Source organism: Heterodontus francisci, chromosome 34 (genome assembly GCF_036365525.1).
Source record: "Heterodontus francisci isolate sHetFra1 chromosome 34, sHetFra1.hap1, whole genome shotgun sequence".
Lineage (NCBI taxonomy): Eukaryota > Metazoa > Chordata > Chondrichthyes > Heterodontiformes > Heterodontidae > Heterodontus > Heterodontus francisci.
In genome coordinates, this window is record NC_090404.1 from 457,650 (window position 1) to 601,828 (window position 144,179).

Genomic DNA, 144,179 nt, shown 5'->3' on the forward strand with positions numbered 1-144,179 from the left:
TGAGCTCAGAGACCCCCTTCCCCACTGAGCTCAGAGACCCCCTTCCCCACTGAGCTCAGAGACCCCCTTCCCCACTGAGCTCAGAGACCCCCTTCCCCACTGAGCTCAGAGACCCCCTTCCCCACTGAGCTCAGAGACCCCCTTCCCCACTGAGCTCAGAGACCCCCTTCCCCACTGCGCTCAGAGACCCCCTTCCCCACTGAGCTCAGAGACCCCCTTCCCCACTGAGCTCAGAGACCCCCTTCCCCACTGAGCTCAGAGACCCCCTTCCCCACTGCGCTCAGAGACCCCCTTCCCCACTGAGCTCAGAGACCCCCTTCCCCACTGAGCTCAGAGACCCCCTTCCCCACTGAGCTCAGAGACCCCCTTCCCCACTGCGCTCAGAGACCCCCTTCCCAACTGTGCTCAGAGACCCCCTTCCCCACTGCGCTCAGAGACCCCCTTCCCCACTGCGCTCAGAGACCCCCTCCCCACTTGGGACGGTAGGGAGCGAGGGGGAATGGGGAGTGAGGAATGACTTGTGACTGAGAGGTGAGGGGACGGGAGGGAGGGAAGGGGAATGGAAGTGAGGAATGACTGGTGACTGAGAGGTGAGGGAGCGAGGGAGGGAGGGAAGGGGAATGGGAGTGAGGAATGACTGGTGACGGGACGGGAGGGAGCGGGAATGGGGAGTGAGGAATGACTTGTGACTGAGAGGTGAGGGGACGGGAGGGAGGGAGCGAGGAATGACTTGAACTGAGAGGTGAGGTGAGGAGACGGGAGGGTAGGGTGGAGTGGGTGAGGGATGCTTTGTGAGATAGATGGGAGGGAGGGAGTGGTTTCGGAATGAAGGAGGGAGCGAATGAAGAAAGGGGATGAGGGTGGGAGATGAACCCTGTCCTTGCCGAGGGGTGAAAGTAGAAATTTCACAAGACTGTGCTGGATTCATTGAGGTGCAGTCCCTGAGCCCCTTCCTTAATCCGCCTCCTGCACCATCCGCTGCTGTTTCCCCACCACCCGCCCCCACCACTGCTTACTGACAAGGCAACCAGCAGTTGACAGGTAAGTCCTAGTATTCATTTCTCATTGCCCTGCCCTTTGAATGATCGAGCTGCTCAAGTGAGTCCTCTACCTAACTCCTGTCACATTTGCATCTCGGGGCAATGATACCACAAACCTGCCTAGCAACCAGGAGCCAATGCACAGGATAGGGGAGGAACGCCCAAGGAATTAACCCTTTCCCGGCCGGATTGTGAGCTCCCTTCCCTTGTGCGCACATTTCTCCATGGCCCTCACCCTCAACACCAGCCTCCCTCCTCGCATCCCGCCCCTCCCCACTCACCCCGCCACCTCCTTGCCCTGCCCAACCCAATCACTGAAACCTCTTCCAGCCCTATCCTCTGGCGCCTCCCCCACTCCCAACACCCCAGCATTGGTGGCTGTGCCTTCAGCTGCCACAGCCCTCATCTCTGGGATTCACTCCCCAAACCACTCCGCCTCTCTTTTCCTCATCAAGGCTCCCCTCACAAAACATCCCTCAATCTCCCCATCCTTCCCTCCCTCTGTCCCCTCACCTCTCAGTCACAAGGCATTCCTCACTCCCCACCTCCCTCCCATATCACAGTGGGAAGGGCACTCACCTCTTGGTGCGAAGGCTGTGGGTTCAAGTGCTTCGTAGCATCAGAAGTGGGGATGTTCACTGATGATTGCACAATGTTCAGTTCCATATACAACTCCTCAGAGACAGGATCCATGTACAGCAAGACCAAGACAATATCCAGGTTTGGGCTGATAAGTGGCCAGTAACATTCGTGCCAGACAAGGACCATCTCCAACAAGAGAGAATCTAACCATCTCCCCTTGACATTCAACGGCATTACCATCGCTGAATCCCCCACTATCAACATCCTAGGGGCTACCATTGACCACAAACTGAACAGGACCAACCTTATAAATACCGTGGCTACAAGAGCAGGTCAGAGGCCAGGAATCCTGTGGTGAGTAACTCACTTCCTGACTCCCCAAAGCCTGTCCACCATCTACAAGGCACAAGTCAGGAGTGTGATGGAATACTCTCCACCTTCCTGGATGGGTGCAGCTCCAACAACACTCAAGAAGTTCGACACCATCCAAAACAAAGCAGCCCGCTTGATTGGCACCCCATCTACAAACATTCACTCCCTCCATCACCGATGCAGTGTGTACCATCTACAAGATCCACTGCAGCAATGCACCAAGGCTCCTCAGACAGCACCTTCCAAACCCACGACCTCTACCAACTGGAAGGACAGGGGCAGCAAATACATGGGAACATCATCACCTGCAAGTTCCCCTGGAAGCCACACACCATCCTGACTTGGAACTATATCGCCGTTACTTCACTGTCACTGAGTCAAAATCCTGGAACTTGGTCCCGAAGAGAAAAGTGGTTCAAGAACATGGCTCACCACATTTCAATGGCAGTGAGGGATGGGCAATAAATGCTGGCAACACCCACACCCCATGAACAAATAAAAGAAAATAAATAGGGATAGAGACTGCAGTGTAAACACCCGTCAGTACTCACTGTAATAGGGATACAGACTGCAGTGTAAACACCCGTCAGTACTCACTGTAATAGGGATACAGACTGCAGTGTAAACACCCGTCAGTACTCACTGTAATAGGGATACAGACTGCAGTGTAAACACCCATCAGTACACACTGTAATAGGGATATAGACTGCAGTGTAAACACCCATCAGTACTCACTGTAATAGGGATATAGACTGCAGTATAAACACCCGTCAGTACTCACTGTAATAGGGATACAGACTGCAGTGTAAACACCCGTCAGTACTCACTGTAATAGGGATACAGACTGCAGTGTAAACACCCGTCAGTACTCACTGTAATAGGGATATAGACTGCAGTGTAAACACCCGTCAGTACACAGTGTAATAGGGATATAGGCTGCAGTGTAAACACCCGTCAGTACGCACTGTAATAGGGATATAGACTGCAGTGCAAACACCCATCAGTACACAGTGTAATAGGGATACAGACTGCAGTGTAAACACCCATCAGTACACACTGTAATAGGGATATAGACTGCAGTGTAAACACCCATCAGTACACAGTGTAATAGGGATATAGACTGCAGTGTAAACACCCATCAGTACTCACTGTAAATGGGATATAGACTGCAGTGTAAACACCCATCAGTACACAGTGTAATAGGGATATAGACTGCAGTGTAAACACCCGTCAGTACACACTGTAAGAGGGATATAGACTGCAGTGTAAACACCCATCAGTACACAGTGTAATAGGGATATAGACTGCAGTGTAAACACCCATCAGTACACACTGTAATCGGGATATAGACTGCAGTGTAAACACCCATCAGTACACAGTGTAATAGGGATATAGACTGCAGTGTAAACACCCATCAGTTCTCACTGTAATAGGGATATAGACTGCAGTGTAAACACCCATCAGTACTCACTGTAATAGGGATATAGACTGCAGTGTAAACACCCGTCAGTACGCACTGTAATAGGGATATAGACTGCAGTGTAAACACCCGTCAGTACGCACTGTAATAGGGATATAGACTGCAGTGTAAACACCCGTCAGTACGCACTGTAATAGGGATATAGACTGCAGTGTAAACACCCGTCAGTACGCACTGTAATAGGGATATAGACTGCAGTGTAAACACCCGTCAGTACACAGTGTAATAGGGATATAGACTGCAGTGTAAACACCCGTCAGTACACACTGTAATAGGGATATAGACTGCAGTGTAAACACCCGTCAGTACACACTGTAATAGGGATATAGACTGCAGTGTAAACACCCATCAGTACGCACTGTAATAGGGATATAGACTGCAGTGTAAACACCCGTCAGTACACAGTGTAATTGGGATATAGACTGCAGTGGAAACACCCATCAGTACACACTGTAATAGGGATACAGACTGCAGTGTAAACACCCATCAGTACACAGTGTAATAGGGATATAGACTGCAGTGTAAACACCCATCAGTACACACTGTAATAGGGATATAGACTGCAGTGTAAACACCCATCAGTACACACTGTAATAGGGATACAGACTGCAGTGTAAACACCCATCAGTACACACTGTCATAGGGATATAGACTGCAGTGTAAACACCCATCAGTACACAGTGTAATAGGGATATAGACTGCAGTGTAAACACCCATCAGTACACAGTGTAATAGGGATACAGACTGCAGTGTAAACACCCATCAGTACACAGTGTAATAGGGATATAGACTGCAGTGTAAACACCCATCAGTACGCACTGTAATAGGGATATAGACTGCAGTGTAAACACCCGTCAGTACACAGTGTAATAGGGATATAGACTGCAGTGTAAACACCCATCAGTACACACTGTAATAGGGATCTCGACTGCAGTGTAAACACCCATCAGTACACAGTGTAATAGGGATATAGACTGCAGTGTAAACACCCATCATTACTCACTGTAATAGGGATATAGACTGCAGTGTAAACACCCATCAGTACACAGTATAATAGGGATATAGACTGCAGTGTAAACACCCATCAGTGCACACTGTAATAGGGATATAGACTGCAGTGTAAACACCCATCAGTACACACTGTAATAGGGATATAGACTGCAGTGTAAACACCCATCAGTACTCACTGTAATAGGGATACAGACTGCAGTGTAAACACCCATCAGTACACAGTATAATAGGGATGTAGACTGCAGTGTAAACACCCATCAGTACACACTGTAATAGGGATATAGACTGCAGTGTAAACACCCATCAGTACACAGTGTAATAGGAATATAGACTGCAGTGTAAACACCCATCAGTACACAGTGTAATAGGGATATAGACTGCAGTGTAAACACCCATCAGTACACAGTGTAATAGGGATATAGACTGCAGTGTAAACACCCATCAGTACACAGTGTAATAGGGATATAGACTGCAGTGTAAACACCCGTCAGTACACACTGTAATAGGGATATAGACTGCAGTGTAAACACCCGTCAGTACACACTGTAATAAGGATATAGACTGCAGTGTAAACACCCGTCAGTACACACTGTAATAGGGATATAGACTGCAGTGTAAACACCCATCAGTACACAGTGTAATAGGGATATAGACTGCAGTGTAAACACCCATCAGTACACACTGTAATAGGGATATAGACTGCAGTGTAAACACCCATCAGTACACACTGTAATAGGGATACAGACTGCAGTGTAAACACCCATCAGTACACAGTGTAATAGGGATATAGACTGCAGTGTAAACACCCATCAGTACACAGTGTAATAGGGATATAGACTGCAGTGTAAACACCCATCAGTACACAGTGTAATAGGGATATAGACTGCAGTGTAAACACCCATCAGTACGCACTGTAATAGGGATATAGACTGCAGTGTAAACACCCGTCAGTACACAGTGTAATAGGGATATAGACTGCAGTGTAAACACCCATCAGTACACACTGTAATAGGGATATAGACTGCAGTGTAAACACCCATCAGTACACAGTGTAATAGGGATATAGACTGCAGTGTAAACACCCATCATTACTCACAGTAATAGGGATATAGACTGCAGTGTAAACACCCATCAGTACATAGTGTAATAGGGATATAGACTGCAGTGTAAACACCCATCAGTGCACACTGTAATAGGGATATAGACTGCAGTGTAAACACCCATCAGTACACACTGTAATAGGGATATAGACTGCAGTGTAAACACCCGTCAGTACTCACTGTAATAGGGATATCGACTGCAGTGTAAACACCCGTCAGTACGCACTGTAATAGGGATATAGACTGCAGTGTAAACACCCGTCAGTACGCACTGTAATAGGGATATAGACTGCAGTGTAAACACCCGTCAGTACGCACTGTAATAGGGATATAGACTGCAGTGTAAACACCCATCAGTACACAGTGTAATAGGGATATAGACTGCAGTGTTAACACCCATCAGTACACACTGTAATAGGGATATAGACTGCAGTGTAAACACCCATCAGTACACAGTGTAATAGGGATATAGACTGCAGTGTAAACACCCATCAGTACACACTGTAATAGAGATATTGACTGCAGTGTAAACACCCATCAGTACACAGTGTAATAGGGATATAGACTGCAGTGTAAACACCCGTCAGTACGCACTGTAATAGGGATATAGACTGCAGTGTAAACACCCGTCAGTACACACTGTAATAGGGATATAGACTGCAGTGTAAACACCCGTCAGTACGCACTGTAATAGGGATATAGACTGCAGTGTAAACACCCGTCAGTACACACTGTAATAGGGATATAGACTGCAGTGTAAACACCCGTCAGTACACACTGTAATAGGGATATAGACTGCAGTGTAAACACCCGTCAGTACACACTGTAATAGGGATATAGACTGCAGTGTAAACACCCATCAGTACGCACTGTAATAGGGATATAGACTGCAGTGTAAACACCCGTCAGTACACAGTGTAATAGGGATATAGACTGCAGTGTAAACACCCATCAGTACACACTGTAATAGGGATACAGACTGCAGTGTAAACACCCATCAGTACACAGTGTAATAGGGATATAGACTGCAGTGTAAACACCCATCAGTACACACTGTAATAGGGATATAGACTGCAGTGTAAACACCCATCAGTACACACTGTAATAGGGATACAGACTGCAGTGTAAACACCCATCAGTACACACTGTCATAGGGATATAGACTGCAGTGTAAACACCCATCAGTACACAGTGTAATAGGGATATAGACTGCAGTGTAAACACCCATCAGTACACAGTGTAATAGGGATATAGACTGCAGTGTAAACACCCATCAGTACACAGTGTAATAGGGATATAGACTGCAGTGTAAACACCCATCAGTACGCACTGTAATAGGGATATAGACTGCAGTGTAAACACCCGTCAGTACACAGTGTAATAGGGATATAGACTGCAGTGTAAACACCCATCAGTACACACTGTAATAGGGATCTCGACTGCAGTGTAAACACCCATCAGTACACAGTGTAATAGGGATATAGACTGCAGTGTAAACACCCATCATTACTCACTGTAATAGGGATATAGACTGCAGTGTAAACACCCATCAGTACACAGTATAATAGGGATATAGACTGCAGTGTAAACACCCATCAGTGCACACTGTAATAGGGATATAGACTGCAGTGCAAACACCCATCAGTACACACTGTAATAGGGATATAGACTGCAGTGTAAACACCCATCAGTACTCACTGTAATAGGGATATAGACTGCAGTGTAAACACCCATCAGTACACAGTATAATAGGGATGTAGACTGCAGTGTAAACACCCATCAGTACACACTGTAATAGGGATATAGACTGCAGTGTAAACACCCATCAGTACACAGTGTAATAGGAATATAGACTGCAGTGTAAACACCCATCAGTACACAGTGTAATAGGGATATAGACTGCAGTGTAAACACCCATCAGTACACAGTGTAATAGGGATATAGACTGCAGTGTAAACACCCATCAGTACACAGTGTAATAGGGATATAGACTGCAGTGTAAACACCCGTCAGTACACACTGTAATAGGGATATAGACTGCAGTGTAAACACCCGTCAGTACACACTGTAATAGGGATATAGACTGCAGTGTAAACACCCGTCAGTACACACTGTAATAGGGATATAGACTGCAGTGTAAACACCCATCAGTACGCACTGTAATAGGGATATAGACTGCAGTGTAAACACCCGTCAGTACACAGTGTAATAGGGATATAGACTGCAGTGTAAACACCCATCAGTACACACTGTAATAGGGATACAGACTGCAGTGTAAACACCCATCAGTACACAGTGTAATAGGGATATAGACTGCAGTGTAAACACCCATCAGTACACACTGTAATAGGGATATAGACTGCAGTGTAAACACCCATCAGTACACACTGTAATAGGGATACAGACTGCAGTGTAAACACCCATCAGTACACACTGTCATAGGGATATAGACTGCAGTGTAAACACCCATCAGTACACAGTGTAATAGGGATATAGACTGCAGTGTAAACACCCATCAGTACACAGTGTAATAGGGATATAGACTGCAGTGTAAACACCCATCAGTACACAGTGTAATAGGGATATAGACTGCAGTGTAAACACCCATCAGTACGCACTGTAATAGGGATATAGACTGCAGTGTAAACACCCGTCAGTACACAGTGTAATAGGGATATAGACTGCAGTGTAAACACCCATCAGTACACACTGTAATAGGGATCTCGACTGCAGTGTAAACACCCATCAGTACACAGTGTAATAGGGATATAGACTGCAGTGTAAACACCCATCATTACTCACTGTAATAGGGATATAGACTGCAGTGTAAACACCCATCAGTACACAGTATAATAGGGATATAGACTGCAGTGTAAACACCCATCAGTGCACACTGTAATAGGGATATAGACTGCAGTGTAAACACCCATCAGTACACACTGTAATAGGGATATAGACTGCAGTGTAAACACCCATCAGTACTCACTGTAATAGGGATATAGACTGCAGTGTAAACACCCGTCAGTACGCACTGTAATAGGGATATAGACTGCAGTGTAAACACCCGTCAGTACGCACTGTAATAGGGATATAGACTGCAGTGTAAACACCCGTCAGTACGCACTGTAATAGGGATACAGACTGCAGTGTAAACACCCGTCAGTACGCACTGTAATAGGGATATAGACTGCAGTGTAAACACCCATCAGTACACACTGTAATAGGGATATAGACTGCAGTGTAAACACCCATCAGTACACAGTGTAATAGGGATATAGACTGCAGTGTTAACACCCATCAGTACACACTGTAATAGGGATATAGTCTGCAGTGTAAACACCCATCAGTACACAGTATAATAGGGATGTAGACTGCAGTGTAAACACCCATCAGTACACACTGTAATAGGGATATAGACTGCAGTGTAAACACCCATCAGTACACACTGTAATAGGGATATAGACTGCAGTGTAAATACCCATCAGTACTCACTGTAATAGGGATATAGACTGCAGTGTAAACACCCATCAGTACTCACTGTAATAGGGATATAGACTGCAGTGTAAACACCCGTCAGTACGCACTGTAATAGGGATATAGACTGCAGTGTAAACACCCGTCAGTACGCACTGTAATAGGGATATAGACTGCAGTGTAAACACCCGTCAGTACGCACTGTAATAGGGATATAGACTGCAGTGTAAACACCCGTCAGTACGCACTGTAATAGGGATATAGACTGCAGTGTAAACACCCGTCAGTACGCACTGTAATAGGGATATAGACTGCAGTGTAAACACCCGTCAGTACGCACTGTAATAGGGATATAGACTGCAGTGTAAACACCCATCAGTACGCACTGTAATAGGGATATAGACTGCAGTGTAAACACCCGTCAGTACGCACTGTAATAGGGATATAGACTGCAGTGTAAACACCCATCAGTACGCAGTGTAATAGGGATATAGACTGCAGTGTTAACACCCATCAGTACACACTGTAATAGGGATATAGACTGCAGTGTAAACACCCATCAGTACACAGTATAATAGGGATGTAGACTGCAGTGTAAACACCCATCAGTACACACTGTAATAGGGATATAGACTGCAGTGTAAACACCCATCAGTACACAGTGTAATAGGAATATAGACTGCAGTGTAAACACCCATCAGTACACAGTGTAATAGGGATATAGACTGCAGTGTAAACACCCATCAGTACACAGTGTAATAGGGATATAGACTGCAGTGTAAACACCCATCAGTACACAGTGTAATAGGGATATAGACTGCAGTGTAAACACCCGTCAGTACGCACTGTAATAGGGATATAGACTGCAGTGTAAACACCCATCAGTACACACTGTAATAGGGATATAGACTGCAGTGTAAACACCCATCAGTACACAGTATAATAGGGATGTAGACTGCAGTGCAAACACCCATCAGTACACACTGTAATAGGGATATAGACTAGTGTAAACACCCATCAGTACACAGTGTAATAGGAATATAGACTGCAGTGTAAACACCCATCAGTACTCACTGTAATAGGGATATAGACTGCAGTGTAAACACCCATCAGTACACAGTGTAATAGAGATATAGACTGCAGTGTAAAAACCCATCAGTACACAGTGTAATAGGGATATAGACTGCAGTGTAAACACCCATCAGTACTCACTGTAATAGGGATATAGACTGCAGTGTAAACACCCATCAGTACACACTGTAATAGGGATATAGACTGCAGTGTAAGCACCCATCAGTACACAGTGTAATAGGGATATAGACTGCAGTGTAAACACCCATCAGTACTCACTGTAATAGGGATATAGACTGCAGTGTAAACACCCATCAGTACTCACTGTAATAGGGATATAGACTGCAGTGTAAACACCCATCAGTACACAGTGTAATAGGGATATAGACTGCAGTGTAAACACCCATCAGTACACACTGTAATAGGGATATAGACTGCAGTGTAAGCACCCATCAGTACACACTAATAGGGATATAGACTGCAGTGTAAACACCCATCAGTACACAGTGTAATAGGGATATAGACTGCAGTGTAAACATCCATCAGTACACACTGTAATAGGGATATAGACTGCAGTGTAAACACCCATCAGTACACAGTGTAATAGGGATATAGACTGCAGTGTAAACACCCATCAGTACACAGTGTAATAGGGATATAGACTGCAGTGTAAACACCCATCAGTACACAGTGTAATAGGGATATAGACTGCAGTGTAAACACCCATCAGTACACACTGTAATAGGGATATAGACTGCAGTGTAAACACCCATCAGTACACAGTGTAATAGGGATATAGACTGCAGTGTAAACACCCATCAGTACACAGTGTAATAGGGATATAGACTGCAGTGTAAACACCCATCAGTACACAGTGTAATAGGGATATAGACTGCAGTGTAAACACCCATCAGTACACACTGTAATAGGGATATCGACTGCAGTGTGAACACCCATCAGTACTCACTGTAATAGGGATATAGACTGCAGTGTAAGCACCCATCAGGACACACTGTAATAGGGATATAGACTGCAGTGTAAACACCCATCAGTACACACTGTAATAGGGATGTAGACTGCAGTGTAAACACCCATCAGTACACACTGTAATAGGGATATAGACTGCAGTGTAAACACCCATCAGTACACACTGTAATAGGGATATAGACTGCAGTGTAAACACCCATCAGTACTCACTGTAATAGGGATATAGACTGCAGTGTAAACACCCATCAGTACTCACTGTAATAGGGATATAGACTGCAGTGTAAACACCCGTCAGTACGCACTGTAAGAGGGATATAGACTGCAGTGTAAACACCCGTCAGTACGCACTGTAATAGGGATATAGACTGCAGTGTAAACACCCGTCAGTACGCACTGTAATAGGGATATAGACTGCAGTGTAAACACCCGTCAGTACGCACTGTAATAGGGATATAGACTGCAGTGTAAACACCCGTCAGTACGCACTGTAATAGGGATATAGACTGCAGTGTAAACACCCGTCAGTACGCACTGTAATAGGGATATAGACTGCAGTGTAAACACCCATCAGTACGCACTGTAATAGGGATATAGACTGCAGTGTAAACACCCGTCAGTACGCACTGTAATAGGGATATAGACTGCAGTGTAAACACCCGTCAGTACGCAGTGTAATAGGGATATAGACTGCAGTGTTAACACCCATCAGTACACACTGTAATAGGGATATAGACTGCAGTGTAAACACCCATCAGTACACAGTATCATAGGGATGTAGACTGCAGTATAAACACCCATCAGTACACACTGTAATAGGGATATAGACTGCAGTGTAAACACCCATCAGTACACACTGTAATAGGAATATAGACTGCAGTGTAAACACCCATCAGTACACAGTGTAATAGGGATATAGACTGCAGTGTAAACACCCATCAGTACACAGTGTAATAGGGATATAGACTGCAGTGTAAACACCCGTCAGTACGCACTGTAATAGGGATATAGACTGCAGTGTAAACACCCATCAGTACACAGTATCATAGGGATGTAGACTGCAGTATAAACACCCATCAGTACACACTGTAATAGGGATATAGACTGCAGTGTAAACACCCATCAGTACACAGTATCATAGGGATGTAGACTGCAGTATAAACACCCATCAGTACACACTGTAATAGGGATATAGACTGCAGTGTAAACACCCATCAGTACACACTGTAATAGGAATATAGACTTCAGTGTAAACACCCATCAGTACACAGTGTAATAGGGATATAGACTGCAGTGTAAACACCCATCAGTACACAGTGTAATAGGAATATAGACTGCAGTGTAAACACCCATCAGTACACAGTGTAATAGGGATAGAGACTGCAGTGTAAACACCCATCAGTACACAGTGTAATAGGGATATAGACTGCAGTGTAAACACCCATCAGTACACAGTGTAATAGGGATATAGACTGCAGTGTAAACACCCATCAGTACTCACTGTAATAGGGATATAGACTGCAGTGTAAACACCTATCAGTACACACTGTAATAGGGATATAGACTGCAGTGTAAGCACCCATCATTACACAGTGTAATAGGGATATAGACTGCAGTGTAAACACCCATCAGTACTCACTGTAATAGGGATATAGACTGCAGTGTAAACACCCATCAGTACTCACTGTAATAGGGATATAGACTGCAGTGTAAACACCCATCAGTACACAGTGTAATAGGGATATAGACTGCAGTGTAAACACCCATCAGTACACACTGTAATAGGGATATAGACTGCAGTGTAAGCACCCATCAGTACACACTAATAGGGATATAGACTGCAGTGTAAACACCCATCAGTACACAGTGTAATAGGGATATAGACTGCAGTGTAAACACCCATCAGTACACAGTGTAATAGGGATATAGACTGCAGTGTAAACCCCCATCAGTACACAGTGTAATAGGGATATAGACTGCAGTGTAAACACCCGTCAGTACGCACTGTAATAGGGATATAGACTGCATTGTAAACACCCATCAGTACTCACTGTAATAGGGATATAGACTGCAGTGTAAGCACCCATCAGTACACACTGTAAGAGGGATATAGACTGCAGTGTAAACACCCATCAGTACACACTGTAATAGGGATATAGACTGCAGTGTAAACACCCATCAGTACTCACTGTAATAGGGATATAGACTGCAGTGTAAGCACCCATCAGTACACACTGTAATAGGGATATAGACTGCAGTGTAAACACCCATCAGTACACACTGTAATAGGGATATAGACTGCAGTGTAAACACCCATCAGTACTCACTGTAATAGGGATATAGACTGCAGTGTAAACACCCGTCAGTACGCACTGTAATAGGGATATAGACTGCAGTGTAAACACCCGTCAGTACGCACTGTAATAGGGATATAGACTGCAGTGTAAACACCCGTCAGTACGCACTGTAATAGGGATATAGACTGCAGTGTAAACACCCGTCAATACGCACTGTAATAGGGATATAGACTGCAGTGTAAACACCCGTCAGTACGCACTGTAATAGGGATATAGACTGCAGTGTAAACACCCATCAGTACGCACTGTAATAGGGATATAGACTGCAGTGTAAACACCCATCAGTACACAGTATAATAGGGATGTAGACTGCAGTGCAAACACCCATCAGTACACACTGTAATAGGGATATAGACTAGTGTAAACACCCATCAGTACACAGTGTAATAAGAATATAGACTGCAGTGTAAACACCCATCAGTACTCACTGTAATAGGGATATAGACTGCAGTGTAAACACCCATCAGTACACAGTGTAATAGGGATATAGACTGCAGTGTAAACACCCATCAGTACACAGTGTAATAGGGATATAGACTGCAGTGTAAACACCCATCAGTACTCACTGTAATAGGGATATAGACTGCAGTGTAAACACCCATCAGTACACACTGTAATAGGGATATAGACTGCAGTGTAAGCACCCATCAGTACACAGTGTAATAGGGATATAGACTGCAGTGTAAACACCCATCAGTACTCACTGTAATAGGGATATAGACTGCAGTGTAAACACCCATCAGTACTCACTGTAATAGGGATATAGACTGCAGTGTAAACACCCATCAGTACACAGTGTAATAGGGATATAGACTGCAGTGTAAACACCCATCAGTACACACTGTAATAGGGATATAGACTGCAGTGTAAACACCCATCAGTACTCACTGTAATAGGGATATAGACTGCAGTGTAAACACCCGTCAGTACGCACTGTAATAGGGATATAGACTGCAGTGTAAACACCCGTCAGTACGCACTGTAATAGGGATATAGACTGCAGTGTAAACACCCGTCAGTACGCACTGTAATAGGGATATAGACTGCAGTGTAAACACCCGTCAGTACGCACTGTAATAGGGATATAGACTGCAGTGTAAACACCCGTCAGTACGCACTGTAATAGGGATATAGACTGCAGTGTAAACACCCATCAGTACGCACTGTAATAGGGATATAGACTGCAGTGTAAACACCCGTCAGTACGCACTGTAATAGGGATATAGACTGCAGTGTAAACACCCATCAGTACGCAGTGTAATAGGGATATAGACTGCAGTGTTAACACCCATCAGTACACACTGTAATAGGGATATAGACTGCAGTGTAAACACCCGTCAGTACACAGTATCATAGGGATATAGACTGCAGTGTAAACACCCATCAGTACACAGTGTAATAGGAATATAGACTGCAGTGTAAACACCCATCAGTACACAGTGTAATAGGGATATAGACTGCAGTGTAAACACCCATCAGTACACAGTGTAATAGAGATATAGACTGCAGTGTAAACACCCATCAGTACACAGTGTAATAGGGATATAGACTGCAGTGTAAACACCCGTCAGTACGCACTGTAATAGGGATATAGACTGCAGTGTAAACACCCATCAGTACGCAGTGTAATAGGGATATAGACTGCAGTGTTAACACCCATCAGTACACACTGTAATAGGGATATAGACTGCAGTGTAAACACCCATCAGTACACAGTATAATAGGGATGTAGACTGCAGTGTAAACACCCATCAGTACACACTGTAATAGGGATATAGACTGCAGTGTAAACACCCATCAGTACACACTGTAATAGGGATATAGACTGCAGTGTAAACACCAATCAGTACACAGTGTAATAGGGATATAGACTGCAGTGTAAACACCCATCAGTACACACTGTAATAGGGATATAGACTAGTGTAAACACCCATCAGTACACAGTGTAATAGGAATATGGACTGCAGTGTAAACACCCATCAGTACACAGTGTAATAGGGATATAGACTGCAGTGTAAACACCCATCAGTACACAGTGTAATAGGGATATAGACTGCAGTGTAAACACCCATCAGTACACAGTGTAATAGGGATATAGACTGCAGTGTAAACACCCATCAGTACTCACTGTAATAGGGATATAGACTGCAGTGTAAACACCTATCAGTACACACTGTAATAGGGATATAGACTGCAGTGTAAGCACCCATCAGTACACAGTGTAATAGGGATATAGACTGCAGTGTAAACACCCATCAGTACTCACTGTAATAGGGATATAGACTGCAGTGTAAACACCCATCAGTACTCACTGTAATAGGGATATAGACTGCAGTGTAAACACCCATCAGTACACAGTGTAATAGGGATATAGACTGCAGTGTAAACACCCATCAGTACACACTGTAATAGGGATATAGACTGCAGTGTAAGCACCCATCAGTACACACTAATAGGGATATAGACTGCAGTGTAAACACCCATCAGTACACAGTGTAATAGGGATATAGACTGCAGTGTAAACATCCATCAGTACACACTGTAATAGGGATATAGACTGCAGTGTAAACACCCATCAGTACACACTAATAGGGATATAGACTGCAGTGTAAACACCCATCAGTACACAGTGTAATAGGGATATAGACTGCAGTGTAAACACCCATCAGTACACACTGTAATAGGGATATAGACTGCAGTGTAAACACCCATCAGTACACAGTGTAATAGGGATATAGACTGCAGTGTAAACACCCATCAGTACACAGTGTAATAGGGATATAGACTGCAGTGTAAACACCCATCAGTACACAGTGTAATAGGGATATAGACTGCAGTGTAAACACCCATCAGTACACACTGTAATAGGGATATAGACTGCATTGTAAACACCCATCAGTACACACTGTAATAGGGATATAGACTGCAGTGTAAGCACCCATCAGTACACACTGTAATAGGGATATAGACTGCAGTGTAAACACCCATCAGTACTCACTGTAATAGGGATATAGACTGCAGTGTAAGCACCCATCAGTACACACTGTAATAGGGATATAGACTGCAGTGTAAACACCCATCAGTACACACTGTAATAGGGATATAGACTGCAGTGTAAACACCCATCAGTACTCACTGTAATAGGGATATAGACTGCAGTGTAAACACCCGTCAGTACGCACTGTAATAGGGATATAGACTGCAGTGTAAACACCCGTCAGTACGCACTGTAATAGGGATATAGACTGCAGTGTAAACACCCGTCAGTACGCACTGTAATAGGGATATAGACTGCAGTGTAAACACCCGTCAGTACGCACTGTAATAGGGATATAGACTGCAGTGTAAACACCCGTCAGTACGCACTGTAATAGGGATATAGACTGCAGTGTAAACACCCATCAGTACGCACTGTAATAGGGATATAGACTGCAGTGTAAACACCCATCAGTACGCAGTGTAATAGGGATATAGACTGCAGTGTTAACACCCATCAGTACACACTGTAATAGGGATATAGACTGCAGTGTAAACACCCATCAGTACACACTGTAATAGGGATATAGACTGCAGTGTAAACACCCATCAGTACACAGTATAATAGGGATGTAGACTGCAGTGTAAACACCCATCAGTACACACTGTAATAGGGATATAGCCTGCAGTGTAAACACCCATCAGTACACAGTGTAATAGGAATATAGACTGCAGTGTAAACACCCATCAGTACACAGTGTAATAGGGATATAGACTGCAGTGTAAACACCCATCAGTACACAGTGTAATAGGGATATAGACTGCAGTGTAAACACCCATCAGTACACAGTGTAATAGGGATATAGACTGCAGTGTAAACACCCGTCAGTACGCACTGTAATAGGGATATAGACTGCAGTGTAAACACCCATCAGTACGCAGTGTAATAGGGATATAGACTGCAGTGTTAACACCCATCAGTACACACTGTAATAGGGATATAGACTGCAGTGTAAACACCCATCAGTACACAGTATAATAGGGATGTAGACTGCAGTGTAAACACCCATCAGTACACACTGTAATAGGGATATAGACTGCAGTGTAAACACCCATCAGTACACACTGTAATAGGGATATAGACTGCAGTGTAAACACCAATCAGTACACAGTGTAATAGGGATATAGACTGCAGTGTAAACACCCATCAGTACACACTGTAATAGGGATATAGACTAGTGTAAACACCCATCAGTACACAGTGTAATAGGAATATGGACTGCAGTGTAAACACCCATCAGTACACAGTGTAATAGGGATATAGACTGCAGTGTAAACACCCATCAGTACACAGTGTAATAGGGATATAGACTGCAGTGTAAACACCCATCAGTACACAGTGTAATAGGGATATAGACTGCAGTGTAAACACCCATCAGTACTCACTGTAATAGGGATATAGACTGCAGTGTAAACACCTATCAGTACACACTGTAATAGGGATATAGACTGCAGTGTAAGCACCCATCAGTACACAGTGTAATAGGGATATAGACTGCAGTGTAAACACCCATCAGTACTCACTGTAATAGGGATATAGACTGCAGTGTAAACACCCATCAGTACTCACTGTAATAGGGATATAGACTGCAGTGTAAACACCCATCAGTACACAGTGTAATAGGGATATAGACTGCAGTGTAAACACCCATCAGTACACACTGTAATAGGGATATAGACTGCAGTGTAAGCACCCATCAGTACACACTAATAGGGATATAGACTGCAGTGTAAACACCCATCAGTACACAGTGTAATAGGGATATAGACTGCAGTGTAAACATCCATCAGTACACACTGTAATAGGGATATAGACTGCAGTGTAAACACCCATCAGTACACACTAATAGGGATATAGACTGCAGTGTAAACACCCATCAGTACACAGTGTAATAGGGATATAGACTGCAGTGTAAACACCCATCAGTACACACTGTAATAGGGATATAGACTGCAGTGTAAACACCCATCAGTACACAGTGTAATAGGGATATAGACTGCAGTGTAAACACCCATCAGTACACAGTGTAATAGGGATATAGACTGCAGTGTAAACACCCATCAGTACACAGTGTAATAGGGATATAGACTGCAGTGTAAACACCCATCAGTACACAGTGTAATAGGGATATAGACTGCAGTGTAAACACCCATCAGTACACACTGTAATAGGGATATAGACTGCAGTGTAAACACCCATCAGTACACAGTGTAATAGGGATATAGACTGCAGTGTAAACACCCATCAGTACACAGTGTAATAGGGATATAGACTGCAGTGTAAACACCCATCAGTACACAGTGTAATAGGGATATAGACTGCAGTGTAAACACCCATCAGTACACACTGTAATAGGGATATCGACTGCAGTGTGAACACCCATCAGTACTCACTGTAATAGGGATATAGACTGCAGTGTAAGCACCCATCAGGACACACTGTAATAGGGATATAGACTGCAGTGTAAACACCCATCAGTACACACTGTAATAGGGATGTAGACTGCAGTGTAAACACCCATCAGTACACACTGTAATAGGGATATAGACTGCAGTGTAAACACCCATCAGTACACACTGTAATAGGGATATAGACTGCAGTGTAAACACCCATCAGTACTCACTGTAATAGGGATATAGACTGCAGTGTAAACACCCATCAGTACTCACTGTAATAGGGATATAGACTGCAGTGTAAACACCCGTCAGTACGCACTGTAAGAGGGATATAGACTGCAGTGTAAACACCCGTCAGTACGCACTGTAATAGGGATATAGACTGCAGTGTAAACACCCGTCAGTACGCACTGTAATAGGGATATAGACTGCAGTGTAAACACCCGTCAGTACGCACTGTAATAGGGATATAGACTGCAGTGTAAACACCCGTCAGTACGCACTGTAATAGGGATATAGACTGCAGTGTAAACACCCGTCAGTACGCACTGTAATAGGGATATAGACTGCAGTGTAAACACCCATCAGTACGCACTGTAATAGGGATATAGACTGCAGTGTAAACACCCGTCAGTACGCACTGTAATAGGGATATAGACTGCAGTGTAAACACCCGTCAGTACGCAGTGTAATAGGGATATAGACTGCAGTGTTAACACCCATCAGTACACACTGTAATAGGGATATAGACTGCAGTGTAAACACCCATCAGTACACAGTATCATAGGGATGTAGACTGCAGTATAAACACCCATCAGTACACACTGTAATAGGGATATAGACTGCAGTGTAAACACCCATCAGTACACACTGTAATAGGAATATAGACTGCAGTGTAAACACCCATCAGTACACAGTGTAATAGGGATATAGACTGCAGTGTAAACACCCATCAGTACACAGTGTAATAGGGATATAGACTGCAGTGTAAACACCCGTCAGTACGCACTGTAATAGGGATATAGACTGCAGTGTAAACACCCATCAGTACACAGTATCATAGGGATGTAGACTGCAGTATAAACACCCATCAGTACACACTGTAATAGGGATATAGACTGCAGTGTAAACACCCATCAGTACACAGTATCATAGGGATGTAGACTGCAGTATAAACACCCATCAGTACACACTGTAATAGGGATATAGACTGCAGTGTAAACACCCATCAGTACACACTGTAATAGGAATATAGACTTCAGTGTAAACACCCATCAGTACACAGTGTAATAGGGATATAGACTGCAGTGTAAACACCCATCAGTACACAGTGTAATAGGAATATAGACTGCAGTGTAAACACCCATCAGTACACAGTGTAATAGGGATAGAGACTGCAGTGTAAACACCCATCAGTACACAGTGTAATAGGGATATAGACTGCAGTGTAAACACCCATCAGTACACAGTGTAATAGGGATATAGACTGCAGTGTAAACACCCATCAGTACTCACTGTAATAGGGATATAGACTGCAGTGTAAACACCTATCAGTACACACTGTAATAGGGATATAGACTGCAGTGTAAGCACCCATCATTACACAGTGTAATAGGGATATAGACTGCAGTGTAAACACCCATCAGTACTCACTGTAATAGGGATATAGACTGCAGTGTAAACACCCATCAGTACTCACTGTAATAGGGATATAGACTGCAGTGTAAACACCCATCAGTACACAGTGTAATAGGGATATAGACTGCAGTGTAAACACCCATCAGTACACACTGTAATAGGGATATAGACTGCAGTGTAAGCACCCATCAGTACACACTAATAGGGATATAGACTGCAGTGTAAACACCCATCAGTACACAGTGTAATAGGGATATAGACTGCAGTGTAAACACCCATCAGTACACAGTGTAATAGGGATATAGACTGCAGTGTAAACCCCCATCAGTACACAGTGTAATAGGGATATAGACTGCAGTGTAAACACCCGTCAGTACGCACTGTAATAGGGATATAGACTGCATTGTAAACACCCATCAGTACTCACTGTAATAGGGATATAGACTGCAGTGTAAGCACCCATCAGTACACACTGTAAGAGGGATATAGACTGCAGTGTAAACACCCATCAGTACACACTGTAATAGGGATATAGACTGCAGTGTAAACACCCATCAGTACTCACTGTAATAGGGATATAGACTGCAGTGTAAGCACCCATCAGTACACACTGTAATAGGGATATAGACTGCAGTGTAAACACCCATCAGTACACACTGTAATAGGGATATAGACTGCAGTGTAAACACCCATCAGTACTCACTGTAATAGGGATATAGACTGCAGTGTAAACACCCGTCAGTACGCACTGTAATAGGGATATAGACTGCAGTGTAAACACCCGTCAGTACGCACTGTAATAGGGATATAGACTGCAGTGTAAACACCCGTCAATACGCACTGTAATAGGGATATAGACTGCAGTGTAAACACCCGTCAGTACGCACTGTAATAGGGATATAGACTGCAGTGTAAACACCCATCAGTACGCACTGTAATAGGGATATAGACTGCAGTGTAAACACCCATCAGTACACAGTATAATAGGGATGTAGACTGCAGTGCAAACACCCATCAGTACACACTGTAATAGGGATATAGACTAGTGTAAACACCCATCAGTACACAGTGTAATAAGAATATAGACTGCAGTGTAAACACCCATCAGTACTCACTGTAATAGGGATATAGACTGCAGTGTAAACACCCATCAGTACACAGTGTAATAGGGATATAGACTGCAGTGTAAACACCCATCAGTACACAGTGTAATAGGGATATAGACTGCAGTGTAAACACCCATCAGTACTCACTGTAATAGGGATATAGACTGCAGTGTAAACACCCATCAGTACACACTGTAATAGGGATATAGACTGCAGTGTAAGCACCCATCAGTACACAGTGTAATAGGGATATAGACTGCAGTGTAAACACCCATCAGTACTCACTGTAATAGGGATATAGACTGCAGTGTAAACACCCATCAGTACTCACTGTAATAGGGATATAGACTGCAGTGTAAACACCCATCAGTACACAGTGTAATAGGGATATAGACTGCAGTGTAAACACCCATCAGTACACACTGTAATAGGGATATAGACTGCAGTGTAAACACCCATCAGTACTCACTGTAATAGGGATATAGACTGCAGTGTAAACACCCGTCAGTACGCACTGTAATAGGGATATAGACTGCAGTGTAAACACCCGTCAGTACGCACTGTAATAGGGATATAGACTGCAGTGTAAACACCCGTCAGTACGCACTGTAATAGGGATATAGACTGCAGTGTAAACACCCGTCAGTACGCACTGTAATAGGGATATAGACTGCAGTGTAAACACCCGTCAGTACGCACTGTAATAGGGATATAGACTGCAGTGTAAACACCCATCAGTACGCACTGTAATAGGGATATAGACTGCAGTGTAAACACCCGTCAGTACGCACTGTAATAGGGATATAGACTGCAGTGTAAACACCCATCAGTACGCAGTGTAATAGGGATATAGACTGCAGTGTTAACACCCATCAGTACACACTGTAATAGGGATATAGACTGCAGTGTAAACACCCGTCAGTACACAGTATCATAGGGATATAGACTGCAGTGTAAACACCCATCAGTACACAGTGTAATAGGAATATAGACTGCAGTGTAAACACCCATCAGTACACAGTGTAATAGGGATATAGACTGCAGTGTAAACACCCATCAGTACACAGTGTAATAGAGATATAGACTGCAGTGTAAACACCCATCAGTACACAGTGTAATAGGGATATAGACTGCAGTGTAAACACCCGTCAGTACGCACTGTAATAGGGATATAGACTGCAGTGTAAACACCCATCAGTACGCAGTGTAATAGGGATATAGACTGCAGTGTTAACACCCATCAGTACACACTGTAATAGGGATATAGACTGCAGTGTAAACACCCATCAGTACACAGTATAATAGGGATGTAGACTGCAGTGTAAACACCCATCAGTACACACTGTAATAGGGATATAGACTGCAGTGTAAACACCCATCAGTACACACTGTAATAGGGATATAGACTGCAGTGTAAACACCAATCAGTACACAGTGTAATAGGGATATAGACTGCAGTGTAAACACCCATCAGTACACACTGTAATAGGGATATAGACTAGTGTAAACACCCATCAGTACACAGTGTAATAGGAATATGGACTGCAGTGTAAACACCCATCAGTACACAGTGTAATAGGGATATAGACTGCAGTGTAAACACCCATCAGTACACAGTGTAATAGGGATATAGACTGCAGTGTAAACACCCATCAGTACACAGTGTAATAGGGATATAGACTGCAGTGTAAACACCCATCAGTACTCACTGTAATAGGGATATAGACTGCAGTGTAAACACCTATCAGTACACACTGTAATAGGGATATAGACTGCAGTGTAAGCACCCATCAGTACACAGTGTAATAGGGATATAGACTGCAGTGTAAACACCCATCAGTACTCACTGTAATAGGGATATAGACTGCAGTGTAAACACCCATCAGTACTCACTGTAATAGGGATATAGACTGCAGTGTAAACACCCATCAGTACACAGTGTAATAGGGATATAGACTGCAGTGTAAACACCCATCAGTACACACTGTAATAGGGATATAGACTGCAGTGTAAGCACCCATCAGTACACACTAATAGGGATATAGACTGCAGTGTAAACACCCATCAGTACACAGTGTAATAGGGATATAGACTGCAGTGTAAACATCCATCAGTACACACTGTAATAGGGATATAGACTGCAGTGTAAACACCCATCAGTACACACTAATAGGGATATAGACTGCAGTGTAAACACCCATCAGTACACAGTGTAATAGGGATATAGACTGCAGTGTAAACACCCATCAGTACACACTGTAATAGGGATATAGACTGCAGTGTAAACACCCATCAGTACACAGTGTAATAGGGATATAGACTGCAGTGTAAACACCCATCAGTACACAGTGTAATAGGGATATAGACTGCAGTGTAAACACCCATCAGTACACAGTGTAATAGGGATATAGACTGCAGTGTAAACACCCATCAGTACACACTGTAATAGGGATATAGACTGCATTGTAAACACCCATCAGTACACACTGTAATAGGGATATAGACTGCAGTGTAAGCACCCATCAGTACACACTGTAATAGGGATATAGACTGCAGTGTAAACACCCATCAGTACTCACTGTAATAGGGATATAGACTGCAGTGTAAGCACCCATCAGTACACACTGTAATAGGGATATAGACTGCAGTGTAAACACCCATCAGTACACACTGTAATAGGGATATAGACTGCAGTGTAAACACCCATCAGTACTCACTGTAATAGGGATATAGACTGCAGTGTAAACACCCGTCAGTACGCACTGTAATAGGGATATAGACTGCAGTGTAAACACCCGTCAGTACGCACTGTAATAGGGATATAGACTGCAGTGTAAACACCCGTCAGTACGCACTGTAATAGGGATATAGACTGCAGTGTAAACACCCGTCAGTACGCACTGTAATAGGGATATAGACTGCAGTGTAAACACCCGTCAGTACGCACTGTAATAGGGATATAGACTGCAGTGTAAACACCCATCAGTACGCACTGTAATAGGGATATAGACTGCAGTGTAAACACCCATCAGTACGCAGTGTAATAGGGATATAGACTGCAGTGTTAACACCCATCAGTACACACTGTAATAGGGATATAGACTGCAGTGTAAACACCCATCAGTACACACTGTAATAGGGATATAGACTGCAGTGTAAACACCCATCAGTACACAGTATAATAGGGATGTAGACTGCAGTGTAAACACCCATCAGTACACACTGTAATAGGGATATAGCCTGCAGTGTAAACACCCATCAGTACACAGTGTAATAGGAATATAGACTGCAGTGTAAACACCCATCAGTACACAGTGTAATAGGGATATAGACTGCAGTGTAAACACCCATCAGTACACAGTGTAATAGGGATATAGACTGCAGTGTAAACACCCATCAGTACACAGTGTAATAGGGATATAGACTGCAGTGTAAACACCCGTCAGTACGCACTGTAATAGGGATATAGACTGCAGTGTAAACACCCATCAGTACGCAGTGTAATAGGGATATAGACTGCAGTGTTAACACCCATCAGTACACACTGTAATAGGGATATAGACTGCAGTGTAAACACCCATCAGTACACAGTATAATAGGGATGTAGACTGCAGTGTAAACACCCATCAGTACACACTGTAATAGGGATATAGACTGCAGTGTAAACACCCATCAGTACACACTGTAATAGGGATATAGACTGCAGTGTAAACACCAATCAGTACACAGTGTAATAGGGATATAGACTGCAGTGTAAACACCCATCAGTACACACTGTAATAGGGATATAGACTAGTGTAAACACCCATCAGTACACAGTGTAATAGGAATATGGACTGCAGTGTAAACACCCATCAGTACACAGTGTAATAGGGATATAGACTGCAGTGTAAACACCCATCAGTACACAGTGTAATAGGGATATAGACTGCAGTGTAAACACCCATCAGTACACAGTGTAATAGGGATATAGACTGCAGTGTAAACACCCATCAGTACTCACTGTAATAGGGATATAGACTGCAGTGTAAACACCTATCAGTACACACTGTAATAGGGATATAGACTGCAGTGTAAGCACCCATCAGTACACAGTGTAATAGGGATATAGACTGCAGTGTAAACACCCATCAGTACTCACTGTAATAGGGATATAGACTGCAGTGTAAACACCCATCAGTACTCACTGTAATAGGGATATAGACTGCAGTGTAAACACCCATCAGTACACAGTGTAATAGGGATATAGACTGCAGTGTAAACACCCATCAGTACACACTGTAATAGGGATATAGACTGCAGTGTAAGCACCCATCAGTACACACTAATAGGGATATAGACTGCAGTGTAAACACCCATCAGTACACAGTGTAATAGGGATATAGACTGCAGTGTAAACATCCATCAGTACACACTGTAATAGGGATATAGACTGCAGTGTAAACACCCATCAGTACACACTAATAGGGATATAGACTGCAGTGTAAACACCCATCAGTACACAGTGTAATAGGGATATAGACTGCAGTGTAAACACCCATCAGTACACACTGTAATAGGGATATAGACTGCAGTGTAAACACCCATCAGTACACAGTGTAATAGGGATATAGACTGCAGTGTAAACACCCATCAGTACACAGTGTAATAGGGATATAGACTGCAGTGTAAACACCCATCAGTACACAGTGTAATAGGGATATAGACTGCAGTGTAAACACCCATCAGTACACACTGTAATAGGGATATAGACTGCATTGTAAACACCCATCAGTACACACTGTAATATGGATATAGACTGCAGTGTAAGCACCCATCAGTACACACTGTAATAGGGATATAGACTGCAGTGTAAACACCCATCAGTACTCACTGTAATAGGGATATAGACTGCAGTGTAAGCACCCATCAGTACACACTGTAATAGGGATATAGACTGCAGTGTAAACACCCATCAGTACACACTGTAATAGGGATATAGACTGCAGTGTAAACACCCATCAGTACTCACTGTAATAGGGATATAGACTGCAGTGTAAACACCCGTCAGTACGCACTGTAATAGGGATATAGACTGCAGTGTAAACACCCGTCAGTACGCACTGTAATAGGGATATAGACTGCAGTGTAAACACCCGTCAGTACGCACTGTAATAGGGATATAGACTGCAGTGTAAACACCCGTCAGTACGCACTGTAATAGGGATATAGACTGCAGTGTAAACACCCGTCAGTACGCACTGTAATAGGGATATAGACTGCAGTGTAAACACCCATCAGTACGCACTGTAATAGGGATATAGACTGCAGTGTAAACACCCATCAGTACGCAGTGTAATAGGGATATAGACTGCAGTGTTAACACCCATCAGTACACACTGTAATAGGGATATAGACTGCAGTGTAAACACCCATCAGTACACACTGTAATAGGGATATAGACTGCAGTGTAAACACCCATCAGTACACAGTATAATAGGGATGTAGACTGCAGTGTAAACACCCATCAGTACACACTGTAATAGGGATATAGCCTGCAGTGTAAACACCCATCAGTACACAGTGTAATAGGAATATAGACTGCAGTGTAAACACCCATCAGTACACAGTGTAATAGGGATATAGACTGCAGTGTAAACACCCATCAGTACACAGTGTAATAGGGATATAGACTGCAGTGTAAACACCCATCAGTACACAGTGTAATAGGGATATAGACTGCAGTGTAAACACCCGTCAGTACGCACTGTAATAGGGATATAGACTGCAGTGTAAACACCCATCAGTACGCAGTGTAATAGGGATATAGACTGCAGTGTTAACACCCATCAGTACACACTGTAATAGGGATATAGACTGCAGTGTAAACACCCATCAGTACACAGTATAATAGGGATGTAGACTGCAGTGCAAACACCCATCAGTACACACTGTAATAGGGATATAGACTAGTGTAAACACCCATCAGTACACAGTGTAATAGGAATATAGACTGCAGTGTAAACACCCATCAGTACTCACTGTAATAGGGATATAGACTGCAGTGTAAACACCCATCCGTACACAGTGTAATAGGGATATAGACTGCAGTGTAAACACCCATCAGTACACAGTGTAATAGGGATATAGACTGCAGTGTAAACACCCATCAGTACACACTGTAATAGAGATATAGACTGCAGTGTAAGCACCCATCAGTACACACTAATAGGGATATAGACTGCAGTGTAAACACCCATCAGTACACAGTGTAATAGGGATATAGACTGCAGTGTAAACATCCATCAGTACACACTGTAATAGGGATATAGACTGCAGTGTAAACACCCATCAGTACACACTGTAATAGGGATATAGACTGCAGTGTAAACACCCGTCAGTACACAGTGTAATAGGGATATAGACTGCAGTGTAAACACCCATCAGTACACAGTGTAATAGGGATATAGACTGCAGTGTAAACACCCATCAGTACACACTGTAATAGGGATATAGACTGCAGTGTAAACACCCATCAGTACACAGTGTAATAGGGATATAGACTGCAGTGTAAACACCCATCAGTACACAGTGTAATAGGGATATAGAATGCAGTGTAAACACCCATCAGTACACAGTGTAATAGGGATATAGACTGCAGTGTAAACACCCATCAGTACACACTGTAATAGGGATATAGACTGCAGTGTAAACACCCATCAGTACTCACTGTAATAGGGATATAGACTGCAGTGTAAGCACCCATCAGGACACACTGTAATAGGGATATAGACTGCAGTGTAAACACCCATCAGTACACACTGTAATAGGGATGTAGACTGCAGTGTAAACACCCATCAGTACACACTGTAATAGGGATATAGACTGCAGTGTAAACACCCATCAGTACACACTGTAATAGGGATATAGATTGCAGTGTAAACACCCATCAGTACTCACTGTAATAGGGATATAGACTGCAGTGTAAACACCCATCAGTATTCACTGTAATAGGGATATAGACTGCAGTGTAAACACCCGTCAGTACGCACTGTAATAGGGATATAGACTGCAGTGTAAACACCCGTCAGTACGCACTGTAATAGGGATATAGACTGCAGTGTAAACACCCGTCAGTACGCACTGTAATAGGGATATAGACTGCAGTGTAAACACCCGTCAGTACGCACTGTAATAGGGATATAGACTGCAGTGTAAACACCCGTCAGTACGCACTGTAATAGGGATATAGACTGCAGTGTAAACACCCGTCAGTACGCACTGTAATAGGGATATAGACTGCAGTGTAAACACCCATCAGTACGCACTGTAATAGGGATATAGACTGCAGTGTAAACACCCGTCAGTACGCACTGTAATAGGGATATAGACTGCAGTGTAAACACCCGTCAGTACGCAGTGTAATAGGGATATAGACTGCAGTGTTAACACCCATCAGTACACACTGTAATAGGGATATAGACTGCAGTGTAAACACCCATCAGTACACAGTATCATAGGGATGTAGACTGCAGTGTAAACACCCATCAGTACACACTGTAATAGGGATATAGACTGCAGTGTAAACACCCATCAGTACACAGTGTAATAGGAATATAGACTGCAGTGTAAACACCCATCAGTACACAGTGTAATAGGGATATAGACTGCAGTGTAAACACCCATCAGTACACAGTGTAATAGGGATATAGACTGCAGTGTAAACACCCATCAGTACACAGTGTAATAGGGATATAGACTGCAGTGTAAACACCCGTCAGTACGCACTGTAATAGGGATATAGACTGCAGTGTAAACACCCATCAGTACGCAGTGTAATAGGGATATAGACTGCAGTGTAAACACCCATCAGTACACACTGTAATAGGGATATAGACTGCAGTGTAAACACCCATCAGTACACACTGTAATAGGGATATAGACTGCAGTGTAAACACCCATCAGTACACAGTATAATAGGGATGTAGACTGCAGTGTAAACACCCATCAGTACACACTGTAATAGGGATATAGACTGCAGTGTAAACACCCATCAGTACACAGTATAATAGGGATGTAGACTGCAGTGTAAACACCCATCAGTACACACTGTAATAGGGATATAGACTAGTGTAAACACCCATCAGTACACAGTATAATAGGGATGTAGACTGCAGTGTAAACACCCATCAGTACACACTGTAATAGGGATATAGACTGCAGTGTAAACACCCATCAGTACACAGTATAATAGGGATGTAGACTGCAGTGTAAACACCCATCAGTACACACTGTAATAGGGATATAGACTGCAGTGTAAACACCCATCAGTACACAGTATAATAGGGATGTAGACTGCAGTGTAAACACCCATCAGTACACACTGTAATAGGGATATAGACTAGTGTAAACACCCATCAGTACACAGTGTAATAGGAATATAGACTGCAGTGTAAACACCCATCAGTACACAGTGTAATAGGGATATAGACTGCAGTGTAAACACCCATCAGTACACAGTGTAATAGGGATATAGACTGCAGTGTAAACACCCATCAGTACACAGTGTAATAGGGATATAGACTGCAGTGTAAACACCCATCAGTACTCACTGTAATAGGGATATAGACTGCAGTGTAAACACCTATCAGTACACACTGTAATAGGGATATAGACTGCAGTGTAAGCACCCATCAGTACACAGTGTAATAGGGATATAGACTGCAGTGTAAACACCCATCAGTACTCACTGTAATAGGGATATAGACTGCAGTGTAAACACCCATCAGTACTCACTGTAATAGGGATATAGACTGCAGTGTAAACACCCATCAGTACACAGTGTAATAGGGATATAGACTGCAGTGTAAACACCCATCAGTACACACTGTAATAGGGATATAGACTGCAGTGTAAGCACCCATCAGTACACACTAATAGGGATATAGACTGCAGTGTAAACACCCATCAGTACACAGTGTAATAGGGATATAGACTGCAGTGTAAACATCCATCAGTACACACTGTAATAGGGATATAGACTGCAGTGTAAACACCCATCAGTACACACTGTAATAGGGATATAGACTGCAGTGTAAACACCCGTCAGTACACAGTGTAATAGGGATATAGACTGCAGTGTAAACACCCATCAGTACACAGTGTAATAGGGATATAGACTGCAGTGTAAACACCCATCAGTACACAGTGTAATAGGGATATAGACTGCAGTGTAAACACCCATCAGTACACAGTGTAATAGGGATATAGACTGCAGTGTAAACACCCATCAGTACACAGTGTAATAGGGATATAGACTGCAGTGTAAACACCCATCAGTACACACTGTAATAGGGATATAGACTGCATTGTAAACACCCATCAGTACTCACTGTAATAGGGATATAGACTGCAGTGTAAGCACCCATCAGTACACACTGTAATAGGGATATAGACTGCAGTGTAAACACCCATCAGTACACACTGTAATAGGGATATAGACTGCAGTGTAAACACCCATCAGTACTCACTGTAATAGGGATATAGACTGCAGTGTAAGCACCCATCAGTACGCAGTGTAATAGGGATATAGACTGCAGTGTAAGCACCCATCAGTACACACTGTAATAGGGATATAGACTGCAGTGTAAGCACCCATCAGTACACACTGTAATAGGGATATAGACTGCAGTGTAAGCACCCATCAGTACACACTGTAATAGGGATATAGACTGCAGTGTAAACACCCGTCAGCACACACTGTAATAGGGATATAGACTGCAGTGTAAACACCCGTCAGTACGCACTGTAATAGGGATATAGACTGCAGTGTAAACACCCGTCAGTACGCACTGTAATAGGGATATAGACTGCAGTGTAAACACCCGTCAGTACGCACTGTAATAGGGATATAGACTGCAGTGTAAACACCCATCAGTACACAGTATAATAGGGATGTAGACTGCAGTGTAAACACCCATCAGTACACACTGTAATAGGGATATAGCCTGCAGTGTAAACACCCATCAGTACACAGTGTAATAGGAATATAGACTGCAGTGTAAACACCCATCAGTACACAGTGTAATAGGGATATAGACTGCAGTGTAAACACCCATCAGTACACAGTGTAATAGGGATATAGACTGCAGTGTAAACACCCGTCAGTACGCACTGTAATAGGGATATAGACTGCAGTGTAAACACCCATCAGTACGCAGTGTAATAGGGATATAGACTGCAGTGTTAACACCCATCAGTACACACTGTAATAGGGATATAGACTGCAGTGTAAACACCCATCAGTACACAGTATAATAGGGATGTAGACTGCAGTGCAAACACCCATCAGTACACACTGTAATAGGGATATAGACTAGTGTAAACACCCATCAGTACACAGTGTAATAGGAATATAGACTGCAGTGTAAACACCCATCAGTACTCACTGTAATAGGGATATAGACTGCAGTGTAAACACCCATCAGTACACAGTGTAATAGGGATATAGACTGCAGTGTAAACACCCATCAGTACACAGTGTAATAGGGATATAGACTTCAGTGTAAACACCCATCAGTACACACTGTAATAGAGATATAGACTGCAGTGTAAGCACCCATCAGTACACACTGTAATAGGGATATAGACTGCAGTGTAAACACCCATCAGTACACAGTGTAATAGGGATATAGACTGCAGTGTAAACATCCATCAGTACACACTGTAATAGGGATATAGACTGCAGTGTAAACACCCATCAGTACACACTGTAATAGGGATATAGACTGCAGTGTAAACACCCGTCAGTACACAGTGTAATAGGGATATAGACTGCAGTGTAAACACCCATCAGTACACAGTGTAATAGGGATATAGACTGCAGTGTAAACACCCATCAGTACACACTGTAATAGGGATATAGACTGCAGTGTAAACACCCATCAGTACACAGTGTAATAGGGATATAGACTGCAGTGTAAACACCCATCAGTACACAGTGTAATAGGGATATAGACTGCAGTGTAAACACCCATCAGTACACAGTGTAATAGGGATATAGACTGCAGTGTAAACACCCATCAGTACACACTGTAATAGGGATATAGACTGCAGTGTAAACACCCATCAGTACTCACTGTAATAGGGATATAGACTGCAGTGTAAGCACCCATCAGGACACACTGTAATAGGGATATAGACTGCAGTGTAAACACCCATCAGTACACACTGTAATAGGGATATAGACTGCAGTGTAAACACCCATCAGTACTCACTGTAATAGGGATATAGACTGCAGTGTAAACACCCATCAGTACTCACTGTAATAGGGATATAGACTGCAGTGTAAACACCCGTCAGTACGCACTGTAATAGGGATATAGACTGCAGTGTAAACACCCGTCAGTACGCACTGTAATAGGGATATAGACTGCAGTGTAAACACCCGTCAGTACGCACTGTAATAGTGATATAGACTGCAGTGTAAACACCCGTCAGTACGCACTGTAATAGGGATATAGACTGCAGTGTAAACACCCGTCAGTACGCACTGTAATAGGGATATAGACTGCAGTGTAAACACCCGTCAGTACGCACTGTAATAGGGATATAGACTGCAGCGTAAACACCCATCAGTACGCACTGTAATAGGGATATAGACTGCAGTGTAAACACCCGTCAGTACGCACTGTAATAGGGATATAGACTGCAGTGTAAACACCCGTCAGTACGCAGTGTAATAGGGATATAGACTGCAGTGTTAACACCCATCAGTACACACTGTAATAGGGATATAGACTACAGTGTAAACACCCATCAGTACACAGTATCATAGGGATGTAGACTGCAGTGTAAACACCCATCAGTACACACTGTAATAGGGATATAGACTGCAGTGTAAACACCCATCAGTACACAGTGTAATAGGAATATAGACTGCAGTGTAAACACCCATCAGTACACAGTGTAATAGGGATATAGACTGCAGTGTAAACACCCATCAGTACACAGTGTAATAGGGATATAGACTGCAGTGTAAACACCCATCAGTACACAGTGTAATAGGGATATAGACTGCAGTGTAAACACCCGTCAGTACGCACTGTAATAGGGATATAGACTGCAGTGTAAACACCCATCAGTACGCAGTGTAATAGGGATATAGACTGCAGTGTTAACACCCATCAGTACACACTGTAATAGGGATATAGACTGCAGTGTAAACACCCATCAGTACACAGTATAATAGGGATGTAGACTGCAGTGTAAACACCCATCAGTACACACTGTAATAGGGATATAGACTAGTGTAAACACCCATCAGTACACAGTGTAATAGGAATATAGACTGCAGTGTAAACACCCATCAGTACACAGTGTAATAGGGATATAGACTGCAGTGTAAACACCCATCAGTACACAGTGTAATAGGGATATAGACTGCAGTGTAAACACCCATCAGTACACAGTGTAATAGGGATATAGACTGCAGTGTAAACACCCATCAGTACTCACTGTAATAGGGATATAGACTGCAGTGTAAACACCTATCAGTACACACTGTAATAGGGATATAGACTGCAGTGTAAGCACCCATCAGTACACAGTGTAATAGGGATATAGACTGCAGTGTAAACACCCATCAGTACTCACTGTAATAGGGATATAGACTGCAGTGTAAACACCCATCAGTACTCACTGTAATAGGGATATAGACTGCAGTGTAAACACCCATCAGTACACAGTGTAATAGGGATATAGACTGCAGTGTAAACACCCATCAGTACACACTGTAATAGGGATATAGACTGCAGTGTAAGCACCCATCAGTACACACTAATAGGGATATAGACTGCAGTGTAAACACCCATCAGTACACAGTGTAATAGGGATATAGACTGCAGTGTAAACATCCATCAGTACACACTGTAATAGGGATATAGACTGCAGTGTAAACACCCATCAGTACACACTGTAATAGGGATATAGACTGCAGTGTAAACACCCGTCAGTACACAGTGTAATAGGGATATAGACTGCAGTGTAAACACCCATCAGTACACAGTGTAATAGGGATATAGACTGCAGTGTAAACACCCATCAGTACACACTGTAATAGGGATATAGACTGCAGTGTAAACACCCATCAGTACACAGTGTAATAGGGATATAGACTGCAGTGCAAACACCCATCAGTACACAGTGTAATAGGGATATAGACTGCAGTGTAAACACCCATCAGTACACAGTGTAATAGGGATATAGACTGCAGTGTAAACACCCATCAGTACACACTGTAATAGGGATATAGACTGCATTGTAAACACCCATCAGTACTCACTGTAATAGGGATATAGACTGCAGTGTAAGCACCCATCAGTACACACTGTAATAGGGATATAGACTGCAGTGTAAACACCCATCAGTACACACTGTAATAGGGATATAGACTGCAGTGTAAACACCCATCAGTACACACTGTAATAGGGATATAGACTGCAGTGTAAACACCCATCAGTACTCACTGTAATAGGGATATAGACTGCAGTGTAAACACCCATCAGCACTCACTGTAATAGGGATATAGACTGCAGTGTAAACACCCGTCAGTACGCACTGTAATAGGGATATAGACTGCAGTGTAAACACCCGTCAGTACGCACTGTAATAGGGATATAGACTGCAGTGTAAACACCCGTCAGTACGCACTGTAATAGTGATATAGACTGCAGTGTAAACACCCGTCAGTACGCACTGTAATAGGGATATAGACTGCAGTGTAAACACCCGTCAGTACGCACTGTAATAGGGATATAGACTGCAGTGTAAACACCCGTCAGTACGCACTGTAATAGGGATATAGACTGCAGCGTAAACACCCATCAGTACGCACTGTAATAGGGATATAGACTGCAGTGTAAACACCCGTCAGTACGCACTGTAATAGGGATATAGACTGCAGTGTAAACACCCGTCAGTACGCAGTGTAATAGGGATATAGACTGCAGTGTTAACACCCATCAGTACACACTGTAATAGGGATATAGACTGCAGTGTAAACACCCATCAGTACACAGTATCATAGGGATGTAGACTGCAGTGTAAACACCCATCAGTACACACTGTAATAGGGATATAGACTGCAGTGTAAACACCCATCAGTACACAGTGTAATAGGAATATAGACTGCAGTGTAAACACCCATCAGTACACAGTGTAATAGGGATATAGACTGCAGTGTAAACACCCATCAGTACACAGTGTAATAGGGATATAGACTGCAGTGTAAACACCCATCAGTACACAGTGTAATAGGGATATAGACTGCAGTGTAAACACCCGTCAGTACGCACTGTAATAGGGATATAGACTGCAGTGTAAACACCCATCAGTACGCAGTGTAATAGGGATATAGACTGCAGTGTTAACACCCATCAGTACACACTGTAATAGGGATATAGACTGCAGTGTAAACACCCATCAGTACACAGTATAATAGGGATGTAGACTGCAGTGTAAACACCCATCAGTACACACTGTAATAGGGATATAGACTAGTGTAAACACCCATCAGTACACAGTGTAATAGGAATATAGACTGCAGTGTAAACACCCATCAGTACACAGTGTAATAGGGATATAGACTGCAGTGTAAACACCCATCAGTACACAGTGTAATAGGGATATAGACTGCAGTGTAAACACCCATCAGTACACAGTGTAATAGGGATATAGACTGCAGTGTAAACACCCATCAGTACTCACTGTAATAGGGATATAGACTGCAGTGTAAACACCTATCAGTACACACTGTAATAGGGATATAGACTGCAGTGTAAGCACCCATCAGTACACAGTGTAATAGGGATATAGACTGCAGTGTAAACACCCATCAGTACTCACTGTAATAGGGATATAGACTGCAGTGTAAACACCCATCAGTACTCACTGTAATAGGGATATAGACTGCAGTGTAAACACCCATCAGTACACAGTGTAATAGGGATATAGACTGCAGTGTAAACACCCATCAGTACACACTGTAATAGGGATATAGACTGCAGTGTAAGCACCCATCAGTACACACTAATAGGGATATAGACTGCAGTGTAAACACCCATCAGTACACAGTGTAATAGGGATATAGACTGCAGTGTAAACATCCATCAGTACACACTGTAATAGGGATATAGACTGCAGTGTAAACACCCATCAGTACACACTGTAATAGGGATATAGACTGCAGTGTAAACACCCGTCAGTACACAGTGTAATAGGGATATAGACTGCAGTGTAAACACCCATCAGTACACAGTGTAATAGGGATATAGACTGCAGTGTAAACACCCATCAGTACACACTGTAATAGGGATATAGACTGCAGTGTAAACACCCATCAGTACACAGTGTAATAGGGATATAGACTGCAGTGCAAACACCCATCAGTACACAGTGTAATAGGGATATAGACTGCAGTGTAAACACCCATCAGTACACAGTGTAATAGGGATATAGACTGCAGTGTAAACACCCATCAGTACACACTGTAATAGGGATATAGACTGCATTGTAAACACCCATCAGTACTCACTGTAATAGGGATATAGACTGCAGTGTAAGCACCCATCAGTACACACTGTAATAGGGATATAGACTGCAGTGTAAACACCCATCAGTACACACTGTAATAGGGATATAGACTGCAGTGTAAACACCCATCAGTACTCACTGTAATAGGGATATAGACTGCAGTGTAAGCACCCATCAGTACGCAGTGTAATAGGGATATAGACTGCAGTGTAAGCACCCATCAGTACACACTGTAATAGGGATATAGACTGCAGTGTAAGCACCCATCAGTACACACTGTAATAGGGATATAGACTGCAGTGTAAGCACCCATCAGTACACACTGTAATAGGGATATAGACTGCAGTGTAAACACCCGTCAGTACACACTGTAATAGGGATATAGACTGCAGTGTAAACATCCATCAGTACTCACTGTAATAGGGATATAGACTGCAGTGTAAACACCCATCAGTACTCACTGTAATAGGGATATAGACTGCAGTGTAAACACCCATCAGTACACACTGTAATAGGGATATAGACTGCAGTGTAAACACCCATCAGTACACACTTTAAAGGTTCCATGGATGTCGATGTGAGACGGTGGAGGTTTTAGGTCTGGAAAGATTCAATTCCAGCCCCTCTTCTGTCAATGACAGCAGACTGAATAAAGCTGTCAATTGCTGTCTGTAATGAATTTGTATGTTTGTTAAACAGGGCCAATGATGACCCTGATATCTCCGTCCAGTCAATCACTCCTCTGTGTCTCAATTGATTTGCATCCCAGTGTTTGCAGACTGATGTGGTCTAAGCTCTCTCTCTCTCTCTCTGTCTCCCTGCCTCTTAATGGACCCGGGATCAGACTGTTGGCTGTGTAATTGATTTGAGATAGTCTGCACTGCTTAGTGTCTGGAGTCTATCAGTAGCAGTGCAGAGAGAAAGCCCCTCAAGTTTTATCGTTGCTGTGTGAAAGAGCAGGCGTGCACTAATTGAAATGCCAATAATCTGTGCAGAGAGAAATGTGAAGAGACGGGAGGGGATCGATATGTAAAGATCGGGGCCTCATCAGCACCGCGTTCTCTTAATAACCTTAATAGGTCAATTAGGCAGCTATTCAGCGGTTGATGTTCACAGGCTGGCACCTCACACAACGTGCACTTCACTCAGTGGTCCTGTGTTGGCATCTTCTAAAAGAAACAGTGCCTTGGCAGAAAGTGTCTGTCGCCATCACGGCAGCTTCGATAGTGGCTCCTAATCCCGGGTCAAGTACAGCCCACCCACCCCACCCCCCTCGCCCCCAGAACACCCCTTCTCCATCTTCGTCCTCCAGGTGTGTGTCAATCCAGGTGAACTTTCCCATCATGGTGTTTGTTTCAATGGGACAGTCACCAATTTTAATGGTTGCTAACTTTCTAGATAGGGTCTCAGCTTTCACTGTCCTTCCAGGGGTGGAAATCCCTCGCCTCACTAATGCCATCTGGGACCTCAATCTCCCTTTGAGGTCACTCAGTGTGTCCTGCAACATCTCATGTTTCACTGTTCTGTGGTTAAAAAGTTCATTTTACTCTTCCTTCTCCTCCTCGAACTTTTCCGCTCTCAAATCTCCGCCCTCTGTGCACCAGCGGGTTGCACACACCAATAGACGCCTCCTTTTGTTTTGATTTAAACTTTGCCCGCGTCAGTCAATCAACTACTTTCTTGTGCAAGTCCTCCTCAGGACTGGCAAGAAACAAGACCAAGTCACTGGCAGAAAGATGTTCGACACCTCCCTGTCCCCTGGTGTATAAACCGCCATGACCCACACTCGGTCGCCAGCCATGTCACTACTGTCCCGAAGATGATGGGCCATGTGTCCTGGCATCAAGTCCCACTTCTACTGTGTAAAATTTTAAAAAAACACAACTGTCTTATCACGCCCGACCACTTGTTGGAATTCGAGATACAGGGAGTCACTTCACCCTTTTCCCAAATTCTGAAATGGTTCGAAATGATAACACTCGGTGGTGACACAGCTGTTATTTTACTCCAAATGAGTGCATCTTGACACATGCTGACGTCTGGGCAGCAGTATCAAAGTAGAGGCCTTACTATAACACTCTGATCTCCAGGTAATCACTCCCTGGTCGCACCAGTCGATAGGGGTTCGCATAAGCCTTCTCTCGCCCACCTCCACCCACCCCCCCCCCCCCACCCCCTCCCCGCAAACCCCATTCTCCTGCCAGGGTCCGTCTGCGGGATGGTCCCAAATCTCCTCTGGCCGAATATCTCCCTCTCCCACCCAGGGAATCCTTTTCTTTTTAAATACATACTTTTTTTACTGCAAAGCCATGACCTTACTATTATTTAGACAGTCCAGTGGCAAAAGGTGTCACTCATTAGCCTGTGCCCTCCCTCATTAGCCTGTGCCCTCCCAAGGCCAGGTCAAAAACTCTCAAGATCTTGGGCTTCCCATGCTCCAGTACCTATGTGCTGGTAAACATTGCAACACTGTTGAATGGTCACAGACCTGAAACGTTAACTTTGCTTCTCTCCCCACAGATGCTGCCAGACCTGCTGAGTATTTCCAGCACTTTGTTTTTATTCCAACACTAGTGCCAGGGTCCAAAAGGTGGCCTTGTATTGTCTTGGCCTCAGCTTACAGCCTGCTGTGCCGGGCCGTCCTTTGCTGTGCTGCACCCTCTGCACAGTGCTTGCTGAACCGTGTTGAACTGTGCCATGCCGTGCGGGACAACTCCAAAATGTGTGGGAACCTGAGCAAAAAACAACCCAGTCTTTAGGACAAGTTTGTCCTTTTTTGAGCACTGCACAAGAACAAAGCATCTGCTGCTCTCGGATCCCTCGATGGGATTGTGCTATGAACATTGGTAAACATCCCCAATCAGAGCTGGCACATCACAAGCTCGAGATAGGTTTCACTGTGTTTGAGGGAAGGATGGCTGATGTAGAGGGATCTCCACACTGCATCTCCTGTACCTATCCCAGGAGCGCTTGATGCTGCCACTGGGACTGGGTTTATGCAGGATGAATGACACTGGGCCAGTCACTCAGCTAGTTTAAGGACTAACAACATCCTGCTTCTGTCTCACAGTACGAGCTAAAGATGAGAGCATGGGAACCACACAATCGGGATGCGCTGCGAGGCTGACAGTAAAGGAAGGAGTCCAGGACAATCGAGAAGCAGGTAAGGCAGTCCAGGTAACACCTCCTTAAAGAATCCACTCCCTGATCAGGCATTGCGGAGGCTCCTTATTGAAGGTGCCCGCTGACCTCCGGGAGCACCGAGCGAACCCCTGACCCTCTCGGAACTTGTACACATGAACCTTGGTCTTCCCAACCTGAAATAATTCAACAACAGGGGTGATCAGGTAAATGGCAGCGACATAATGAAAAGGGCAGGAGACTGAGAGGTAGTGGTAATGTCACTGGACGAGTAACCAAGAGACCTACAGCTAGTGGAATTTAAATTCAATTCATTCATTTTTTTAAAATCTGGAATTGAAAGCTATTCTCAATAATGGTGCCATGAAACTATCACGAATGTCGTACAAACACAACTCATTCATTAAAGTCTTTCAGGGAATGAAATCTGCCATACTTACCTGGTCTGGCCTACATGTGTCTCCAGACCCACAGCAATGTGGTTGACTCTTGACTGCCCTCTGAAATGGTCTAGCAAGCCTCGGACAGTGCAGCGCTCCCTCAGTATTGACCCTCCGACAGTGCGGCGCTCCCTCAGTACTGACCCTCCGACAGTGCGGCGCTCCCTCAGTACTGACCCTCCGACAGCGCCCCGCTCCCTCAGTACTGACCCTCCGACAGTGCGGAGCTCCCTCAGTACTGACCCTCCGACAGTGCGGCGCTCCCTCAGTACTGACCCTCCGACAGTGCGGCGCTCCCTCAGTATTGACCCTCCGACAGTGCGGCGCTCCCTCAGTACTGACCCTCCGACAGTGCGGCGCTCCCTCAGTACTGACCCTCCGACAGTGCGGCACTCCCTCAGTACTGACCCTCCGACAGCGCCCCGCTCCCTCAGTACTGACCCTCCGACAGTGCGGAGCTCCCTCAGTACTGACCCTCCGACAGTGCGGCACTGCCTCAGTACTGACCCTCCGACAGTGCGGCACTCCCTCAGTACTGACCCTCCGACAGCGCCCCGCTCCCTCAGTACTGACCCTCCGACAGTACGGCACTCCCTCAGTACTGACCCTCCGACAGCGCAATGCTCCCTCAGTACTGACCCTCCGACAGTGCAGCAGTCCCTCAGTACTGACCCTTCGACAGTGTAGCACTCCCTCAGTACTGACCCTCCGACAGCGCCCCGCTCCCTCAGTACTGACCCTCCGACAGCGCCCCGCTCCCTCAGTACTGACCCTCCGACAGCGCCCCGCTCCCTCAGTACTGACCCTCCGACAGTACGGCACTCCCTCAGTACTGACCCTCCGACAGCGCCCTGCTCCCTCAGTACTGACCCTCTGACAGTGCAGCAGTCCCTCAGTACTGACCCTTCGACAGTGCAGCACTCCCTCAGTACTGACCCTCCGACAGCGCCCCGCTCCCTCAGTACTGACCCTCCGACAGCGCGGCTCTCCCTCAGTACTGACCCTCCGACAGCGCAGCTCTCCCTCAGTACTGACCCTCCGACAGTGCGGAGCTCCCTCAGTACTGACCCTCCGACAGTGCGGCACTCCCTCAGTACTGACCCTCCGACAGTGCGGCACTCCCTCAGTACTGACCCTCCGACAGCGCCCCGCTCCCTCAGTACTGACCCTCCGACAGTGCAGCACTCCCTCAGTACTGACCCTTCGACAGTGCAGCACTCCCTCAGTACCGACCCTTCGACAGTGCAGCACTCCCTCAGTACTGACCCTCCGACAGCGCAATGCTCCCTCAGTACTGACCCTCCGACAGTGCAGCAGTCCCTCAGTACTGACCCTTCGACAGTGTAGCACTCCCTCAGTACTGACCCTCCGACAGCGCCCCGCTCCCTCAGTACTGACCCTCCGACAGCGCCCCGCTCCCTCAGTACTGACCCTCCGACAGCGCCCCGCTCCCTCAGTACTGACCCTCCGACAGCGCGGCTCTCCCTCAGTACTGACCCTCCGACAGTACGGCACTCCCTCAGTACTGACCCTCCGACAGCGCCCCGCTCCCTCAGTACTGACCCTCCGACAGTGCAGCACTCCCTCAGTACTGACCCTTCGACAGTGCAGCACTCCCTCAGTACTGACCCTTCGACAGTGCAGCACTCCCTCAGTACCGACCCTTCGACAGTGCAGCACTCCCTCAGTACCGACCCTCCGACAGGGCGGTGCTCCCTCAGTACTGACCCTCCGACAGTACGGCACTCCCTCAGTACTGACCCTTCGACAGTGCAGCAGTCCCTCAGTATTGACCCTTCGACAGTGCAGCACTCCCTCAGTACTGACCCTTCGACAGTGCAGCAGTCCCTCAAACTGGCACCGGGAGAGTTGGTCCTGGATTATGGGGTTCGAGTCTCTGGTGTGTTGAGAGCTCACACCCATGAGCCTATGGCAGGAGGAGACATGGAAACATAGGGCATGCAGCAAGGATGGAGAATAAGTAACATCTGTCAACTTGTATTTCTTTTCTACAGGGATGAAAGACAGTGATAACAGCAAAGCAGCACCCAGTGACAGCAAGGATGAGCAACTGGCAGGGGTAAGAGCAGTTGTTTCCTGTGGACTGCTTAAAGGAGCAGGCAGGAGATGCATTCCGAGTCGCTGCAGTGTATCTTATAGATGGTACACACTGCTGCTACTGTGTGCGGTGGTAGAGGGAGTGAATGTTTGTAGATGGGGTGCCAATCAAGCGGGCTGCTTTGTTCTGGATGGTGTCGAACTTCTTGAGTGTTGTTGGAGCTGCATCCATCCAGGCAAGTGGAGAGTATTCCATCACATTCCTGACTTGTGCCTTGTAGATGGTGGACAGGCTTTGGGGAGTCAGGAGGTGAGTTACTCGCCACAGGATTCCTAGCCTCTGACCTGCTCTTGTAACCACGGTATTTATATGGCTATATTTATATTTATATTTATATAGCCCTTTCCTATCCTGAGTGGTGTGAAACAGGGCTGTGTTCTCGCACCCACACTTTTTGGGATTTTCTTCTCCCTGCTGCTTTCACATGCGTTCAAATCCTCTGAAGAAGGAATTTTCCTCCACACAAGATCAGGGGGCAGGTTGTTCAACCTTGCCCGTCTAAGAGCGAAGTCCAAAGTACGGAAAGTCCTCATCAGAGAACTCCTCTTTGCTGACGATGCTGCTTTAACATCTCACACTGAAGAATGCCTGCAGAGTCTCATCGACAGGTTTGCGTCTGCCTGCAATGAATTTGGCCTAACCATCAGCCTCAAGAAAACGAACATCATGGGGCAGGATGTCAGAAATGCTCCATCCATCAATATTGGCGACCACGCTCTGGAAGTGGTTCAAGAGTTCACCTACCTAGGCTCAACTATCACCAGTAACCTGTCTCTAGATGCAGAAATCAACAAGCGCATGGGAAAGGCTTCCACTGCTATGTCCAGACTGGCCAAGAGAGTGTGGGAAAATAGCGCACTGACACGGAACACAAAAGTCCGAGTGTATCAGGCCTGTGTCCTCAGTACCTTGCTCTACGGCAGCGAGGCCTGGACAACGTATGCCAGCCAAGAGCGACGTCTCAATTCATTCCATCTTCGCTGCCTTCGGAGAATACTTGGCATCAGGTGGCAGGACTATATCTCCAACACAGAAGTCCTTGAAGCGGCCAACACCCCCAGCTTATACACACTACTGAGTCAGCGGCGCTTGAGATGGCTTGGCTATGTGAGCCGCATGGAAGATGGCAGGATCCCCAAAGACACATTGTACAGCGAGCTCGCCACTGGTATCAGACCCACCGGCCGTCCATGTCTCCGTTATAAAGACGTCTGCAAACGCGACATGAAATCGTGTGACATTGATCACAAGTCGTGGGAGTCAGTTGCCAGCATTCGCCAGAGCTGGCGGGCAGCCATAAAGACAGGGCTAAATTGTGGCGAGTCGAAGAGACTTAGTAGTTGGCAGGAAAAAAGACAGAGGCGCAAGGGGAGAGCCAACTGTGCAACAGCCCCAACAAACAAATTTCTCTGCAGCACCTGTGGAAGAGCCTGTCACTCCAGAATTGGCCTTTATAGCCACTCCAGGCGCTGCTTCACAAACCACTGACCACCTCCAGGCGCGTATCCATTGTCTCTCGAGATAAGGAGGCCCAAAAAAAGAAAAAAAAGAAAAAAGACTCCAGTTCAGTTTCTGGTCAATGGTAACTCACAGGATGTTGATAGTCAGATCTAAAGGAACAAGGTATGAGACTAGGTATGCAAACTCACATCAGTTATGAATAAAATACAATTATTAGAGTGGGTTTGTCCAACCACTCAAATTGTGCACAGTGCCTTGTTTGCACCACTGGATCCAGACTAGTATTAGGCTTACACAAGGTAGAAATGTCTTGATTTTATACTAAGGTACATAAACAGCGTCTTCACTCAATTATCTCCACCTCAAAGCTAATCAGCTCTTTAAAAAAATAACAAGAATGCTGCTAATTGGGCATAAAAACTGCAGAAACAGACAGCAGATCAATCAGCATGCACGTCAGAAAATTAAGTTAGTAGTTTGGGTGTGATGTTTGGTGAGAATATTTTTTTCTCTAGTGCATCTAGACTTGCAGCATCCCAGAAATATTGTTTTACCTTCTGAAACAGGGAGAGTGCAAAGTTGCAGAATAAAAGCTATTAAAAAAGGTGACTACTTCAAGCTGCAGAAACTAAAGAGGTCTGAAATGAAGAAAAATTGAAACGGAGGGCATTTGGAACCTATAAGGAAATCAAAGAGAGTATGAGAATGTTTAAAAAAATAAATCGAACAGAATATGGAAAAAAAGGATGAACAGTAACTCTCAAAAAGTATCAGTCCAGAACGAATTATTAAATGTGAACTGGGATTGCGGAGAAGAGGGATTGAAGAGTTAGAGAGGCAGAAATTGACAGGGATACTTCAGCAGTCACAAAAGGATGACATAGATATGCAAAACGTCCCAAAGCCCGTCGTAGGAGCATTATCAGATGAAATTCACCACCAACCCACATAAGGAGATACTCCTGCTCCTAAGTCCTATGTTCCTATATTAGAATAAGGGGTTAAAGAGGTAGGTATTGAAGACCGTCTGAAAAAGAGAGGTGTGGAGAAGCTTAGGACGTCAATTCCAGAGTTTGAGGACTAGACAGCTGAAGGTAGAGCCAACAATGGTAGAAATCAGGAGATGCAAAAGAGAGGCCAGAAATGAAAGAGAAACTAATTCCTGAGTTGTTTAAGAGTGAGATATTACGGAAGTATTAGAAGTTAGTTAACCTAAAGGAGGACAAAGTGGGGCATGATGGGATACATCCAAGGATCCTTAGGGTTATGCTGAACCTATGCTGAAAAGAGAAATGTAGTTGTAATAGGGGATAGCATAGTTAGGGGAATAGATACTGTTCTCTGCAGCAAAGATAGAGTCCCGAAGGCTGTGTTGCCTACCTGGTGCCAAGGTTAAGGACATCTCTTCTGGGCTGGAGAGGAACTCGGAGTGGGAGGGGAAAAGATCCAGTTGTGGTCCACGTAGGTACCAACGACATAGGCAGGACTAGGAAAGATGGTCTGCTGAGGGACTATGAGCAGCTCAGGGCCATATAAAAAGCAGAACCACAAAGGTAATAATCTCCGATTACTACCTGAGCCATGTGCAAATTGGCATAGGGTAAATAAGATTAGAGAGGTAAATGTGTGGCTCAAAGTTTGGTGTGGGAGAAATGGGTTCCGATTCATGGGACACTGACACCAGTACTGGGGAAGGAGAGAGCTGTTCCGTTGGGATGGGCTTCACTTGAACCGTGCTGGGACCAGTGTCCTGGCGAATCGTATAACTAGGGATGTAGATAAGACTTTAAACTAAATACTGGGGGGAGGGTTCAATTGAAAGGAAGTTTAAAAAGTCAAAAAGTGATGAGAGAGCAGAGGTGCAGGGAGTGAAGGAACATACATTAATCAAAGAGTGACAGAAAGGGACAGAGAATACAAGCACAAGAGTACAGCAGAAATTAGAACCAGAGTAGGCAAAAATGGTAAAAAGTCAAAACTTAAGGCTCTTTATCTGAATGCACGTAGCATTTGTAACAAGATAGATGAGCTGATGTCACAGATAGAAATAAATGAATATGATTTGATAGCTATCACTGAGACCTGGTTGCAGGATGACCAGGACTGGAAACTCAATGTTCAAGGATATTCGACATTCCAGAAGAATGGGCAGAAAGGAAAAGGAGGTGGGGTAGCTTTGTTATTAAAGGAAGGGATCAGTACAGTTGTGAGTAATGATATAGGTGTAATAGATCGTGATGTAGAATTAGTTGGAAATGGGTGGAAATAAGGAATAGCAAGGGAAAGAAATCACGGGTGGGAGTGGTCTATAGGCCCCCGAGGAGTTGCCTCTCTGTAGGACAAGATATTAATCAGGAAATAATGGAGGCGTGTAAGAAGGGCACTGCAATTATCATGGGTGATTTTAATCTGCATATAGACTGGACAAATCAAATTGGCAAGGGTAGCATGGAAGACGAATTTGTAGAGTGCCTCAGGAATTGTTACTTAGAGCAATATGTTGCAGAACCTACCCGGGAACAGGCTATTTTAGATTTGGTATTGCGTAATGAGGTAGGATTAATAAGAGATCTCATGGTTAAGGATCCTTTAGGGGGAAGCGATCATAACATGGTAGAATTTCACTTCTGTTTGAGGGTGAACAACTCAGGTCTCAAACCAGTGTCTTCAACTTAAACAAGGGCAATTACATGGGTATGAAGAAAGGGTTGTCTAAAGCGGGCTGGGAAAATAGACTACAGGGGAAGTCAGTAGATGAGCAGTGGCAGACTTTTAAGCAGATATTTCATAACACTGAGCAAACATTTATTCCAGTCAGAAGGAAGGACTTGAAGAGAATGATGAACCACCCGTGGATAACAAAGGAAGTTAAGGAGAGTATCAAATCAAAAACAAAGGCATACAATGCGGTGAAAATGAGCGGTAGGCCAGAGGATTGGGAATTTTTTAGAAACCAGCAGCAGATGACTAAAAAACTAATAAAGAGGGAGAAAATGGATTATGAGAGTAAATTGGCAAGAAATATAAAAACAAACAGTAAGAGCTCCTGCTGATATATTAAAAGGAAGAGAGTAGCTAAAGTAAGTGTGGGACCCTTACAGGACGAGACTGGGGAATTAATAACAGGGAACAGGGAAATGGCAGATAATTTAAACCAATATTTTGCATCGGTCTTCATGGTGGAGGACACTAGAAACATCCCAACAATAATAGATGAACAAGGTGTAAATGGGAGGGAGGAACTTATAACAATCTCTATCATGAGGGAAAATGTGCTTGACAAACTGATGGGACTAAAGGCAGACAAGTCGCCAGGACCTGATGGCCTGCATCCAAAGGTTTTAAAAGAAGTGGCTGCAGAGATAGTGGAGGCATTGGTCATAATATACCAAAACTCACTGGATACCGGTAGCGGATTGGAAAACCGCTAATGTGACACCCCTAATCAAGAAAGGAGGGGGACAGAAAGCAGGAAACTACAGACCAGTTAGCTTAACATCAGTCACTGGGAAAATGCTAGAGTCCATTATTAAGGAAGAAAGAGCATGACATTTAGAAAAACATAATGCAATCAAACAGAGTCAACATGGTTTTATGAAAGGGAAATCATGTTTGACAAATTTGTTAGAGTTCTTTGAGGATATAACAAGCAGAGTGGATGAAGGGGAACCAGTAGATGTAGTGTATTTGGATTTTCAGAAGGCGTTTGATAAGGTGCCACATAAAAGTTTATTGCACAAAATAAGAGTTCAGGGTATTGGGGATAATGTGTTGGCATGGATTGAGGACTGGTTAACACACAGAAGGCAGAGAGTCGGGATCAATGGGTCTTTTTCAGGTTGGAAAGCCGTAACTAGTGGGGTGCCGCAAGGATCGGTCCGAGGGCCTCAACTATTTACTATCTACATTAATGACTTAGAGGAAGAGACAGAGTGTAGTGTATCCAAATTTGCTGACGATAAAAACATAGGTGGGAAGGGATATGGTGATGAGGACACAAAGAATCTGCTAAGGGATATAGATAGGTTAAGTGAGTGGGCAAAAACTTGGCAGATGGTGTTCAATGTGGGAAAGTGTGAGGTAATCCACTTTGGTAGGAAGAATCAAAAGGCAGATTATTATTTAGATGGTGAAAGACTACAAAATACTGCAGTACAGAGGAATCTGGGTGTTCTTGTGCATGAAACACAAAAGGTTAGCATGCAGGTGCAGCAAGTAATGAGGAAGGCAAATGGAATTTTGACCTTTATTACTCGGGGATTGGAGTTCAAAAATAGGGAAGTCTTGTTACAACTGTACAGGGTGTAGGTGAGGCCACACCTGGAGTACTGCGTACAGTTTTGGTCCCTGTATTTAAGGAAGGATATACTGACATTGGAGGCTGTGCAGAAAAGGTTCACTAGGCTGATTCCTGGGATGAAGGGGTTGTCTTATCAAGAACGGCTGAACAGGTTATGCCTTTATTCATTGGAGTTTAGAAGAATGAGAGGTGATCTTATAGAAACATATAAGATTTTAAGGGGGCATGACAGGGTAGATGTTGAGAAGATGTTTCCACTAGTGGGGGGATCTCGAACCAGGGGACATAGTTACAGAATAAGGGGACACACATTTAAAACTGAGATGTGAAGGAATTTCTTCTCTCAGAGGGTGGTGAATCTCTGGAATTCTCTGCCTCAGAGAGTCGTGGAGGCTAGATCACTAAATGTATTTAAGGAGGAGGTAGATAGATTTTGAAATCTCGGGGAGTTGAGGGTTAGGCGGAGCAGGCCCGAAAGAGGAGTTGAGGCCTGGGACAGATCAGCCATGATCTTATTGAATGGTGGGGCAGGCTTGAGGGGCTGAATGGCCTACTGCTCCTATTTCTTATGTACTCAATGCCTCCATTTATGAAGCTGAAGATCCCATATGCTTAACTAACCACTCTCTCAGTGTGTCCTGCCAGCTTCAAAGATCGATGCACATGAACCCCCAGGTCCCTCTGTCCCTGCACACCCTTCAGAACTGTATCATTTAAAGATTAAATAGACTGGGCCTTTATTCTCTGGAGTTTAGAAGAATGAGAGGTGATCTCATTCAAACAAACAACATTCTTACAGGGCTGGACAGGATTGATGCAGGAAGGATGTTTCCAATGGCTGGGGAGTCTAGAACCAGGGGACACGGTCTCAGAATAAGGGGAAGCCTATTTAGGACTGAGATAAGGAGGAATTTCTTTACTCAGAGAGTGCTGACTCTTTCAAATTCTCTGCCCCAGAGGGCTGTAGAGGCTCAGTCGTTGAGTTTGCTCAAGACTGGGATCGATAGATTTCTACATATTTAAAAACATCAAGACATACGGGGATAGTGCAGGAAAATGGTGTTGAAGATCAACCACGATCTCATTGAAAGGTGGAACAGACTCGAGGGGCCGAATGGCCAACACCTGCTCCTATTTCTTCTTTAGTCGATTTCGCCTCTCCCTATCCCTTCTGCCAAAATGCATCACCTCAAACTTGTCTGTATTAATTTCTGTCTGCCCATTCTGCTAGTCTATTGGTCTATGTCCTGTTACAGTCGATTTGTATCATCCTCACTGTTTGCCACATCTCCAAGTTTAGTACCATTGGTAAAGTGTGAAATTTTACTCTGTATCCCCAGGTCCAAGTCATTTATATATTTTATGTATTTTTTTGATGAAGTAACAGTGAGGAATGTGAGGGTCCTTGAGAGGGTGTAGAGGAGATTTACCAGAATGGTTCCAGGGATGGGGGATTTTAGTTACAAGGTTAGGTTGGAGAAGCTGGGGTTATTCTCCCTGGAGTAAAGGAGATTGAGGGGAGATTTGATCGAGGTGTACAAGATCATGACAGGTTTAGATAATTTAGACAAGGAAAAGCTGTTCCCATTAACTGATGGTACAAGGACTAGGAGACACAGATTGAAGGTTTGTGATGAAGAGATGCAGGGGAGAATGTGAGGAAGAAGTTTTTTACACAGTGAGTGGTGATGATCTGGAACTCTCTGCCCCCGAGGGCGGTGGAAACAGAGACGATGAATGATTTCACAAGGAAATTGGATGGGCACATGAGGGAAATAAACTTGCAGGGCTACGGAGATAGAGCAAGGAAGTGGGACTGACTGGAATGCTCTGCGGAGAGCTAGCATGGAGTCGATGGGCCAAATGGCCTTCTATGCCACAAATGACTATGTTGGGGAACATTACTGTCTACCATCCTCCTGTCTGAAAAACAACCATTTACTGTTTTCTGTCCTCAGTATAATTTTTTATCCAAGCAGAAACTGACCTTCCCTATTCTGTGAGTCTCAAGGTGACCTGAAGAATCTTCTCAGTTTATACACGAGTTGTTGTGATCGGGATGCACGGCCTGAAAGGGTGCTGGAGGTAGATTCAATAGTAACTTTCAAAAGGGGAATTGGAGAATGAGATGCACAACTAAGGGAGAGAAGAGTATGGCAGAGGAGTGGGACGAGTACAGGTCGAGTGGCCTCCTTCTGTTCCATAATAGTGTCTCAGTTATTTCTTTTTGTCTCCCTCTCCACACAGAGCCACCGAAGCCACGCGGTGGGACAGGAGAGCGAGTCACCCAGGCTACGGTGCCCACTGTGCCAGGATGCGCTGAGCGGACGGACCTTGCTGCGCTTCCACCTGACGCATGTGCACAGTGTGGTATCTGACTGTATGGAGCGCCTGCTGTCTGTGGTGAGTTCCCAGCTGCGGTACCCCCACCACCCCCGATAACCTGACAGAGCGCCAGTCACCAACTCCAGAATTCCCAAAGTGTTCCACAGACAAGGAAATGTTATTTTATCACAAGTGTCGTCACTGTTGTAAGGCAGGCCAACACGACAGTGCGGCGCTCCCTCAGTACTGACCCTCTGACAGTGCGGCACTCCCTCAGTACTGACCCTCCGACACTGCGGTACTCCCTCAGTACTGACCCTCTGACAGTGCGGCGCTCCCTCAGTACTGACCCTCCGACACTGCGGCACTCCCTCAGTACTGACCCTCCGACACTGCGGCACTCCCTCAGTACTGACCCTCCGACAGTGCGGCACTCCCTCAGTACTGACCCTCCGACAGTGCGGCACTCCCTCAGTACTGACCCTCCGACACTGCGGCACTCCCTCAGTACTGACCCTCCGACACTCTCTCAGCACTGACCCTCCGACACTGCGGCACTCCCTCAGTACTGACCCTCCGACACTGCGGCACTCCCTCAGTACTGACCCTCTGACAGTGGTTGGGGTGAGGGGAAAGTGGCTGTTGCTGCATGGTCAGTGTCTTCACACTCATGGAGTACTCGCTCCCTCTGAGAAAGGGATTCCCCACTGAATTAGAATTAGAACATTACAGCGCAGTACACGCCCTTCAGCCCTCGATGTTGCGCCGACCTGTGAAACCATCTGACCTTCACTATTCCATTTTCATCCATATGTCTATCCAATGACCACTTAAATGCCCTTAAAGCTGGCGAGTCTACTACTGTTGCAGGCAGGGCGTTCCACGCCCTTACTACTCTCTGAGTAAAGAAACTACCTCTGACATCTGTCCTATATCTATCACCCCTCAACTTAAAGCTATGTCCCCTCGTGTTTGCCATCATCATCCCAGGAAAAAGACTCTCACTGTCCACCCTATCTAACCCACTGATTATCTTGTATGTCTCTATTAAGTCACCTCTCCTCCTCCTTCTCTCCAACGAAAACAGCCTCAAGTCCCTCAGCCTTTCCTCGTAAGACCTTCCCTCCATACCAGGCAACATCCTAGTAAATCTCCTCTGCACCCTTTCCAAAGCTTCCACATCCTTCCTATAATGCGGTGACCAGAACTGCACGCAATACTCAAGGTGCGGCCTCACCAGAGTTTTGTACAGCTGCAGCATGACCTCGTGGCTCCGAAACTCGATCCCCCTACTAATAAAAGCTAACACACCATATGCCTTCTCAACAGCCCTATTAACCTGGGTAGCAACTTTCAGGGATTTATGTACCTGGACACCAAGATCTCTCTGCTCATCTACACTACCAAGAATCTTCCCATTAGCCCAGTACTCTGCATTGCTGTTACTCCTTCCAAAGTGAATCACCTCACACTTCTCCGCATTAAACTCCATTTGCCATCTCTCAGCCCAGCTCTGCAGCCTATCTATGTCCCTCTGTACCCTACAACACCCTTCGACACTATCCACAACTCCACCGACCTTCGTGTCATCCGCAAATTTACTAACCCACCCTTCTACACCCTCATCCAGGTCATTTATAAAAATGACAAACAGCAGTGGCCCCAAAACAGAACCTTGCGGTACACCACTAGTAACTAAACTCCAGGATGAACATTTGCCATCAACCACCACCCTCTGTCTTCTTTCAGCTAGCCAATTTCTGATCCAAAGCTCTAAATCACCTTCAACCCCATACTTCCGTATTTTCTGCAATAGCCTACTGTGGGGAACCTTATCAAACGCCTTACTGAAATCCATATACACCACATCCACTGCTTTACCCTCATCCACCTGTTTGGTCACCTTCTCGAAAAACTCAATAAGGTTTGTGAGGCACGACCTACCCTTCACAAAACCGTGCTGACTATCGCTAATGAACTTATTCTTTTCAAGATGATTATAAATCCTATCTCTTATAACTTTTTCCAACATTTTACCCACAACCGAAGTAAGGCTCACAGGTCTATAATTACCAGGGCTGTCTCTACTCCCCTTCTTGAACAAGGGGACAACATTTGCTATCCTCCAGTCTTCCGGCACTACTCCTGTCGACAATGACGACATAAAGATCAACAACAACGGCTCTGCAATCTCCTCCCTGGCTTCCCAGAGAATCCTAGGATAAATCCCATCTGGCCCAGGGGACTTATCTATTTTCACACTTTCCAAAATTGCTAACACCTCCTCCTTGTGAACCTCAATCCCATCTAGCCTAGTAGGCTGTATCTCAGTAATCTCCTCGGCAACATTTTCTTTCTCTACTGTAAATACTGACGAAAAATATTCATTTCACGCTTCCCCTATCTCCTCTGATTCCGCACACAACTTCCCACTACTATCCTTGATTGGCCCTGTTCTAACTCTTATCATTCTTTTATTCCTGATATACCTATAGAAAGCCTTAGGGTTTTCTTTGATCCTATCCGCCAATGACTTCTCGTGTCCTCTCCTTGCTCTTCTTAGCCCTCCCTTTAGATCCTTCCTGGCTAGCTTGTAACTCTCAAGCGCCCAAACTGAACCTTCACGTCTCATCCTAACATAAGCCGCCCTCTTCCTCTTGACAAGCGCTTCAACTTCTTTAGTAAACCACGGCTCCCTCGCTCAACAACTTCCTCCCTGCCTGACAGGTACATACTTATCAAGGACACGCATTAGCTGCTCCTTGAATAAGCTCCACATTTCGTTTGTGCCCATCACCTGCAGTTTCCTTCCCCATCCTACACATCCTAAATCTTGCCTAATCGCGTCATAATTTCCTTTCCCCCAGCTATAATTCTTGCCCTGCGGTATATACCTGTCCCTGCCCATCGCTAAGGTAAACCTAACCGAATTGTGATCACTATCACCAAAGCGCTCACCTACATCTAAATCAAACACCTGGCCGGGTTCATTACCCAGTACCAAATCCAATGTGGCATCGCCCCTGGTTGGCCTGTCTACATACTGTGTCAGAAAACCATCCTGCACACACTGGACAAAAACTGACCCATCTAAAGTACTCGAACTATAGTATTTCCAGTCAATATTTGGAAAGTTAAAGTCCCCCATAACAACTACCCTGTTACTCTCGCTCCTGTCGAGAATCATCTTCGCTATCCTTTCCTCTACATCTCTGGAACTGGAACTGGGTGACTTGCCTCTCGCCATTGTTGGGGTCTCAGACTTTCTGAGTGATGGTGTCCCCTTTGATGGGGGATTTGATTTGAGTTTCCGAGTGTCTCTTCTCCGGGAAGGTATCAAAAGGCAATGCAGCTGAACACGAGGGTGCAGACGAGGGAGGGGCTGGGCACAATCTTGGAGACTCAACGCTGACTTCTTTCACACCCAGGCCACCGTGATTGATGTCACGATCCGTGATGGTCCTGGCTCACTCATCGTTTCCACAGAGATGCCTTCCAACCCCCCGAATCCAGCTCCCACGTCGAGCGTCCTATCTGAAAACAAACAAACCACAGGTAAGGTGACGGGGGAAATTCTGGGAAAGGCCTCAGGAAACACTCCCAGGACAGGTACAGCATTGGGGCTAGATACAGAGTAAAGCTCCCTCTACACTGTCCACATCAAACACTCCCAGGACAGATACAGTACGGGGTTAGATACAGAGTAAAGCTCCCTCTACACTGTCCCCATCAAACGCTCCCAGGACAGGTACAGTACAGGGTTAGATACAGAGTAAAGCTCCCTCTACACTGTCCCCATCAAACGCTCCCAGGACAGGTACAGCACGGGGGTTAGATACAGAGTAAAGCTCCCTCTACACTGTCCACATCAAACACTCCCAGGACAGGTACTGTACGGGGGTTAGATACAGAGTAAAGCTCCCTCTACACTGTACCCCATCAAACACTCCCAGGGACAGGTTCAGCACAAAAAAAAATGACGGGGTTAGATACTCGCTGGTGTGCGTCCGCACCCAGGCTGCGACTCTCCGCCTTCGGACCCTGCAGAGATACCTGTACGTCGAGCGTCCTCCCAGATGGTGTGCGTTAGTGACGTATTTTTTCCGCCAGTGTCACTGCCTTCATGACGACACGCAGCTCCCGGTGGAGTACGTTAGCCGCGCCTCTCTGAGGGAGTTGCCTGTCTTTTACCGGGATCGATTCCGAGTCTGGAACATGGTCGCCTCCAGTCAGGGCGCTCCCCCGCCGGCGGAGGAGAGCGCCTCGGCTGTCCGGGCGGCCAACTCCGGGTGCGGTCCGGCGGGCGGAGGAGTAGCCAAATCCCCCGGGATGCCCCTCACTGCAGGTGGCGAGGGGGCTCGGGATTGCGGAGCGATCCCGGCTGAGCGGACCCCCGATCGGCTGGAACTGCTCATCGGACCCAGGCCCCGAAACCCTCCTCGGGAACCGGTCCCGCACAACCCGAGCCGCCTCTCAGAAATGCCCTCCGTGCCATTCCAATCGATGCGGAGGGGTTTCCTGTACAGGCTGCTCCTGCACACTCTCCACGTCCTCGCCCTCGTCAGCCGGCCGGGCACGCCCTGGCGGTCCGCGTTGCCATCTGGTGGCGAGGGGAAACCCCGGTGGAGGTCTCTCTATGCGGGAGTCTTCCCCCTTTACATCGGGGACCTGGGGTGGAGGGTGCTGCACAGAGAAGTCCCGTGCAATAGACTTTTAAGTCGGTTCACGGACTCCCAGGCCACCTGTACATTCTGCGGCCTGGACGAGTCCGTGTTCCACGTTTATATGGAGTGTGCGAGGTGCAGCCCCTATTTGAGTATCTGAAGGGGCTGCTCCTCAAATTCTGGCTTCACTTCAGTCCCACGCTCCTGATCTTTGGGCACCCGATGCGGAGGGGCTTGGGCGGGAGGAAGATCTCCTCGTCGGTTTGCTCCTGGGCCTGGCCAAGGTGGCAATTCACAAGTCCAGGTTGCGGGCCGTCGGGGGGTCCGTCCTCCCCGATTGCCTGCTCCTCTTCCGCGGTTACGTTCGCGCCCGGGTGTCCCTGGAGAAGGAGCATGCAGTGTCCGCTGGTATGCTTGAGGCCTTCCGTGACCGGTGGGCACCGCAGGGACTGGAGTGCATTGTTGACGCCGAGAATGGCATTTTAATTTGAGTTTTTTGTTTTTTTTCTGTGTTTTTAATAAAGTTATTTTAAAAATATAAGTATGTATATAAAGGGGGCCTGAGCAATAAAGGCCCCCTCGACATGAAAAATATAAAAGGGGCCTGGGGTTTTAAGGCCACCATAAAAAAAAAATAAAACGGGGTTAGATACAAAGTAAAGCTCCCTCTGCACAGTCTGAAGAGACAAAGTGAATCTATGCACCATCTATCAGCTCCCCCTCATTCCCTACTCAGTCTCTGCTTCCTGCTAAAAAAAAAAACAGGGTTAGATACAGAGTAAAGCTCCCTCTACACTGTCCCCATCAAACACTCCCAGGACAGGTACAGTACGGGGTTAGATACAGAGTAAAGCTCCCTCTACACTGTCCCCATCAAACACTCCCAGGACAGGCACAGCAGGGGGTTAGATACAGAGTAAAGCTCCCTCTACACTGTCCCCATCAAACACTCCCAGGACAGGGACAGTACGGGGGTTAGATACAGAGTAAAGCTCCCTCTACACTGTCCCCATCAAACACTCCCAGGACAGGTACAGCACTGGGATTGGCTGGGCAATTTGGAGCACTTCCTGCCAGCAATCAGGGGGAGCAGCTGCACCTGTGTTGCTGCAAAAAAAGAAAAAAAAAAGAAAAAAAAAATGGGGATTGGCTGCTCTCTGATTGGGAATACTGAGTGCCTCAATGAGGTGCAGATGACAGTGCTGCAGTCAGTTGCTGGAGAGGGAGTGCTCAGGACAGAACTGCAAAACTTTGACTAGATTTTGCTGCAGAGGAGGAAAGACTTTGGGAATAAGGCTGTATTTTGAGGTGGGTGTCAAGCACCAGACTTTTATTTTATAAGGACTGTTGTGGGGGGGAGAAAAGGCTGGAACAACAAGGGGTGGGGGCTGTACAATTCTGCAGAGAGCTGTGCAATTGCACTGAATACACAAGGAAGCCCCCTCCCCACCCGAATTGCCCAGCCTGGGTCAGCTGAAGCTTCCCGGCTAGAGAGACAGAAGGATCTAACTCGTGCCTGGGCAGCTTTCGGCTGACCCAGGTGAAGACTCCTCCCACAACTGGAAGACCAAGAGTGTTTAGAGTGCTCAGAGTACCACCCTTGAAGGAGAAAAAAAGCAAATTCATCGCTTGCAGCCTGTCTTTCCCCTTTCCTGTATACCCTCAGCCTCTCCCCAAACCTCCTAGTTGGTTTGTTTGTTTGCCTGCAATTTGGGGGTGGGTTTGGCTCTTGAACCATGGCAAGCCCATCATCACCGGTGGCGGGGCCCTCTCATACCTATGCAGCTGTAGTCTCTGTGGCCGCCCGCATGACCCCGTCACCTTTTAAATTAATTACTTCGAGCCAAGGGGTAAAGAGCTATCCCCACCCCAATATGTCTGTAGAGGCCTGTGTAAAGGCAATGGCTGAGGTTGTCGGCCCCTCGGCCATTGTGGCAGCCTCAAAAATGTACAGGAAGGCTGTGTTTTTCCTGAAGACCGAGCGGGCGGTGTCCCTGGCCCTGAGTAAAGGGATCACTGTGGGGGGGACCTTCCTGCCGGTGGACCCTCTGGGGGCCACTGCGTAGCAGATAATATTATCAAATGTCCTGCCCTTCATTCCCAGTGAGCACCTCCTCCCCCACCTGCACCATCTGGGGGAGGTAAGGTCGGGGATCACCCCAATCCCGCTCGGTCTCCAACATGTCTACTCCTTCCACCGCCAGCTATTTATGCAGCTGGCGTGGGAGGAGGTCTTGGAAGGCCATTTTGATGTAGAGTTCCAGGGGACGGCCTACTGCGTCTTCTGGACCTCAGACGGGGCGCGGTGCCAGGTCTGCAAGGGGGTGGGGCATGTTTGTAAGAACTGCCCCAACCTCCCAGCTGCCAGCTCCACCTCGGCGGCCCAGGGTGGCGCCACTGCACCTCCTCCCGCTCCCCCCACACATCCAACAGACACCGCTCAGTCGGTTCCGGAGGCTGTGGTTTTCACAGCCTTCGGTGTGGAGGGGAGTGTCTGTACGAGTGAAAGGAAGGAGCGGAGGAAAAGTAAACACCGAGAGGCTCGTCCCCTGGACACCTTGACACAACCCGAGCCTGGGCTCAGCCCAAGGCCCGCTCCCAGGGAATCCACCTGTCCCAGGGCTGGGCTCAGGCCCAGAGTAACTAAAAAATAGGAGGGTGCGGGGGCCTCTGATGACATGGAGGTCTCTGAGCCTCTGCACCCCAGCGGGAAAAAGAGGAGAAGGCACCCCTCCACAGAGGTAACACAGGGCCCTAAGGTGCAGGGTCCATCTGTTGGAGGGGAGCTGGCTCCTGATTCGGGTCCCCAGGTTCCCCCTGCCACGACCACCATCAAGGCTGCAAAGCCTGAGCAGGAGCTCCCTACCCCTCAGGATGGAGGGGAGGGGGAGACAGCTGTACATGTGGCCCCTCCGGGGGAAACCAGTGGAGCCCTGCTTGTGGTGGGGGAGCCTGGGGATGCCTCCCATTCTGCCACTGCCACTGGGTCGGGTGCCCTGAGTGGAGGGGAGGGGGAAGTCCTGAGGGGTCGGCCCTCCCAGCCAGAATCCACTCACCACCAGGAAACACCCGACCCGGTTATAACCAAAAACACTGCCCCATCTGCTGGGTCTGTGGGTGCTGGCGGAGCGGGAGATGGCCTCCTCTCTCCGCCTCCAGTCTCAGCTCCGGCTGGATTTCCGGAGTCGGGAACTTCTGTCTCCCCTGGACCGCTCATTGGCCTGGGGACGGAGGTGGAGGGGGGTCCTGGACTGCTGGCGCCCACAGGCTCCAGTTTCATAACAGAACCCAGAGAGGACACCTCCGCCATCGATCCTGGGGGTGGGATCGTGACGGAGGCGGGACCAGCTGGCGCGGCCGGGACGTCCGCCCCACAGTGTGTGGTGGATGTGTCGGCCGCTGGCGGTGACGACCCGGAGGAGGATGGGGATTCGGTGTAGGGCACGGAGGATGACCTTGATTCCATCGCCAGTCCCTCGCGCCTCCCACCGAGTCTCCTCTCATCCCCATGGCGGAACTCCGGGATTTCCTCGCGGCTTGCAGGGGTTGCCGCGATAAAGTTCAGCTGGCCCTCGACGGTTGGTCGAGTCTGGGGCTAATCATCCAGTCCGTCCGTGCCGCCCTTAAGATAGCGGGCAAGCGCGCGGACGTGAAACTGGTTGAGAGGCGCCGTTTTAATGCGTTCCTCAATGGGTTGCTGGGGGAGTGGAGGGCCAGGTGCACTTCCACTCCCTCCTCACAGTGAGGTGTTGGTGACAGGTTTTAAGTACCTTTGACATCAAGATAACCATAGCCAGCCTCAACATCAATGGCAGCAGAGGGGCTCACCGCAGATTTCACAATCTCTCAGTCCTTAGGGAAGGGAGATACGCGGTGAGCTTTCTGCAGGAAACCCACACCGTTCCGGGAGACGAAGCCACCTGGCTCCTGGAGTGGCAGGGTGGGGTCTACATGAGTCACCTCACCCCTATTTCTAGTGGGGTGGCTGTCTTGTTGGCCCCGACTTTTCAGCCGGAGATCTTGGGGGTCAAGGAGCTAGTGCCGGGCCGCTTGCTCCACCTCGCCGTTCGCCTGGGTAGCGTGCCGCTCCACTTTGTGAACGTGTACGCGCCCAGGCCCTACACGCGCGTTGCAAGCGCGCTTCTTGGAAGAAGTGTCTGCTCTCTTGAGCTCCATCGATAGCGGCGAATGCATCATCCTCGGGGGGGATTTTAACTGCACCCTCGAGGTGGGGGATCGCTCCAGTCCCCAGCACGGCTAAGCGTCGGTGGAGAAGTTGAGGGGACTGATCAGCTCCCTTAACTTGGTGGATGTCTGGCGGAATCTCCATCCCGACTCCAGCGCCTTCACGTGGAGGTCTGGAGGAGGAGGGTCCCGAATCGACCGCCTCTACTTTTCGCAGGCGTACGTCTCCCGCGTCTCAGCGGCCTCCATGCGGCTGGTGCCGTGCTCGGACCACCGCCTGGTGTGGGCGAAGTTCATTCCGCTCCGCACGCGGGCGGGGTCCGCGTACTGGCACTTTAACAACCGGCTGCTGGAGGACGTGCGATTTCGGGACTCGTTCTGTCGATTCTGGGCCGACTGGAGAAGGAAGCAGGGGGGCTTCCCCTCCTTGAGGCTATGGTGGGATGTGGGCAAGACTCACATCCGCGTCTTCTGTCAGGAGTACGCGAAGGGGTCGACCAAGAGGCGGGAAGCCGAAATCGGGCGCCTTGAGAGGGAGGAGCTCAACTTGGAATCCCGCCTCAGTCATGCCGTCGCGGACCCGGCCCTGTGGCAGGCGTACAAAGAGAAGAAGGGCGCGCTGAGGAACCTGCAGCTCATAGGGTCCCGAGGCGCGTACGTGAGGTCGCGGATCCAGATCCTGGAAGATTTGGACCGCGCCTCACCCTTCTTCTACTCGCTGGAAAAATGGCGGGGGGTCCGTAAGCAGCTCGTTGAGCTGCTGGCCGACGACGGATCCTCCATCACGGATCCGGAGGGAATGGGCCTCCTGGTCCGGACGTATTACAGTGCGTTGTTCTCTCCGGATCCGTCCAGCGAGGATGCGCGCAGAGTTTTGTGGGAGGACCTGCCGCAGGTCAGCCCGGAGGGCGCCGAAGGATTGGAGGCTCCGCTCACGTTGGCGGAGCTGACTGGCGCCCTCCACCAGCTCTCGAGGGGCAAATCCCCAGGGCTGGATGGGTTGACCGTGGAGTTCCTCAGGGCGTTCTGGGACGTCCTGGGGACGATTACGCGCGGGTCCTGGGGGAAAGCCTGGCGACCGGGGAGATGCCCCTCTCGTGGCGCAGGGCGGTCATCGTCCTGCTGCCGAAGAGGGGCGATCTCCGCCTGCTTAAAAACTGGCGTCCGGTCTCCCTCCTCAGCACGGATTATAAGATCTTTGCCCGGGCTATGTCTACCCGCCTGGGCTCCGTGCTGGCCCACATGATCCACCCCGACCAGTCCTACACGGTCCTGGGCCGGTCCATCCAGGACAACATCCACCTGGTCCGGGACCTGATCCATCTTTCCCAGAGGACTGGTCAGTCGGTCGCCTTTCTCTCCCTCGATCAGGAGAAGGCGTTCGACAGGGTGGATCACGATTACCTTTTCGGGACTCTGCGCGCTTTCGGACTCGGGCCGCATTTTGTGGCCCGGGTCCGACTTTTATACGCCGCCGCAGAGTGTCTAGTCAAAGTTAACGGGTCCTTGACGGCGCCCCTTCGCTTTGGGAGAGGAGTGCGTCAGGGGTGCCCCATGTCCGGCCAATTGTATACCATCTGCGTGGAGCCCTTCCTGTGCCTGCTTCGCAGGAGGTTGACGGGATTGACTCTGCGCGAGCCGGCCATGCGGGTCGTCCTCTCGGCTTACGCCGACGACGTGCTCCTCGCAATCACAGATCCCGTTGACTTGCGGAGGATGCGCGACTGCCAGCAGACCTTTTCTGCCGCGTCCTCCGCGAGGATCAATTGGGAGAAATGTTCCGGACTCCTGGTTGGTCAGTGGCGGGTGGACTCCCTGCCGGAGGAGATGACACCTTTTGCGTGGAGCACCACGCACCTCCTCTATCTGGGAGTCTACCTTCGCCCCGCTGAGGAAGCCTGGCCGGCAAACTGGCAGGAGTTGGAGGCGAAAGTCACCGCTCGGCTGGGGCGCTGGACAGGACTGCTCCGAGTGCTTTCCTACAGGGGCCGAGCGTTGGTCATAAACCAACTGGTGGCCTCCATGCTGTGGTACCGGTTGGTCACTTTGGCCCCGACCCCTGTATTTGCCACTAAGATCCAGAAGAAACTCGTCGATTTCTTCTGGGGCAAGAGGAAACACTGGGTCTCTGCCGCGGTCCTGAGTCTCCCGATCGAGGAGGGCGGTCAGTCGCTGGTGTGCGTCCGCACCCAGGCTGCGACTCTCCGCCTGCGGACCCTGCAGAGATACCTGTACGTCGAGCGTCCTCCCAGATGGTGTGCGCTGGCGACGTATTTTTTCCGCCAGTGTCACTGCCTTCAAGACGACACGCAGCTCCCGGTGGAGTCCGTTAGCCGCGCCTCTCTGAGGGAGTTGCCTGTCTTTTACCGGGATCTTTTCCGAGTCTGGAACATGGTCGCCTCCAGTCAGGGCGCTCCCCCGCCGGCGGAGGAGAGCGCCTCGGCTGTCCGGGCGGCCGACTCCGGGGATGGTCCGGCGGGCGGAGGAGTAGCCGAAACCCCCGGGACGCCCCTCACTGCGGGTGGCGAGGGGGCACGGGAGTGCGGAGCGATCCCGGCCGAGCTGACTCCCGCTCGGCCGGAACTGCTCATCGGACCCAGGCCCCGAAACCCTCCTCGGGAGCTGGTCCCGCACAACCCGAGCCGCCTCTCGGAAATGCCCTCCGTGCCATTCCGGCGCGGAGGGGTTTCCTGTACGGGCTGCTCCTGCACACTCTCCACTTCCTCGCCCTCGTCAGCCGGCCGGACACGCCCTGGCGGTCCGCGTTGCCATCTGACGGCGAGGGGAAACCCCGATGGAGGTCTCTCTACGCGGGAGTCTTCCCCCTTTACATCGGGGACCTGGGGTGGAGGGTGCTGCACAGAGCAGTCCCGTGCAATAGGCTTTTAAGTAGGTTCACGGACTCCCAGGCCAGCTGTACTTTCTGCGGCCTGGACGAGTCCGTGTTCCACATTTATATGGAGTGTGCGAGGTTGCAGCCCCTATTTGAGTATCTGAAGTGGCTGCTCCTCAAATTCTGGCTGCACTTCAGTCCCACGCTCCTGATCTTTGGGCACCCGGTGCGGAGGGGCTTGGGCCGGGAGGAGGATCTCCTCGTCGGTCTGCTCCTGGCCAAGGTGGCAATTCACAGGTCCAGGTTGCGGGCCGTCGGGGGGTCCGTCCTCCCCGATTGCCTGCCCCTCTTCCGCGGTTACGTTCGCGCCCGGGTGTCCCTGGAAAAGGAGCATGCGGTGTCCGCCGGTACGCTTGAGGCCTTCCGCGACCGGTGGGCACCGCAGGGACTGGAGTGCATCGTCGACGCCGAGAATGGCATTTTAATTTGAGTTTTTTTGTTTATTTATCTGGTTTTAATAAAGTTATTTTAAAAATATAAGTGTGTATATATAGGGGGCCTGAGGAATAAAGGCCCCCTCGACATAAAATATATAAAAGGGGCCTGGGGTATAAAGGCCACCTTATATAAAAAACAAAGGAAAAAAAAAAAAACGGGCATAGATAAAAAAAAAAACGGGGTTAGATACAGAGTAAAGCTCCCTCTACACTGTCCCCATCAAACACTCCCAGGACAGGTAGAGCACGGGGTTAGATACAGAGTAAAGCTCCCTCTACACTGTCCACATCAAACACTCCCAGGACAGGTACAGTACGGGGGTTAGATACAGAGTAAAGCTCCCTCTACACTGTCCCCATCAAACACTCCCAGGACAGGTACAGTACAGGGGTTAGATCCAGAGTCAAGCTCCCTCTACACTGTCCCCATCAAACACTCCCAGGACAGGTACAGTACGGGGTTCGATACAGAGTAAAAGAAAAAAAAAAGGGGATAGATGCAGAGTAAAGCTCTTGTGAAGCCTTGTTTAAATGTCGTTATTTCTTTGCTCTATCAGGTTTGAGCGGTGGTGCTGGGATGAAGACGCACAAACAGTCCGGAGCTTCACAGCAAGAACGCGCCAGCTCCTCTGTCTGGGGAAGGGGCGGCAGAGAAGACCTCCGCCTGTCTGGAGAGCTCAGGGGCCACCTCAGCCGATCGCAGGGCCCGAGCGGAGACCGGCGGAGGGACGTCTCCTGCCCCCGTTGCTGCGATCGCTGTGGGCAGGAGCCGGATGTCGGTGTCGAGTGGGCGGGGGATCGAGCTGGTGGCTCCCTCTGCCCTTCCTGCCATCTTCCTCCTGGCCTGCCCGCAGCCGGTCCTGACAGGTCCGCGCCGAGGGGCGGGGAGGAGGAAGAGGAGGGCGAGGAGGAGCAAGACGGGGAGGAGAAGAGCTGTAGCGTCCTGGAGTCGAGGCATCAGCCGGTGGCAGCCAAGAAAGGCCCCAACTTCCTAATGGACAAGTTCCTGGATCCTTCCCGCCCTTACAAGTGTGTCGTCTGCAAGGAGTCTTTCACCCAGAAGAACATCCTATTGGTCCACTACAACTCGGTCTCGCACCTGCACAAGGTCAGGAAGGCATCGCAGGACTCCTCGCTGCCTCCGGGCCCAGGGGAGGCTCCGGGCCTGCCAGCGAGCGGAGCAGGAATTGACAAGCCCTTCAAGTGCGCCACCTGCAAGGTCTCCTACAACCAGAGCTCGACGCTGGAGATCCACATGCGTTCGGTGCTGCACCAGACCCGTTCCCGGGCGGCCAGGCTTGACACGGCCGGAGGCACGAGCGGGCGGCCGGCAGCCGGCGAGGTTTGGCCCCGCGCAGCAGCCGAGGAAGGCACCCGGCCTACCCTCGACACCTCTGAGACCTCCTTCCTGACCATCCCTCCCCCTCCCCCACTGCCCTCCCTCCACCCGACCCCAGCCCGCTTCCTGCAGCCCCCACTCTTCAACACAGCCGTGCTGCCATCCTTGCCCCTGGTGCCCGAGGCCCTGGTTCAGCTCCAGCGCCGGCAGCAACAGCAGCTTCTCCTGCCCTTCTGCCTCCCTGAGCTCCAGCTACCCCCCGACATGGGGGGGCTGGTCCCCGTCTCGGGGCTGATGCTGGGCGGCGTGCACCTGCCTTCCCCCTCGGCCCCCTGGCTGCCCCAGCGCCAGGCCGAGGGCGAGCCACTGCCAGCCCAGCCTCCGCCTCCCGTTGCCCCCCGCCTGCCCACCGAGGCTCCCCGCAGTGCCGCCCGCACCCTGCTCGAGAACATTGGCTTCGAGCTGGTGGTCCAGTATAACGAGGATGGGCAGGGTGCCCAGGGAAGGGCCAGACGGCAAGATGGGGGAGACCGGCTGCGATGCTCCGGCTGCTCCAAACTCTTCTCCGACACGCTCATCCTCAAGAGTCACGAGGAGCAGGTTCACGGCCGCCTCTTCCCCTCTGAGGCGCTGGACCGCTATGCTAGGCGCTTCCGGGAGAGCTACGACAGCCTATACCCAGCGGACACGGTGCCAGGCGGAGGGGGGCCTCCAAGCCCAGGCCGGACAACGTCCGCGGCCCCCCTTACTCCTCCTCCTCTGCCGTCACCCCAAACCCACTCGCCGCTCTCAGTCTCCCCGCCCAAGACGCAGTGTTCCCACCAGGAGGAGGAGGAGACAGAGTGCCCGTTGAGCAATGGCCGCCTGGGATCCTTGGCTTCTGGTGAAGAGGAGGTGTCCGAGGAGCCTGACGCCCTCCGCCCCAGTCTCTCACCCGAGGGTTCCGAGGAGGAGCCCCAGATGCTCGAGCCGCTCTGCCCACGGTCACCGGGAGGTGACAAGCAGAGGCTGCAGGCCCGCCGAGGTGACGGCAGGGTGGTGGAGCACGACACGCAGGCCGAACGGCCTCAGGAAAACCCGTTGTCACAGGAGATGCTGCCGGAGGGTGTGGGCCTGGAGGAGGAGGAGGCGACGGGGGAGGCAAGAGCGGTCTCTCGTCCGCATCCAGATCCGCCTCTCCGCTCACCCTCTGGAAGCTCCCCACCTCCGGCTACACCACCTCCGGCCATGAAGCCAGATCTTCTGGTCCCGGGCCGGAATGACTACACGTGTGAGCAGTGCCCAGTCCCCTGCCCGAGCTCGGAGCACCAGAGGCTCCACTACCTGGCCCTGCGGAGCCAGCTGCTCAGCCCCCAGCTGCTGCATAAACCCTCAGCCCCAGTCCAGGCTGGCAGCAGCCTGCCGCCAACGCCGGCGGGGGCCCTCAAGAGGAGGCTGGAGGCAGAGAGGCCTGGAGGGAGTAGCGGGGAGGAGCAGGCTCTAGGTGGCGGTGAGGAGCAGCCCCGTGACAAACGTCTGCGCACCACCATCCTCCCGGATCAGCTGGAGATCCTGTACTGCTGTTACCAGCGGGACTCCAACCCCACCCGCAGGACGTTAGAGCAAATCTCCAACGAGGTGGGCCTGAAGAAACGTGTGGTCCAGGTCTGGTTCCAGAACACCCGGGCCCGCGAGCGCAAGGGGCAGTTCCGCTTCGTTGGGGGGCTGCAGGCGGCAGGGCCCCAGCTACCCCTTGGCAGGTGCCCCTGCCCCCCCCACCAGGCTGAAGCCGAGCTCCAGTTGAGCCCCCTCTACCCGCCCGAGGGCGCCCATGGCCCCTCGCCCAAAGCGTTGGCGCTGGAGGAGTGGCGGAGGGACACCGGGTGCCAAGCCGGCGCCTTCCCTGGCCCGCCCCCCTCCTTGTCGCCGCCGCCGCTGGCCGAAGACGCCCCTGGCAACCGCCAGGACTGGTCGGAGGGCGAGGGCTCGGATACGGCGGGCTCCGACGCCCATTCCGATGGAGGCGTGGGGCTCCCCGTGGGGCCGGAGGCGCGGCACGTGGGAGGAGACCTGAGTGAGAACTCCAGCGTGGCTGACCCCGCCTCGCCGACGGCCTGCAGCCTCACGTCCCCCAGCACCAGGCCTGCCGAGCCAGCCGAACAGCAGGTCCCGAGGCGCTACCGCACCCAGATGTCCAGCCTGCAGCTGAAGGTGATGAAGACCTGTTTCCAGGACTACCGAACGCCCACGATGCTGGAGTGCCAGCTCCTGGGTGACGAGATTGGCCTGCCCAAGCGGGTGGTCCAGGTGTGGTTCCAGAACGCCAGGGCCAAGGAGAAGAAGTTCAAGCTGCACGGCACCAAACCGCTGGCCGCCATGACCAAGAGCGGCTGCGACCTCTGCGGGGTCAAGTACGGGGCCTACCTGGCCGTGCGGAACCATGTCTTCTCCCTGTCACACATCGCCAAGATGAAGGAGCTGGTTCGCGGCCAGCTGCATCACCACAAGTACTGTGACCCGCCACCAGCTCAGAAGATGGCAGTGGTGGCAGAGCAGGAGGAGGCAGCTACCCTGTACCCACCCAAGAGCTCCCGTCCGCTGACTGGCCAACAATGCTCGCTCAATGAACCACCTCCCTTTGGCAGCCTGGCCTTCCCCGGCCTCCCTCCAGTCCTGCTACCCAGCTCGGGAGCTCCTTCCGGCTTCACAGCTCTGACCACAGGTGAGTAGCCCTTAATCCGCACAACGGTATAAAAACACACCACACATGGGCCCAAGATCTAGGCTTTGGGCCTGGAAACACGCATTTGGGCTTTGGGATTTTGACTGATGTTTTGGGATTTTACTTGCAGCTTTGGGATTTTGGCCTAGGTTTTTAGATTGTGGCCTAGGTTTGGGGTTTTTGGCCTAGGTGTTGGAATTTTAGTTGCTGCTTTTGGGTTCCAGCTAAATTTTAGGGATTTTGGTTACAGTTTTGGGATTTTGGCCGTAGGTTTGGGATTTTAGTTGCTGCTTTTGGGTTCTGGCTAAATTTTAGGGATTTTGGTTGCAGTTTTGGGATTTTGGTTGCAGTTTTGTAGTTTTTGGTCTAGGTTTTGGAGATTTCGATCTAGGTTTGTAAAGCTGGAAAACTGTGTTCCAGTCTTGGCACTGCACTTTAGGAAGGATGTCAAGGCCTTGGAGAGGGCACAGAGCAGATTTACTGGAATGATTCCAGGGATGGGAGAAGCTGGGATTGTTTTCCTTAGAGCAGAGAAAGTTAAGGGATATTTAATAGAGGTGTTCAAAAATTATGAGGGGTTTTGATAGAAGAAATAAGGAGAAACTGTTTCCAGTGGCAGGAGGGTCAGGAACGAGAGGGACACAGATTTAAAGTAAACTGGTAAAATAACCACATTTGCTAGGTAGGAAGATGGGCAGCACAGCGGCGCAGTGGTTAGCATCACAGCCTCCCAGCTCCAGCGACCCGGGTTCGATTCTAAGTACTGCCTGTGTGGAGTTTGCAAGTTCTCCCTGTAAACCGAGTGGGTTTCCACCGGGTGTTCCTCCCACAGCCAAAGACTTGCAGGTGATAGGTAAATTGGCCGTTGTAAATTGCCCCTAGTGTAGGTAGGTGATAGGGAATATGGGATTACTGTAGGGTTAGTATAAATGTGTGGTTGTTGGTCAGCACAGACTCGGTGGGCCGAAGGGCCTGTTTCAGTGCTGTATCTATAAATTAATAAATAAATGAGAATTTCTTTCTTTATACAGTGAGTTGTGATCTGGAATGCATTGTCTAAAAGAATGCAGTAACTTTCAAAAAAAGGTAGATGGATAAATAGTTGAAAAGGAAACATATGCAGAACGATGGAGGAGAATGGGACTAACTGGAAAACCCCTCGTAATCAATTCTGGGTACTGCCTGTGTGGAGTTTGCAAGTTCTCCGTGTCTGCGTGGGTTTTCTCCGGGTACTCCGGTTTCCTCCCACATGCCGAAAGACTTGCAGGTTGATAAGTAAATTGACCATTATATAAATTGCCCCTAGTATAGGTAAATTGCCCCTAGTATAGGTAGGTGGTAGGGGATGTGATAGGAATATGGGATTAGTGTAGGATTAATATAAAAATGGGTGGTTGATGGTCGGCACGGACTCGGTGGGCCGAAGGGCCTGTTTCAGTGCTGTATCTCTAAATAAATAAATAAATAAATTTTGATCGCCTCTATTAAATTTCCACTTAACCTTCCCTGCTTCAAGGAAAACAATCCCAGCTTCTCCAGTCTCTCCATATTAACTATAATCCCTCATCCCTGGTACCATACTGGGAAATGTCCTCCATACCTGATCCAAGATCTTGACATTCTTCCTGAAATCTGGTGACCAGAATTGGACTCTGTCCTCCAGTTGAGACCGAACCAGTGTTTTGTAAAGGTTGAACAAGCTTGAGGCATAAGCTTTTGGAATTTTTGCCCCCACTCCGCCCTGTGCTGCTACTTGCCAGAAATTGCCCCATTTTACACACACACAATATTAGAGGGAAGAATGAACAACGGCTACAGATTGTAAATGGTATAATAAAAGCAAAATACTGCAGATGCTGGAAATCTGAAACGAAAACAGAAAGTGCTGGAAATACTCAGCAGCTCAGGCAGCATCTGTGGAGAGAGAAACAGAGTTAACGTTTCAGGTCAGTGACCTTTCTTCAGAACTGGCAAAAGTTAGAAAAGAATTAGGTTTTAAGCAAGAGAAGGGGAGGAGGGTGGGGGGAGAGAGAACAAAAGGGAAGGTGTTTGATAGGGCAGAGGGCAGGAGAGAATAAATAACAAAGCTGTCCTGAGACAAAGGCAAAGTGTGTGTTAATGCTGGTGGTGAAAGATAAAGCATTAGTCCAGAGAGAGTGTTAATAGCAGAATAATGAGCAGCTCTGTCTACATGAAAAACAGGCACATGGTTAAAAAATGAAATATTAATAAAAGGCCAGTCATGCTCTGAAGTTATTGAACTCAATAACTTCTGTAAGGCAGTAGAGTGCCTAATGGAAAGATCAGGTGCTGTTCCTTAGCTTGCTTTGATGTTCACTGGAACACTGGAGCAGGCCAAGGACAGAGATGTGGGCATGAGAGCAGGGGGGGAGGGAGTGTTGAAATGGCAAGAAACTGGAAGCTCGGGGTCATGGTTTCAGACTGAGCGGAGGTATTCTGCAAAGCGGTCACCCAGTCTGCGTTTGGTCTCCCCAGTGTAGAGGAGATTGTGAACAGTGAATACAGTAGACTACATTGAAAAGTACAAGTAAATCACTGCTTCACCTGAAAGGAGTGTTTAGGGCCTTGGATAGTGAGGAGAGAGGAAGTAAAAGGGCAGGTATTACACCTCCTGCGATTACAGGGAATTAAATGGTACAATTGTAAAGGCGGGATCCAGAACCAGGGCGCTTGCTTACTCAAAACTTTAAAGGTCGCAGGTCACGTTGGAAAGGCTATGAATGAAGCCTACGGGTTCCTGAGCTTCATAGAGCCACAGAGGACAGAAGCAAGGAGGATATGGGAGAGAATTGGAAAGAGAGAGAACAGCATTTCTATCACAACTTTCAAACCTTTGAACATGCCAAAACTCTTTACAGACACTGAAGTACAGCCACTGCGGTAAAGTCGGAAATACAGCAGCCAAACTTGCACACAGCAAGCTCCCACAAATAGCATTGAGATATAATGACCAGATCATCTGTTCTAGTTAAATATTGGCCCAAGGGCGGTAGGGAGAATGACCCTTGCTATTTGACCAGGAGTGGCCGTGGCAACGTTCACCTCTCACCTGAGAGGTCAGAGGGTTTAGTGTCTCAACCCGAAAGACAGCACCTCTGACAGTGCAGCACTCCCTCAGTACTGATCTTCCGACAGTGCGGCACTCCCTCAGTACTGACCTTCCGACAGTGCGGCACTCCCTCAGTACTGACCTTCCGACAGTGCGGCACTCCTTCAGTACTGACCCTCCGACAGCGCGGCCCTCCTTCAGTACTGACCCTCCGACAGTGAGGTGCCCACTCAGTACTGACCCTCTGACAGTGCAGCACTCCCACAGTACTGACCTTCCGACAGTGCGGCACTCCCTCAGTACTGACCTTCCGACAGTGCGGCACTCCCTCAGTACTGATCCTCTGACAGTGAGGTGCCCACTCACTACTGACCCTCCGACAGTGCGGCGCTCCCTCAGTACTGATCCTCTGAAAGTGCGGCGCTCCCTCAGTACTGATCCTCTGACAGTGCAGCACTCCCTCAGTACTGACCCTCCGACAGTGCGGCGCTCCCTCAGTACTGATCCTCTGACAGTGCGGCGCTCCCTCAGTACTGACCCTCTGACAGTGCAGCACTCCCTCAGAACAGACCGTCCGACAGTGCAGCACTCCCTCAGTACTGACCCTCCGACAGTGCGGTTCTCCCTCAGATTTGCTGAATTACAACACTGGCCACAGTTACCCAGCACTTTTGGGCTTCAGTGTAAACCATATTGTCGGGATGTTGATTATTTCTGTCACTCTTGAACTGCATTCAAAGCCTTGGTTCGGCTTCAGCTGGGGTCTTGCCAGCACATTTTCCGGCCAAGCTATTCAGCTCCTCAGTCACGGTACAAGTGTCTTCTTCCTCTCTCCTTCTCTGCCAGGCTTGACCTCCCCGAACCTGCTTGGAATTGGAGCTCCAGCTGTCACTCCTGCTCTCTTCACGGTGCAGGGAGCGGCACCCGTCCCCCAGGAGTCGGACCGGAGGGGGAACCCGGAGAACGAGGACCCGGAGCCAATGGATAAGGCGAACCGTCCACCCGGGGCCGAGGGAGTGCTGGACCCAGTGAAGCTGAAGGCTTTCCAGGCTGCCTTGGTCAGGGAGCCAGCCTCTGTGCTGGGCAGCCAGTTCCTGCCCTGCCTGCTGCCCGGGGCCTCTCCGCTGTTGGCACCTCAGCTTGCCGCCAGCTACCTGCAGAACCTATACGGTGTGAAGAAGAACCTCCTGCCATTCAACCCACTGCTCTCGCCCGCCCTGATGGGGCTCCTCCCCAACGTTCTCCTACAACAGAGTCTCCAGGAAGCCCTCCAGTGCCAGCTGAAGACCAACCTCTCGGGCCCCCTTTGCCAAGGCCAGACCCCTGAGAATACCACCACCAAGCAGGAGGGGGTGGCAGCAGCAGCTCCCCCAGCACCCGCTGCCGGATCGGAGGCCTCGCCCGTCGTGACGGTGGACGTGCGCAGCCAGTGGCTCTGCGGCAGATGCCAGCTGCCCTTCGAGGAGGAGGGGGCGCTGGCTGGACACCACGCGTCTGAGGAATGTCAGGCCGGGGGGAGGCCCGGAGAGACGGGCTTGAGGATCACCGTCTGCACCTACCACTGCCAGGCCTGCGACGTGCTGATGACCGGCGACGGGGCCCTGGCAGACCACATGCGTTCCCCGCCCCACCTCCAACAGGCCCTTCAGTCCGGCGCCAGCCCTGCCAAAGAGCGCGACAGCTTACCTCAGCCCAGGCCCGCCTCTCCAGCGACATCTACCTCGCAGGGTTTCACTCTAAAACACAGGCCCGCCTATTAGTGAGCCCGTTCACCTGCCGACAGCCCCACCAGCCGCTGAATAAACCACCCACCCCATACCCTGCCTAGTCAGAGCCAGGCTCTGCTTTCCAGGCGGGCGGAATGTTTCACCTGTGTCCTTGGGGGACGCGGTGCGGAGTGGCCTCAAAGGGGGTGGAGGGACCAGTCCCACACCACTACACTCCAGTACATAGCCAAAACAAACACTCAGCCCCACCCCATACCATCACATCATATCACCACCGAGGGCCACAGCCAACTCCGTAGACATCTCAGGAATGGAGAGAGGGGGAACCAGTTACAGAACACAGCAACAGCCCAGCAAGGTGTAATCCAGTGAGAGATTCAACCCATCCAGTTCCACACCCATCCTCACTGGCAACCTCAGTTAGTACTCACTGTCTATTACACACCCCACCCTCAGTATAGACTCTGTAATAACACTCTCTCTGTTACACACCCCACCCTCAGTATAGACTCTGTTATAACACTCTCTCTGTTACACACCCCACCCTCAGTATAGACTCTGTTATAACACTCTCTCTGTTACACACCCCACCCTCAGTATAGACTCTGTTATAACACTCTCTCTGTTACACACCCCACCCTCAGTATAGACTCTGTTATACACCCCACCCACAGTATAGACTCTGTTATAACACTCTCTCTGTTACACACCCCACCCTCAGTATAGATTCTCAGTTATAACACTCTCTGTTACACACCTCACCCTCAATATAGATTCTCAGTTATAACACTCTCTCTGTTACACACCCCACCCTCAGTATAGACTCTCAGTTATAACACTCTCTCTCTCTGTTACACACACCACCCTCAGTATAGATTCTCAGTTATAACACTCTCTCTGTTACACACCTCACCCTCAATATAGATTCTCAGTTATAACACTCTCTCTCTCTGTTACACACCCCCACCCTCAGTATAGACTCTGTTATAACACTCTCTCTGTTACACACCCCACCCTCAGTATAGATTCTCAGTTATAACACTCTTTCTGTTGCACAGCCCACCCTCAGTATAGACTCTCAGTTATAACACTCTCTCCGTTACACACCCCACCCTCAGTATAGACTCTCAGTTATAACACTCTCTCTGTTACACACCCCACCATCAGTATAGATTCTCAGTTATAACACTCTCTCTGTTACACACCCCACCATCAGTATAGATTCTCAGTTATAACACTCTCGCTGTTGCACACCCCACCCTCAGTATAGACTCTCAGTTATAACACTCTCTCTGTTACACACCCCACCCTCAGTATAGATTCTCAGTTATAACACTCTCTCTCTGTTACACACCCCACCCTCTGCATAGACTCTCCGTTGTAACACTCTCTCTGTTACACACCCCACCCTCAGTATAGATTCTCAGTTATAACACTCTCTCTGTTACACACCCCACCCTCAGTATAGATTCTCAGTTATAAAACTCTCTCTCTCTGTTACACACCCCACCCTCAGTATAGATTCTCAGTTATAACACTCTCTCTGTTACACACCCCACCCTCAGTATAGATTCTCAGTTATAACACTCTCTCTGTTACACACCCCACCCTCAGTATAGACTCTCGGTTATAACACTCTCTCTGTTACACACCCCACCCTCAGTATAGATTCTCAGTTATAACACTCTCTCTCTCTGTTACACACCCCACCCTCAGTATAGATTCTCAGTTATAACACTCTCTCTGTTACACACCCCACCCTCAGTATATACTCTCAGTTATAACACTCTCTCTGTTACACACCTCACCCTCAGTATAGATTCTCAGTTATAACACTCTCTCTGTTACACACCCCACCCTCTGCATAGACTCTCCGTTGTAACACTCTCTCTGTTGCACACCCCCACCCTCAGTATAGACTCTGTTATAACACTCTCTCTGTTACACACCCCACCCTCAGTATAGACTCTCAGTTATAACACTCTCTCTGTTACACACCTCACCCTCAGTATAGATTCTCAGTTATAACACTCTCTCTGTTACACACCCCACCCTCAGTATAGATTCTCAGTTATAACACTCTCTCTGTTACACACCCCACCCTCAGTATAGACTCTCGGTTATAACACTCTCTCTGTTACACACCCCACCCTTAGTATAGATTCTCAGTTATAACACTCTGTTACACACCTCACCCTCAGTATAGATTCTCAGTTATAACACTCTCTCTCTCTGTTACACACCCCACCCTCAGTATAGATTCTCAGTTATAACACTCTCTCTGTTACACACCCCACCCTCAGTATAGATTCTCGGTTATAACACTCTCTCTCTCTGTTACACACCCCACCCTCAGTATAGATTAGCAGTTATAACACTCTCTCTGTTACACACCCCACCCTCAGTATAGATTCTCAGTTATAACACTCTCTCTGTTACACACCCCACCCTCAGTATAGATTCTCAGTTATAACACTCTCTCTGTTACACACCCCACCCTCAGTATAGACTCTCAGTTATAACACTCTCTCTGTTACACACCCCACCCTCAGTATAGATTCTCAGTTATAACACTCTCTCTGTTACACACCCCACCCTCAGTATAGATTCTCAGTTATAACACTCTCTCTGTTACACACCCCACCCTCAGTATAGATTCTCAGTTATAACACTCTCTCTCTCTGTTACACACCCCACCCTCAGTATAGATTCTCAGTTATAACACTCTCTCTATTACACACCCCACCCTCAGTATAGACTCTCAGTTATAACACTCTCTCTGTTACACACCCCACCCTCAGTATAGATTCTCGGTTATAACACTCTCTCTGTTACACACCCCACCCTCAGTATAGATTCAGTTATAACACTCTCTCTGTTACACACACCACCCTCAGTATAGATTCAGTTATAACACTCTCTCTGTTACACACCCCACTCTCAGTATAGACTCAGTTATAACACTCTCTCTGTTACACACCCCACCCTCAGTATAGACTCTCAGTTGTAACACTCTCTCTGTTATACACCCCACCCTCAGTATAGATTCTCAGTTATAACACTCTCTCTGTTACACACCCCACCCTCAGTATAGATTCTCAGTTATAACACTCTGTTACACACCTCACCCTCAGTATAGATTCTCAGTTATAACACTCTCTCTCTCTGTTACACACCCCACCCTCAGTATAGATTCTCAGTTATAACACTCTCTGTTACACACCTCACCCTCAGTATAGATTCTCAGTTATAACACTCTCTCTCTCTGTTTCACACCCCACCCTCAGTATAGATTCTCAGTTATAACACTCTCTGTTACACACCCCACCCTCAGTATAGATTCTCAGTTATAACACTCTCTCTCTCTGTTACACACCCCACCCTCAGTATAGATTCTCAGTTATAACACTCTCTCTCTCTGTTACACACCTCACCCTCAGTATAGATTCTCAGTTATAACACTCTCTCTCTCTGTTACACACCCCACCCTCAGTATAGATTCTCAGTTATAACACTCTCTGTTACACACCCCACCCTCAGTATAGATTCTCAGTTATAACACTCTCTGTTACACACCTCACCCTCAGTATAGATTCTCAGTTATAACACTCTCTGTTACACACCCCACCCTCAGTATAGACTCTCAGTTATAACACTCTCTCTCTCTGTTACACACCTCACCCTCAGTATAGATTCTCAGTTATAACACTCTCTCTGTTACACACCTCACCCTCAGTATAGATTCTCAGTTATAACACTCTCTCTCTCTGTTACACACCCCACCCTCTGCATAGACTCTCAGTTATAATATTCTCTCTTTGCGCCCCTAACTCTTAGTATTAATGTCTCAGGTATAACATTCTCTTTGTTACACACCCCACCTTCAATATAAGACTCTCAGTTACAACTGTTAACTTCCAGAAAGCTTGTTGTGGAAGGATAATGCTGGAGCCTATCATTACTGATTTTCACATTTTTAAAATTTGTTTATCGGATGTGGGCATCGCTGGCTCGGCCAGCATTTATTGCCCATCCCTCATTGTTCTTGAACTGAATGGTTTGCGAGGCCATTTCAGAGAGCATTTTAGTGTCAACGCCATTGCTGTGATTCTGGAGTCACATGTCGGCCAGACTGGGTCAGAATGGCAGATTTCCTTCCTTTAAGGACATTCATGAACCAGATGGGTTTTTACAACAGTCGCCAATGGTTTCATGGTCACCATTAGATTAGCTTTTAATTGCAGATTTTTTTAAAAATTGAATTCAGATTTCCCCATATGCCGTGGTGGGATACGAACCCATGTCCCCAGGGGATCAGCTTGGGTTCTGGATTACTAGTTCAGTGACATTACCACTACGCCACTGCCTCCCCCTTTATTGTAATGAGTAAACAAACATGTAATTTCTCACTCAAAACCCTCCATCAGTCTCTATAAGTGTCTGCTTATAAATGTTCGATTAAGACCCCAAATAACACCTTCCACCTGCATATAATTAGGCAATTGATCAACAGATTTCCTTCTCTCTTTCATAGTAAAACTTACATTAACATGCTCAAACAAGATTTCAAAATAAATTCCATTTTAGGTACCAAGTATTACATTTTGAGACACCCCTCCTCTAGCACCCCAGCAATTTCTTTGCACTAGCATTTCTTTTTGTGGAACATTCGGACAGCTGATGATTTGCATCTACCCAGTTAAGTTTGGAGATTTCCTTTCCAGCATTTGTTTCAATCCAGCAAGGTCAATACATAGCCTTTTCTCACAAAGAATGATTCTCCACATGACATTCAATGGGTATCCTATCTTCAGTATGTCCCTTGTTCAGAATTTCTCCCAAAATATTTGACAAATAGAACCCCATAGCCACTGCCTCCACAAGACCCAGTGTTTCTGCAGCTAAAGTTCTTTCAACGACTCAATTTATTTTCTTAGTTTCCTGAACTTAAGGACAACATTTCCTATTTTCACCCATCAGACATATGAAACCAGCTTCACTCAAATGCCCTTGACTAAAAATGACTAGTTTCATGTTCTTTGGGTCACCTAAGCATTGGAACTTCAATATTCATTTCTCCGGATTTAATTTTTTTTAACATTTTATTTGCCCTTAAAACATTCTCAACTTTCGGGTGTTTCATCATCGTACTTAACTCCAGAACTTCAAAACTAGCATCAGGTCTAGACTAAGTGCACAACCAGTTTAATTGACCCATGAAGTTTTGCAATTGCTCAGTCTCTGCTTTAGATGGATCATCTTTCTGTGATGTCCTAGTGCGATTAACCAGACTTAGTCTGTTTAATATCTGAGGCAATATATTTCAAATCCCCACAAGCCTGACTCCCAATCTTAAATTCTGTCCTAGTCTCACTAACAATATATTTCTCAAAATCAGTACCACCCCATAAGAAATTATCAACGTGCATCATGAAGGTGTCTGAAAGTTTCCCTTTCTGTTACCAAACATTGCAGGATCTGCTTTTAGTTAAACACAACCAATTTTCAACAGAACAGATCTCACTGAGAAATACCACACCCTGGAAGCATCATTAAGGCCATAGACACATTTGTTCAGTTTCCAGAATTTTCCTTCTGTATCTGCTGCCTCTTTAAGTGGTTTCAGAAATACTTCTCTCTGAAAAGTATCACCTTGCAGAAATGCGGCTTTTATGTCCATGGATCTACACTCCCATGAATATGTGGCTGAAAGAGCTAAAGAGATTTTCGACATTACTTTTCCAGCTGTGGGAGAGTCCATTCTAACATTGGTATCCCCCAATCACTCTTCATCCCCTCGCAGCTAGCCTCACTTTAGCCTTATAAGTCCCATCGGGAAGGACTTTTTCAGTACAAATCCATCTATGTGACAAGGCTGGCTGTCCCCTATCTGTCCCCTACCTCAGAATCAACTCTGAACTTTCTCCAACTCTCTAATTCCTTATGTTTTGCTTCTCCAATTAGTTCATCCTCAAATGTTATTGGCCGCCATTAAAGCTTCACGACCCTGAGGACTTCTGCTTCTTGTTCTATTCTGGGACTCCTCTCGAGCCTTAGTTTCATTGTGGAATCAGTTTAAATTATGGCCTCTATTAACACTTTGATGTCTTTCGGGACTATGGCTAGAAAATCTCCCTGGCGCACAATCAGAGGCTCTTTCTCGTTTCCATTATGCAAGAGTCACTTCCAGACCCCCTATTGGAACTTGCACTGTGCTTTCTTACTCTCCACTCTTTCACCCCATGGACCTTGCTTCTTGGCCATCATCTTGGTTGAATGTTCAATATTTAAACTTGCCTCTAGATTTTCCTGTACGTCCCAGAAATCTCTCTCCATTTATTAGACATCTCTGGAATATACAGCACCCGACTACCTACTTGGGGCAGTTGGCCTTTGGATGCGATAGCTCTTTCCTGAGCTCTCATTACTATCCAACCCTTGATCTACTGTATTCTGTTCCTCAGGAGCTTCATCACAAAACACAATCATTTGATCAAAGTGCATCATTTCCCTCGATCAGCTGCCCAGATTCTGAGATTTTATAATCAACCCCGATTAATCATGAGTTTGATTAACAGTTTGATTTCCATGCTTGGTAACTACTGTCTTACCATCATGACCGATTACCTTACCAGGGCCCTTCCCTTCCCTACGACCCTCTCTTTTTATAATACACCAAATCTCCTGAATTAAATTCCGCCTCAGAGCTCTCCGAATTTTCTTCGAGACCTCAGCCCTGATGAAAGCCCATCTCCCTGAATGTAAAGCATTCAAATGTGCAGAAACAATAGCCCTAATTGCAGTACCTTCTAGAGCAGGAGGATTGTCACACAGTACAGAAAGCAATTTGGGATTCTGTCCCTAGATCAATTGATAGAGACTATATCCTCCAACCATCTGAAGCGAATTCTTCGCATGAACCGCCCATGCCAGGGCAGTTGTTAACTTGCAGTTTGGCTGGTCAGCTAAGATTTTATGGAACATTTCATCAACCACTGCACGATTCCTTTCACAAAGCCCATTGCAGAAAGGACTTTCAGCTACAGTATTCATAACCATAATGTTCATGTTTTCACACGTCTCTGAACTCGTCATTGGCAAATTCCCCTCCATTATCAGTCAGAAACTTAGCTGGTGCCCCAAGTCCAGTCCCTATCTATTTCTCCATGATTTTATCTATTATCACCCCTTTGTCCTTACTATTTATTATTGTAGAAAGACTAAACTCGTTGCTAGGTCTATAAACTGTAGCGTGAAAATATTCCAGTCTTTGTCCCATACCTCGTTCAAGTCCCGTGCCAATGGAAGGCTGACAATAGGATGTGATGGTGTCCTACGATACTTATTACAAATCTCACACTTTTTACTAATCTCTTATATTATCCTTGTATTCTTCTTCTTTGGCCTCCTTGTCTCAAGAGACAATGAGTAAGCGCCTGGAGGTGGTCAGTGGTTTGTGAAGCAGCGCCTGGAGTGGCTATAAAGGCCAATTCTAGAGTGACAGACTCTTCTACAGGCGCTGCACGATTCCTTTCAAAATTGGTTGTCGGGGCTATTACAAAGTTGGCTCTCTCCTTACACTTCTGTCTTTTTTCCTGACAACTGCTAAGTCTCTCCAACTCGCCACTCTTTAGCCCCACCATTATGGCTGCCTGCCAGCTCTGGCGATCCTTGGCAACTGACTCCCACAACTTGTGGTCAATGTCACAGGACTTCATGTCGCGTTTGCAGGCGTCTTTAAAGCGGAGACATGGACGGCCGGTGGGTCTGATACCAGTGACGAGCTCGCTGTACAATGTGTCCTTGGGGATCCTGCCACCTTCCATGTGGCTCACATGGCCAAGCCATCTCAAGCACCGCTGGCTCAGTAGGGTGTATATGCGAGGGATGTTGACCGCCTCGACGACTTCTGTGTTGGTGCTGTCACCTGATGCCAAGGATTCTCCGGAGGCAGCAAAGATGGAATGAATTGAGTCGTTGCTCTTGGCTGACGTACGTTGTCCAGGCCTTGATCAATCACACCTGCATCTTTTAGCAGGGTTTTTAATCTCTGACAAGAAGGGTGAGCAAATTGTGTAACTTTGACAATTTTTTTTCTTTCTGATTCTTAACACCTGATGCCATCAATACTTCTCTAACACTCTGAATAGAAATATCTGGTTTTCTAAAGGAGATACAATAATGCCCTGACTGGGTAAATTGCAAATTCACTGGCTTCCCAAAAACAATTGCCTTATCATGTTCCATCTCAAGATTCATCTGTACCTTTTTCACTGAAGGTTTACTCAATAGTAAAGGTATCTCACTGGAGAATACATCAGTACTGATAAAGGAGCTTACCCCAGCTATTTTACATGGAATTATTACTCTCTTCAGTGACTTCAATGTGTTGTCATCACCAAACTTAAATCTGGTAGTACTTTTATACTCCTTAACCTTGCGTCAATCCTCACTATTGAGTGAATCCAAATAACACTCCAACCAAATACACATACTGTTGATGTGCAAACACTATCTAACACAGCACAGTTGAACAAATCCGCAATTAACACATTCATCACAGGACTGAAACTCCTTGTGACTGGTACAATTCGTTCAGATTCATCAGTATCTTCCTCTTCTGCCTCAGAATTCTCTTTGTCATGTGTTATTTCAAGGACTCTGCTCCTCCGCTTTGGGCAGTTCATTACATAATAATACTTTGATTCACAGCTGTGAATTATTACCTGTTCCTTGGGCATTCGCCTGTGATTGCTGTTCCAATTCTGTCTTCTGCTGTAATAGTCAGAACTGCTAAAGCTTCTTTCCTCCTCGTTCCTCCTGTCTTTAACTCTTCCATTGGACTATTGCCTGCGTCCAGTACCTGGATTATTTTGAAATCCAGTAAACATGGAGTCCTCCATTCTTTGTGTCACCGCAGAGTGCCCTGTTGTTCTACCAGGGCTGCAGGAAATGACCGTTTCCCCAGGAATTCCTTTAAGGTAGCAGACATCTGATCCAACAGGAAGTCTTTGTCCAAGATCTGAACCCCAGTTAGAACCAGGAGCCTGTCTGTATGTGATACCATAGAACAATCTTCTATACAATCTGTTAAAGTCCATGATATATTCCTCCATTGAATAAGCATCTGTTTTCTGAAATCTATCAAAATCTGACCATACCTCAGAGGTATTCAAAAGGTCATCTTGTAAATTTCACCAAGAATTCGAACAGAAGATCCAACCTTTCATCAATATCCAACTGACAAACGTCCAGTTCACAAAACACTTTACTTCTGATTTTACTTCTGAAAGGAAGTGACAACACTAAAGCCATCCTTGTTTCCTCTTTGGTCGAGATGTCACCTGTGTCCACATAATTTTTCCACTGGTCATATGGTTTAGACTCAGAGAACACCGGAGGGTGATCATACCCTGACAATCTACACTTGCTTTCTGTGATATTTTCCACAATAGCCCATGAGGCTTTAGTTTTCTATGTAACACAAAATTCCAAGGTCCAACCTTCAGTTTCAGGCAACCATCTTCTGCTACCATGGTAACTTCCAGAAAGTTTGTTGGAGAAGGATAATGCTGGAGCCTATCTTTACTCAGTTTCACATTTACTGGGCAGAATAAAAGGCTTACAGACATGCAGCTCCTCACGAAACCCTCCACCAGGCTCAGTAAGTGTCTACTTATAAATGCTCATGTAAGACCCCAATTAACACCATCCGCGTGCATATAATTAAACAATGGATACACAATGAACAGATTAACAATAACACTCTCTCTGTTACACATCCCACCCTCAGTATAGACACTGTTATAACACTCTCTATTACACACCCCACCCTCAGGATAGACTCTCAGTTATAACACTCTCTCTGTTACACATCCCACCCTGAGTAAAGACTCTCAGTTATAACACTCTCTCTGTTACACATCCCACCCTCAGTAAAGACTCTCAGTTATAACACTCTCTCTGTTACACACCCCACCCTCAGTAAAGACTCTCAGTTATAACACTCTCTCTGTTACACATCCCACCCTCAGTATAGACTCTCAGTTATAACACTCTCTCTGTTACACACCCCACCCTCAGTAAAGACTCACAGTTATAACACTCTCTCTATTACACACCCCACCCTCAGTAAAGACTCACAGTTATAACACTCTCTCTATTACACACCCCACCCTCAGTAAAGACTCACAGTTATAACACTCTCTCTATTACACACCCCACCCTCAGTAAAGACTCACAGTTATAACACTCTCTCTATTACACACCCCACCCTCAGTAAAGACTCACAGTTATAACACTTTCTCTATTACACACCCCACCCTCAGTAAAGACTCACAGTTATAACACTCTCTCTATTACACACCCCACCCTCAGTAAAGACTCACAGTTATAACACTCTCTCTATTACACACCCCACCCTCAGTATAGACACTGTTATAACACTCTCTCTGTTACACACCCCACCCTTAGTATAGACTCTCCGTTATAACACTCTCTCTATTACACACCCCACCCTCAGTATAGACACTGTTATAACACTCTCTATTACACACCCCACCCTTAGTATAGACTCTCAGTTATAACACTCTCTCTGTTACACACCCCACCCTCAGTATAGACTCTCAGTTATAACACTCTCTCTGTTACACACCCCACCCTCAGGATAGACTCTCCGTTATAACACTCTCTCTATTACACACCCCACCCTCAGTATAGACTCTCAGTTAGAACACTCTCTCAATTACACACCCCACCCTCAGTATAGACTCTCAGTTATAACACTCTCTCTATTACACACCCCACCCTCAGTATAGACTCTCAGTTATAACACTCTCTCTATTACACACCCCACCCTCAGGATAGACTCTCCGTTATAACACTCTCTCTATTACACACCCCACCCTCAGTATAGACTCTCAGTTAGAACACTCTCTCAATTACACACCCCACCCTCAGTATAGACTCTCAGTTATAACACTCTCTCTATTACACACCCCACCCTCAGTATAGATTCTCAGTTATAACACTCTCTCTGTTACACACCCCACCCTCAGTATAGACTCTCAGTTATAACACTCTCTCTGTTACACACCCCACCATTAGTATAGACTCAGTTATAACAGTCTCTCTGTTACACAGCCTACCCTTAGTATAGACTCTCCGTTATAACACTCTCTCTGTTACACACCCCACCCTCAGTATAGACTCTCCGTTATAACACTCTCTCTATTACACACCCCACCCTCAGTATAGATTCTCAGTTATAACACTCTCTCTGTTACACACCCCACCATCAGTATAGACTCAGTTATAACAGTCTCTCTGTTACACAGCCTACCCTTAGTATAGACTCTCCGTTATAACACTCTCTCTGTTACACACACCACCCTCAGTATAAGACTCTCAGTTATAACACTCTCTCTGTTACACACACCACCCTCAGTATCGACTCTCAGTTATAACACTCTCTCTGTTACACACCCCACCCTCAGTACAGACTCTCCGTTATAACACTCTCTCTGTTACACACCCCACCCTCAGTATAGACTCTCCGTTATAACACTCTCTCTGTTACACACACCACCCTCAGTATAAGACTCTCAGTTATAACACTCTCTCTGTTACACACACCACCCTCAGTATCGACTCTCAGTTATAACACTCTCTCTGTTACACACCCCACCCTCAGTACAGACTCTCCGTTATAACACTCTCTCTGTTACACACCCCACCCTCAGTATAGACTCTCCGTTATAACACTCTCTCTGTTACACACCCCACCATCAGTATAGACTCAGTTATAACAGTCTCTCTGTTACACAGCCTACCCTTAGTATAGACTCTCAGTTATAACACTCTCTCTGTTACACACCCCACTCTCAGTATAGACTCTCAGTTATAACACTCTCTCTGTTTCACACCCCAACCTCAGTATAGACTCTCAGTTATAACACTCTCTCTGTTTCACACCCCACCCTCAGTATAGACTCTCTGTTCTAACACTCTCTCTGTTACACACCCCACCCTTAGTATAGACTCTCAGTTATAACACACTCTCTGTTTCACACCCCACCCTCAGTATAGACTCTCAGTTATAACACTCTCTCTGTTACACACCCCACCCTTAGTATAGACTCTCAGTTATAACACACTCTCTGTTACACACCCCACCCTCAGTATAGACTCTCCGTTATAACACTCTCTCTGTTACACACCCCACCCTTAGTATAGACTCTCAGTTATAACACACTCTCTGTTACACACCCCACCCTCAGTATAGACTCTCCATTATAACACTCTGTTAACATTTCTCCTGCTTCGACAAGGATCTCTTCCTACCTTGTAAAGACAGTGAGAGAGAATCCCTGACACCCTCTGTCTCGGCTGAATTGGAGCCTAGTCTTTGAACACGAACTGGTGGAACTGTCGCCCAGGTGCTGGGACACTTTGCCAAGATTTAGTTGTACTTCCCAGCCTTGTTGGCTTTCAGAGCCAAGTTCAAGGAGCAGTGAGATTGGGAGCAGTGGGGAGAAACCTGCCCCTTGCCCCTGCCCCATACCGTCTGTCAACAGCCAACCGACCAAATTGCTCCATCCTCCCGGAGCTAAGCACTTTTCCAGTTTCTCTTTTTAACCTATTTCTTTATTTATTTCACACTAAGTCTGGATGAAGGGATTCCCAACCCCCAGACTAGAATTCCCATGGTATCGGCCTCAACTGCAGAGAGATTTTCTAGCTCCAGCTCTTCCTAAGACATCCTATTCCCGAACGGAATCTAGTCGACCACCCCTTCCACCCCCCCACCCTATTTCAGGACTGGCATCGTGATCCAGGTCATTGCAAACTTGTTAAGATAAAGCAACCATGGGTTGGCATAGTCGGAAGGGGGAAATACTTTTGAACTGTTGGACTGTGGGAACAATTGCTGCTGGTTATGTTTTCTCAGTCTGTAGCTCTCTACTTGGAAGAATCTCCGTGCATTTCTCTTTCCTTCTCGTCTCCATTCTCTGGGCCGTGGACCGTTTTACCTCACTCAACAGCCCCCGCCACCCCGGGGACCCTCTGCTTTGTGCCACTTGGGTGGAATTGGAGATCGGGGATCCAAAGATGGACAACGATTGTCTAACCTCATTCTGCAACCTTAACCAAACCACCCTCCCCTCAGTCCCAGACATTCGGGTGGACTTCTATAAACCCAGCACTCCAGTCAGACCTCCAGACCTGTTGAGAATTAGACACACCACCCCCTCCTCCCCCCAAAGGTACTAAAACACACTGGGACGTGTACATAAAATGTTCAAATATAGCTTTTCTGACGACACACCTCATTGAAATTCAAGGACCATTTGTTTTGATCTCATTAAGAGGGGTTTTGTGTTCCTGCTGGGAATAACAAAGATGATTCTATGTAAACCTGCCGTAGAAACTGGAAACGACTTGTGGTGGGGTTCTTTTTTTTTAAATATATATATATTTTAAGAAAAACTCTTGACTTGTCTGCTTGGGAAGAAAAGTACAAAGGGCAACAAGTAATTCATCTTGAGTGGGGAGGGAAAAGAAAAACAAAGCTCTGTGCCAAGTCTTGATGATTCAGGATTTACTCTCACATCGTAAAACCTCAAAACCAGTCCTGGGATTCAAAGCCCCAACACAATTTCGCCAAAGATGTCTACAATAAACCCAAGAGTCCAGCCAGAGAACCTCTCATCCCTGCTCCCACAGGGAGCTCATCGACAAGAGCAAGTTCATGCCCGACGTCCCTGAGACTGCCTCCCAATTCTCCAACGAACTGAAATTCAATCTCAGATCGGATTCAAGTCTCTTTTTTAATTTGTACCTCATCAAACAGTACCTCAACTTAAAGAGAAAAGATAAAACCAAACACACACACACACACACACCCACAGAGAGGGGTCCTCCTCGGATAAGACAGAACCAGGTTATCGGGGCATTGTAACTGCAGCGTTAAGATCCCTAAGAGATTCAGGAGCAAAACAATGCTCCAGAAGTCTTGATACATCAACACTGCCAAGGCCTGAACTGAAGCACTGTCAATAGGTTAAGCGTCGGGGGCAGCATCTAAACGAGGAACACATTTTGAACAAGTGCACACACACACACAAAACACACACACACAACAAACTGCTATTCCAAAGCATTTTTTGTTTCCCCTTTTGGAGGAAACACGCCAAAAAAAGGATGAAAAGAAATTGTTCTTTTTCCACCGCTACAAAGCGTACAACAAAAGTTTCCTTTCGTGAATGTTGTGACTGTGGTTTTAAAGACTTGACACTTTTTTTAAAAAAAAGAAATAAACTTGAGAGTTGAAACACGGATAGTCGTTTGAATGAAGAAAGAAAAACATAAGGCGCTGAAAGTATTAAAGGATTTTGTTCTCAATTCCTCGCCTCAAAACTCTCAGTATTTTTTTTTCTTTTTAACTTTTTTTCTTTCTCCTCTGCTGAGAGAAAGGTATTAGAGGCAAGAAGTTAAATAAACCTCCCACCTCCTCTGGTCAAATTGCAGATTTTGAGAGTTCTGCCTAACTTGTTTGAAAAAACAATGTAAGGAAGTCACCCTTTATGATCGGCACTGTAATAATTGCATATTGCAATGGATTCTCCTATTTACTCTGCAGCGTAAAGAATACTCACTGTGTAACTGTACAGAGTTACTGTTTATTCAGCAGGATAAGGATTACTCACTGTGTAACTGTACAGAGTTACTGTTTATTCAGCAGGGTAAGGATTACTCACTGTGTAACTGTACAGTTACTGTTTATTCAGCAGCGTAAAGAATACTCACTGTGTAACTGTAGTTACTGTTTATTCAGCAAGGTAAGGATTACTCACTGTGTAACTGTACAGTTACTGTTTATTCAGCAGGGTAAGGATTACTCACTGTGTAACTGTACAGTTACTGTTTATTCAGCAGGGTAAGGATTACTCACTGTGTAACTATACAGTTACTGTTTATTCAGCAGGATAAGGATTACTCACTGTGTAACTGTACAGAGTTACTGTTTATTCAGCAGAGTAAGGATTACTCACTGTGTAACTGTACAGAGTTACTGTTTATTCAGCAGGGTAAGGATTACTCACTGTGTAACTGTACAGTTACTGTTTATTCAGCAGGGTAAGGATTACTCACTGTGTAACTATACAGTTACTGTTTATTCAGCAGGATAAGGATTACTCACTGTGTAACTGTACAGAGTTACTGTTTATTCAGCAGAGTAAGGATTACTCACTGTGTAACTGTACAGAGTTACTGTTTATTCAGCAGGGTAAGGATTACTCACTGTGTAACTGTACAGTTACTGTTTATTCAGCAGGGTAAGGATTACTCACTGTGTAACTATACAGTTACTGTTTATTCAGCAGGATAAGGATTACTCACTGTGTAACTGTACAGAGTTACTGTTTATTCAGCAGAGTAAGGATTACTCACTGTGTAACTATACAGTTACTGTTTATTCAGCAGGATAAGGATTACTCACTGTGTAACTGTACAGTTACTGTTTATTCAGCAGGGTAAGGATTACTCACTGTGTAACTATACAGTTACTGTTTATTCAGCAGGGTAAGGATTACTCACTGTGTAACTGTACAGTTACTGTTTATTCAGCAGGATAAGAATTACTCACTGTGTAACTGTACAGAGTTACTGTTTATTCAGCAGGGTAAGGATTACTCACTGTGTAACTGTACAGTTACTGTTTATTCAGCAGGGTAAGGATTACTCACTGTGTAACTGTACAGTTACTGTTTATTCAGCAGGGTAAGGATTACTCACTGTGTAACTATACAGTTACTGTTTATTCAGCAGGATAAGGATTACTCACTGTGTAACTGTACAGAGTTACTGTTTATTCAGCAGAGTAAGGATTACTCACTGTGTAACTGTACAGAGTTACTGTTTATTCAGCAGGGTAAGGATTACTCACTGTGTAACTGTACAGAGTTACTGTTTATTCAGCAGGTTAAGGATTACTCACTGTGTAACTGTACAGTTACTGTTTATTCAGCAGGGTAAGGATTACTCACTGTGTAACTGTACAGTGTTACTGTTTACTCAGCAGGGTAAGGATTACTCACTGTGTAACTGTACAGTGTTACTGTTTATTCAGCAGGGTAAGGATTACTCACTGTGTAACTGTACAGTTACTGTTTATTCAGCGGGGTAAGGATTACTCACTGTATAACTGTACAGTGTTACTGTTTATTCAGCAGGGTAAGGATTACTCACTGTGTAATTGTACAGTTACTGTTTATTCAGCAGGGTAAGGATTACTCACTGTGTAACTGTACAGAGTTACTGTTTATTCAGCAGGGTAAGGATTACTCACTGTGTAACTGTACAGAGTTACTGTTTATTCAGCAGGGTAAGGATTACTCACTGTGTAATTGTACAGTTACTGTTTATTCAGCAGGGTAAGGATTACTCACTGTGTAACTGTACAGAGTTACTGTTTATTCAGCAGGGTAAGGATTACTCACTGTGTAACTGTACAGAGTTACTGTTTATTCAGCAGGATAAGAATTACTCACTGTGTAACTGTACAGTTACTGTTTATTCAGCAGAGTAAGGATTACTCACTGTGTAACTGTACAGTTACTGTTTATTCAGCAGGATAAGAATTACTCACTGTGTAACTGTACAGTTACTGTTTATTCAGCAGAGTAAGGATTACTCACTGTGTAACTGTACAGTTACTGTTTATTCAGCAGGGTAAAGATTACTCACTGCGTAACTGTACAGAGTTACTGTTTATTCAGCAGGGTAAAGATTACTCACTGTGTAACTGTACAGTTACTGTTTATTCAGCAGGATAAGAATTACTCACTGTGTAACTGTACAGAGTTACTGTTTATTCAGCAGGATAAGAATTACTCACTGTGTAACTGTACAGAGTTACTGTTTATTCAGCAGGATAAGGATTACTCACTGTGTAACTGTACAGTTACTGTTCATTCAGCAGGATAAGGATTACTCACTGTGTAACTGTACAGTTACTGTTTATTCAGCAGGATAAGGATTACTCACTGTGTAACTGTACAGTTACTGTTTATTCAGCAGGGTAAGGATTACTCACTGTGTAACTGTACAGTTACTGTTTATTCAGCAGGGTAAAGATTACTCACTGTGTAATTGTACAGTTACTGTTTATTCAGCAGGGTAAGGATTACTCACTGTGTAACTGTACAGTTACTGTTTATTCAGCAGGGTAAAGATTACTCACTGTGTAATTGTACAGTTACTGTTTATTCAGCAGGGTAAGGATTACTCACTGCGTAACTGTACAGTTACTGTTTATTCAGCAGGGTAAGGATTACTCACTGTGTAACTGTACAGTTACTGTTTATTCAGCAGGGTAAAGATTACTCACTGTGTAACTGTACAGTTACTGTTTATTCAGCAGGGTAAGGATTACTCACTGCGTAACTGTACAGTTACTGTTTATTCAGCAGGGTAAGGATTACTCACTGTGTAACTGTACAGTTTACTGTTTATTCGGCGGGGTAAGGATTACTCACTGTGTAACTGTACAGTTACTGTTTATTCAGCAGGGTAAGGATTACTCACTGTGTAACTGTACAGTTACTGTTTATTCAGCAGGATAAGGATTACTCACTGTGTAACTGTACAGTTACTGTTTATTCAGCAGGATAAGGATTACTCACTGTGTAACTGTACAGTTACTGTTTATTCAGCAGGGTAAGGATTACTCACTGTGTAACTGTACAGTTACTGTTTATTCAGCAGGGTAAAGATTACTCACTGTGTAATTGTACAGTTACTGTTTATTCAGCAGGGTAAGGATTACTCACTGTGTAACTGTACAGTTACTGTTTATTCAGCAGGGTAAGGATTACTCACTGTGTAATTGTACAGTTACTGTTTATTCAGCAGGGTAAGGATTACTCACTGTGTAACTGTACAGAGTTACTGTTTATTCAGCAGAGTAAGGATTACTCACTGTGTAACTGTACAGTTACTGTTTATTCAGCAGGATAAGGATTACTCACTGTGTAACTGTACAGAGTTACTGTTTATTCAGCAGGGTAAGGATTACTCACTGTGTAACTGTACAGAGTTACTGTTTATTCAGCAGGGTAAGGATTACTTACTGTGTAACTGTTACTGTTTTTTTTAGCAGAGTAAGTGTTACGCACTGTTACTGTTTACTCAGCAGGGTAAGGATTTCTTACTGTGTTACCGTGTAACTGTGTGGAGTCACTGTTTATTCTGCAGGTTAAAAGTTAAAAGGAAAAGAGCTGGCAGAATCAGGACTAGCCTTTAACTCAGCAAATCTGAGTTCTGTATTTTGTTCAGTCCTGGGTTGTCACATTTCATCCATGGATATCCCCATGTGTCTGTACCAGCTCATGCATATGTGTACATGTGTGTATACGCCAATACACATCCAAGTCTGCGCACACATGTATGTCTGGAGTATGTGTGCACGTGTGTGTTCCCATGTGTGTTGGTTGGCGTGCGTGCGTGTATACACTTCTGTATCTCCGTGAATGCACACTGGTCTGTGTGGGGGATATTGATGTCCGTCATCAAGAGTGGCTTGGCATTGCTGTTCAGACAGAATCCTGAAGAATGTAACTGTCATGGGTACAGCAATGCAAGGGATTACCAAGCTTACCTGTCACAGATGCATCTGTCCATGACATTATTAGTATCAGTAACCACCTTGTGTCTTGTGGAGACAAAGTTTCATCTTCACACTGAGGATACCCTCCATGCACGGCTGACGGGACCCGTCTTACGCACAATGCATACATTTAAATAAACTTACCAGTGATCCTGCGGTCGGGCCGTGATCTTCAGAGTGGCCGGCACTCTCACACCTTCACTTGCCCCTTTGGGAAAAGCAGGCGTTGCAGTGGTGGCGAAGGGGGGAACCTGAGATTTTTAGTGCGGGGGGAGTGGGGAACATGGTCAAACTCTCATCATTCGTGTAGGGGATGGTGGGAAGGAATGAACTGTGAACTTTGTACAGTTTTGGGGGCGGGGGGGGCGGGCGGAGGTCATATTTGTAAGGTAAGTGATTTGGGGGGGGGGGGGGTAAAGGGCAGATACTTAATGTTATTGCTATTGAGGGCTGGGAAAGGGAGCGACAGAATTTTGATTTGAACAGTGGGGGATGGTTCCCGTTAAAAATTTTAAAATGGCGCCAGCGCCAGCACAAAGGAAGCTAACACCATTGCCAGTGTCAGAGAGAATCCGTCCCCTCCACATGATTGGGGGGGGGGGGGGAGAGCAGGCTGGCCAGGGTATTTAAATGAGCTGCCGCGCGGGGGGATCGCAGCCCGCACGTGAAAGCTGCCAACATTTCGCCCGCTGCCGCTCATGGCACGAGCCATAGATCCAGAACAGATCTACAGAACAACTCCAAACTGGGAATTCCGTGAGGTGCTGTGGGCCATCAGCAGCAGCAGCAGAATTGTATTCAAACACAATCTGTAACCTCATGCCTTGGCATATCACCCCCCCCCCTCCCCCCAACTCTATCATTACCATCATAGAACCAACCACAGAAACATTTACAGCACAGAAGGAGGCCATTCAGCCTGTCGTATCTGTGCCTGCCAGCTGAAAAAACTCTGGTTCAATGAAGAGTGCAGGAGGGCATGCCAGAAGCTTCATCCCACCCAATCAGCAGAAGTGATTCCATTTTCCCATGTGCATCTATTTAGTTTTCCCTTAAATCAACAACACTATTCACCTCACCCACTCCCTGTGGTTGCAAGTTCCACATTCTCACCACTCCCTGGGGAAAGAAGTTTCCCATTGGATTTATCCAGTGACTATCTTATATTGCTGGTTCCCTAGTTTTGGACAAGCTACGTCTACCCTATTGCATTCCTTTCATAACGTTAAAGACCTCTATCAGACCACCCCTCCAGTCTTCTCTGTGCTGGAGGAAAGAGTCTCAGCCTGTTCAGTCTTTCCTGATATTTATAACCTCTCAGTTCTGGTATCAGATCAAAACTCTGCACTCCTGCCACATGCAGTTGGAAATGGACAATTAAGGAACTGACGGGAGGAGCAGGCCCCATTAATAATCGGGCGGCACAGTGGCGCAGTGGTTAGCACCGCAGCCTCACAGCTCCAGCGACCCGGGTTCAGTTCTGGGTACTGCCTGTGCGGAGTTTGCAAGTTCCCCCTGTGTCTGCGTGGGTTTCCACCGGGTGCTCCGGTTTCCTCCCACCTCCGAAAGACTTGCAGGTTGATAGGTAAATTGGCCATTGTAAATTGCCCCTGGTGTAGGTAGGTGGTAGGGAATATGGGATTACTGTAGGGTTAGTATAAATGGGTGGTTGTTTGTCAGCACAGACACGGTGGGCCGAAGGGCCTGTTTCAGTGCTGTATCTCTAAATAAAAATAAATAAATAAATATCCCCATCCTGAACGATGGGGGAGTCCAGCACATCAGTGCAAAAGACAAGGCTGAAGTGTTCACAACTAGCCTAAGCCAGAAGTGCCGAGTGAATGATCCATCTCAGCCCCTTCCTGAGGTCCGCAGCATCACAGTGTCCAGCCAATTCCATTCACTCCGCATGGCATCAAGAACCAGCAGATGCAACAATGGTTACGGGTTCCAACAACATTCCAGCTATCGTGCTGAAGTTCCAGAACTTTCCATGTCCCTAGCCAAGCTGCTCCAATACAGCTACAACACTGGCATCAACCCGATAATGTGGAAAATTGGCCAGGTATGTCCTGTACATAAAAAAAGCAGAACAAATCCAATGCGGGCAATTACCGCCCCATCAGCCTACTCTCAATCATCAGCAAAGTGATGGAAGTGGTCGTTGTCAGTGCTATCAAGTTGCACTTGCTTAGCAATAACCTGCTCAGTGACGCTCAGTTTGGGTTCCAGCAGGGCCACTCCGCTCCTGACCTCATTACAGCCTTGGTTGAAACATGGACAAAAGAGCTGAACTCCAGAGGTGAGGTGAGAGTGACTGCCCTTGACATCAAGGCAGCATTTGACCGAGTATGGCATCAAAGAGCCCTAGCAAAACTGGAGTCAATGGGAATCAGGGGGAAAAGGCTCTGCTGGTTTGAGTCATACCGAGCGCAAAGGAAGATCATTGAGGTTGTTGGAGGTCCATCATCTAAGATTATGACAGGCTTAGATGAGACTAATACCTGGAATGGGTGGGTTGTCTTATGAGGAAAGATTGGGCAGGCTAGGCTTGTATCTGCTGGAGTTTAGAAAAGTAAGAGGCGACTTGATTGAAACGTAAGATCCTGAGGGGTCTTGACAGAGTGGATGTGGAAAGGATGTTTCCCCTTGTGGGAGAATCTAGAACTAGGGGTCACTGTTTAAAAATAAGGGGTTGCCCATTCAAGACAGAGATGAGAAATTTTTTCTCTCAGAGGGTCGTGAGTCTTTGGAATTCACTTCCTCAAAAGGCAGTGGAAGCAGAATATTTTTAAGGCAGAGGTAGATAGATTCTTGATAAACAAGGGGGTGAAAGGTTATCGGGGGTAGGTGGGAATGTGGAGTCCAGGTTACAATCAGATCAGCCATGATCTTATTGAATAGTGGAGCAGGCTCGAGGGGCCGAGTGGCCTACTCCTGCTCCTAATTCGTTTGTTAAACAAGAAAAAACTGTTCCCATTAATTGATGGTACAAGGACTCGGGGACACAGATTGAAGGTTTTGGGTAAAATATGCTGGGGCGGGGGGAATGTGAGGAAGAGGTATTTTACACAGCGAGTGGTGTTGACCTAGAACTCACTGCCCCCGAGGATGGTGAAAGCAGAGACGATGAATGATTTCAAAAGGAAATTGGATAGGCACTTGAGGGCTACGTGGATCGAGCAGGGAAGTGGGACTGACTGTATTGCTCTACAGAGCTGGCATGGAGTCGATGGGCCGAATGGCCTCCTTCTGTGCCATAAATGGCTCTATGACTCTATCACCGACGCACAGTGACAGCAGTGTGTACCATCTACAAGATGCACTGCAGCAACTCACCAAGGCTCCTTCGACAGCACCTTCCAAACCTGCAACCTCTATCACCTAGAAAGACAAGAGCAGCAGATGCATGGGAACACCACCACCTACAAGTTCCCCTCCAAGTCACACACCATCCTGACTTGGAACTATATCGCCGTTCCTTCACTGTCGCTGGGTCAAAATCCTGGAACTCCCTTCCTAACAGCACTGTGGGTGTACCTACCCAACATGGACAGCAGCGGTACAAAGGGGTATGAGGGGTTAGGCAGTAAATGCTGACCTTGTTAGCAATGCCCACATCCCTAGAATGACGTTTCAATAATTTGCATTCTACGAATCTATGAGCCTATCTGTAGGAATCTATATGCGTGTGTGTATATATGTGTGCGTATACACCTCTGTGCATATGTGTACATGTGCAAGTGTGTGCAGACGGTGTGTGTAAACGTGTGCAATTACATGTCCTTGTGTATGTGCTGTTTGTGATTTCATGTACTATGTGTGTGTGTGTGTCGTCTTTATAGCAGCTTTGTCCACATGTACACACGACGTGTGTGCTCCCTGTCTCTTTCTGTATGGGTGGGTGTGTGTGTGTGCCCTCCCTCTGTGTATGTGTGCTCTCCCTCCCACTCTCCCAGTCTGTGAGTGCTCTCTCCCTGTCTGTGAGTGCTCTCCTTGTCTGTGTGTGTGTGCTCTCCCTGTCTCTCTATGTGTTTGTGTGATCTCCCTCTCTCTCGCTCTGCGTGCTCTCCCTCTCTCTGCCTGTGTGTGCGCTCTCCCTGTCTCTCTCCCTGTCTGTGTGTGCTCTCCCTTGCTCTCTCTCCCTGTCTGTGAGTGCTCTCCCTTGCTCTCTCTCCCTGTCTGTGAGTGCTCTCCCTTGCTCTCTCACCCTGTCTGTGAGTGCTCTCCCTTGCTCTCTCTCCCTGTCTGTGAGTGCTCTCCCTTGCTCTCTCTCCCTGTCTGTGAGTGCTCTCCCTTGCTCTCTCTCTCTCTCTGTGCTCTCTCTCCCTGTCTGTGAGTGCTCTCCCTTGCTCTCTCTCCCTGTCTGTGAGTGCTCTCCCTTGCTCTCTCTCTCTGTCTGTGAGTGCTCTCCTTGTCTGTGTGTGTATGTGTGCTCTCCCTGTCTCTCTCTGTGTGTGTGTGATCTCCCTCTCTCTCGTTCTGCGTGCTCTCCCTCTCTCTGTCTGTGTGCATGCTCTCCCTTGCTCTCTCTCTCTGTCTGTGTGTGCTCTCCCTTGCTCTCTCTCTCTGTCTGTGAGTGCTCTCCTTGTCTGTGTGTGTATGTGTGCTCTCCCTGTCTCTCTCTGTGTGTGTGTGATCTCCCTCTCTCTCGCTCTGCGTGCTCTCCCTCTCTCTCTGTCTGTGTGTGCGCTCTCCCTTGCTCTCTCTCTCTGTCTGTGAGTGCTCTCCCTTGCTCTCTCTCTCTCTCTGTGCTCTCTCTCCCTGTCTGTGAGTGCTCTCCCTTGCTCTCTCTCCCTGTCTGTGAGTGCTCTCCCTTGCTCTCTCTCCCTGTCTGTGAGTGCTCTCCCTTGCTCTCTCTCCCTGTCTGTGAGTGCTCTCCCTTGCGCTCTCTCTCTCTCTGTGCTCTCTCTCCCTGTCTGTGAGTGCTCTCCCTTGCTCTCTCTCCCTGTCTGTGAGTGCTCTCCCTTGCTCTCTCTCCCTGTCTGTGAGTGCTCTCCTTGTCTGTGTGTGTATGTGTGCTCTCCCTGTCTCTCTCTGTGTGTGTGTGATCTCCCTCTCTCTCGCTCTGCGTGCTCTCCCTCTCTCTCTGTCTGTGTGTGCGCTCTCCCTTGCTCTCTCTCTCTCTGTCTGTGAGTGCTCTCCCTTGCTCTCTCTCTGAGTGCTCTCCCTGTCTCTCTCTGTGTGTGTGTGATCTCCCTCTCTCTCGCTCTGTGTGCTCTCCCTCTGTCTGTGTGCGCGCTTTCCCTGTCTCTCTCTCTGTCTGTGTATAACTACAATCTGATAGCCATTACAGGATGGCATAGATTGGGACCTGAATATTGAAGGATACATAACATTTAGGAAAAGGTGGAGGGTGGCTCTGTTAATTAATGATGGTATTAGTGCAATAGAGAGAGATGACCTAAGTTCAGGAAACCAGGATGTAGAAGCAGTTTGGGTCGAGATGAGAAATGAAAAAGACAAGAACTCATTTATGGGAGTGGTGTACAGGCCCCCTAACAGTATCCACACAGTAGGACGGGTATAAAGGAAGAAATAATGGGTGCTTGTCACAAAGGTACGGTGATAGTCATGGGGGATTTTAATCTACATATAGACTGGAAAAATCAGATGGGCAAAGGTAGCCTAGATGAAGAGTTTGTAAAATGTTTTCAGGATAGTTTCTTAGACCTGGTTTTGTGCAATGAGATAGGATTAATTAATGACCTCATAGTGAAGGCACCTCCAGGCAGCAGCGATCATAATGTTATTGAACTTTACATTCAGTTTGATGTAGAGAAGAGTGGGTCTATGACTAGTATTTTAAACTTAAATAAGGGCAATTTGAGGGCATGAAAGCAGAGCTAGCTAAAGTGAACTGGCAAAATAGGTTAAGTGATACGTCAATAGAGATGCAGTGGCAGACATTTAAGAGGATATTTCAGAACACACAGAATAGATACATTCCAAAGAGAAAGAAAAATTCCAAGGGGAGGGCCCACCATCTGTGCTTAACTGAAAAGGTTAAAGATAGTATCAAACTAAAAGATTAATAAGGAGGGAAAAATTAGACTACGAGAGAAAGATGGTGAGAAATATAAAGACAGATAGTAAGAGATGCTACAGATATGTAAAAAAGTAAAGTTAACAAAGTGAGTGTTGGTCCTGTAGAAAGTGAGTCTGGGGAATTAATAAGGGAAAATAAGTAGACGGCAGATGAATTGAACAGGTATTTTGCATCGGTCTTCACCTACAGGATACAAATAACATCCCAGAAATAGCTGTAAAGCAGGAAATGGAAGGGAAGGAGGAACTCAAGAAAATTACAATCACTAGGGAAGTGGTACTGAACAAATTGTTGGAGCTGCGGGCTGACAAGACCCCGGGTCCTGATGGACTTCATCCTAGGGTCTTAAAAGGAGTGGCTAGTGAGATAGTTGATGTGTTGGTTTTGATTTTTCAAAATTCTCCAGATTTGGGGAAGGTTCCATTAGATTGGAAAATAGCAAATGTAACTCCTTTATTCAAAAAGTGAGGGAGACAGAAAGCAGGAAACTACAGGCCAGTTAGCTCATAGGGAAAATGTTAGCAGCTATTATTAAAGATGTTATAGCAGGGCATTTAGAAAACTTCAAGGTAATCAGGCAGAGTCAACATGGTTTTGTGAAAGGGAAATCATGTTTAACCAATTTATTGGAATTCTTTGAGGGAGTTACATGTGCTTGGTGGATAAAGGGGAACCGATGGATGTACTGTACTTTGATTTCCAGAAGGCATTTGATAAGGTGCCATATCAAAGGTTATTGCAGAAAATAAAAGCTCATGGTGTCGGGGGTAACATATTGACATGGATCGAAGATTGGCTGGCTAACAGGAAACAGAGAGTAGGCATAAATGGGTCATTTTCTGGTTGGCAAGATGTAACAAGTGGTGTGCCACAGGGATCAGTGCTGGGGACTCAACTTTTTACAATTTATATAAATGACTTGGATGAAGGAATCAAAGGTATGTTTGCTAAATTTGTATATGACACAAAGATAGGTAGGAAAATAAGTTGTGAAGAGGAAGTAAGGAGGCTACAAAGGGATATAGATAGGTTAAGTTAGTGAGCAAAGACCTGGCAAATGGAGTATAATGTGGGAAAGTGGGAAATTGTCCATTTTGGCAGTAAAAATAAAAAAGCATATTATCTAAATGGTGAGAGATTGCAGAGTTCTGAGATGCAGAGGGATCTGGGTGTCCTAGTGCATGAATTGCAAAAGGTTAGTATTCAGGTACAGCAAGTAATTAGGAAAGCTGATAGAATGTTATTGTTGATCGCAAGGGGAATTGAATACAAAAATAGGGAGGTTATGCTTCAGCTATATAGGGTATTGGTGAGATCACATCTGGAGTACTGTGTACAGTACTGGTCTCCTTATTTAAGGAAGGATGGAAATGCGTTGGAGGCAGTTCAGAGAAGGTTTACTAGACTAATACCTGGAATGGATGGGTTGTCTTATGAGGAAAGTTTGGGCAAAAAAAAAAAATGAGGAAAGGTTGGACAGGCTAGGCTTGTATCCACTGGAATTTAGAAGAGAAAGAGGTGACTTGATTGAAACATATAAGACCCTGAGGGGTCTTGACAGGGTGGATGTGGAAAGGATGTTTCCCCTTGTGGGAGAATCTAGAACTAGGGGTCACTGTTTAAAAATAAGGGGAGACCCATTTAAGACAGAGATGAGGAGAAATTTTTTCTCAGAAGGTCGTGAGTCTTTGGAATTCTCTTCCTCAAAAGACAGTGGAAGCAGAGTCTTTGAATATTTTTTTCAGGCAGAGGTAGATAGATTCTTGATAAGCAAGGGGGTGAAAGGTTATTGGGGTAGGTGGAAATGTGGAGTTGAGGTTGCAATCAGATCAGCCATGATCTTATTGAATGGTGGAGCAGGCTTGAGGGGCCGAGTGGACTACTCCTGCTCCGAATTCGTATGCTCTCCTTGTCTCTCTCTCTCTCAGTTTCTGTCTGTGTGTGTGTTCTCTCTCTGTCTGTGTGTGCTCTCTCTCTCTCTCTCTCTGTGCAGTCTCCCTGTGTGTGTGCGCTCCCTGTCTTTGTCTGTCTGTGTGTGTGTGTGTATGTGCGCGCGCTTTCCCTGGTCTCTCTCTCTGTGAGTTGTCTCTCTCTGTCTGTCTGTGTGCTCTCCCTTTCTCTCTCTGTCTGTCTGTGTGCTCTCCCTTTCTCTCTCTGTGCTCTCCTTTTCTCTCTGTCTGTGTGTGCTCACTCTCTCTCTCTATGTGTGTCTGTGTCTGTGCTCTCCCTGTCTCTCTCTATGTGTGAGCCCTAGCTGACTCATTCTTCATCTCAATCATCCTCTCCCCATCTTTCCCTCTCTGTCTCCCTGTCCACTTCTGTCTTTCGCTCAATCTCAGTTCTTAGTGACAAAACACTCTAAACGTAGCTCGGTAACCAGTTACACAGCAGCTTTTCCAGACCGGAGGATGTGTTCCCCACCTCCTCCCAACGTAAGGCTGAGCAGAGGCAACACAACCCGCAGTGTGAAGATTAATGACTTCCACCAGCCAGTTGGGGTGCTGGAGTCCACTGGGGTTCCACCATCCCAGGGGCATTTCATTAGTGCCATTTAAGCAAAAAGGTTCATTATCTGAAAATTAACAAGTAATTTTACAAAGAATGAGCAGGGGGAAGTCTTGCAATGAAGCTGAATTTTTTTTGATGTACAAAACATTTTGCCGGAAAATCACAGTAGCTTCACCCGATGAGGAAATTTGAGGAGAACCAGAGGGAAGCGGATACTTAGTGTGTTTGAGCAAGGAAAGCCCAACATTACAGCGCATTGCATTTGTACAGGACAAGATCTTCCTTCCAAACAAATCATTAACTGTCTGCTCCCAATTTTAAAATGAAAAACATTTAAAAAAAACTGAAAATAAAACTCTTCAACCAAAATGTATCCATCGTTACTTATGCAATTTTGGACAGAGAGTAAATCTCCCTCTACACTGTCCACATCAAACACTCCCAGGACAGGTACAGTACGGGGGTTAGATACAGAGTAAATCTCCCTCTGCACTGTCCACATCAAACACTCCCAGGACAGGTACAGAACGGGGTTAGATACAGAGTAAAGCTCCCTCTACACTGTCCCCATCAAACACTCCCAGGACAGGTACAGAACGGGGGTTAGATACAGAGTAAAGCTCCCTAAACACTGTCCACATCAAACACCCCCAGGACAGGTACAGTACGGGGTTAGATACAGAGTAAAGCTCCCTCTACACTGTCCCCATCAAACACTCCCAGGACAGGTACAGTACGGGGTTAGATACAGAGTAAATCTCCCTAAACACTGTCCCCATCAAACACTCCCAGGACAGGTACAGAACAGGGTTAGATACAGAGTAAATCTCCCTAAACACTGTCCACATCAAACACTCCCAGGACAGGTACAGTACGGGGTTAGATACAGAGTAAATCTCCCTCTACACTGTCCACATCAAACACTCCCAGGACAGGTACAGTACGGGGTTAGATACAGAGTAAATCTCCCTAAACACAGTCCACATCAAACACTCCCAGGACAGGTACAGTACGGGGTTAGATACAGAGTAAATCTCCCTAAACACTGTCCACATCAAACACTCCCAGGACAGGTACAGAACGGGGTTAGATACAGAGTAAATCTCCCTAAACACTGTCCACATCAAACACCCCCAGGACAGGTACAGAACGGGGTTAGATACAGAGTAAAGCTCCCTCTACACTGTCCACATCAAACACTCCCAGGACAGGTACAGAACGGGGTTAGATACAGAGTAAAGCTCCCTCTACACTGTCCCCATCAAACACTCCCAGGACAGGTACAGAACGGGGTTAGATACAGAGTAAATCTCCCTAAACACTGTCCACATCAAACACTCCCAGGACAGGTACAGTACGGGGGTTAGATACAGAGTAAATCTCCCTAAACACTGTCCACATCAAACACTCCCAGGACAGGTACAGAACGGGGTTAGATACAGAGTAAATCTCCCTAAACACTGTCCACATCAAACACTCCCAGGACAGGTACAGAACGGGGTTAGATACAGAGTAAATCTCCCTAAACACTGTCCACATCAAACACTCCCAGGACAGGTACAGTACGGGGGTTAGATACAGAGTAAATCTCCCTAAACACTGTCCACATCAAACACTCCCAGGACAGGTACAGTACGGGGGTTAGATACAGAGTAAATCTCCCTAAACACTGTCCACATCAAACACTCCCAGGACAGGTACAGTACGGGGGTTAGATACAGAGTAAATCTCCCTAAACACTGTCCACATCAAACACTCCCAGGACAGGTACAGTACGGGGGTTAGATACAGAGTAAAGCTCCCTCTACACTGTCCACATCAAACACTCCCAGGACAGGTACAACACTGGGATTGGCTGGTCAATTTGGAGCACTTCCTGCCAGCAATCAGGGGGAGCAGCTGCACCTGTGTTGCAGCAATTGGGGAGAGGAGAGTGGAGACTGGAAACTGCAGCAACTGGAGAGAGAGACTGGAGAAAGGTGAATACTGAGTGGAGACTGCACCAACTGGAGAGAGAGAGAGAGACTGGAGAAAGGTGAATACAGAGTGGAGACTGCAGCAACTGGAGAAAGGTGAATACAGAGTGGAGGGAAACCATCAAGGAAGGCTGCAATTTTTCTGGAGAGGTGGGTGTCTGGGCACCTGAAAGACTATTAAGTTTAAACTGTTTGGGGGAGGGAGAAGAGGCCTGAAGACTCAGGGGTGGGGCAGCCAAATCCAGTAGGGGCCCCTGTGTTTGTATTGGTGTTTGCACACAGGGAGCTCCCTCCCCACCCCAACTGCCTGCTCGGGACAGCTGTAGTTGCCCGGGTGGAGACTGTCTTGTTAAAATCAGAAGAGGAGAGTACCGGGCGGCTCCAGCCGTCCCGGGCGAAGAAGCCTCCCCCAACTGGAAGACAACAAACAAGTTTGGACTAATTGTGAAAAAGGTGCTCCAACTGGCAGTTGGAACAAACATCCTTTTCAGCCTTTCTCTCCCTTCCTCCACTCAGTCGCCTCAATCACCTATCCTCCCCTTTTCCTTTACCATCCTACGCCATCCTCCTCTACTCCCACTCCACCTTGTTTAAAGTTTGCTTTTTTTAAAAATTGTGTAAATTTGTTTTGTTTCTTGGGGGTGGACGTAGCTCTTGGAGCCCATGGCAAGCCCCTCTTCGCCGGTGGCGGGGCGTTCCCGTTCATATGCTGCTGCGGCTGCTGCAGCTGCACCTGTTGCCCCGTCACCGTTTGCTTCATTAACATCGAAGCATGGGGTCAAGAGCTACGTCCACCCGAACATGACTATAGAGGCATGCGTGAAAGCAATGGCCGAGGTTGTCGGCCCTTCGGCCATTGTTGCAGCCTCTAAAATGTACGGGAAGGCAGTGTTTTTCCTGAAGACCGAGCGGGCGGTGTCCCTGGCTCTGAGCAAGGGGCTCACCGTGGGCGGGACCTTTCTGCCAGTGGACCCCCTGGAGGCCACTGCGCAAAGGCTCATTTTATCCAATGTCCCACCCTTCATCCCTGGTGAGCTCCTCCTTCCCCACCTGCACCATCTGGGGGAGGTAAAGACGGGGCTCACCCCAGTCCCGCTCGGTCTTCGGGAGAACAGCCTCCGACACGTGTACTCCTTCCGCCGCCAGTTATTCATGCAGCTGGCGCGGGAGGAGGTGACAGAGGGCCGCTTCAATGTAGAATTCCAGGGGACGGCCTACCGCGTCTTCTGGACCTTGGACGGGGTGCGGTGCCATGTCTGTAAGGGGGTGGGGCATGTTCGTAAGAACTGCCCCAACCTCCCGGCTGCCAACTCCAACTCAGCGGCCCAGGGTGGCGACGCTGCACCTCCTCCCACCCCCACTACACCACCACCAGATACCATTCAGTCGGTACCGGAGGCTGTGGTTTTCACGGCCTCCGGCAGGGAGGGGGGTGACCGTCCAAGTGGAAGGAAGGCGCGGAGGAGAAATAAACATCGAGAGGCGCGTCCCCTGGATATCGTGACACTACCCAAGGCCCGATCTCGGGAAGTCAACTTGCCCCAGGGCTGGGCTCAGGCCCAGGGTGAATAAAAAAAAGGAGAGTGTGGAGGTGGAGGCCTCTGATGATATGGAGGTCTCTGAGCCTCCGTACACAACTGGGAAAAAGAGGAGAAGGCACCCCTCCACAGAGGTAACAAGGGGCCCTGAGGCGCAAGGCCCATCTGTTGGAGGGGAACTGTCTCCTGTTTCGGGTCCCCAGGTTTCCCCTACCGCCACCACCAAGGCTGCAAAGTCCGGGCAGGTGCTCCCTATTCCTCAGGATGGAGGGGAGGGGATGGCCCCGGTACATGAGGCCCCTCCTGAAGGAGTAAGTGGGGCCCTGCTTGTGGTGGGGGAGCCTGGGGAAGCCGCCCATTCTGCCACTGCTACTGGGTCGGGTGTCCTGAATGAAGGGGAGGGCGAGGCCCCAGAGGGTCGGGCTTCCCAGCCGGAGTCCACCACCAACCAGGAGACACCCGACCCAGTTATAACTGAGAATGCTGCCCCATCTGCTGGGCCTGTGGGTGCTGGCGGAGCGGGAGATAGCCTCCTCCCTCCGCCTCCAGTCTCGGCTCCGGCTGGTTTCCCGGAGTCGGGAACTTCTGTCTCCCCTGGACCACTCATTGCCCTGGGGACGGAGGTGGAGGGGGGTCCTGAACCGCTGGTGCCTACAGGCTCCAGTTTCACAATAGAACCCAGAGAGGACTCCTCCGCCATCGATCCTGGGGGTGGGATCGTGACGGAGGCGGGACCAGCTGGCGCGGCCGAGACGTCCGCCCCACAGTGTGTGGTAGATGTGTCGGCCGCTGGCGGTGACGACCCGGAGGAGGATGGGGATTCGGTGCGGGGCACGGAGGATGATCTTGATTCCATCGCCAGTGAGGTGGTGGAGTCCCTCGTGCCTCCCACCGAATCTCCTCTCATCCCCACGGCGGAACTCCGGGATTTCCTCGCGGCTTGCAGAGGTTGCCGCAATAAAGTTCAGCTGGCCCTCGACCGTTGGTCGAATCTGGCGCTGATCATACAGTCCGTCCGTGCCGCCCTTAAGATAGCGGGCAAGCGCGCGGACGTGAAACTGGTTGAGAGGCGCCGTTTTAATGTGTTCCTCAATGGGTTGCTGGGGGAGTGGAGGGCCAGGTGCACTTCTACTCCCTCCTCACAGTGAGCTGTTGGTGACGGGTTTTAAGTACCTTTGACATGAAGATAACCATAGCCAGCCTCAACATCAACGGCAGCAGAGGGGCTCACCGCAGATTTCACAATCTCTCAGTCCTTAGGGAAGGGAGATACGCGGTGAGCTTTCTGCAGGAAACCCACACCGTTCCGGGAGACGAAGCCACCTGGCTCCTGGAGTGGCAGGGTGGGGTCTACATGAGTCACCTCACCCCTATTTCTAGTGGGGTGGCTATCTTGTTGGCCCCGACTTTTCAGCCGGAGATCTTGGGGGTCAAGGAGCTAGTGCCGGGCCGCTTGCTCCACCTCGCCGTTCGCCTGGGTAGCGTGCCGCTCCACTTTGTGAACGTGTACGCGCCCAGGCCCGGCGCGTTGCAAGCGCGCTTCTTTGAAGAAGTGTCCGCTCTCTTGAGCTCCATCGATAGCGGCGAGTGCATCATCCTCGGGGGGGATTTTAACTGCACCCTCGAGGTGGGGGATCGCTCCGGTCCCCAGCGCGGCCAAGCGTCGGTGGAGAAGTTGAGGGGACTGACCAGCTCCCTTAACTTGGTGGACGTCTGGCGGAATCTCCATCCCGACTCCAGCGCCTTCACGTGGAGGTCTGGAGGAGGGGGGTCGCGAATCGACCGCTTCTACATTTCGCAGGCGTACGTCTCCCGCGTTTCGGCGGCCTCCATGCGGCTGGTGCCGTGCTCGGACCACCACCTGGTGTGGGCGGAGTTCACACCGCTCCGCACGCGGGCGGGGTCCGCGTACTGGCACTTTCACAACCGGCTGCTGGAGGACGTGCGATTTCGGGACTCGTTCTGTCGATTCTGGGCCGACTGGAGAAGGAAGCAGGGGGGCTTCCCCTCCTTGAGGCTATGGTGGGATGTGGGCAAGACTCACATCCGCGTCTTCTGTCAGGAGTACGCGAAGGGGTCGACCAAGAGGCGGGAAGCCGAGATCGGGCGCCTTGAGAGGGAGGTGCTCGACTTGGAGTCCCGCCTCGGTCATGCCGTCGCGGACCCGGCCCTGTTGCAGATGTACAAAGAGAAGAAGGGCGCGCTGAGGGACCTGCAGCTCATAGGGTCCCGAGGCACGTACGTGAGGTCGCGGATCCAGATCCTGGAAGATTTGGACCGCGCCTCTCCCTTCTTCTACTCGCTGGAAAAATGGCGGGGGGTCCGTAAGCAGCTCGTCGAGCTGCTGGCCGACGACGGATCCTCCATCACGGATCCGGAGGGAATGGGCCTCCTGGTCCAGACTTATTACAGTGCGTTGTTCTCTCCGGATCCGTCCAGCGAGGATGCGCGCAGAGTTTTGTGGGAGGACCTGCCGCAGGTCAGCCCGGAGGGCGCCGAAGGATTGGAGGCTCCGCTCACGTTGGCGGAGCTGACTGGCGCCCTCCACCATCTCTCGAGGGGCAAATCCCCAGGGCTGGATGGGTTGACCGTGGAGTTCCTCAGGGCGTTCTGGGACGTCCTGGGGGACGATTACGCGCGGGTCCTGGGGGAAAGCCTGGCGACCGGGGAGATGCCCCTCTCGTGGCGCAGGGCGGTCCTGCTGCCGAAGAGGGGCGATCTCCGCCTGCTTAAAAACTGGCTTCCGGTCTCCCTCCTCAGCACGGATTATAAGATCTTTGCCCGGGCTATGTCTACCCGCCTGGGCTCCGTGCTGGCCCACATGATCCATCCCGACCAGTCCTACACGGTCCCGGGCCGGTCCATCCAGGACAACATCCACCTGGTCCGGGACCTGATCCATCTTTCCCAGAGGACTGGTCAGTCGGTCGCCTTTCTCTCCCTCGATCAGGAGAAGGCGTTCGACAGGGTGGATCACTATTACCTTTTCGAGACTCTGCGCGCTTTCGGACTCGGGCCGCATTTCGTGGCCCGGGTCCGACTTTTATACGCCGCCGCAGAGTGTCTAGTCAAAGTTAACGGGTCCTTGACGGCGCCCCTTCGCTTTGGGAGAGGAGTGCGTCAGGGGTGCCCCATGTCCGGCCAATTGTATACCATCTGCGTGGAGCCCTTCCTGTGCCTGCTTCGCAGGAGGTTGACGGGATTGGCTCTGCGCGAGCCGGCCATGCGGGTCGTCCTCTCGGCTTACGCCGACGACGTGCTCCTCGCAATCACAGATCCCGTTGACTTGCGGAGGATGCGCGACTGCCAGCAGACCTTTTCTGCCGCGTCCTCCGCGAGGATCAATTGGGAGAAATGTTCCGGACTCCTGGTTGGTCAGTGGCGGGTGGACTCCCTGCCGGAGGAGATGACACCTTTTGCGTGGAGCACCACGCACCTCCTCTATCTGGGAGTCCACCTTAGCCCCGCTGAGGAAGCCTGGCCGGCAAACTGGCAGGAGTTGGAGGCGAAAGTCACCGCTCGGCTGGGGCGCTGGACAGGACTGCTCCGAGTGCTTTCCTACAGGGGCCGAGCGTTGGTCATAAACCAACTGGTGGCCTCGATGCTGTGGTACCGGTTGGTCACTTTGGCCCCGCCCCCTGTATTTGCCACCAAGATCCAGAAGAAACTCGTCGATTTCTTCTGGGGCAAGAGGAAACACTGGGTCTCTGCCGCGGTCCTGAGTCTCCCGATCGAGGAGGGCGGTCAGTCGCTGGTGTGCGTCCGCACCCAGGCTGCGACTCTCCGCCTTCGGACCCTGCAGAGATACCTGTACGTCGAGCGTCCTCCCAGATGGTGTGCGCTGGCGACGTATTTTTTCCGCCAGTGTCACTGCCTTCAAGACGACACGCAGCTCCCGGTGGAGTCCGTTAGCCGCGCCTCTCTGAGGGAGTTGCCTGTCTTTTACCGGGATCTTTTCCGAGTCTGGAACACGGTCGCCTCCAGTCAGGGCGCTCCCCCGCCGGCGGAGGAGAGCGCCTCGGCTGTCCGGGCGGCCGACTCCGGGGACGGTCCGGCGGGCGGAGGAGTAGCCGAAACCCCCGGGACGTCCCTCACTGCGGGTGGCGAGGGGGCTCGGGAGTGCGGAGCGATCCCGGCCGAGCCGACCCCCGCTCGGCCGGAACTGCTCATCGGACCCAGGCCCCGAAACCCTCCTCGGGAGCCGGTCCCGCACAACCCGAGCCGCCTCTCGGAAATGCCCTCCGTGCCATTCCAATCGGCGCGGAGGGGTTTCCTGTACGGGCTGCTCCTGCACACTCTCCACTTCCTCGCCCTCGTCAGCCGGCCGGACACGCCCTGGCGGTCCGCGTTGCCATCTGGCGGCGAGGGGAAACCCCGACGGAGGTCTCTCTACGCGGGAGTCTTCCCCCTTTACATCGGGGACCTGGGGTGGAGGGTGCTGCACAGAGCAGTCCCGTGCAATAGGCTTTTAAGTAGGTTCACGGACTCCCAGGCCACCTGTACTTTCTGCGGCCTGGACGAGTCCGTGTTCCACGTTAACACAGAGTGTGCGAGGTTGCAGCCCCTCTTTGAGTATCTGAAGGGGCTGCTCCTCAAATTCTGGCTGCACTTCAGTCCCACGCTCCTGATCTTTGGGCACCCGGTGCGGAGGGGCTTGGGCGGGAGGAAGATCTCCTCGTCGGTTTGCTCCTGGGCCTGGCCAAGGTGGCAATTCACAGGTCCAGGTTGCGGGCCGTCGGGGGTTCCGTCCTCCCCGACTGCCTGCCCCTCTTCCGCGGTTACGTTCGCGCCCGGGTGGCCCTGGAGAAGGAGCATGCGGTGTCCGCCGGTACGGTTGAGGCCTTCCGCGACCGGTGGGCACCGCAGGGACTGGAGTGCATCGTCGACGCCGAGAATGGCATTTTAATTTGAGTTTTTTTGTTTATTTATCTGTTTTAATAAAGTTATTTTAAAACTGTAAATATGTACATAAAGGGGGCCTGAGGGATAAAGGCCCCCTCGATGTGAAAATATAAAAGGGGCCTGGGGTATAAAGGCCACCTTAAAAAAAAACAGGGCTTAGATACAGAGTAAAGCTCCCTCTAAAAAAAGAAAAAAAAAAGAAAAAAAAAACGGGGTTAGATACAGAGTAAAGCTCCCTCTACACTGTCCCCATCAAACACTCCCAGGACAGGTACAGAACGGGGTTAGATACAGAGTAAAGCTCTCTCTACACTGTCCCCATCAAACACTCCCAGGACAGGTACAGTACGGGGGTTAGATACAGAGTAAAGCTCTCTCTACACTGTCCCCATCAAACACTCCCAGGACAGGTACAGTACGGGGTTAGATACAGAGTAAAGCTCCCTCTACACTGTCCCCCATCAAACAAAAAAAAAGAAAAAAAAAAAACGGGGTTAGATACAGAGTAAAGCTCCCTCTACACTGTCCCCCATCAAACAAAAAAAAAGAAAAAAAAAAAACGGGGTTAGATACAGAGTAAAGCTCTCTCTACACTGTCCCCCATCAAACACTCCCAGGACAGGTACAGTACGGGGGTTAGATACAGAGTAAAGCTCCCTCGACACTGTCTCCATCAATGTGTCTCAGGCCCAATCGCAGGGGAGTCCTTTGCACCAAAGTGACTTTTTAATGTGGTCCCTTCGAGCCTCCATGGTTTGGTGTTACACTGGGAAGCACATTGTTGTTGTGGGGTTTTGTAGCAGATGACTTCATAACATTGGTAAAAGCCCTCACTCTCTCCCTAGCTCTGTAACCTCCTCCAGTTTAAAAAAGATTTTTACAAAACAGGGTTCTGTACAGAGCAACAACAACAATGATAACTGTCTTTGCACAGCACCTTAAATGTTGCAAACCATCCCTGGGTGCTTCACAGGAGCGTTATCATAGAAAATGTGGCCCTGAGCAGCGTCAGGTAGCGCATGGCGACCCTAACAAGAAGGGACCTGAGGACATGTGTCAGGTTTGGGTTGGGTTCGGGTGCTCTTGTGGGTCTGGCGTTCGGACTCGGGTCGGGTCTCATTTGCAGACACGAACTAGCCTTTAGCGCAATGAGTTATTAGGGACAGATCGATTTTAAGGAGCGTCTTAAAGGAGGAGAGAAAGAGGTTTAGGGAGGGAATTCCAGAGCTTAGGCCACAGGCAGCTGAAGGCACGACTGCCAATGGCGGAGAGATGGGAATCGGGGGATGGACATGGGGCCAGAATTGGAGGAGCTCAGAGATAGGGAGGGGTGTAGGGGCTGGAGGAGGTTACAGAGATAGGGTTGTAGGGGCTGGAGGAGGTTACAGAGATAGGGAGGGTTGTAGGGGCTGGAGGAGGTTACAGAGATAGGGAGGATTGTAGAGGCTGGAGGAGGTCACAGAGATAAGGAGGATTGTAGAGGCTGGAGGAGGTCACAGAGATAAGGAGGATTGTAGGGTCTGGAGGAGGTTACAGAGATAGGGAGGACTGTAGGGTCTGGAGGAGGTTACAGAGATAGGGAGGATTGTAGGGTCTGGAGGAGGTTACAGGGATAGGGAGGATTGTAGGGTCTGGAGGAGGTTACAGGGATAGGGAGGATTGTAGGGTCTGGAGGAGGTTACAGAGATAGGGAGGATTGTAGGGTCTGGAGGAGGTTACAGGGATAGGGAGGATTGTAGGGTCTGGAGGAGGTTACAGAGATAGGGAGGGTTGTAGGGGCTGGAGGAGGTCACACAGATAGGGAGGGTTAGAATCATAGAAAGTTTAAGGCACAGAAAGAGGCCACTTCACCCATCATGTCTGTGCCGGCCAAAAAACAATCAACCTATTCTAATCCCACCTTCCAGCATTTGGTCCGTATAGATTACAGCACTTGAGGCGCATATCCAGACTCCTTTTAAATGAGTTGAGGGTTTCTGCCTCAACTACCCTTTCAAGCAGTGAGTTCCAGACCCCCACCACTCTCTGGGTGAAAAGGTTTTTCCTCATCTCCCCTCTAATTTTTTTCCCAATCACTTTAAATCTACGCCCCCTCATCACTGACCTCTCTGCTAAGGTGAATAGACCCTTCACCTCCACTCTATCCAGGTCCCTCAAAAGTTTGTACATTTCAATCAGATCTCCCCTCAGCCTTCTCTGTTCCAAGGAGAACAACCCCAGCCTATCCAATCTTTCTTCATAGCTGCATTTATCCTGTCCTGGCAGCATCCTCGTAAATCTCTCCTGTACCCTCTCTCGTGCAATTACATCCTTTCTGTAATGAGGTGACCAGAACTGCACACAGTATTCAAGTTGTGGCTTAACCAATAATTTATACAGTTCCAGCATAACCTCCCTGCTCTTATATTCTATACCTCGGCTAATAAAGGAAAGGATTCCATATGCCTTCTTAACCACCTTATCGAGCTGTCCTGCTACCTTCAGGGACCTGTGGACATTCACTCCAAGATCCCTCACTTCCTCTAAACTTCTCAGTATTTTCCCGTTAATCGTGTATTCCTTTGTCTTGTTTGACCTCCCCAAATGCATCACCTCACACTTCTCCAAGTTGAATTCCATTTGCCACTTTTCTGCCCATCTGACCAGACCATCAATATCTTCCTGCAGCCGACAGCTATCCTCCTCACTATCTACCACACGGCCAATCCTTGTGTCGTCAGCAAACTTCTTGATCATGCCCCCTACCTTTATGTCCAAATCGTAAACATATACCACAAAAAGCAGGGGACCCAGTACTCAGCCTTGCGGTACTCCACTGGAAACAGCCCTCCAGTCGCTAAAACAGCCGTCAACAATTACCCTTTATTTCCTGCCACTGAGCCAATTTTGTATCCACCTTGCTGAATTTCTCTGGATCCCATGGGATTTTATTCTTTTAACCAGCCTTGCTAAAATCCATGTGGACCACATCAACTGCACTACCCTCATCTATCTTTGTTACTTCTTCAAAAAATTCGATCAAGTTGGTCAAACAAGATCTTCCCTTAACAAATCCATGCTGACTATCCTTGATTAAACTGTGCCTTTCTAAGTGACTGTTTATCCTGTCTCTCAGAATAGATTCCAATAATTTGTCCATTACTGAGGTTGAGACTGACTGGCCTGTAATTATTCAGACTTTCCCTCACTCCCTTTTTAAACAGAGGTACAACGTTAGCAGTTCTCCAATCCTCTGGCACCACACCTGTATCCAGTGAGGACTGAAAAAGGATGGTCAGAGCCCCTGCTATTTCCTCTCTTGCTTCTTTTAACAGCCTGGGATACATTTCATCTGGCCCTGGTGATTTATCCACTTTCAAGGATGCTAATCCCATTAATACTTCCTCTCTCCCTATGTTTATCACATCCAATACATTACACTCCTCCTCCTTAACTACAATATCTGCATCGTCCCCCTCTTTTATGAAGACAGACACAAAGTATTCATTAAGAACCATACCAATATCTTCCGCCCCTACACAGGTTACCTTTCAGGCCTTTTATGGGCCCTACTCTCTCCTTAGTTATCCGCTTACTCTTAATGTATTGATACAACATGTTTGGGTTTACCTTGATTTTGCTTGCCAATATTCTTTCAGGCCCTCTCTTTGCTTTCCTAATTTCCTTTTTGATTTCACCCCTCCACTTTCTATACTCCTCTTGGCTTTCTGTAGTCGAGTTCTCGGTGTCGGACATAAGCTTTCCTTTTCTGCCTTATCTTACCCTGTAGGTTCATTGACATCCATGGGGCTCTAGATTTTGCCGCCTCACCCTTTTTCTTTGTGAGAACAGGTTTACCCTGAACCCCCTGAATCTCTCCTTTGAATGCCTCCCACTGTTCTGACACTGATTTACCTTCAAGTAGCTGTTTTCAGTCCACTTTTGCTAAATCACTCCTCAGTTTAGTAAAATTGGCCTTTCCCCATTTGAGAACTCTAACTCCTGATGTAGGGGCTGGAGGAGGTTACAGAGATAGGTAGAGGGGTGTAGGGGAAGGAGGAGGTTACAGAGATAGGTAGAGGGGTGTAGGGGAAGGAGGAGGTGACAGAGATAGGGAGAGGGGTGTAGGGGAAGGAGGAAGTTACAGAGATAGGGAGAGGGGTGTAGGGGAAGGAGGAAGTTACAGAGATAGGGAGAGGGGTGTAGGGGAAGGAGGAGGTTACAGAGATAGGTAGAGGGGTGTAGGGGAAGGAGGAGGTTACAGAGATAGGGAGAGGGGTGTAGGGGAAGGAGGAAGTTACAGAGATAGGGAGAGGGGTGTAGGGGCTGGAGGAAGTTACAGAGATAGGGAGAGGGGTGTAGGGGCTGGAGGAAGTTACAGAGATAGGGAGAGGGGTGTAAGGGCTGGAGGAGGTTACAGAGATAGGGAGAGGGGTGTAGGGGCTGGAGGAAGTTACAGAGATAGGGAGAGGGGTGTAGGGGCTGGAGGAAGTTACAGAGATAGGGAGAGGGGTGTAAGGGCTGGAGGAGGTTACAGAGATAGGGAGAGGGGTGTAGGGGAAGGAGGAATTTACAGAGATAGGGAGAGGGGTGTAGGGGCTGGAGGAAGTTACAGAGATTGGGAGAGGGGTGTAGGGGCTGGAGGAAGTTACAGAGATTGGGAGAGGGGTGTAGGGGCTGGAGGAAGTTACAGAGATAGGGAGAGGGGTGTAAGGGCTGGAGGAGGTTACAGAGATAGGGAGAGGGGTGTAGGGGAAGGAGGAAGTTACAGAGATAGGGAGAGGGGTGTAGGGGAAGGAGGAAGTTACAGAGATAGGGAGAGGGGTGTAGGGGCTGGAGGAAGTTACAGAGATAGGGAGAGGGGTGTAGGGGCTGGAGGAAGTTACAGAGATTGGGAGAGGGGTGCAGGGGAAGGAGGAAGTTACAGAGATAGGGAGAGGGGTGTAGGGGCTGGAGGAAGTTACAGAGATAGGGAGAGGAGTGTAGGGGAAGGAGGAAGTTACAGAGATAGGGAGAGGGGTGTAAGGGCTGGAGGAGGTTACAGAGATAGGGAGAGGGGTGTAGGGGCTGGAGGAAGTTACAGAGATTGGGAGAGGGGCAAGGCCATGGAGGGATTTGAAAATGAATATGAGAATTTTAAAATTGAGACATTGTTTAACTGGGAGCCAGTCTAGGTCAGTGAGCACAGGGGCTGATGTGTAAACAAGGGTCGACACGAAGTAGGTGTGAGAATAGTCCAGTCTGGGTGGAACAAATACACGGATGAGGTTTTCAGCAGAACTGAGTGCGGGGAGGGTGGAGTCGGGTGATGTGACAGAGGTGGAAATAGACAGATGTGTGGTCGGACGTCTGCTAAGCAATGACAGATTTGCCCGGAGTTTGACAGTGCAGGAAACAGTGATCAATGTAGAATTAAATGCAGTTAGCTCTTCCATGCTCAGCTCCCCTCACTATGTAACTCAAAGGCATCACCTCACAATTCAGAATCTCTGTCTCCCCATCCTCTCGGAGGCTTGTTCCCGCTTTGGGATTTCTCTCCCTGGAATTTTGAGTTCCTGGTGTTCCCTTCTCCCTGTTCCTGGAGTTTCTCCTCTGCTGTGGTCTGCTCCCAGGTGCTGATGTAGTGGTGACACTGACACAAGGTATTGGTCGGTAGCTGGATTCTCAGGTAGATCTGAGGGTAGGGTCACTCTCTAGGTCCTGCCCCACAGCCCCTCCTCCCAGGATGGACAGCTGACGGAGAAAGAGAGGGAGGGAAGCAGTGGAGAAAGATTCCCCCTGGATCCTGTGTACAGATTCTCCCCCTTCCCCATCCTCCTCACACTAACCCCCATCTCCTCCCCTCCTTTCTCCCTTTGTTTCACTTTCCATTGATCTCTTTCTACTGCTCTCTCTCTCTCTCACACTCTCACTCTTGTCTGTTTCTCTTAATATCTGCCTCTCTCATTGTCTCTCTATATCTCCCTCTCTTCATCCATCTCAATCACTTACTCCGTCTCTATCCATCATTCATTTTGCCTCTCATTTTCTCCCGTTGTATCTCTTTCTGACATTGCCTCTCCTTCTTTTCCCCCTCTTTCCCTCTCTCGCCATCATTCATTCTGTCTCAGGTTCTCCTTCTCTGCATGTTATTTCTGACTTTGTCTCTCTCACTCTCTCTTCCGTTCATCTCTGTTCTTGTATGTGTCAATGAACATGCGAATTAGGAGCAGGTGTAGGCCACTCGGCCTCTTGAGCCTGCTCCACCATTCAGTAAGTTCATTGCTGAACTGATTACCCCACAATTCCACCTAACCCCCGATAACCTTTCACCCCTTTGCTTATCAATAATCTATCTACCTCTGCCTTAAAAATATTCAAAGACTCTGCTTCCACTGCCTTTTGAGGAAGAGAATTCCAAAGACTCACGATCCTCAGAGAAAAAAATTTCTCCTCATCTCTGTCTTAAATGGGTCTCCCCTTATTTTTAAACAGTGATCCCTTGTTCTAGATTCTCCCACAAGGAGAAACATCCTTTCCACATCCACCCTGTCAAGACCCCTCAGGATCTTATATGTTTCAATCAAGTCACCTCCTACTCTGCTACATTCCAGCGGATACAAGCCTAGCCTGTCCAATCATTCCTCATAAGACAGCCCACCCATTCCAGGTATTAGTTTAGTAAACCTTCTCTGTACTGCCTCCAACGCATTTACATCCTTCCTTAAATAAGGAGACCAGTACTGTACACAGTACTCCAGATGTGGTCTCACCAATACCCTGTATAACTGAAGCATAACCTCCCTACTTTTGTATTCAATTCCCCTCGCGATAAACAATGACATTGTCTTAGCTTTCCTAATTACTTGCTGTACCTACATACGAACCTTTTGTGATTCATGCACTAGGACACCCAGATCCCTCTACATCTCAGAACTCTGCAATCTCTCACCATTTAGATAATATGCTTCTTTTTTATTTTTCCTGCCAAAATGGACAATTTCACACTTGCCCACGTTATAATCCATTTGCCAGATCTTTGTCCTTTCACTTAACCTATTTTTATCCCTTTGTAGTCCCTTTTGTCCTCTTCACAACTTACTTTCCTATCTATCTTTGTGTCATCAGCAAATTTAGCAACCATACCTTCGGTCCCTTCATCCAAGTCATTCATATAAATTGTAAAAAGTTGAGGCCCCAGCACAGATCCCTGTAGCACACCACTCGTTACATCTTGCCAACCAGAAAATGACCCATTTATGCCTACTCTCTGTTTCATGTCAGCTAGAAAATCTTCTATCCATGCCAAAATATTACCCTCTACACCATGAACTTTTATTTTCTGCAATAACCTTTGATATGGCACCTTATCAAATGCCTTCTGGAAATCTAAGTACAGTACATCCATCAGTTTCCCCTTTACTCATAGCATATGTTACTTCTTCAAAGAACTCCAATAAATTGGTTAAACAAGATTTCCCTTTCACAAAACCATGTTGACTCTGCCTGATTACCTCAAATTTTTCTAAATGCCCTGCTATAACATCTTTAATAATAGCTTCTGACATTTTCCGTAAGACAGATGTTAAGCCAACTGGCCTGTAGTTTCCTACTTTCTGTCTCCCTCCCTTTTTGAATAAAGGAGTTACATTGGCTATTTTCCAATCTAACGGAACCTTCCCCGAATCTAAGGAATTTTGGAAAATTGAAACTAATGCATCAACGATCTCACTATCCACAACCTAGGATGAAGTCCATCAGGACCTGGGGACTTGTCAGCCTGCAGCTCCAACAATTTGTTCACTACCACTTCCCTGGTGATTGTAATTTTCTTGAGTTCCTCCTTCCCTTCTATTTCCTGATTTACAGATATTTCTGGGATGTTACTTGTATCCTCTATAGTAAAGATGGATGCAAAATACCTGTTCAATTCATCTGCCATCTCCTTATTATCCATTATTAATTCACCAGAGTCACTTTTTATAGGACCAATGCTCACTTTGTTAACTCTTTTCTTTTTTAACTATCTACAGAAACTCTTACTATCTGTCTTTATATTTCTAGCCATCTTTCTCTCGTACTCTAATTATTCCCTCCTTATTAATCTCTTAATCATTCTTTGCTGTTTTTTATATTCTGTCCAATCTTCTGACCTGCCTCCCATCTTTGCACAGTTATATGCTTTTTCTATAAGTTTGATACTATCTTTAACGTTTTTAGTTAACCACAGATGGCTATAGACCAGGTGCCGGAAGGTGGGATTAGATTGGGCGGCTAGTTTCTATTTTTCTTCTTCTCAGCTGGCACGGACACTATGGGCTGAATGGCCTCCGTCTGTGCCATAAATTTTCTATGGTTCTATCATGGGTCCTCCCCTTGGAATTCTTCTTTCTCCTTGGAATGTATCTATTCTGTGTATTCTGAAATATCCCCTTAAATGTCTGCCACTGCATCTCTATTGACCTATCCCTTAACCTGATTTGCCAGTTCACATTATCTAGCTCTGCTTTCATGCCCTTATAATTGCCCTTATTTAAGTTTAAAATACTAATCTTGGACTCATTCTTCTCTCCCTCAGACTGGATATAAAATTCAATCATATTATGATCGCTGTTACCTAGGGGCACCTCACTATGAGTTCATTAATTAATCCTACCTCATCGCACAATACCAGGTCTGCTCTCTGACTGGCTCCAGAACGCACTGTTCTAAGAAACTATCCCAAAAACATTCTATGAACTCCTCATCTAGGCTATATTTGCCCATCTGATTTTTCCAATCTATATGTAGATTAAAATCCCCCATGATTACTACTCTACCTTTCTGACAAGCACCCATTATTTCTTCCTTGATACCCCATCCTACCATGTGGTTAACTGTTAGGGGGCCTGTACACCACTCCCACAAGTGACTTCTTACCTTTATCATTTCTCAACTCAACCCAAACCACTTCTACATCCTGCTTTCCTGAACTTAGGTCATCTCTCTCTGTTGTGCTAATACCATAATTAATTAATTTACAGAGTCACCCCTCCACCTTTTCCTAGCTTCCTGTCCTTCCTAAATGTCATGTACCCTTCAATATTCAGGTCCCAATCTATGCCATCCTGCAGCCATGTCTCTGTAATGGCTATCAGATTGTACTTATTTGTTTCTATTTGTACTCTCAGTTCATCTGTTTTGTTTTGAATGCTACGTGCATTCAGATACAGAGCCTTTAGTTTTTTCCTTTTATTATTTTTGTAACCTCTCGCCTTGTCGGCTGATTTAATCTTAGATTTAGAATCATTGTCCCTTCCTGTCACAGTCTGTTTATCTTTCCCATATTAATACCTTTCTCTCTTGCATTGTTTCTATTCTTTGATTTACCACATCTTCCCAAATTTCATCCCTTGCCTCCCCTATTTAGAATAAAACCCTCTCTACTTCCCTAGTTATGCGACTCGCTAGAACACCGGTCCCAGTACGGTTCAGGTGTAGACCATCCCAACGGTACAGCCACTACTTTCCCCAGTACTGGTGCAGTGCCCCATGAACCGGAACCCACTTCTACCACACCAGTCTTTGATCCACGCATTCATTTCTCTAATCTTATTTGCCCTACTCCAATTTGCACATGGCTTAGGTAATAATCCAGAAATTATTACCTTTGAGGTTCTGCTTCTTAATTTGGCACCTAGTTCCTCATACTGACTATGCAGAACCTCCTTCCTTGTCCTGCCTATGTTGTTGGTACCTACATGGACCACAACGACAGGATCCTCCCCCTCCCACTGTAAGTTCCTCCCCAGCCCTGAGCAGATGTCCCGAACTCTGGCACCGGGCAGGCAACACAATCGTCTGGACTCTCTCTCTTTGCTGCAGAGAACAGTGTCAATCCCCCTCACTGTACTGTCCCCTACTACCACCATTTCCCTGTTGTGCAGGGTTACGGAGAGAAGGCTGGGGGATGGAACTGAGAGAATTGCTCTTTCGGAGAGCTGGTGTGGACACGATGGGCCGAATGGCCTCCTTCTGCGCTGTAACAATTCTGTGATTCTACTTTCCTTTTTGCTCCCCCCACTTGAACAGCTTCCTATGCCATGGTCAGTCTGCTCATCCACACTACAGCCCTCGCTGTTGTCCATATAAGCTGTAAGAACCTCGAACTTGTTGCTCAATTACAAGGGCTGAGGCTCCTCCACTCACACCTTCTCGATCCCCTTTTCTGCCTGACTCACAGTCACACCCTCCTGTCCCTAATCACTGACCAAATCAGAAGACCCTAGCCAAAGGGGTGTAACTGCCTTCTGGAACAAAGTGTCCAGGTAACTTTTCCCCCTCCCTGATGCATCGCAGTGTCTGCAACTCGGCCTCTAGCTCAATGACACTGAGCCAAAGCTCCTCAAGCACAGACACTTACTAGAGACGTGGTTGCCTTGGATTGCCGTGGCATCCAAGATCTCCCACAGACTGCAGCTGTGATACATCACCTGTCCTGCCATCTTTATTGTGTTAATTTAATTGAATTTATTTTTTTAAATTAATTTACAGTTCCCCTCCTTACTGAACTCACTCACTTTCCAAACTCCCTTCTTCACTCAGTGCAGACAAGCAGCACTGAGAGTCCCCTGAATTTATACTCTCTGAAAACAATGATTCGTCAGCTCTGCTAGAGCTCAGAAACTAGTGTAAGCTAGCTACCTAGTTAACTGGCCATAGCTACTCAGAGAGCTTGTATACCCCTGTTTAAAGCTGTAAGAAACCTAACTTGCCTCTTAACGTAAACAGTAATTTCAATTAATTGCTAAATTGTAAATGTAAACAAAGCAAAAACTAGACTTTAGAGAGATAAATCCTTAAAATCTACTCACTTACCAAACTCCTTTCTTCACACTCTGTGCCCTCCAGCAGCACTCATGTTCCTCATGTCCATTCTTCAGGAATCAGCCCTCTCCCATGTGTTTGTGTCTTCCTTAAAACGTCCCTCTTCACTTGTCCTAATTACACCTCACCATGGAGTCATGGCACAGAAAGATGCCATTCAACCCATCGAGTCTGTGCTGGCTTTTTTGAAGACAAATCCAGTTACTGCCGCTTCCCCCGCTCTTTTTCCATATTCCAGCAATTTTTTCACCTTCAGGTAATTTCCAAATCCCTTTTGAAAGTTACGATTGAGTCTGTATCCACCACCACTGCATTTCAAATTCGAACCACTCGATGCATTAAAAAAAACTTTTTCCTCATGTCGCTTCTGGTTCTTTTGCCAGTCTCTGCCCTCTGGTTGTCGATCCTTCAGCCATTAGAAACAGTTTCTCTTTGTTTCCTCTATCTAGACTGATTTTGATTCTGAAAACCTCTATCAAATCTCCTCATCCCTGGAACCATTCCTGCAAATCTCCTCTGCACCCTCTCCTTCCGAAACTGGACACAATACTCCATCCAGCTGGGGTTTTAGAAAAGGTTTAATGTAACTTCCTAGCTTTTGTACTCTATGTCTCTATTTATAAAGCCCCATTACCTGCTTTGTTAACCTATCCTGACAGCTTCAAAGGTTTGTACACAGACACCCCAGGTCTCTCTATTCCTGCACCCCTTTTCAATTAAACCATTTAAACTAGTGTTGTCTCTCCTCAGTTGTCCTACCAAAATGAATCACTTCACACTTTTCTGTGTTGAATTTCATCTATCTGCCCATACCACCAACCTGAGTCTGTACTTTTGAAGTCTATCACTATACTCCTCACAGTTCACTCCACTTCCAAGTTTCGTGTCATTTGCAAATTTCAAAATTGTTGCCTGTTCCCTTGAGTTCAAGTCATAAATGAAGATCAAGAACAGCAGGTGGGTTGATCCTAGTACTGACCCCTGGGAAAACCCGCTATATACCTCCCTCCAGTCTGAAAAGCAACTGTTCACCGCTACTCTCTGCTTCCTGTCATTCAGCCAATTTCGTATCCGTGCTGCTACTGTCCCTTTATTCCATGGGCTTGAACTTTGCTGACAAGCCTGTTATGTGGCACTTTATCAGAAGCCTTTTGGAAATCCATGTACACCATATCAACCGCATGACCCTCATCAACACTCTCTGTTACCTCATCAAAAACTCAGTCAAATTAGTCAAACATGATTTACCCTGAACAAATGTGTGTTGGCTTTCCTTTATTGGCTTGTCAAGTCACTGTTCATTTTGCCCTGAATTATTGTTTCTAAAAGCTTTCCCACCACCAAGGTTAAACTGACAGCCTGCAGTTGCTGGGTTTGTCCTTACACCCTTTTTTGAACAATGGTGTAACGTTTGTATTTCTCCAGTCCTCTGGCACCACCCCTGTATCTAAGGAGGATTGGAAAATTATGGCCAGTACCTCCGCAGTTTCTACCCTTACTTCCCTTAATATCCTCGGATGCATCTCACCTGGTCCTGGTGACTTATCAACTTTAGTTATAGCCAGTCTATCTAATACCTCCTCTTTATCTATTTTCATCTCATCCAGTACCCCAGCACCTTTTTGCTAACCGTACCTTTGGCAAGATCTTCCTCCTTGCTAAATACTGATGTAAAGTAACGATTTAGTACCCCAGTCATGCCCTCTGTCTCCACCAATAGATCTTCATTTTGATCCCTAATTGGCCCCATCAATCCTCTTACCACCCTTTTACTGTTAGCATGCCTGTAGAAGACCTTTGGATTCCCTTTCATGTTGCCATCAATCTATTCTTGTACTATTTCCCACTCATTTCTTTTTTCACTTCCCCCCCATGAACTACCTTGTATAGGGCCCTTGTATTATCAACCTGACATGTTATACGCAGCCTATTTCTGCTTCATCTTACCCTCTATCTCTTTCGTCATCCAGGAAGCTCTGGCTTTGCTTGTCCCACCTTCCCCCACCCCCCTTGTGGGAATGCATCTCGCCCGTACCCAAACCACATCCCATTTAGTTTAGTTTAGAGATACAGCACTGAAACAGGCCCTTCGGCCCACCGAGTCTGTGCCGACCATCAACCACCCATTTATACTAATCCTACACTAATTCCATATTCCTACCACATCCCCACCTGTCCCTATATTTCCCTACCACCTACCTATACTAGGGGCAATTTATAATGGCCAATTAACCTATCAACCTGCAAGTCTTTGGCATGTGGGAGGAAACCGGAGCACCCGGAGGAAACCCACGCAGACACAGGGAGAACTTGCAAACTCCACACAGGCAGTACCCAGAAATGAACCCGGGTCGCTGGAGCTGTGAGGCTGCGGTGCTAACCACTGCGCCACTGTGCCGCCTATTGCTCCATTATATTTCTGCCAATCTTTTAACTCCAATCTACCTGGGTCGCAAATCAATTCGTTGAATATAGGAACGTAGGAGCAGGAGTAGGCCATTCAGCCCATCGAGCCTGCTCTGCCATTCACTATGATCATGGCTGATCATCTACTTCAGTGCCTTTTTCCCACACTATCCCCATATCCCTTTATATATTGGTATTTAGAAATCTGTCAATCTCTGCTTTAAACATACTCAATGACTGAGCTTCCACAGCCCTCTGGGGAAGAGAATTCCAAAGATTCACAACCCTCTGAGTAAAGAAATTTCTCCTCATCTCTGTCCTAAGTGGCTTCCCCCTTATTTTGAAATTGTGTCCCCTGGTTCTGGACTCCCCAACCAGGGGAAACATCTTACCTGCATCTACCCTGTCTATCCCTTAAAGTATTTAGTAGGTTTCAATGAGATCACTCTCATTCTTCGAAACTCTAGTGAATACAGGCCCAGTTTCTCCAATCTCTCTCCATAGGACAGTCCCGCCATCCCGGGAACAAGTCTGGTGAACCTTCGTTGCACTCCCTCTATGGCAATAATATCCTTCTGAAGGTAAGGGGACCAAAACTGCACACACTACTCCAGGTGCGGTCTAACCAAGGTTCTATACAATTGAAGCAAGAATTCACTACTCCTGTACTCAAATCCTCTTGTGATAAAGGCTAACATACCATTAGCCTTCTTAATTGCTTGCTGCACCTGCATGTTAGCTTTCAGTGACTATTGACGAGGATACCCAGGTCTCTTTATAAATCTACACTTTCTAATCTCTTACCATTTAAGAAATACTCTGCACATCTATTCCTCCTACCAAAGTGGATAACCTCACATTTTTCCACATTATATTCCATTTGCCACGTTCTTGCCCACTCACTAAGTCTGTCCAAATCCCCTTGAAGCCACTTTCATCTTCCTCACAACACACATTCCCACCTTGTTTTGTGTCATCTGTGAACTTGGAAATACTACATTTGGTCCCCACATCCAAATCATTGATATATGTTGTGAACAGCTGGGATCCAAGAACTGATCCCTGCGGTACCCCACTAGTCACAGCCTGCCAACGCGAGAATGACCTGTTTATTCCTACTGTCTGCTTTCTGGCTGTTGACCAATACTTAATCCATGCCAGTATATTACCTCCTATCCCACGTGCTTTAATTTTGCTAACCAACCTCCTGTGGGGGACTTTATCAAAAACCTTCTGAAAATCCAAGTATACCACGTCCACCGACTCCCCTTCATCAATTCTGTTAGTAACATCCTCAAAAAACTCCAACAGGTTCGTCAAACCTGATTTCCCATTCATAAATCCATGTTGACTCTTCCCAATCAGATCATTATTATCCAAGTGTCCATTTATCACATCCTTTAGAATAGATTCTAGCATTTTCCCTACTACTGATGTAAGGCTAACAGGTCTGTAATTCCCTGTTTTCTCGCTCCCTCCCTTCTTAAATAGTGGGGTGACATTTGCTATCTTCCAATCTACAGGAATCGCTCCAGAATCTATAGAATTTTGGAAGATGATCACCAATGCATCCACTATCTCCATAGCTACCTCTTTCAACACTCTGGGATGTAGAATATCAGGTCCTGGGGATTTATCAACCTTCAGTCCCAATAATTTCTCCAATACAACCGTCTTACTAATACTAATTTCCTTCAATTCCTCATTCTCCCTAATCCCTTGGATCTCTAATTCTGGGAGATTTCTTGTATCTTCCTCAGTGAAGACAGACACAAAGTAATCATTTAGCTTCATTTAGAAATAGTGCCCTCCTCCATTTCAGTATTTTTATTCTAGATTGCTCCTTGTCCTTCTCCCCAATAATCTAAACCTATACTATGATTGCTATCCCCAAGATGATCCCCAACTGTGCCAGTCTCTACCTCATTCCCCAGAACCAGATCCAGAAATGCCTCCTTCTTGGTTGGTCTGGAAACACATTCATCAAGAAAGTTCTCCTGAACACACTTCAGAAATCCTTCCCCCTCTCTGCCCTTTACACTATTACTACCCCAATCCAGTCAGTTCCACTCCCCACTCGATCCCCGTCGCCCTGCAAGTTTATTTCCCTCAAGTACCCATCCAATTTCCTTTTGAAATCATTCATCATCTCCACTTCCACCATCCTCGGGGGCAGAGAGTGCCAGGTCATCACCACACGCTGTGTAAAATAAAGCTTCATCACATTCCCCCTGCATCTCCTGCCCAAAACCTTCAATCTGTGTCTCCTAGTCCTTGTACCATCAGTTAATGGGAACAGCTTTTCCTTGTCTACCTTATCTAAACCTGTCATGATCTTGTACACCTCGATCAAATCTCCCCTCAATTTCCTTTACTCCAGGGAGAACAACCCCAGCTTCTCCAACCTAACCTTGTAACTAAAATCCCCCATCCCTGGAACCATTCTGGTAAATCTCCTCTACACCCTCTCAAGGACCCTCACACCCGTCCTAAAAAGTGTGGTGACCAGAATTGGACACAATACTCCAGTTGGGGCCTAACCAGAGCTTTATAAAGGTTCAGCATAACTTCCCTGCTTTTGTACTCAATGCCTCTATTTATGAATCCCAAGATCCCATATGCTTTACTAACCACTCTCTCAATATGTCCTGCCACCTTCAAAGATTGATTCACTTGCACCCCCACGTCACTCTGTTCCTACACACTCTTTAGAACTGTGCCATTAAGTATATAGTACCTCTCCTTTTCCCTTTTTGCCAATATGCATCACCTCACATTTCTCTGTAGAAATTCCACCTGCCACTTGTCTGCCCATTCTGCTCGTCTACCTGTGTCCTGTTTCAGGCTGTTTGTATCATCCTCACTATTTACCGCTCCTCCAAGTTTGATATCATTAGCAAATTTTGAAGTTCTAATCTGTATTCCAACATCCAAATCAAAATATAAAACAAAAACAGCAGTGATTCTCGCACTGACCGTTGGTGAACACGATTGTCGACCATCCTCCAGTCTGAAAAAACAACCATTTACCACGACTCACTGTTTTCTGTCCTTAAGTCAATTTTTTTATCGAAGCTGAAACTTACCCTCCTATTCCATGAGCCTCAGTTTTGTTAACCAGCCTTTTATGCAGTATTTTACCAAATGCATTATTAAAATCCATATAGACAACATCCACCACATTCTCTTCATCAACCTTCCCTGTTACTTCATCAAAAAATTCAATTAGATTAGTCAAGCATGATCTGCCTTTTACAAATCCGTGCTGGCTCTCCTTAATTAACTCAAACCTCTCCCTGATTACTGTGTCTAAAACCTTACCCACCACTAATGTTAAACTAACTGCCTGTAGTTGCTCGGACTGTCCTTACACCCTTTCTTAAATAAGGCAGTCACATTTGCCACTCTCCAATCCTCTGGCACCTCCCCCATATCTAGGAAAGATTGGAAGATTATGGCAAGCCCTTCCGCTATCTCCATCCCCACTTCCTTTAGCAACCTGGGATGTAAGCCATCTGGACCAGGTAACTTATCCACTCTAAACATAGCCAGCCTTTCCAGTACATCCTGCCTATCAGTTTTCACCCCATCCATTACCTCTACCATCTCCACTTCTACTGATATTTTATCAGCACCTCTTCCTTAATAAACACCAATACAAAGTACTCATTAAATATTCTAGCCTTGCCCCATGCCTCTAAGCATGGTATCACCCTCGATGCCTAAAAGGACCCACCCCATCTCTTACCAACCACTTACTGTTTACACACCAGTAGATTTTTGGGTTCCTTTCATGTTAACTGCCATTCTATTCTCTCTTTGCCAGTCTGATTTTCCTCTTCACTTCCCCTCTCATCGTATTTGGCCTGTTTCTTGCTTGAAGAATTCACCTGACATACATCATACACCCTCTTGTTTTGTTTCATCATATTCTCCATCTCCTTCGTTATCCAAGGAGCCCTGGCTTTGGTTCACTTTCCTTTCACCCTTGTTGGAATGTACCTAACCTGTACCTGAAGCTTCTCCTCCTTAACGATCACCCATTGCTCCGTTACAGTTTTTTCCTGTCAGTCTTTGGTTCCATTTTACCCTGGCTAGATCCTCTCTCATCCCATTGAAGTTCACCCTCTTCCAATTTAGATGTTCTACTTTAGATTATTCCTTGCTCTTCTCCATTACTGATCTAAACCTTATGATACGATGATCGCTCTTACCCGAGTGATCCCCCACAGACACTTGGTCCACTTGGCCCACCTCATTCCCCAGCACCAGATCCAGCCATGCCTCCTTCCTAGTTGGACCGAGAACGTCCTGGTCAAGGATGTTCTCCTGAACACATTTCAGAAATATACGTGTGTAAGTCTGTGTTTGAGTCTGTTTGTGTGACTCTGTGCATGTGTCAGTCTGTGCGAGTGTCTGGGTTTGGATCTGTTTGTGTGACTTTGTGTGTGTGACGCTGGGTATGTGTTTGTGTGTGCGTCTGTATTTGAGAGTCTGTATGTGTGTGTCATTCTGTGTACGTGTGAGAGTCTGTGAATGTATGTGACGGTCTATGCTCAAAGCTGTATTTGTCTGTGTGCATGTACATGAGTCTGTCTGCATGTACATGAGTCTGTCTGCATGTACATGAGTCTGTCTGCATGTGTGAGCCCGTCAGCTTTTCTTTACCATTCATTTTTGGAAATCAAGCTGTGTTCTGCTTAGTCTCATTCTTCTGATGCCTATCATATTTCTGCTTCCCTGTTTGATTATCTCTCTCTCTCCACTTCACTCACTCTCTCTCTGCCTGTATCTCTCATTCTCTCTCTCTGTATTTCTCTATCTGTCTCTCACATTCTCTCTATTTCAATTTTTCCACCAGTCTCTCTCCATCTCTGACCCTCGATTTTGATCTCTTTCTCTCTTTGCGTCTGTCTGTGTGTGTGTCTCTCTCTCTCTCTGCCCATCTCTGCCTTTCACTCTCTCTGCTGTGACGCCTGTTTCAGTGACTACCAATCCTGTGATGACCTTTTACAGATCCCAAAGCCCAGGAGAGAGGTTAGAATCAGTCACAGGCCCTCTGAGGTGGGAGGGGGTGGCAGGGGAGTGGAGAGAACAGTGTGAGGTGGCAGAGGAGGAAGCCGTGGGGAGGGGAGAGGAGGGAGAAGGAAGGGGAGAGGAAAGGAGGGAAAAGTTAGCGAGGGTACATTAACTTCTCGAGGAGAGTGGGGGGGGGAACAACGCCAGCCATTTTGGAAAAGTCCTGACACTCAGCAGCCAGTGACATGGGAGTGGTGTGGGGCTCCTAACAGGAACCTGGCACTGCTAGTGCCCCCCCGCCCAACCCAGCCTCTGCGTCTACCCACTCCCTTCCTCCCCCACCCTGGCATCTCCGCCATCTATCCCTTTCTCACTCCCCCCTGCGCAAGCTCGGAGGTTGAGACAGAAAATAGAAATAAAACAAGCGCCTGAATCCGTGGATCAGCTGCCAAACGCGACCCGAAGGGGGGGGGGGGTTTCCGTTCAGCCGTCGTCTCCCCCTCTGCTTCACGGAGCCACAGGCACGGAGAGAGAGAACGAGAGAGAGAGGGAGAAGAAGAGGTGGCCGACTCCCTCTTACTCCTGTCCACCCTGCCTCTTAGGGCGATCAATTCCCTGACTGTTCGACTTCTCCATTTATTTTCGAAAGGAGTCTCCGCAGATATTTTAAAGGGCTGATCTTCTCTCTCACTGCCTTAAAACGCAACCAGCATCCCCCTCACCCGCTGTACAATCTCACAGCGCAAACATGGCAAAGTGCCAGCCAACCCTCACCATCTGTGATTCCTTCTGCAGCAAGCTCCATCTCTCTCTCTCCCCGTCACTTTCTCTCTCCATCTCTGTCTGTCTCTTTTTCTCTCTCTCTCTCTCCGTATCTCTCGTTCTATCTCTCTTTCTCCATCTCACTCTAGCTGTCTCTCCCTCTCTCTCTGTCTCGCTATTTCACTCTTGTAATTAGCTCCCACATTAATTAACAAAGCTGCTCCTCATTAATATTCTCACAGGCACACAGCCAAGACCCATGGCCCGAATTCACAACATATACAGGACTGCATCCGACTGGGAATGTCGGGAATTTTATAGATCTGGTTGTGCAGGGAGTCCAGAGATAGAGAGAGAGAGAGAAATTGTCATTTGTTTACGGGACAGAGGACAGGAATCACCTTAACTCAATACCCTAACCATAATAGTAATTCTAATCCTAACCCCAATATTATCCCGAAGGCCAATGCTAACCGTAAGTATAACCTTAACCCAAACTCTAATATTAACTCTAACCCCCCAATCCTCTCCCAGGAAAGTCCATTCAGCCGCTCGAACCTGTCCGTTAATCAGTATCTTAAAAAAGATACATACGAACATATGAATTAGGAGCAGGAGTAGGCCACTCGGCCCCTCGAGCCTGCTCCACCATTCAACAAGATCCTGACTGATCTGATTGCAACCTCAATTCCACATTTCCACCTACCCCCGATAACCTTTCACCCCCTTGTTTATCAAGAATCTATCGACCTCTGCCTTAAAAATATTCAAAGACTCTGCTTCCACTGCCTTTTGAGGAAGAGAATTCCAAAGACTCACGACCCTCTGAGAGAAATAATGTCTCCTCATCTCTGTCTTAAATGGACGACCCCTTATTTTTAAACAGTGATCCCTAGTTCTAGATTCTCCCACAAGGGGAAACATCCTTTCCACATCCACCCTGTCAACACACCTCAGGATCTTATATGCTTCATTCAATTTGTCTCTTACTCTTCTAAATTCCATCGGATACAAGCCTAGCCTGTCCAAACTTTCCTCATACAACAACCCGCCCATTCCAGGTATCAGTCTTTTAAACCTTCTCTGGACTGCCTCCAACACATTTACATCCTTCCTTAAATAAGGAGACCAGTACTGTACACAGTACTCCAGATGTGGCCTCACCAATACCCTGTATAGCTGAAGCATAAACTCCCTACTTTTGTATTCAATTCCCCTCGCGATAAACGATAAAATCCTATCAGCTTTCCTAATTATTTTCTGTACCTGCATACTAACCTTTTGTGATTCATGTACTGGGACACCCAGATCCATCTGCATCTCAGAGCTCTGCAATGTCTCACCATTTAGATAATATGCTTCTTTTTTATACTTCCTGCCAAAATGGACAATTTCACACTTGCCCACATTATAATCCATTTGCCAGGTCTTTGCCCACTCACGTAACCTATCTATAGCCCATTGTAGCATCCTTATGTCCTCTTAACAACTTACTTTCCAACCTATCTTTGTGCCATCAGCAAATTTAGCAACTATACCTTCGATTCCTTCATCCAAGTCATTTATATAAATTGTAAAAAGTTGAGGCCCAGCACTGATCCCTGTGGCACACCACTCATTACATCTTGCCAACCAGAAAATGACCCATTTATGCCTACTCCTCACCATTTATCTGCCTTGGCTTCACAACCCTTACTTAACAAAAAACTATCACCCTAACCCTAAGCACTTTGTACCTAACGAAGTCTGGTCAGAGTATTTTCGAAATGGTGAGAAGCTGAGAAATATGGAGAAGCAAAGACAGAGTTCAAGACATCCATATGCAGATATCAGTAAAATCTAGAGGGCAGGTACGGTTACTCCATTGACAGCAATAAAGCTGAATATCAGTGCTGTGTGTAATGGCCGATCCCATATTGCCCATGTGTGTCACCACCTGCGATGGGTTTAGAATCATAAAGGCACAGAATGAGGCCATTCTGTCCATCAAGTCCATGCTGGCTCTCTGTGCAACAATCCAATCACCAATGAAGGAAAGCGTGCACGGATTTGTGAAGGGCAAATCGTGTTTAACTAACTGCCTGGAGCTTTTTGAGGGGGTAACTGAGAGGGATGATGAGGGTAATGCTGTTGATGTGGTGTACATGTACTTTCAAAAGGCATTTGATACAGTGCCACACAACAGACCTGTGAGAAAACATATAGCTCATGGAATAAAAGAGACGGTAGCAACATGGATATGAAAATGACTGAGTGACAGGAAACAGAGAGTAGTGGTTAATGGATGCTTTTCGAGCTGGAGGAAGGTTTGTAGTGGAGTTCTCTAGGGGTCAGTGTTGGGACCCTTGCTTTTCCTGATATATATTCATGACCTGGACCTTGGTGTACAGGGCACAATTTCAAAGAGTGCAGATGATAGGAAACGTGGGAGCATTGTGAACTGTGAGGAGGAAAGTACAGAACTTCAAAAGGACATAGACAAGTTGGTGGAATGGGCAGACAGGTGGCAGATGAAGTTCAATGCTGAGAAATGTGAAGTGATTCATTTTGGTAGGAAGACAATATAAAATAAAGGATACAATTCTAAAGGGGGTGCAGGAGCAGAGGGACCAGGCTGTATCTGTGCATAAATCATTGAAGGTGGCAGGACAGGTTGAGAGATTGGTTAATACAGTATCCTGGGCTTTATTAATATAGGCATAGAGTACAAGAGCAAGGAGGTTATGTTGAACTTGTATCAGACACTAGTTCAGCCTCAGCTGGAGTATTGAGTCCAGTTCTGGGTGCCGCACTTTAGGAAAGATGTGAAGGCATTGGAGAGATTACGGAAAGGATTCATGAGAATGGTTCCAGGGATGAGGAATTTCAGTTATGAAGATAGATCAGAGAAGTTAGGACTGTTTTCCTTGCAGAAGGGAAGGCTAAGAGGTAATTTGATAGAAGTATTTAAAATCATGAGGGGTCTGGACAGAGTAGATAGAGAGAAACTGTTACCACTCGTGAAAGGATCGAGAAGGAGAGGGCACAGATTTAAAGTATTTGGTAAAAGAAGCAAAAGTGACATGAGGAAAAACGTTTTTCACACAGCGAGTGGTTAGGATCTGGAATGCATTGTCTGAAAGAGTGGTGGAGGCAGGTTCAGTAAGTGTTTAGGATCTGGAATGCATTGTCCGAAAGAGTGGTGGAGGCAGATTCAGTAAGTGTTTAGGATCTGGAATGCATTGTCTGAGAGTGTGGTGGAGGCAGATTCAGTAAGTGTTTAGGATCTGGAATGCATTGTCCGAAAGAGTGGTGGAGGCAGATTCAGTGAGTGTTTAGGATCTGGAATGCATTGTCTGAGAGTGTGGTGGAGGCAGGTTCAGTGAGTGTTTAGGATCTGGGATGCACTGTCTGAGAGTGTGGTGGAGGCAGGTTCAGTGAGTGTTTAGGATCTGGAATGCATGGTCTGAGAGTGTGGTGGAGGCAGATTCAGTGTGTGTTTAGGATCTGGAATGCATTGTCTGAGAGTGTGGTGGAGGCAGATTCAGTGAGTGTTTCGGATCTGGAATGCATTGTCTGAGAGTGTGGTGGAGGCAGGTTCAGTGAGTGTTTAGGATCTGCAATGCATTGTCTGAAAGAGTGGTGGAGGCAGATTCAGTGAGTGTTTAGGATCTGGAATGCATTGTCTGAGAGTGTGGTGGAGGCAGATTCAGTGTGTGTTTAGGATCTGGAATGCATTGTCTGAGAGTGTGGTGGAGGCAGATTCAGTGAGTGTTTCGGATCTGGAATGCATTGTCTGAGAGGGTGGTGGAGGCAGGTTCAGTGTGTGTTTAGGATCTGGAATGCACTGTCTGAGAGTGTGGTGGAGGCAGGTTCAGTGTGTGTTTAGGATCTGGAATTCACTGTCTGAGAGTGTGGTGGAGGCAGGTTCAGTGTGTGTTTAGGATCTGGAATGCACTGTCTGAGAATGTGGTGGAGGCAGGTTCAGTGTGTGTTTAGGATCTGGAATTCACTGTCTGAGAGTGTGATGGAGGCAGGTTCAGTGAGTGTTTAGGATCTGGAATGCATTGTCTGAAAGAGTGGTGGAGGCAGATTCAGTGAGTGTTTAGGATCTGGAATGCATTGTCTGAGAGTGTGGTGGAGGCAGGTTCAGTGAGTGTTTAGGATCTGGAATGCACTGTCTGAGAGTGTGGTGGAGGCAGGTTCAGTGTGTGTTTAGGATCTGGAATGCACTGTCTGAGAGTGTGGTGGATGCAGGTTCAGTGAGTGTTTAGGATCTGGAATGTACTGTCTGAGAGTGTGGTGGAGGCAGGTTCAGTGAGTGTTTAGGATCTGGAATGTACTGTCTGAGAGTGTGGTGGAGGCAGGTTCAGTGAGTGTTTAGGATCTGGAATGTACTGTCTGAGAGTGTGGTGGAGGCAGGTTCAGTGAGTGTTTAGGATCTGGAATTCACTGTCTGAGAGTGTGGTTGAGGCAGGTTTAATCAAAGATATTCAAAAGGGAATTAGACAGTTATATGAAAAGGAAGAGCATACAGGGTTACGAGGAGAAGGCTGGGGCTGGCACTACGTGAATGGCTCTTTTGGCGAGCCGGTGCAGACACGATGGGCCAAATGGCCTCCCTCTGCCCTGTCATGATTCTGTGATTCAGTTCCACTCCCCCGCTCGATCACCATTACTCTCTCAGACATTATTTCCCTCAACTGTCCATCCAATTTCCTTTTGAAATCGTTCATCGTCTTCTCTTCCACCATCCTCGTCGGCAGTGAGTTCCAAGTCATCACTGTGTAAAAAACGTCTTCCTCACATTGCCACCACCAAAAGCACCCCCCACTACCCAACTCACCTCCATATTTCCTGCCCAAAACCTGCAATCTGTGTGATCTAGTCCTTGTACCATTTGTGAATGGGAACAGTTTTTCATCGTCTACCTTATCAAAACCTGTCACAATCTTGTACACCTCTATCAAATCTCCCCTCAATCTATTTTGCTCCAGGGAGAACAACCACAGTTTCTCCAACCTAACCTTGTAACTAAAATCCCCCATCCCTTCCTAGACTCCGTCCGGAGTAACTGCGTCCAGTTCCTCTCAGACTCCGTCCGGTGAAACTGCGTCCAGTTCCTCTCAGACTCCGTCTGGAGTAGCTGCGTCCAGTTCGGGTCAGACTCCGTCCGGAGAAACTGCGTCCAGTTCCGCTCAGACTCCGTCCGGAGTAACTGCGTCCAGTTCGGGTCAGACTCCTTCCGGAGTAACTGCGTCCAGTTCGGGTCAGACTCCTTCCGGAGTAACTGCGTCCAGTTCCTCTCAGACTCCTTCCGGAGTAACTGCGTCCAGTTTCTCTCAGACTCCGTCCGGAGTAACTGCGTCCAGTTCGGGTCAGACTCCGTCCGGAGTAACTGCGTCCAGTTCGGGTCAGACTCCTTCCGGAGTAACTGCGTCCAGTTCCTCTCAGACTCCTTCCGGAGTAACTGCGTCCAGTTTCTCTCAGACTCCGTCCGGAGTAGCTGCATCCAGTTCCGATCAGACTCCGTCCGGAGTAGCTGCATCCAGTTCGGGTCAGACTCCTTCCGGAGTAACTGCGTCCAGTTCCGCTCAGACTCCGTCCGGAGTAGCGGCGTCCAGTTCCGCTCAGACTCTGTCCGGAGTAGCTGCGTCCAGTTCCTCTCAGACTCCGTCCGGAGTAGCTGCATCCAGTTCCGATCAGACTCCGTCCGGAGTAGCTGCATCCAGTTCGGGTCAGACTCCTTCCGGAGTAACTGCGTCCAGTTCCGCTCAGACTCCGTCCGGAGTAGCTGCGTCCAGTTCCGCTCAGACTCTGTCCGGAGTAGCTGCGTCCAGTTCCTCTCAGACTCCGTCCGGAGTAACTGCGTCCAGTTCCGCTCAGACTCCGTCCGGAGTAACTGCGTCCAGTTCCGCTCAGACTCCGTCCGGAGTAACTGCATCCAGTTCCGATCAGACTCCGTCCGGAGTAGCTGCATCCAGTTCGGGTCAGACTCCGTCCGGAGTAACTGCGTCCAGTTCCGCTCAGACTCCGTCCGGAGAAACTGCATCCAGTTCCTCTCATACTCCGTCCGGAGTAGCTGCGTCCAGTTCCTCTCAGACTCCTTCCGGAGTAACTGCGTCCAGTTCCGATCAGACTCCGTCCGGAGTAGCTGCGTCCAGTTCCTCTCAGACTCCATCCGGAGTAACTGCGTCCAGTTCCGCTCAGACTCCTTCCGGAGTAACTGCGTCCAGTTCCGATCAGACTCCGTCCGGAGTAGCTGCGTCCAGTTCCTCTCAGACTCCGTCCGGAGTAACTGCGTCCAGTTCCTCTCAGACTCCGTCCGGAGTAACTGCGTCCAGTTCCGCTCAGACTCCGTCCGGAGTAACTGCGTCCAGTTCCGCTCAGACTCCGTCCGGAGTAGCTGCATCCAGTTCGGGTCAGACTCCTTCCGGAGAAACTGCGTCCAGTTCCGCTCAGACTCCGTCCGGAGTAGCTGCGTCCAGTTCCAATCAGACTCCGTCCGGAGTAGCTGCGTCCAGTTCCTCTCAGACTCCGTCCGGAGTAACTGCGTCCAGTTCCGATCAGACTCCGTCCGGAGTAACTGCGTCCAGTTCCGATCAGACTCCGTCCGGAGTAACTGCGTCCAGTTCCGATCAGACTCCGTCCGGAGTAACTGCGTCCAGTTCCGATCAGACTCCGTCCGGAGTAACTGCGTCCAGTTCCGCTCAGACTCCCTCCAGAGTAACTGCGTCCAGTTCCGCTCAGACTCCGTCCGGAGTAACTGCGTCCAGTTCGGGTCAGACTCCGTCCGGAGTAACTACCTCCAGTTCCGCTCAGACTCCGTCCAGAGTAGCTGCATCCAGTTCGGGTCAGACTCCGTCCGGAGTAACTGCGTCCAGTTCCGCTCAGACTCCGTCCAGAGTAACTGCGTCCAGTTCCGATCAGACTCCGTCCGGAGTAGCTGCGTCCAGTTCCTCTCAGACTCCGTCCGGAGTAACTGCGTCCAGTTCCTCTCAGACTCCGTCCGGAGTAGCTGCATCCAGTTCCGATCAGACTCCGTCCGGAGTAGCTGCATCCAGTTCAGGTCAGACTCCTTCCGGAGTAACTGCGTCCAGTTCCGATCAGACTCCGTCCGGAGTAGCTGCATCCAGTTCGGGTCAGACTCCGTCCGGAGTAACTGCGTCCAGTTCCGCTCAGACTCCGTCCGGAGAAACTGCATCCAGTTCCTCTCATACTCCGTCCGGAGTAGCTGCGTCCAGTTCCTCTCAGACTCCTTCCGGAGTAACTGCGTCCAGTTCCGATCAGACTCCGTCCGGAGTAGCTGCGTCCAGTTCCTCTCAGACTCCATCCGGAGTAACTGCGTCCAGTTCCGCTCAGACTCCTTCCGGAGTAACTGCGTCCAGTTCCGATCAGACTCCGTCCGGAGTAGCTGCGTCCAGTTCCTCTCAGACTCCGTCCGGAGTAACTGCGTCCAGTTCCTCTCAGACTCCGTCCGGAGTAACTGCGTCCAGTTCCGCTCAGACTCCGTCCGGAGTAACTGCGTCCAGTTCCGCTCAGACTCCGTCCGGAGTAGCTGCGTCCAGTTCGGGTCAGACTCCTTCCGGAGAAACTGCGTCCAGTTCCGCTCAGACTCCGTCCGGAGTAGCTGCGTCCAGTTCCGATCAGACTCCGTCCGGAGTAGCTGCGTCCAGTTCCTCTCAGACTCCGTCCGGAGTAACTGCGTCCAGTTCCGATCAGACTCCGTCCGGAGTAACTGCGTCCAGTTCCGATCAGACTCCGTCCGGAGTAACTGCGTCCAGTTCCGATCAGACTCCGTCCGGAGTAACTGCGTCCAGTTCCGATCAGACTCCGTCCGGAGTAACTGCGTCCAGTTCCGCTCAGACTCCGTCCAGAGTAACTGCGTCCAGTTCCGCTCAGACTCCGTCCGGAGTAACTGCATCCAGTTCGGGTCAGACTCCGTCCGGAGTAACTACCTCCAGTTCCGCTCAGACTCCGTCCAGAGTAGCTGCATCCAGTTCGGGTCAGACTCCGTCCGGAGTAACTGCGTCCAGTTCCGCTCAGACTCCGTCCAGAGTAACTGCGTCCAGTTCCGATCAGACTCCGTCCGGAGTAGCTGCGTCCAGTTCCTCTCAGACTCCGTCCGGAGTAACTGCGTCCAGTTCCTCTCAGACTCCGTCCGGAGTAGCTGCATCCAGTTCCGATCAGACTCCGTCCGGAGTAGCTGCGTCCAGTTCGGGTCAGACTCCTTCCGGAGTAACTGCGTCCAGTTCCGCTCAGACTCCGTCCGGAGTAGCTGCGTCCAGTTCCGCTCAGACTCTGTCCGGAGTAGCTGCGTCCAGTTCCTCTCAGACTCCGTCCGGAGTAGCTGCGTCCAGTTCCTCTCAGACTCCGTCCGGAGTAACTGCGTCCAGTTCCGCTCAGACTCCGTCCGGAGTAACTGCATCCAGTTCCGATCAGACTCCGTCCGGAGTAGCTGCGTCCAGTTCGGGTCAGACTCCGTCCGGAGTAACTGCGTCCAGTTCCGCTCAGACTCCGTCCGGAGAAACTGCATCCAGTTCCTCTCATACTCCGTCCGGAGTAGCTGCGTCCAGTTCCTCTCAGACTCCTTCCGGAGTAACTGCGTCCAGTTCCGATCAGACTCCGTCCGGAGTAGCGGCGTCCAGTTCCTCTCAGACTCCGTCCGGAGTAGCGGCGTCCAGTTCCGCTCAGACTCCTTCCGGAGTAACTGCGTCCAGTTCCGATCAGACTCCGTCCGGAGTAGTTGCGTCCAGTTCCTCTCAGACTCCGTCCGGAGTAACTGCGTCCAGTTCCGCTCAGACTCCGTCCGGAGTAACTGCGTCCAGTTCCGCTCAGACTCCGTCCGGAGTAGCTGCATCCAGTTCGGGTCAGACTCCTTCCGGAGAAACTGCGTCCAGTTCCGCTCAGACTCCGTCCGGAGTAGCTGCGTCCAGTTCCGATCAGACTCCGTCCGGAGTAGCTGCGTCCAGTTCCTCTCAGACTCCGTCCGGAGTAACTGCGTCCAGTTCCTCTCAGACTCCGTCCGGAGTAACTGCGTCCAGTTCCTCTCAGACTCCGTCCGGAGTAACTGCGTCCAGTTCCGATCAGACTCCGTCCGGAGTAACTGCGTCCAGTTCCGCTCAGACTCCGTCCAGATCCGCTCAGACTCCGTCCGGAGTAACTGCGTCCAGTTCGGGTCAGACTCCGTCCGGAGTAACTACCTCCAGTTCCGCTCAGACTCCGTCCAGAGTAGCTGCATCCAGTTCGGGTCAGACTCCGTCCGGAGTAACTGCGTCCAGTTCCGCTCAGACTCCGTCCAGAGTAACTGCGTCCAGTTCCGATCAGACTCCGTCCGGAGTAGCTGCGTCCAGTTCCTCTCAGACTCCGTCCGGAGTAACTGCGTCCAGTTCCTCTCAGACTCCGTCCGGAGTAACTGCGTCCAGTTCCGCTCAGACTCCGTCCAGAGTAACTGCGTCCAGTGCCGCTCAGACTCCGTCCAGAGTAGCTGCGTCCAGTTCGGGTCAGACTCCGTCCGGAGTAGCTGCGTCCAGTTCCGATCAGACTCCGTCCGGAGTAACTGCGTCCAGTTCCGATCAGACTCCGTCCGGAGTAACTGCGTCCAGTTCCGATCAGACTCCGTCCGGAGTAACTGCGTCCAGTTCCGATCAGACTCCGTCCGGAGTAACTGCGTCCAGTTCCGATCAGACTCCGTCCGGAGTAACTGCGTCCAGTTCCGCTCAGACTCCGTCCAGAGTAACTGCGTCCAGTTCCGCTCAGACTCCGTCCGGAGTAACTGCGTCCAGTTCGGGTCAGACTCCGTCCGGAGTAACTACCTCCAGTTCCGCTCAGACTCCGTCCAGAGTAGCTGCATCCAGTTCGGGTCAGACTCCGTCCGGAGTAACTGCGTCCAGTTCCGCTCAGACTCCGTCCAGAGTAACTGCGTCCAGTTCCGATCAGACTCCGTCCGGAGTAGCTGCGTCCAGTTCCTCTCAGACTCCGTCCGGAGTAACTGCGTCCAGTTCCTCTCAGACTCCGTCCGGAGTAGCTGCATCCAGTTCCGATCAGACTCCGTCCGGAGTAGCTGCATCCAGTTCGGGTCAGACTCCTTCCGGAGTAACTGCGTCCAGTTCCGATCAGACTCCGTCCGGAGTAGCTGCATCCAGTTCGGGTCAGACTCCGTCCGGAGTAACTGCGTCCAGTTCCGCTCAGACTCCGTCCGGAGAAACTGCATCCAGTTCCTCTCATACTCCGTCCGGAGTAGCTGCGTCCAGTTCCTCTCAGACTCCTTCCGGAGTAACTGCGTCCAGTTCCGATCAGACTCCGTCCGGAGTAGCTGCGTCCAGTTCCTCTCAGACTCCATCCGGAGTAACTGCGTCCAGTTCCGCTCAGACTCCTTCCGGAGTAACTGCGTCCAGTTCCGATCAGACTCCGTCCGGAGTAGCTGCGTCCAGTTCCTCTCAGACTCCGTCCGGAGTAACTGCGTCCAGTTCCTCTCAGACTCCGTCCGGAGTAACTGCGTCCAGTTCCGCTCAGACTCCGTCCGGAGTAACTGCGTCCAGTTCCGCTCAGACTCCGTCCGGAGTAGCTGCGTCCAGTTCGGGTCAGACTCCTTCCGGAGAAACTGCGTCCAGTTCCGCTCAGACTCCGTCCGGAGTAGCTGCGTCCAGTTCCGATCAGACTCCGTCCGGAGTAGCTGCGTCCAGTTCCTCTCAGACTCCGTCCGGAGTAGCTGCGTCCAGTTCCTCTCAGACTCCGTCCGGAGTAACTGCGTCCAGTTCCTCTCAGACTCCGTCCGGAGTAGCTGCATCCAGTTCCGATCAGACTCCGTCCGGAGTAGCTGCATCCAGTTCGGGTCAGACTCCTTCCGGAGTAACTGCGTCCAGTTCCGCTCAGACTCCGTCCGGAGTAGCTGCGTCCAGTTCCGATCAGACTCCGTCCGGAGTAGCTGCGTCCAGTTCCTCTCAGACTCCGTCCGGAGTAACTGCGTCCAGTTCCTCTCAGACTCCGTCCGGAGTAACTGCGTCCAGTTCCGCTCAGACTCCGTCCGGAGTAACTGCGTCCAGTTCCGCTCAGACTCCGTCCGGAGTAGCTGCGTCCAGTTCGGGTCAGACTCCTTCCGGAGAAACTGCGTCCAGTTCCGCTCAGACTCCGTCCGGAGTAGCTGCGTCCAGTTCCGATCAGACTCCGTCCGGAGTAGCTGCGTCCAGTTCCTCTCAGACTCCGTCCGGAGTAGCTGCGTCCAGTTCCTCTCAGACTCCGTCCGGAGTAACTGCGTCCAGTTCCTCTCAGACTCCGTCCGGAGTAGCTGCATCCAGTTCCGATCAGACTCCGTCCGGAGTAGCTGCATCCAGTTCGGGTCAGACTCCTTCCGGAGTAACTGCGTCCAGTTCCGCTCAGACTCCGTCCGGAGTAGCTGCGTCCAGTTCCGCTCAGACTCTGTCCGGAGTAGCTGCGTCCAGTTCCTCTCAGACTCCGTCCGGAGTAACTGCGTCCAGTTCCGCTCAGACTCCGTCCGGAGTAACTGCGTCCAGTTCCGCTCAGACTCCGTCCGGAGTAACTGCGTCCAGTTCCGCTCAGACTCCGTCCGGAGTAACTGCATCCAGTTCCGATCAGACTCCGTCCGGAGTAGCTGCATCCAGTTCGGGTCAGACTCCGTCCGGAGTAACTGCGTCCAGTTCCGCTCAGACTCCGTCCGGAGAAACTGCATCCAGTTCCGATCAGACTCCGTCCGGAGTAGCGGCGTCCAGTTCCTCTCAGACTCCGTCCGGAGTAGCGGCGTCCAGTTCCTCTCAGACTCCTTCCGGAGTAACTGCGTCCAGTTCCTCTCAGACTCCTTCCGGAGTAACTGCGTCCAGTTCCGATCATACTCCGTCCGGAGTAGCTGCGTCCAGTTCCTCTCAGACTCCTTCCGGAGTAACTGCGTCCAGTTCCGATCAGACTCCGTCCGGAGTAGCGGCGTCCAGTTCCTCTCAGACTCCGTCCGGAGTAGCGGCGTCCAGTTCCGCTCAGACTCCTTCCGGAGTAACTGCGTCCAGTTCCGATCAGACTCCGTCCGGAGTAGCTGCGTCCAGTTCCTCTCAGACTCCGTCCGGAGTAACTGCGTCCAGTTCCGCTCAGACTCCGTCCGGAGTAACTGCGTCCAGTTCCGCTCAGACTCCGTCCGGAGTAGCTGCATCCAGTTCGGGTCAGACTCCTTCCGGAGAAACTGCGTCCAGTTCCGCTCAGACTCCGTCCGGAGTAGCTGCGTCCAGTTCCGATCAGACTCCGTCCGGAGTAGCTGCGTCCAGTTCCTCTCAGACTCCGTCCGGAGTAACTGCGTCCAGTTCCTCTCAGACTCCGTCCGGAGTAACTGCGTCCAGTTCCTCTCAGACTCCGTCCGGAGTAACTGCGTCCAGTTCCGATCAGACTCCGTCCGGAGTAACTGCGTCCAGTTCCGCTCAGACTCCGTCCAGAGTAACTGCGTCCAGTTCCGCTCAGACTCCGTCCGGAGTAACTGCGTCCAGTTCGGGTCAGACTCCGTCCGGAGTAACTACCTCCAGTTCCGCTCAGACTCCGTCCAGAGTAGCTGCATCCAGTTCGGGTCAGACTCCGTCCGGAGTAACTGCGTCCAGTTCCGCTCAGACTCCGTCCAGAGTAACTGCGTCCAGTTCCGATCAGACTCCATCCGGAGTAGCTGCGTCCAGTTCCTCTCAGACTCCGTCCGGAGTAACTGCGTCCAGTTCCTCTCAGACTCCGTCCGGAGTAACTGCGTCCAGTTCCGCTCAGACTCCGTCCAGAGTAACTGCGTCCAGTGCCGCTCAGACTCCGTCCAGAGTAGCTGCGTCCAGTTCGGGTCAGACTCCGTCCGGAGTAGCTGCGTCCAGTTCCGATCAGACTCCGTCCGGAGTAGCTGCGTCCAGTTCGGGTCAGACTCCGTCCGGAGAAACTGCGTCCAGTTCCTCTCAGACTCCGTCCGGAGTAACTGCGTCCAGTTCCGCTCAGACTCCGTCCGGAGTAACTGCGTCCAGTTCCTCTCAGACTCCGTCCGGAGTAACTGCGTCCAGTTCCTCTCAGACTCCGTCCGGAGTAGCTGCGTCCAGTTCCGCTCAGACTCCGTCCGGAGTAACTGCGTCCAGTTCCTCTCAGACTCCGTCCGGAGTAACTGCGTCCAGTTCCTCTCAGACTCCGTCCGGAGTAACTGCGTCCAGTTCCTCTCAGACTCCGTCCGGAGTAACTGCGTCCAGTTCCTCTCAGACTCCGTCCGGAGTAACTGCGTCCAGTTCGGATCAGACTCCTTCCGGAGTAACTGCGTCCAGTTCCTCTCAGACTCCGTCCGGAGTAACTGCGTCCAGTTCCTCTCAGACTCCGTCCGGAGTAACTGCGTCCAGTTCGGGTCAGACTCCGTCCGGAGTAACTGCGTCCAGTTCCGCTCAGACTCCGTCCGGAGTAGCTGCGTCCAGTTCCGCTCAGACTCCGTCCGGAGTAACTGCGTCCAGTTCCTCTCAGACTCCGTCCGGAGAAACTGCGTCCAGTTCGGGTCAGACTCCGTCCGGAGTAACTGCGTCCAGTTCCTCTCAGACTCGGTCCGGAGTAGCTGCGTCCAGTTCGGGTCAGACTCCTTCCGGAGAAACTGCGTCCAGTTCCTCTCAGACTCCTTCCGGAGTAACTGCGTCCAGTTCCTCTCAGACTCCGTCCGGAGTAGCTGCGTCCAGTTCGGGTCAGACTCCGTCCGGAGTAACTGCGTCCAGTTCCGCTCAGACTCCGTCCGGAGTAACTGCGTCCAGTTCCTCTCAGACTCCGTCCGGAGTAACTGCGTCCAGTTCCTCTCAGACTTCGTCCGGAGTAGCTGCATCCAGTTCCGCTCAGACTCCTTCCGGAGTAACTGCGTCCAGTTCCGCTCAGACTCCTTCCGGAGTAACTGCATCCAGTTCCGCTCAGACTCCTTCCGGAGAAACTGCGTCCAGTTCCTCTCAGACTCCTTCCGGAGTAACTGCATCCAGTTCCGATCAGACTCCGTCCGGAGTAACTGCGTCCAGTTCCGCTCAGACTCCGTCCGGAGTAACTGCGTCCAGTTCCTCTCAGACTCCGTCCGGAGTAACTGCGTCCAGTTCCGATCAGACTCCGTCCGGAGTAACTGCGTCCAGTTCCTCTCAGACTCCGTCCGGAGTAACTGCGTCCAGTTCCTCTCAGACTCCCTCCGGAGTAACTGCGCCCAGTTCCTCTCAGACTCCGTCCGGAGTAACTGCGTCCAGTTCCTCTCAGACTCCGTCCGGAGTAACTGCGTCCAGTTCCGCTCAGACTCCGTCCGGAGTAACTGCGTCCAGTTCCGCTCAGACTCCGTCCGGAGTAGCTGCGTCCAGTTCCGCTCAGACTCCGTCCGGAGTAACTGCGTCCAGTTCCTCTCAGACTCCGTCCGGAGTAACTGCGTCCAGTTCCTCTCAGACTCCGTCCGGAGTAACTGCGTCCAGTTCCTCTCAGACTCCGTCCGGAGTAACTGCGTCCAGTTCCTCTCAGACTCCGTCCGGAGTAACTGCGTCCAGTTCCGCTCAGACTCCGTCCGGAGTAACTGCGTCCAGTTCCGCTCAGACTCCGTCCGGAGTAACTGCGTCCAGTTCCGCTCAGACTCCGTCCGGAGTAACTGCGTCCAGTTCCTCTCAGACTCCGTCCGGAGTAACTGCGTCCAGTTCCTCTCAGACTCCGTCCGGAGTAGCTGCGTCCTGTTCCGCTCAGACTCCGTCCGGAGGCCATCAAGGGATATGGTGAGGCTTTATAAAACACCGGTTCAGCCTTAGCTGATGTATTGTGTCCAGTTCTGGACACCACACTTTAGGAAGAATGTGAAGGCATTGGAGAGAGTGTGGAAAAGATTTACGAGAATGGTTCCAGGGATGAGGGACTATAGTTAATGTGGAGAGACGGGAGAAGATGAGGCTGTTCTCCCTGCTGTTTCTATTTGCTATTATCCAGTATGTTAATTCCGCGTGACAGCAGTCTGTGTACAGTATCATGGTGAACATTCAGTGTAGCTTGGGCATGATTTACCAAATTGAGCAGAAAATGAATTCTTCACTCGTATAAGCAGGTTATTGGGAGTAGGTGGAAATGTGGAGTATTCAGTTCAGCCATGACCTATTGAATGGCGGAGCTTGCTCGAAGGGCCGAGTGGCCTACTCCTGCTCCTAATTTGTATGAGATTCTGAAAGTAAAAGTGTGAGTAAAGCTGAATAAACTTTATTGTGAAGGCACACATACTGCCTCAGTATTACATCTCCACAAACTAAAACTTAACCAACTCTCGACTTTGGATTTTAATCCCGGATCTTCTCCATTATGTGAGCTGTTGAACCTAGTGGCTTCGTACGAGACGGCTTCGTGGCCGAAACATACTGCAAAGAGAAAAGTGATATAAATATTAAGCAATGAGTCATTGAGACCTTTCAATTCAAAATATGGTAGAAAAGGGACATCCATGATGTATTTAAAATAAATTCGATCGGAAATGTGGAACATCTGCTGCAGGAATTTGCAGTTTAAAAAGTGCTTGACAGCTCTGAGCTTTCTTGGTGAGGGCGGGGAGGGGATGTTTCACCTGGGGTGATGTACTACCGGCATTTATGAACCTTGGTTACACTCTCCCACAGATGGAGCTGTCCCTTGACACAGTGGACCCCCATACGGCAACAGCCAGGACTTAAACAATGAACTGGTCCACTGGCCAGTCATCGAGGTCCACTGGTGTTCAGAGATTTCGATCCCCCCCTCTCCCCCTGCTGCAATTGCACCTGGAAAAAAAAATCAGGGATGTATCAGTATCCTGCATGTAAGCTTTAGAAATACCATAGACTATAAATTACTGTACAAACTCGACATTCACTTTTCTTTTTATTCGTTCATGGGATGTGGGCGTCGCTGGCCAGGCCAGCATTTATTGCCCATTCCTAATAGCCCTTGAGAAGGTGGTGGTGAGCTGCCTTCTTGAACCGCTGCAGTCCATGTGAGGTAGCTACACCCTCAGTGCTGTTAGGAAGGGAGTTCCAGGATTTTGACCCAGTGACAGTGAAGGAACGGCGATATAGTTCCAAGTCAGGATGGTGTGTGACTTGAAGGGGAACTTGCAGGTGGTGGTGTTCCCATGCATCTGCTGCCCGTGTCCTTCTAGGTGGTAGAGGTCATGGGTTTGGAAGGTGCTGTTTAAGGAGGCTTGGGCGAGTTGCTTTTGCGTAAACCGGCAACGATTTTCATCTATTTGGGAAATTGTGGGAATAAGTGCCTTCCCATCAATCGGCATGCACACCGCCTCAACGACTGTGATAATCTGCGTTTGCTGTGGTTTCACTGTGCATACGTCTGGGTGATGCTGTGACACTAACAGGCGTGATCTTGGCCTGCAACTGGATGTGGAGATGGTCGGAGGGGCCTGGGCTGCGTAGCCACATTGAGAGGCTGGTGAGCTTCTCTTGCTGCAACAGGAAGCAAATGAAACAGTGTAAGATGTTGTGGGAGATGTGTGTGTAAGTCCAATAGATCCTACTATCATCTTTTTCCAATGGGAGGGATACTGCATTAGTCAGCACTGGAAGAGGTATGGCATGGTAACATGAAACATGAAGCTATATAAATAAGTGTATTACCTTGGCCGAAGGCGGGAAGAATTTCTTCTCGGAGGCAGCAATTAATGATCGAAATCTCCTCCACCTTCTCCTGGCAGGCTGCCCTCTCCACTTCCAGCCTCTCGATCTTGAGAAGCAGCTCCAGGCACTGGGGCAAGGTCCTTGTCTTGGGGAAGCGAGCGGAGCGGGGATTCCATAGAGGCACGAGGTGGCAGGGATCTCTGCCACAACCTCCAGCTCTCTATGAGGCCGGGAATTATTGGCTATTCTCAGGGGCAGCTTCACCGCCCCCTTCACCTTTCCCACTTGTCCATGATGGATTTCAGCTGCTTGACTCGGGCATCCTGAGTTCATGTAGACTTCTCCTTCTGGAATAGAAATTCGATATTAAGAAGCTTTCCACACCAATTGGCATTGGTGATGCGACCGGATTTACAAGTTCCACACACTCTTTACAATCCGGCACTTAATTGTCCAAACAGATCCGTGAGAATAACATTTTAACAAATGTCACTACCGAGGGCAGGAGGAGTGCACTGTTAGTTCAGTCTCACTGCTCTACAGGTTATAATATAGCAATACATTATCTCACTTACCAAAACGGTCAATTAGATACTCTAGTTGTCCCTAGCATAAAGCACACCAACTAGGTTTCTTTAATAAACAACAAAATTATCTGTTTATTATGAACCAAGTCTTAACCAATAATGATGCAACACAGACACACAAATGGAAATATTGAACCTTTATTTTATCCTGGCCCTCACACACACACACACTCACCTACACAACTGGTTAACTGGGAACTAAAAAGGGATTTTTGTTTAGAGCTGTTATAAAGAAATGGAAGGAATAAAAAATACTTTAGAGAGGATATGGATGTCCATTCTTTGGCGAGGTGTTCATTCCAGGCGATGTTGATGAACAATCTGGATAGGCTTTCAAGAAATGCAGC